The following is a 125,812-nucleotide window of genomic DNA, read 5'->3' as shown; positions in this document are numbered from 1 at the left end:
CCCTCCTCCTCACACTGATTTCTCTACTACATTTAACCAGTCTCGATAAGGGATTTTGACATGAAGCTTCAACCAATCCTTGTCACCCACTGATACTGCTTGGCTTCCTCCAGTAGATCATGTTCGTTTAGGATTGCAATAGTAATCTCAGGTTTTAAAAGCAGAAGGGTTTGGTGGAACACAATTAACTCGCCTTATAATCCATTGAGACAACCTAAAAACCTTCCAACAAAACTTCACCAGACATAAAATCTACCCATGACCTCTTACACGTTTGTCTCTCTGCCACTTCCTCCCTCCGCTTCCCTCCTCCTCCCCCCCCCACCGCCCCACCATTTTATTCAGGCGCCTGCCTGCCTTTCGCTCATACTTTGATGAAGGGTTCAGGCCCAAAACGTTGGTTACCCTTTGAGACTGCGTGACCTTTTGTGTATAGCATGTACAAACATGCCCATTCTCATCATATAGTACCTCTGGCTGTAACATTCATTTAATGTCTGAGAGATTTGAGACGCATGTTGATATCCCTGGTCGATTGGTCAGTTTCAGCCCAGTACTGTTTTTCATCCACTACCTGTGCTGAACTCTCCCCAGCGATGGATGTCGCCTGGTGGTCCACTCTGACATCGGAACGGTCTCTGGAGTGAAAAATTCTCTCTGTGCTCCCTGGATTACAGAATATCCAAGCAGCAAGCAGGGGGATTGCAATACAGTCCATGTCGACCTCCAGAAATGGAAGGAATGCCGTCAGGTGCTCTTACTCAAGACCCTTTATATTTGCAGCTCTTTTGTTTGACTCCACCCCGAATGTATTCAGGTGAACCGAATTATCTTTCGGTCTGGTAATCTTTGCAATGAAAGGACACAGAGAAACATTATGACTGGCCAGCACATTTAAATAGTTATTTCTCATTGCATTGTGATCAAGACTTGAACTAGGAAATAACCTTACAACATGAGTGTGGCTGAGAAAGATGGATTAAGAAAATAATTGCCTTTCTATTGCACTTTTTATTTCCCTTTAGGGACGATTTCAAATGAAGTGGTGTTGATATTAAAATGCAAGAACTGTAGCAGTCATTCGGCTCTCAACATTTGTAATCAGCAGGTCGTTTCTGATGTTATGCAAGGAATACATATTGTTTGAGAACTCTAGGAATAAGTATCCTGATTTTTGTCCAAATCTTGCAAAAATGTCTTTAATATCAAACTGAGATGGCAGGTGGGACTTCAGTTTAAAATTCTAATGAGCTATCTCTGACTCCCATAGTGTGTCACTGGAGATCGAGCTTGGGCTATTGTTGTAGACCAGTGGTTGTCAAACATTTTCTTTCCACTCACAGACCACTTTAAGTATTCCCTATCCCATAGGTGCTCTGTGATTAGTAAAGGATTGCTTAAAGTGGTCTGTGACTGGAAAGAAAAAGTTTGAAAACCACTGTTTTAATCATACCTAATTGACTCGTTATGTGCACGGTTTCATTCTTTTGCTTGGCTTCGCGGACGAAGATTTATGGAGGGGGTAAAAAGTCCACATCAGCTGCAGGCTCGTTTGTGGCTGACAAGTCCGATGCGGGACAGGCAGACACGATTGCAGCGGTTGCAGGGGAAAATTGGTGGGTTGGGGTTGGGTGTTGGGTTTTTCCTCCTTTGCCTTTTGTCAGTGAGATAGGCTCTGCGGTCTTCTTCAAAGGAGGTTGCTGCCCGCCAAACTGTGAGGCGCCAAGATGCACGGTTTGAGGCGATATCAGCCCACTGGCGGTGGTCAATGTGGCAGGCACCAAGAGATTTCTTTAGGCAGTCCTTGTACCTTTTCTTTGGTGCACCTCTGTCACGGAGGCCAGTGGAGAGCTCGCCATATAACACGATCTTGGGAAGGTGATGGTCCTCCATTCTGGAGACGTGACCCATCCAGCGCAGCTGGATCTTCAGCAGCGTGGACTCGATGCTGTCGACCTCTGCCATCTCGAGTACTTCGACGTTAGGGATGTAAGCGCTCCAATGGATGTTGAGGATGGAGCGGAGACAACGCTGGTGGAAGCGTTCTAGGAGCCGTAGGTGGTGCCGGTAGAGGACCCATGATTCGGAGCCGAACAGGAGTGTGGGTATGACAACGGCTCTGTATACGCTTATCTTTGTGAGGTTTTTCAGTTGGTTGTTTTTCCAGACTCTTTTGTGTAGTCTTCCAAAGGCGCTATTTGCCTTGGCGAGTCTGTTGTCTATCTCATTGTCGATCCTTGCATCTGATGAAATGGTGCAGCCGAGATAGGTAAACTGGTTGACTGTTTTGAGTTTTGTGTGCCCGATGGAGATGTGGGGGGGCTGGTAATCATGGTGGGGAGCTGGCTGATGGAGGACCTCAGTTTTCTTCAGGCTGACTTCCAGGCCAAACATTTTGGCAGTTTCCGCAAAGCAGGACGTCAAGCGCTGAAGAGCTGGCTCTGAATGGGCAACTAAAGCGGCATCGTCTGCAAAGAGTAGTTCACGGACAAGTTTCTCTTGTGTCTTGGTGTGAGCTTGCAGGCGCCTCAGATTGAAGAGACTGCCATCCGTGCGGTACCGGATGTAAACAGCGTCTTCATTGTTGGGGTCTTTCATGGCTTGGTTCAGCATCATGCTGAAGAAGATTGAAAAGAGGGTTGGTGCCAGAACACAGCCTTGCTTCACGCCATTGTTAATGGAGAAGGGTTCAGAGAGCTCATTGCTGTATCTGACCCGACCTTGTTGGTTTTCGTGCAGTTGGATAATCATGTTGAGGAACTTTGGGGGACATCCGATGCGCTCTAGTATTTGCCAAAGCCCTTTCCTGCTCACGGTGTCGAAGGCTTTGGTGAGGTCAACAAAGGTGATGTAGAGTCCTTTGTTTTGTTCTCTGCATTTTTCTTGGAGCTGTCTGAGGGCAAAGACCATGTCAGTAGTTCCTCTGTTTGCGCGAAAGCCGCACTGTGATTCTGGGAGAATATTCTCGGCGACACTAGGTTTCATAACTCCAAAGAAAATGGGCTAATGACAATCTTTCTCAAGCATAGTATTTCAGTAACAATTGGGTCTAGAGCGGTGGTTCTCAATCTTTTTTCCCCACTCTGGTTACTAATCCTTAACTAATCACAGAGCACCTGTGTCATAGGGATTACTTAAGGTGGCATGTGAGTGGAAAGAAAGAGTCTGAAAACCACTGTTGTAGAGGCTCAGTGGGACACAGCCCTTCAGCCCATCTACACTCATCCTAATTCCAATTTTTATTCTTCCCCCACATTCTCATCAACTTGCCCGTGATTCTACCACTCAACTGCACACAACGTTCCATTTACAGCAGCCAATTAAATTTACAGCATGATTACTGCAACACAGTTACAGCACCAGTGTAATGGATTATAAATATTTGGGAATTTGGTAAGATTTAGAGTAGGTACATGCACACATTTTAAAACTGATCTTATTTGAAAGACTGACGAATTCCTATTCAATAACATTGCAGGATCTCTGGAGAATGTAGTACACATTTCACAAGTAGGTGCTAATTGAAATGATGTCATTAAAATGAATGGACTGGAGACACTCTGGTTGTTGAAAGCTCTTTTCAAGGGTTTTGACAGAAGGTCACTCCTGGGTTTTGTTTGTCTAAGATAACATCTTGACCAAGGAGAAGAAATCCTGTTGTTTTCTGAAGAAAGTGGGGTATTGGCAAGTGAGAGAGTCACATGGGCTTTCTGCCAGTCTCAGTTGGAGAGAGGGAGGGAGAGAAGAGAAGCCCTCTCAGCTACTGAAAAGAGACTGAACAGTCACGGCTGAAACAAGCCAGGAAGAGCTGGTTGGAAACAAAGTTCCAGAACAGTGGATGGCTGGAAGTGCTATCTGTTTGATATTTCTCTTGGAATAACCGGAACAGAAAGGAACATTGTGATAGCCTGAAGAAAACCCTGATGGTGCAAGTTTCATCAGCGAGACCTTGAGGTGACTAATGGTGGTACCTCAGTTGTGGAAATCCTGGAGCAACAAATCTCTGCAAACCCTACAAGAATCTCCCTGAGCAGTAAACATTTACCTTTCGAGCACCAAAGCCTGGTGAACTTTATACATGTTAAATTCTGTGCACAGTATAAGAATTGCCTGCATCCAGAGAACTTGGAAGAAGGAGAAGTGAGATTGAACTCTGAACCAAAGAACTTTTCATAAATTTATGCACACATTACATACACGTGCGCTTAGAACTAGAAGGGGGTTAATTTGGTAGTTAAGTATAGGGATAGTTAAAGTTTGATTCTGTTTTCATGTTTAAAGTTGATTAAAAACAACTTTTGTTTTAAAAACTACTTGTCTTGGTGAATGTCTATTGCTGCTGGGTTTTGGGGTCCTTTGGGCTCAAAACACCAGCGACCAGGGTTCGGATCTAGCACTGTCTGTAAGGTGTTTGTACGTCTTCCCCATATCTGCGTGGGTTTCCTCCGGGTGCTCCAGTTTCCTCCCACCCTTGAAAACTTACAGAGGTTGTAGGTCAATCGGGTGTAGTTGGACGGCATGGGTTCGTGGGCTATGCTCTATGTCTAAATTTAAATTTATAATCTGGGATTTGTTGAACTTCATATTAATTATGCAATAAAGCACATCAAAGCTTTGTACTGAAGTCTCAATAGAGTTAAACAAGAAAATCTGCAGATGCTGGGATCGTGCAATATTCTTCCTATGGATGCTGTGCGACCTGCTGATTTTCTCCAGCGCTTCTATATATTGTATAAGAAGTCACATTTCCTGATTAATTATGCAATTTGTCCATGACAAATTTGCCCAAGAGATGAAATGCTAAAAATTAAAAATCAAAAAGGATCTGAAAATAGGTCAATCAGCATCTGTGGAGAAACTGAGCTGGCATCAAGTTTCTTGATCAGTGCGATTTTCATTTCATCCTCATCCCTTTTCCCCTCTTTTTTTTTGAATAAATAGTGGAATACCTTAGGTGTCTTCTTCCATGAAAGCAAATGCAGATGTCTTGTTCCCAGACTACCAGTTCCTGACTTCCCATTGTTAAATCCCCAGCCTTATCCTCTGGGGGACCATCTTAACCTTCAGTTTCTCTTTTCCTATTTATGTTTCCATTAAAGCTCCAAATGCCCCATTTCTGTATTTCCTCCCTGCCAGCGCTCATAGTCTCCTTTGTTTTTAATAATCTTTTATGGGTTTCCAATAGTTTCCCAGTCCTCTGGCCCCACTGAACTGAATTCTGGCTCCAGTTGTGGAACTTGATCTTCCTTCTCTGGATGAGTACCAGAATCATTCTGCGATCCTGCCGAACATAGGAGTTGTATGTCTCATTATTCTCCAAGGTCATGTCCCCTTGCCTTACTGGTATCAGCTAGCACTGATTTTGACCTTCATGATGCAAAATGCGTCCAACAAGTATGCCATAAGAGGCATTCCATCTCGCCAAGTTTTGTCTTACAGTAGCAAAGCAAATTAAAATTAACAATAGCTGTATAACTCTTCAAATTGTGTCTCTTTTAAACTGAAACAAACATCCTCTTGAAAGCAACACAAGTCAAGTGAAGTTAAGACTCTTCACAGCTCAGCAGCTGCAATGAATTATATTGTGTGTTTTAGTAATTTGCAGGCTCCTGTTTCTCCTTCAGATCCCCAGTCTGGGTCACTGGACCATTATTGAAAGAGTCCCTTAGTTCATTGAGTTGCAAATAAGCAAGCCTCTGTCAAGTTCAAGTTTATTATCATCTGACTGAACAGATACAACATGATGAAAAGTAATTTCTCTGGACCACAGTACGCACGTGGTCACACGTGTTCGCATGTGCACAAATGCACAAGTGTGCACCTGCACATGTGTCCACAGACATACACGTGGACACACACATGATTGCACACACATGATTGACATGCACATTCATCGCGCGCACACACACCACATTTATAAAGAAAGATGTACAGTACAACTCCAATTATCCGAAATTGTATTCTCCGAATTCCTCATTTATCCAAATCCTTTTCAGAGCCGAACTGACTGGGGACCTCAGGCTCCCGGCGGCGGCAGCAGTGTGGACCTCAAACTCCCAGGCAGGAGCGGGACCCTCAGGCTCCCGGCACGAGCTGGGCCTCAGTGTGGAGGGGTCAGTGATCGGTGCCGGCCAGCATTTTTTTTGGTTGGAATTAAACATTATTTTAATGCTTGAAAAGCCATCCCTTGTTGTGTTGTTTAAACTCTGTTACAAATGATTTCCTGTTGCTGCTGGGCTGTTTTAAAAAAAAAATGACCGGTTCTCTCAAAAAATCCTTTATCTGAAATGGGCCCGATCCTGACCATTTCGGATAATCACAGTTGTCCTATATGTAAAATATATATAAATATTGTGGGATGGTTTACTCAGTCACAGGACACTCTATCAATCTCACAGCAAAAAGCTATTTCCCTGCCTGGCAGTCCTGGTTTTGATGCTCCTGTACCTCCTTCCTGATGGTAGTACTGGGCGGTGGATGGAAAAGGGTCTACGCTCTTTTTAAGCAAAGCTCCAGGTAAAGGGAGACACCAGTGATCTCCTCGGCCATTTTGGTGATATCCGTATTGACAATCAGAACTGCTTGGTTATGATGCACTCTTAATAAGTCCAAAGACCAGAAGTTACCTGACTGATCGTCTTTTATTACCATGAACAGAAGGTACGTCTCATGTTGCTGACCCAAGACCCCAGTTTGTTCTGGGGGAGGGGGTTATGGTGTTGCTGCCTTTATTAGGGGAATTCAAAGGGAAGGAGCCACAGGTACAATCGGCAAGGGGAGGGCCAGCCGTACACGTACAAACAGTATTAACAGTGGTTCTACCACAGGTTAGAAAGCAAGTGACCCTGTGGCCTTGAGAAGCTTAAAGGCACTGCTGGCTCAACACATTGACAGCGCTACCGATCAGACTGGGGTTCGAATCCCGCACTGTCTGTAAGGAGTTTGTAGGTTCTCCCTGCGAATGTGTGGGTTTTTCCTGGGGGCTCCGGTTTCCTCCCACCGTTCAAAACATACAGGAGGTGTAGGTTAATTGGGTGTAAATGGGTGGCACGGACTTGAGGGCCGAAATGGCCTGCTACCGTGCTGTATGTGTAAATTTAAAAATGTGCAGTCCTTCCTATGACTGGCTAATAGCTTTCCTTTAGATTCACTTGCTGAGATATAAAGTACTTCTGCCACAATAATCCATTGTTTGCTCATTATCCCCCTCATTCTTCAACCAACCTTCTTTGGAAGGGAGCTTTTCCTGACAGAAGCTCCACAGGAAATGGGGATGACATTCCAATGAAACATGTGTGGCTCCTGGTTCTTGCCGATAATTAATCTGCTCACTAAATTGCATTCTCAGCACATTCAGGCTTTGAAGCCACATGCAGGACATCTTCAATTCCAGGGGAAAGGAATATTATTCTCATTGAAATGCAGGAGGGATTTCACCTTCTCCCACCTTGACAATGAATCAACAGTAATGCAGCAATGTCAACAGAAATTTAGCAAAAGAAGGTCACTTTTGACTTTTTATGGTTCTTTGTTGATTTATCTAATAGAATATGCCAGGGAATGTGAACCAGGGCATACTGCATAGTTTGATTTTCAGAAGGCCTTTCATAAAGGTTGCAAAGCAAGATAACAAACTGTTATATAAATATGGACTGAATGTTGCTTAAGAGAGTAGGGATAAACAGGTCCTTCTTTGTATATTGGCTTGTAACAGGTGAGATCAAGGAGGTAGTGTGGTGATACACTACTAGCCTACTGCAGGGGGCAACCTGTGTACCTGCAAAAGATCATCGGAGGACAGACCACACCTGACCGGCTGTCAATCAGCCGACCCGAATGGATGAAGCCCCATCCGGTCGACTGCCAATCATCCATCGGGATATTAGCCACATCCGGCTCCTCGAGGTCAGTCACTCAGAGTTGCAGCTGACTGCAGCAGAAGACTTTAAGACTGAACAACAGGCTTTATTCTACTTATCGAATCTTGTGTCTGCTTACTGTCACCACAGTGCATCACAGGTTAAAGTAAAAATATAATGCTGGAGAAACTCAGTATTTTATATAGCAAAGGTAGAGATACAGAACCAATATGTCAGGTTGAGCTCTTCTCCAAGATTTGGGCGGGAGCCTGAATAAAACAGTGGATGGGGTGGGAGAGGCAGGGGAGGAGCACGGTCCCACGGGCCGAAGTAATAGGTGGATCCCTTCTGGTTCCATGTGATTTACTCCTACCCAAGGGCCGGTGTGACCCTTTATATGGGGCTGGTGATTGGCAGGCTGTAGGGGGAGCCAGCCTCCCAGGTTATCTCCCTGCAAGGTACAGTGGGTTTCCCCCTGCAGTAGGCAGGCAGGAATGCAGACAGGAATAGGCAGTCACAGAAAGTTGTATCACCACACCAGCCTTGACATGTTTGGTGATGCCGGGCTTCTCCAGGTACTCGCTAACTATTATGAAAGTGTCTGTCTCCCCCATCATCCTCTGAAATCCTTCCCCAGACTCCCAGGAGGCAGAGGACTGGTGCAGGGCACCAGAAGTGGGGGAGATCACTCCCTGTTTGAGAAGGAGAAGCAGAGGAGACAACCCTACAAGATGGTGACCATGGCAATGGACCAGGGCTCTTCACCTGAAGAGCCCACAGGCAGCAGGTTGTGGGGGACTCAAGGCAAGGAATCCAAGCAGTTTGTGGGCTGCGAGTGACTGCGGTCAAAGGGCTCGCACCAGGTTATGAACTGGTGACTGTCTCGAGACTGGCTGAAGGGCACCAGGTATCAGAACCAGGACACGAGAGGGTGCTGAAGGTTTCCTGATAGTGTCGGAGGTTCATATCTGGAGCTTGGGTGCCTATGATTTGGATTGAAGTCTGTGTGAGGGCAGATGTTGTGGGAGTCCCGGAGGTGAATCCACGGACACTCAGTGACTCTGAAGGGACTCTTGCTTCTCTTTCTCATCAGCAATTTCTGCTGATGGCGAATCTTCGTCTACCTTATGGCAGACTAAATACAATTTCATCTAATATTACATCTGCTTTATTACATGACAATAAATTCTTGAATCTTGAATTCACCAAACCAGCTCCTGAGAAGGCAGGTCTTTCATGTGGGAAGAGGTCGACAGTGTTAGATTTCCACAATTGAGAAGATCGAGCATTGACTTTCAAGTCATACTGTGGTAAACCACTGTTATGCTGTGATTGGTTGCTGCCGGCTGGACACACCTCTCAAGTCCGATCCTACCCATAGCCATTTGCTTGCTCCCCATTCCACTCTGCCTTGATCAGTCAATGAGTTGACGGATGTGCCAGTCTATAGTGAATAAAAGTCTTATAGTTTAACAATTTTAGTCTTTTGTGATTATAGATGGTGCATCACATACAAAGATATTTAGAAGGATCTTGCAGGGTAGATGAGAAAAGATTGCCCAGACAAAGAAGCTTAATATTTAAAACCCTCAAGTAACATCACTGAAGCTGGTTATCATCTCAAAATGAAAATAGGGGAAAAAATCTGCAGATGCTGAAAATGAACAGAAAAGTTATGTTAAAAACCATGAGAACTGAAGAGTCAGAGGATTGTGGATTCAAAACATTGAGTTTTTTTTTCTCTCTATAGATGCTGTGGACTCGTTTTTCCAGCATTTTTTTGTGTATTTGGTCATTATTTCTCTCCCATTCTTTATTCTGCTTTTTTCCTTACACCGTGAAGAAAGGGCTCAGGCCCCAAACGTCAGTAATATGTTGTGGTGGAACACTGTATTGCAGGCATTGTACTAGTTGGCCCACCCTTGATGCTGTAACTCCTCCCCCTCCAGAATCCCTAATAAAGGTGGGATTGCCCAATGCCCTCCCTCAGTACTGCCTTGGAATCGGGCCAACAGCATGTAAGCTATGACTGTCAGTTTATAGTGATTAAAGCCTATTAATCTTGGCTTCTGGTCTGTCAGGTCTAATTGATAGTGCGACAAATATCTTTACATCCTATGGACGCTGCGTGACTGGCCGAGTTCCTCCAGCATTTCTGCGTTTTTACTGCAATCACAGCATCTGCAGACTTTTGTGCTTCAATCTGTTATTCCTTTCTGTTGCATTAAAACTTAGCTGCCATATTTCCTGTATTATCTCTTCAAAAGTCAATTGTTGAAGATTAATTTTTTAATAATTTCAAATTTAGAAACTCTCTGCAGGTCAATAAACTGACAATGCTTGACCACAATATTTGTTTAATCCAGAGTTAACACTGATATCCATTCTAGGGACAAAAGGTCTTCAACCCAAAACATTAATTCTCTTTCTCACTCTCTTGACCTCCCTGAAGGGGAAAGTTTTCTACACAGGATGGTCAGCCTGTACTATGCTGTAATGTTCTTAAAATATGTTACAATCGATGATGGAAGTGGGGGACAGTTTATTCTGTGTATTAATAACTGGATAATGAGGTCAGGGAGGTGTGTCGGGCAGTGGTTCTCAACCATTTTCAATCTAAGGCCCACCTGGCTTGTAGCCTCACATGCCATAGCCCATTAGTGGCAAAGACTGAGCAGTATTTTCAAGTCAAAGGCAGCTCTGTAAGAAACACTTCGAATTTAAAGTTATTTATTTAATATTTTTAAAGAATAAAATGCACAGCAGGCATACACTGAACATAAAAACTCATAATCTAAGTGAAAGCTCAAGCCACTTTAATGAGACCCCTGTTTCTGAAGTGACCTACACCACAGTAACAGGCCCTTTCAGCTCATGATCCCATGCCACCCACTACACCCAATTGACCTAAACTCCCGGTGCGTTTTGAACAGTGGGAGGAAAGTGGAGCCCGCCCACCCCCCGGGAAACTGCACAAAGGCATAGGGAGAACATTCAAACATACAGAGACCGCGGGATTTGAACCCCGGTCCTGATTGCTGGCGCTGTAAAGGTGTTGTGCTAACCCCTACTCCAACTGTGCTGCCCCATTCTGTTGTAGATTGTGTGCATCTGAGATCTGCCCCCACTTCAATGCGGTTTTGTGCCATTGCCCCCCACTGCAGCAATGCCGGAAAGCCTGATTCGCAAAGATAAGTGGGCTCGGAAGTCTCTGTGGCCCATAGGGAGGCAAGTAGTGGTCCACCAGTTGGGAACCACTGGTGGGTGCAGAGAAATGCTGCTGTAGGGCAGAACGCAAGGTCCATGGCGAAACACTGACACCCACTGCTGACCTGGAGAACTGCACACCTCTGAAAATAAAAGAACCTGCAATCTCTGTGGTGCAATCTCTGGTGGCGCGTTGAAAACCTTGATTGCAGTCCAATGATGTCATTCATCTGGCTGAACAACCAATCACATTAAAGACAGCAAATCAGTATGGAAAAGATACATCTTTAATTAATGTTATGGAATTTGATATAAAAACTGAAGCAATTACGGTTGAAGGCTGCAATATCAGGTTTTTTTAATGCTTTCAATTTAAAAATTCACATCAACTAAATTAATAATTGGACCTAAAGTTTGTTATGCATGAATTTATGGCAGAATGCACCATTTAAACTGACTTTAATCTGAAGAAACATGCCCACCCATCACACATGTTGTTCCCGAGATGACTGCAGTGGATTGGGGACCGTCACCCACCTCTTTGTTGAATGCAGATTTACCAAGAGTGTGTCATAGTCCATGGTTGTCTGATATGTTTGACTTTGGAAAAAATGAGATGTTCCACCACTGAAATGAATCTTAACTTTGCTTCTTTATGGGGTTCCTTTCTTTTTTCTTTTAAATTTTTTAATTTTCAAAGACTCGTATTGATTCAGGCAACTTTCTTACAACACTTCTGTAGAGCATGCAGAGTCCGTTTCTCCCCCTCCCCTCCCTCCACCATGCCCCAATACAACTGAGAATAAAGTCATATAAAATTAGACAAATACACAAAACACAAACACCGACGAGGTTCCTGCGAAAAACTGAAAGACCCCAGGTACTTAAATAAAAAGGGGGTAGGGTACCAAGAGCCCATTGTCTTTGCCACATTCTCTGATCCCAATCGTTTCTCTGCTGGGACGGATTGTTCCATTTCCTTTATTCTGAAGGGGTGAAAATATATCTTCATAGCAATGTGTTTCAGATAAGGTTGCCGCATGCTAACGAATGGGTCATATCTCCCCCTTGAATTATACGTGATTTTCTCCAAAAGTATACAACTCTGCATTTCTGTATTCCATCGTGTAATATATAGTTGGGAGTCGGACTTCCACACGACTGCTATACACTTCCTGCGACCTTCATGGACGAAATTTGGTATTTGGACAGTTTAAGATTCATGTCCCCAATGTCTCCCAGAAGGTATAATTCCAGATCCTGTGGAAGATCCACCTTTGTAATTTTTTTTCCAGAATGTTCCCCAGGTCCTCCCAGAAGGATCTTACCTTTGTACACAGCCAGGTTGAAAGGATAAAGGTTCCAATCCCCACACCTAAAGCACATTACCGAGATTTCTGGTTTGGACTTAAGTCATTTTTGAGGTGTGAGTTGATGCAGGGAATTGTATTGCACCAACCTGTACCTGGCATTAATAACAGCTATCATGCTGTCCTGACACAGGTCTGACCAGCACCGATTATGGATTGTTGTGCCCAACTCTGACACCCACCTTTCCCTCGATCTACCCTCACTTTGGAACATGAAATACAGTATAAGAGATAAACTTACACACATTCCCCCTTTGAATTAGAATCTCTGTCACTACATACAGGCAGGGTCATAGATGGTCCCAATTTGTCCCTCAAAAAAGATCTTAGTATGGGGTTCCTTTCTTAATTATTTTCAGAATTTTGGTCCTGGTTTTTGACCCCATTTTTAAAATTATTAGTAGTGGACTGTTTGTGTTAAGCCAGTAGCCTTCGAAGGGAGGAGATCGATCATTATTATAGTGGGTTTAAATGTAACAAAGATTTCAATACCATTTTTATTATATATGATTTGTTAATATTTTATTTTATTGTCATGAATATATGTAACATTTATTTAATTATGTAACATTTATTTGATGAAACCAATAAAAATGTTGAAAAGAGGAGTGTGTGGAGAAGGATGCAAGAGTCCTTGTCATGGTTTATCCCCAGCGACAGCGTGACAGATGGCTCTCTGATTTATGGGCTGTTCCCAGGGATGCACACGGAGTCAGGCTTCAAGAACTCCTGGAAGGCTCGGTGCAAAGACACACTTTGGTCTGCCCAAAACCTATTGGTCTTCCAGCACATGGAGATGTCAGTGATTGAATGCTGCCGATCGGTATGCTCCAGGCTGCAGGGGTCCGTGCTGAGGGACGCACTGAGGCTCGGCGCAGCCAACGTGAAGGCACTGTGGGCAAGGACCCACAGTCTAGGGGCCTCTCATTACCAGGCACTGAAGGGCTCAGACCGAGGGGGAGCACCTCAACCAACAAGAGAGGGAGAAATGATAAAATGTCACAGGGGTGGTAACGATGTACAGTGACACAAAACTAAGGGAGGCAACAGACTCTGAATGGTTCTCCTTATGTAAATAATTTACTGTGAATAAAGTCTATTTTGGAAATAAAATCTTCTCTGCTCGAGTCTTCTGTCACTGGATATTAAGGGGCTGAGAGTCCTTCAAACATCAGAGGGGGAAGTAATGACAATGTTGTAAACAAAAATGAATGTAATATGATGTTCAGTGATGGGAATATATGGATGTGAAACTAAGGGTGGGAAGAGACTTTGAACAGTTTTCTTTTTATAAATAATTTATTGTGAATAAAGTCTATTTTTGGGTTAAAAAAATACGTCTTCCTGTGTAAGATCTTACAGTGTGGTTATTTTATAACCAGTTCCCATCAGTTGAGCTGGTTTTCCACCTGAAGAAGATGAGGAGGAAGGTTGGCACTGATGTTGGGATTTCCATGATAAAACAACGCTAAGTCTGGGAAGCCTACAGATGCCCCCAGCCTCACACTGTCACAGAGCATATCAATGGTATCATATTAATACAGGCAGTCTTCAACTTATGATGGTGCTGTGTTCTGGCACTCCAATCGTAAGTTGAAAAAGGGGAGAGGGATCAGTGTGGATTCTGACACTGGGCTTTGGGGAGAGAGTGGGGCAGTGGGATCAGTGTGGGGACTGACACAGGGCTGTGGGGAGAGAGCGGGGCAGTGGGATCAGTGTGGGGACTGACACGGGGCTGTGGGGAGAGAGCGGGGCAGTGGGATCAGTGTGGGAACCGACACGGGGCTGTGGGGAGAGAGTGGGGCAGTGGGATCAGTGTGGGGACTGACACTGGGCTGTAGGGAGAGAGTGGGGTAGTGGCATCAGTGTGGGGACTGACATGGGGCTGTGGAACATCACAGCCTAGCCAAAATTCAAAGTACAGTACAAATTCAAACCATCGCAACCAAAAAATGGTACCCGGGCCAAATCTATCAACATACATTTTGGAAATGTGTCACAAAAAATTTTGTACAGTCATGCCAATGCGACAGCAATTTTAGATTTAGACACCTCAATTAACTGACAATGCCAGACCACAATACTTGCTTAACCCAAAATTAATACTGATATCTGTTCTTGGGACAAAGGTCTTCACCCTGAAACATTAATTCTGTTTCTCACTCCCTTGACCTCAAATGAATGGAGGAAGGTTTAGGGGAGACGTCAGGGGTAATTTTTTTTTTACACAGAGAGTTGTGGGTGCCTGGAATGCCTTGCCAGGGTTGGTGGTGGAGGCTGGAAGAGGCATTTAAGAGGCTCTCAGACAGGTACATGGATAAAAGAAAAATAGAGGGTTATGAGGTGAGGAGGGTTTCATTTTTTAGGGTAGATATTTTCTTCTTCTGGCTATCCATCCCATAGGATGATGATGGTTCCTTCAGTCAGTTTGTGGGATTTATACCCCACTCCTCAGAAAGGAACAGTGTGTGTGTGTGTGTGTGTGTGTGTGTGTGTGTGTGTGTGTGTGTGTGTGTGTGTGTGTGTGTGTGTGTGTGTGTGTGTGTGTGTGTGTGTGTGTGTGTGTGTGTGTGTGTGTGTGTGTGTGTAGCGTAGATAAAAGCTCACACTCGAATGGAGGGAGAATTAACACTTTTATTAGCTTACAATACAGGTAGGGTTCATGAACAGGCTTCAGAGGGGTTCAGGGTTTAGGTGGGAAACCAGGGTTATATACAGGCTCCTGGGGGAGGAGATGGGGCCAGTTGTCAGTACAGGCCACTTCTAGTGAATGCCAGTTCACTACAGTGTGAATGGATTTTAGGTGAGTAGGGTAGTTGCACAGGTCCAGACCCACCCTCTTGAAATCCCCTCCCAGATCCAGCGGCCTGGTGAGGTCCAAGACGCCTGGGGGAAGTTCTGTTGCAGTGAATGGGCAGACCGAGCTTTCCGCGCTTCACAGCACATGTTTGCTAGATGGCCATTGACCCGACGAGAGGGTTTGCCCGCCCTTTGACAGGTCTTGTTTTTCATCCTGCAGGATGTCTAGCCACCTTCCGCAGCAGGAAAGCTTAGTGGGGGAGCCGGTTTAGTGGCTGACCATGCGACTGGGTTACATGGTACCAATAGCGCTCAGACAAGTGACCTGGGTCAGTAACATGAGCCGAAGGACCTGTACTGGGCTGTAATGTTCTATGAGCATTTCTCACATTTTCCATGTTGAATTCAATCTCCAGCCTTGGTTGGAATCATTAACCCCTCAAATGACCCAAGGTTTAATCTGGTGATATTCAATCTCCAGCCTTGGTTGGAATCATTAACCCCTCAAATGACCCAAGGTTTAATCTGGTGATGGGTATGTTAAATTATATGCCAGTAAGATCTGTGTTATCCAGAAGTCAAGCAACAGGCAAAAAAAATTGTGGAAAATAAATAGGTTAAAAAAACCCAAAAGTTTAAAATCAGTGATCCCCTAGTGAGTTAGTTCACCACATAATCTCAAGCAACAAGAAAATGTTGTGAATGTTTGGAATTCTCTATCCAGGGAAGTGGTTGAGGCTGCCTCATTAAACATATTTAAAATTCGGTTAGATAAATTTTTACATGATAGAGGAATTAGGGGTTATGGGGAGAAGGCAGGTAGGTGGAGTTAGGTCATAAATTAGATCAGCCATGATCTTACTGAATGGCGGAGCAGGCTCGATGGGCCCTTTTTGGCCTCCTCCTGTTCCTACTTCCTATGTTCCTACTACACTTATCTGGCATCTACCGATCTGGATACTAGGGGTTTTACTGTTTATTAATTTCTCATGCAATTGCAATTTCCCAAAGCCATAGGAAGATAAACATGAGCAATGCTGGTTTTGTGAACACCAGCGAAATTAAGTTATGCTTTAAATAATTCTATCAAACGCAACAAATAGAACTCTGCACTGATATTCTGAAATGGTCTAATTCCTCTATAAAGATCTTCTTTGCAATTATTCTCAAATACACCACGTTCTGGGAGATGCAAACCTTGTCTGAACCACCAGATGTTTTTCATCCCAAATTAATCGCCAATTTGGTGTTTTATGGGCAGGTGCAACTTGATAAATAAATTTTGTTTAATGCCACTCACAAGACTGTTGCTTCCAGATCCAGTGAGATGTTGGCAGAAGCAAACAAACATTTCCCTATTTGTTACAACTGGTTAGTGCTACCAAGAGAGGACATAGGTTTCCATGGCTATGCAAAAAGGCATAACCTCGGGGGAAAATGGTACAGGAACCTAAAGACGAGCACTCAGCGGCATAAAGACGGCTTCTTCCCCGCAGCCATCAGATTCCTGAATAATCAATGAACCAAAGACGCTGCCTTACTTTTTGTGCACAATTATTGTTCTTTTTTGTTATAGTAATGAGGTAAGATGTTTATAATATGTATGTTTGCACAGTGACGCTAATAAACAAATTTCATGACATGTTCATGACCATAAATTCTGATTCCGATTCTAAATGTAACCATTGTATCTGCTTCCAGCAACATCACTGGCGGCCTGTTCCAGGCACCTACCAGTCGATATGTAAAATAAAACTTACCCCATAACATCTCCTTCAAACTTTACCACCCCCAAACCCCACCACACCTTAACTGCATGTCCTCTAGTTTGAAAGAGCAGCAGGCTATTTGAACTATTCAGTGTTAATAAACATTAGTTCCACTTTAACATGCCAAGCTGAACATGTTCCAGTGAATTTAAAAGAAGGAAATTCGCAACCATGGTAGATCCCAGCAAAGCCACTAACCTTTATTTCCTGAGCGTAGAAGAATGAGAGATCTGACAGCGGTATATAAAATTACGTGGGGTATAGCTAGAGTATAAGCAAGTAGGCTTTTTACGCTGAGGATAGGTGAGATAGAAACTAAGGGACATGGGTTGAGGGTGAAAGGGGAAAAGTTTAGGGGGAACTTCTTCACACAGAAACTGGTGGGAGTGTGGAATGAGCTGCTAGCTGAAATGGTAAATGCAGGCTCAATTTCAACATTTAGGAACAAAATTTAAACAGAGACATGGATAGGAGGAGTCTGGAGGGCTATGGACTGGGTTTAGGTCAGTGGGTCTAGGCAGAATAATAGCACAGACTTGTAAGTTGAAGGACCTGTTTCTGTGCTGGAATGTTCTATGGCTCTCCAGTTCTACAAGCCAAGTCATCTTTATGCTCGCACAGTAAAGACAAGCTAGCTACAGTTTTGACCTCAACTCTGTTCTGGTGATACACCTGGCCCTGCTCTTCCAGATCCTTGCCCCGGCTCTCGCTGCCCACTCCACTTGCAACCCCTGGATCACATGACAGACAAGTGTCCCAGATGCCACACCATCAGGACTTCCGAACCATCGGATGCCAGGTTATCAGAGCTGCACTGGACTTTGGAAGTGCAGTCAATTCTGTCATGAAGGAAATGCCAATTTGCGCACATGAAAACGTCCAAAAAATGCATTTCACTGAAAATGATTCATGGGCAGATTTGTGGCAATTTGATACTCCCATGGTATCTTTTGCCTCTGCCCCAGAGAGTGCACGAATGTTTTTGCCCCTCTTTGATTCCCTCTTTTTACTTTAGCCTGGATAAAGGATCTCAACCCGAAACACAAACATCTGCAGACTCTGATTGTAGTAAGATACACACAGAAATGCTGGAGGAGGTCTGCCGGTCCCGTATGAGGTAAAGATGTAGAACTGATGATTCAGACCTGACCCCTTCCTCAAGATATAAGCCAAAAAAAAACTGGAAGGCGTCAGAATAAAGACTGGGGAGAGAAAGTGGGAAGAATGGGAGGGAAGAAGTCCAGTCCAACAGACAGAAGGGGTTAATTGGATATAAGAGGAAAGGCTCTGTTGGACAGAGAGAGAGAGAGCTGGGAAGGTTAACTGACTATTTGACCCACAGATGCTACCTGACTCGCTGAATCCTTCCAACTTCTTGCTGTTTGCTTCAGTTTAACCCTTTAGACATCGAGTCCCTGTTTTCAAGGACTACCAAAAAGTACATATACTCCGGTCCCTCTTTCCCAGGACTGGTTTTATACACTGTACTGATGTTCGTACAGCGGTTTACCCATGGACCCAGCCCGGAGTATATATTGTGAAAGGTTTAAAATGATGGGAATCCAAAGGGTTAATGACGCTCATTTTTGAAGTAGGGTTTGGACTGTCCTCCATGGCCGACTTGCTGATTTTATCTAGCAGTTTTTTTTTCTTTAGATCGAAGCATCTGCAATTGCAGCTCAATAATCTCCAGCTGCTGTGTATTGTTTTGCACCTCAGTGTCAGGAATGAGGCTCAACCTTTTAAGCCGGACGTGAATCCCTTCCGGAAATGTCATCGGAGAGAGCGAGGATTTTTCAATCCTTCTTTCAGCGAGGCTCGGCAGGGGGCGAACATGGATCAGGAATTCGAATGAGTGGAAAACATTTGCAACAGAGCCGTGACGAACGGCATAGAGGGATGCATTTAACAATCGCAACCCACTGGCAGGCGCCGCTCGACCTTTGCTCTTGTGGAGGATTCGGGCTGTTCGGGATCTTGAGAGGAAAGAGCAGCGGCGGTGGAGGAGAAGGAAGCGGGTGGAAATAACACGCATGACACCGCCTGGTGCTCGTCTCCCCGAGCGAGCCGGTGTCCAGTTCAGCTGCAGGCAGGTGAATTTCACTGGGCGGGCGGGCTCTGGAACGCGGACCTGGGAATTTTGTATCAATTTGAACAGTCGCCACATTCTATCTCGGAAGTAACATTTTCAACTTGTTGCAACTGCTGCGTTGCCCGGGAAACGACTTGTATAGTCCTCGTACCCGGCCCGTTGACGTGTTCGAGTTGTAAAGACTGGGGATGCGGAGGGTGGGCCTGCTGATGAGCCGGTTAGTTGACGCCCTGGTTTGTATTCGATGCTGGACGTAAAGATTCAATGTTGTATTTTGAGAGGACGGGGATGATTGTTACTCCCAAATTAACATCAGTGGGAAGGGGGGTGGGGAGTGGACTTGATTATTGACTCTTTACAATTGTGTTGGGTTCAAATTAGTTACTGGATTTGCAACGTTATAAGATCATACAGAATATATTTGGCAGTAAAAGCCAATTACTCGGCAGGTCAGACAGCGTACTTTATATTGCAAACATTTCGGGCTGGAGCCCTTCATCGAGATCACTTGACTTTCTATAAGGCGTTTGAATGCATCCTGAAGGGGAAATCTTTCATTATCTGTAACACTGCCTTGTACGTTGCAGCCCCTTCACATTGCCCGTCAATGTACACGTCGAACGACAAGAAATGGACCTCTGGCCTGTTGTACACTTGATACCCGATCTTGTCTCCCCTTCCAACACCTGATCTGTAGCCCTGCACAAGTACAACCCTTCAAGTACACCATGTATTTTTAATGCGGTGAAGGATTTTTTTGTGTGTGTGTGGTTCAGTCAGTTTCAGGCTCCCACCTATCTAGGGGAGAGTGTTATGCAACCTCTCCCTTTTAATCCTCCTTCCATTTAGTTTAAATCCGTGGGCGTTCACGTCTTTGCCAAATATTTACTACTTTTCAGCAACTCATTATGTGTTTTTTTTTGATGTGCCTTTGTTAATCCTCTGCTCTGTCATCTCTTGATCCAAGCTCAGCGGATCATCATAGTGAAACATTTGCATTACCAACAGCTACCTTGTGTATTTTTCTGTAAAACCTCTCCAGAGTAGCTGGGTGTCTCCTGTAAGGTGATGAGAAGGGTGCAGAAATCATTTGTCAGTGTAGGAAACTCGGTCTACAGTGAACCTCCCTGCTCTTGTACAAGCAAAGCCCACTTTACTGAAAGCAAAGTGTGGCAGATCCTGACAATCTGGAACAAATGTTAGCAGCTGTGGAGAAATATATGCAGATAATCTCAGATTGGTGATCTATGAGCATGGAAAATTTAGAAATTTAAGAGCATGTTGAGTGAACTTGGTTTTTTCTCCTTGGAGTAACAGAGGATGGGGGAGGGGGACGTGAGGGGGTGACCAGAGAGATGTGCAAGATGGTCGTGTGGACGGCCAGAGGGCTGAAATGGCTAACATGAGGGGACATAGTTTTAAGGTGTTTGGGAGTATGGAGGGGAATGTAGGTTTTTCCACACAGAAGCCCTTTTTCCATTGGCATCTCAGTTAATTGGGCATACAGTGTCCTGGTTAAAGAAGCTGTTTCCACTGGGCCACTTTTAACTGGAACACATACTGCTTTCCTACTGACCATGAGTCATCCCTGGGGATAGGAGCATCTACCTTCAACAATAGTCCAGGGATGCAACTTGTCCTTTATTCACTGGTTTAATTGGCACCCGATGTCAACTGACACTGGGGATGTGAGTAGGGGCCCGAGGCCATCAATCCTTGGTGAGATTTGATGCCGGTCTGCCTATTGTTTCCCACTGGACTGTCAATTCCTGGAACAAGGTTCCAGTGGAAAAGGGACTAGAGAGTGATGGGAGCATGGAATGCGCTGCCGGCATCAGTGGAGGAGGCAGGATTGTTTCATAGACTATTAGATAGGTACGTGGAACTGAGCAAATGAGCAGTAGGGAAGAAAGAGTAGGTTATTGGGTCAGCACAACACTGTGGGCTGAAAAGCCTGAACTGTGCTAGAGATTTCTATATTCTATGTAATTGTTTTAATGAGCAGGAAAGGTTGGAGAAAACAAGGGGGATGCCTGTGATCGAGTGGAGACCACAGTGGTGCAGTGACCTGGACTCAAGCCTGACCTGAGGTGTTGTCAATGGGCAGTTGGCACCTTCTCCCTGTATCGCTGTGGCCATTCACCGGGGTTGGGGGCTCCAATTTTTCCAGCACCTTGTGGTGAGACATTCAGTTTGAGGTTAATTAGTGGCTGTAAATTGTCTCCGTGGTGTAGGTAAGTGGTTGGGTACAGAAGGGGATTGAGATAAATTGGTGAAGGAATGAGGTTGCTCTGTGAGCTGCACCAGCTCAATGGGCTGAAATGGCAGTGTCACTGAAACTGAATGACAGGTGGTGTTGGTGAAGAGAGCAGCGACAGGTAAACTGTAGATGATTAGTGTGGGTGAGGTGGTGATGCATGAGAACAGGAGCAATTCAGCGCTGGAAGGGTGCAATATGAAACCCAGCAATTTTTGGAGATCTGATCTGTTTAAACTTTAAAATTTTTCTTTTTCAATATTTTTATTAGTTTCATCATATAAATGTTACATAGGTACATGAGAATAAAATAGAATATTAGCAAATCTTGTTTAGTAATAAAATAGTATTGTGATGTATGTTTCAATTAAAAAAAAACCCCACTAAACTACTGATCTACTTGTCAAATCCCACCCTTTAGAGGCTAATGGCTTAACATGAACAGACCACTGCTGATCATTCTTTTTAAAAAAAAAAAGGTAACCAATGGGGTCTGTTATGAGCCCAGAGGACCCCAAAAGCCAGCAGCAATAGAAATTCACCAAGACAAATGGTTACTTAAACAAAAGTTGCTTTTAATTATCTTTAAACATGAAAACAGGATCAAACTTTCTTATTACTATTAACTTAACCCCCTTCTAATTCTAAGCGGACATGTATGTAAGTTCAGAAAAGTTCTTTAATTCTTCTCACTCCTCCAAGTTCACTGGTTGCAGGCAATTCTTATATTATGCACAGAATTTAACATTTATAAAGTTCATTAGGCTTTGGTGCTTGAAAGGTAAATGGTTACTGCTCAGGAAAGTTCTTGTTGGTTTTCAGAGAGAGATTTGTTGCTTGTTGGACACCCACAACTGATTCCTTCCGATCGGCCACTTCAGTGTCTTGCCGAAGAAACTTGCCCCCTCGTGGTTTTCTAGATGATAACCTCTTTCTTTCAGGTCACCACAGAGTTCCTTTTCTGTTTCCCTTATTTCAAGTGAAACATTATACAGCCAGCCACCTCCTCTTGTATGGACCACAAGGGCTTTGACCAGGTTGAACTAAGAACTCACAACCCATCTTCAAAATTGTTTTTTTTCCACCAGCTTGCCAGCTTGTCTTGTTCCAGTCCCAGCTGCTGCTGCTAAACTGTAGAACTGAATTCTCTCTCTCACTCAGAGTAAACCACATGACCCTCAGACTGTGGCACCAGACCCAATCGTCTGAGTTCGTTCAACTGTTGCTTTCCAAAACAATAATCCATACTCCTCAGCATGTCCAATTAACACCTACTTGTGAAGTCCTTAGATGCCTTCTTCAAAGTTTGTGCAAGGGCACCCAGAGCCTGCACTGTCTGGCTTGAGCAAAGATCTGGCATTTTAAATGAGATCTGTGTTGTTCTGTTTGTTTGTGATCTACACTTTATAAAAAAAAACCTGCCACAATTTTTCTTTTTTTAAAACATATACAATATAAAACATATACAATATAAAATATAATGTAATCTATCACAGGTCATAAAATAGAAACTAGTTAATCTTACAAATTTAAAAAATAATTAAGAAAGGAACCCCATAAAGAAACAAAATTAAGATTCATTTCAGTGGAGAAACCTCTAATTTTTTTTCCCCAAAGTCAGACACGCCATCATATCGGACAACCATTGAGTGGGAGGGCCAGCATCTTTCCACCTCATTAATTGGGCTCTTCTCGCGATAAGGGAAACGAGGGCAACAATGTGGGATTCTGAAGCAGTCAATATCAAACCTTTTGGCCCACTTAGTCCAAAGAGAGCGAGAGAAGAATCTGGAGTTAAATTAATATTAAGAACTAAAATTTAAATTTAGATGAACAGCAGCACAGAAACAGGCCATTTTAGCCCACAAATCCATGCTGCCCAATTTATACTTATTTAACCTACTCCCAGTTGTGTATGTTTTCCTGCATCTGTAGTCTCTTCTGTTGGTCGGTGATGTAGGTGGAGTTAGTGAAGTGGATTGCCACTACATTTTCCGTGTTTCTCGCAGGTCCACGTAGTTCCTATTCAGAGAGATGGCCGGGCCACCACCTCCTCTCCTTCCCACTGACGTCGAGCAGCAGAGTACAGGCAGCATTCTGGCCCATGATGGTGCGGCGGAACTGTGGCAGAGGAATACTGATGGCCATGCGCCTTCCTTGGCGCCAATGCTCTCTCCGCCGATTTCCGAGGCACGCGGCTGCCACCAGCTTGCCTCCTGCCAGGAACCAGGCAGGCAGCAGGCAGGGACTTGCGCTGGCTCCAGGTCTCACAAGGATGGTTGTGCCAAGCAACAAGGGCAGAGCACAAGCTCCCCCCATATGGCCCAACAGCAAATCATGCCTGATGCCACTCCATCCCATCAGGTGAGTGATGCCTTTCCCCAATGATATCTTGCAGCTAGCGTTTGGTTCAGTGGTTCATTTTATTTGATTTTTTTTTGAACTGCAGATTTTGAAAATCTGAGACGAAAACAGAAAATATTGGAAACACTCATCCAGTCAGGCAGCATCTGTGGAAAGAGAAACCATGAAGATTTCTGCTTGAAGATCCATGGTTAAAACTGGATGAAGGGTCTGCAACCTGAGGTGTTAACTGATTCTCTCTCTCTCCACTGACCTAATGAGTGTTTTCAGTGTTTTCTTGTTTCTCTGCGGATTTTTATTTATCAAACATGGCCTGTTTCCACTCCGTAAATGGTTATATGGTTAATGCTTCTCATAATCTTGTAGTCCTCTACTAAGTCTCCTCTCATCGATCTGCACTCCAAAGAGAAAGGTTCCAGCTCTGCTAACCTTGCCTCATAAGACCTGTTCTCCAATATAGGGAACATCCTGGTAAATCTCTTCTGCACCCTCTCCATAGCTTCCTATAATGAGGTGACCAGAACTGAACACAATATTCTAAGTATGATCTTACCAGAGATTTGTAGAGTTACATCATGTCCTCTCTATTCTTGAACTTGATTTTCCCCCTACTAAGGAAGCCCAGCATCTCATAGGCCTTTTACTATCCTATCAACGTACAGTGACCTTGAAGGATGTATGGATTTCCATACTCTTAAGTAACCGACCATTAACCTGTACTCAGACGTCTGGTTAGTCTTTCCAAAATGCATTACTTCATGCTTATCTGGATTGAAACCCATCTGTCACTTTTCTGCCCAACGCTGCATCCTGTCTATATCCTCTTGTGACCTTAGACAACCTTCAGCTCCATCCACAACTCCTCCAACCTTCATGTCATCCGCAAACTTACTGACCCATGTCCAGGGTAGGCATACGCTATCATTTCCTCATCAAAGGAACTTGGAATTTGGACGCACATTATCTGCTGGAGGAACACATCGGGGTGGGGGGGGGGGGGTGATGAAAGGAATAATTTTTCTCCTCCTGATGTTGCTCAACCCATTGAATTCCTCCATCAGATTTCATTTAGCTTCAGAGTTCAGCATCTGCAGTCTCCTGTAAATCTGGATTTACCTGTGCTTGTATGGATGGTGAAGCGTTGACTGAAACTGGAGTCTCTTGTGATGGTTTCTCGGTGTAAAGTGGCCTAATGTGTTAACCTCCTGGGGAAAACCATTGCACCTTTATAAAAACTGCAGGGCCATACTAATGATAAGATAGAGGTAGGCAAGTCATTGCCATTGGAGGGGGTGACTAGAACCAGGGCACATGGCCTCAAGATCCAGAATAGTAGATTTAGGATGGAGATGAGGAGGAACTGCTTTTCCCAGAGGGTGGGTGAATCTATGGAATTTGCTGCCCATTGAAGCAGTGGAGGTGACCTCAATAAATATATTTAAGACTAGGTTGGATAGATTTTTTTATCTAGTAGGGGAATTAAGGGATGTGGGGAAAAGGCAGGTAGGTGGAGATGAGCCAATCATCAGATCACCCGTGATCTTGTTGAGTGGCAGAGCAGGCTTGCTCCTATTTCTTATGTTATAATGACAAGGAGTGACTGCAGGACCAGATTAGGGGGGTGGGTGGGGGGGAGATAACATGAAACAGCTGGGGATTTCTCCGTTACTTGGGTGACTGTGGTTTCCATTACCACCCTATACTTTTTTTTTAATTGTGCTGGAACGATCTGCTTTGCTTTTGCTGGAATCTTCTCAGTATGCTCCAGGAACCATGGATCAGGGAGAGAGGCAGCCTGATCGACCATTGTCAGCCAGCCATGGGGAGGTGACCAAGGGATGTCCGTATGAGCCAGTGCAGCCACATTGGTTCTACTGCAGGATGGAAGACTCCAAGGCTATCTGGACTCCCTTCAGTAAGCTGGACTCTCTCAAGCTAGAGGAGCAGTTTTGTTCTGGTAGGTACCTGGCTTATGAGTATCCTCTAACCAAGTAAATTACTCTCAAATATTCATGTATTATTATATTTAAGTACTCTAATTATCCAAAATTGGATTCTCTGAAATCCTTATTTATCCAAATTTTTTTTGGAGCCAAACCAGGTTGGAAAAAAAAATCACCCGACATGAAATTAGAATGACGATTGTTCTTGTTTCAGGTAACTCTCTCCCCTCTGCCTTTCCATTTCTTCTTTTCCTTCCCTATTGACTTTTCTCTCCAACTCTCCCTCTCAAACTGTGTGCTGTTGTCTCCCAGCCATAAGCGGTCAGAAGAATCCCTTGTCCCAGCGTCGTCGAGAGCGGCCTCCCAGGCAGGAGTGGCTCTGTGGCCTCCCCTCCTCGGCATTCCAGAGCTCTTGATGCTGACACCAAACCCTCCCCTCAGCCTACTTGCATTTACTCAGTCTGTACCTCTCATAATTTTGTATACCTCTATCAAATCTCCTTCATTCTTCTGCATTTCAGTCCTAACCTGTTTAACCTTTCCCTGTTACTCAGTTCCTGAAGTCCCAGCAACAGCCTCCTAAATCCTTCCTGTAGTTGGGTGACCAGAACTGTGTGTAATACTCTAAATTTGGCCTCACCAATGTCTTGTACAGCTTTACCATAACATCCCAATTCCTATACTCAATATTTAATACTCAATACTTTAATTTATGAAGGCCAATATGCCAAAAGCTCTCTTTACAACCCTATCTACCTGTGACACCACTTTCAGGGAGCCATGTATTCCTGGATGTTAACATCTCAAAGGATCTGTCTGGACCCTCCGTGTCGATGCAATCATGAAGAAGGCCCCCCAGTGGCTACACTTTGTGAGGTGCTTGAGTTTCGATAGGTCACCGAAGACCCTCGAAAACATTTACAGGAGGACTGTGGAGAGCATTCTGGCTGGTTGCAGCACTACTACCGTTGGAAAAAGATGAGCACTCAGTAGCACAAGGACAGCTCCTTCCCCGCTGCCATCAGATTCCTGAATAATCACTGCCTTACTTTTCATGCACTATTTTGTTTTATTTATTGTTGTAAGATGGTTATAATATTGAACTGTGACGCTGCCACAAAACACCAAATTTTGTGACTTGTTCATGACAACAAATTCTGATCTGTATATCCCTCTGTTCTACCGCACTCCTCAGTGCCCTACTGTTTATTGTGTATGTTCCTCCTTGGTTTGTCCTTCCAAAATGCAGCACCTCACACTTATCTGCATTAAATTCCTTCACCCATTTTTCCAGCTGGTCCAGTTCCCTCTGCAAGCTTTGAAAGTCTCAGGAGCAATGCTCCTTCTAATTTTTAGTAGTCCGTGAGCGCATAAAGTATTTTTCCTGTGGCAAAAGTAGGTGCACACTGAATGCTCGTGCAAATATAAACTTGAAATAGTTTCAAGATAATTTTGGCCAAAAGCCTGTCTCTCTTGGCTAATGAAACTGTTCTGGTATGTTTTAATATAATACAAGTGTGATTGCATTCTACGAAGTAATGAATTTAGTTAAGATTTTATTCTATACTTTGAACTACTTTGTTCAATTTGTTGTTCCGTTAAATAAAACATCAATGAGTATTTCTCATTTTTTTGTGTGGCAATATTTAAATAAATTAATAACAGTTACACCCATCAATTCACAGATTATTATTATTAAAGTTGTCAGAAATGGTTAAATCAAAATTCATTCAATTACAAAGCTAGTTGACAAACTATCTAGGTGCTTAATGTGAACACTCGTGGCACAGTTTATGTAGGTTTACAAAATATTTGACATAAACTGCTCTGAATAATGCACATATTAAAGTCACTTAGGTATTAGTTAACAGAAACAGTTAGCGAAGAGATTATTTTCAATAAGTATAATTATTAATTACTAAATTAGGTCACTAACCTTTTGTGCACAGATTAATTTCCTTTGTGTACTGGTCGCAAAACGTGTGTGAGCGCACAGCTTAGAGGGAGCAGTGCTGAGGAGTGTCCTTTCTCTTCCCAAAGCATTGCACTCGGAGGTCGTGGCGACGGATGGCGGTCGTTTCGATGTCTTCCTGGCCAAGCGGTCCAGGCACGCGGTGTACTGGCAGGAGACCCCCAGCGAAGTGCGGCGGTGCACCTGGTTCTACAAGGGCGAGAAGGACAGCAGGTTTAACCCCTACACTGAGGAGTTCAGCGAGCAGATTGAGGTACGGTGCCGCAGGCCAAGACCTGCCCTCGACCTCCCGTCTCGGCTGTCTGTTCCCCAGTGGAACTGCCAGTGTTGGAAGTCCGTACCACTGGAAGTTTGCCAGCATTCTAATCCTGCCATTGCCCCAGGCGCTGGCAAGAACACCTTCCATACAAGAGAACCTTCCATACACCTGTCTGGATCCTCTGTGGCAATTGGTGGATTAGGAGGGCTTCACTTGTAAGGAGGGATTCCATTGGCTGGGCTTATTTGTGCCAGATCATGGGAGGCCAAGAGATGACTTTGTTAACATAGAATATTCCAGCACAGAGCAGACCCTTCAGCCTACAATATTCTGCCTATATATACCTACCAAAAAGAAATCTAAACACTCCCTACTTCAAAAGCCTCAAATGTGCCTAAAAGTCTCTTGAATGTCGATATTGTTCCAGCCTCCACTACCACCCTTGACAAGACATTCCAGGCCCCCACCACTGTATATATTTTTAAAAATACCCCTAATGTCTCCCTTAAACCTTCCTCCCTTCTCTTTGTACAGGTGTCCTCTGGCGTTTGCTACTCCCACCCTGAGAAACAGATGCCCACTGTCTGCCTAATTTGTAAAAATTCTGAGGGACCCGGATAGGATTGATATTCCAAGCCTTTTATTTCACCCCCTCCCAAGGGCAGTGGAGTCTCCAACTAGAGAGCACAGGTTTGAAGTGAGAAAGGAGACTTGTAAAGGAGATCTGAAAAGTGAGTTTTTTTTTTCCCTGTACAGGGGATGGTGAATTTCTGGAATGAGCTGCCAGAGGAAGGTTACCTCGTATCTGAAACGCTTGGGACCAGATGGTTTTTGGTTTACAGACAAGGGGGCTGAATGGCCTCCTTTCTCTATGTTATTTCTCCTGGCTTCTCTGCTTGTGTGCTGCTGTGGACAGTTTTTTGTCCAAAACATTTGCTTCCTGAAAAAAGAAAATTGGGGATTATGATGGACAACTTCAAGTAGAACACAAAAGATCATTTTAGATTTGCTGTATCACGTAGGAAATAATTCAGCAAATGGTCAATGTAGTGGTCAGCACACGGCTGTTACAGTTGGATAAGCATTAAATTAACTTTTATTGATTTGCAAATGGCATTGATTTCTGAGTATCTCTGAGCCAAGCTCTCCGGTTGACTGCACAACCAATCTGAGGAGCCCAGGGTTTGTCTTGGTCACCAAATTCTACATCCGAAGTAGAGCTCTTAGGGTTTCTTAATAAGTACAGTCATGCTGCGGCTTTCAGCCTTGAGCCTATACTCACCACAAATGTAACAGAATGTATCACCGCGGCATTGATGAGACATTTCCGCTGTATTGAATCTTCCTGAAGGCAATAAATGCTATTGTTAAGTGCACTCACTATGCCATGGCCTGAAGAACATGTGCATCAACATGCATTCAGTCTATATCAGTGTAATGCACAACATCTGTATCTGTGAGATGCTTTTATAGACTGACTGTATCTCGCCGTACGAAACACACCCAGACCTAAAACATCATTTACATACCGCCTGCACTGAATGCATGCCCAGGAAGACTTGGACTGATCAAAACAGTTTGCCTTGTGGGTTCTATACTAGTAGACTTAAAATATGATGCGAAGTCGCAAAAATAGGTTGCATCTTTAAAAATAAATGTACATGATAGGATCATTTAACGGTGATTTTCATGATCAGTAGCCCAAAATCGATAAAATACACCCAAAAGTCTTCATTGTCCAGTGTAATTTCAGCTCCAACATCACCTTTTCATATGTGGCTGAGGTTTTCCAAAATCTATGTCATGGAAAGGGGCAGTGGAAGCTTTGGAACTTTCTGGAAATGATAGTGGGATCTCTTTCTTCAAAGTCTCCTCTCCCAGCACAGGTCCATTAATAAAATCAGTCCCCCATGAAGATTCTTGTGACCAGCCATGACTTGAGGGGCTGAATGGCCACCACTATGCTAAAATTATTTGGCAAATAGACAATTCAGAATCTGGTTTATTGTAACAAAGGTATCACAAAATTGGTTGCTTTACAGGCACAAAATTGCTATAAATTACAGTTCCATAGAAACAATATTTAAAAATAAATAGTCAAAAAAGAGAATAAAAGTGTTCATTGTCTGTTCAGAAATCTGATGGCAGAGGGGGAGAAACTGTTTTTGTAACTTTGGGTGTTCATTTTCATGCTCCTGTACCTCCTTCCTGTCCTGTGCATTGGCACCTCTGTACCAGACAGTGAAGCAACCAGTCCGAATGCTCTCCATGGAACACTTGTAGAAATCTGTAGGAATCGTTTTTGGTATTGAATCAAATCTCCTCAAACTCCTAACAAAATGCAGCCACTGGTGAGCCGCCTTCCTGATTGCTGAGTAGGGCACACTAGACGTGAAAGAACTTGGACAGTTGGTGCGATCTGTTCTGTTGCAGTTTTAATGAACAGCGCCTAACCAGTTGGTTGTTAATAGCCATTGAAACTGACATCAAAGGTCTCGGCTGTATCTATTGATGAGGTGGGGCATTGCCTGTAAGGAGAAGGATTTGAACTTTATTGATCTAGATCTCAGAATTGAAGCCCAGCAAGAGTTCTGGGCTCTGAATCTTGATTTGAGTTCAAATCCCACATGGCAGCTGGGCTATTTGAACTCAATTGATTAAATACAATAGAATTCCCATTATCCAGGATTCAATCAACTGGAAACTCAAATTACTGGTTTAAAAAAAATTAGAGGAATTTTTTTTTAACATAAATAAGAATAAATAAAGTTGTTAATAAAAGTTTTAAATTGTGAAAGTAAATGTTCTCTGAAGCAACACACAGCTCCTTGAAGAGGGGGAACAAATATAACAGCCAGCGGAGTGCCCCGGTTGTGCCCCGCCCATAGCAGCTGTTTCAATAAAATGTCAATAAAGTTGTGTTTGAATAAAATGGCGGTGCCCAGGATGTTAAGCCTGTCACTCCTGTTCACCGCTGGGTCGACTCTCCCTCTCCCTGCCCAGTAAGAATCTTTATCTTTCCTCGCATTTGGTAAGGCTTTATCTGTAAACTTGGTTAATTATTACAGGGGTATGATTGGTGTAGCAAATAGCGCAAAGTTACAGCACCACTGATTTGGGTACGAATCCCATGCTGTCTATGAGGAGTTTGTGTTCTACCCATGTCTCCCACCATACAAAGTATACCAAGGGTTGTAGGTCGATTGGGTGTAATTGGGAAGCTCGTGGGCCGTAAAGGCCTGTTACCGTGCTGTACGTATGGCTAAACTTTGTTTTTAATTACCCGATTAGAGTGAAGTTTACATAATTATATTGATTTTTTTTTTAATTACTTTACATTTTGCACCATCTTTTGTCTGTTAAACTGTGTATTCTTAATACAAGTGTACTAGACATTTGTAAGAGTGTGCCTCAGGCAACCGGAAAATTCGCATATCTGCCAACCATGATCTCCGTAGGTGCCGGATGCTTTACGGAGAACTGTGTCAGGGCAAGCACTTAGTCGGGAGAGGGGGGGTTGGGGCAGATGAAACATTACAAAGACTCCATCAAAGGCCTGGGTGTGGACATCAACACATGGGAGATGCTTGCCCTCGACCATCCAGCTAGACGCAGCAAGATCACCACTGGAGTCCATGCAGCTGAAGTCAGGCGCATCACTGAGGCAAAATGAAAGCGTGCTGTGTGCGAGGCCCGAGCAGCATCCACTGCCGCGACAACACCCATCCACTTGCTTCCCACATATGGGCGAGCCTTCAGGGCCCGGATTGGCCTCACCAGTCACTTCCGGACCCACAGGTGCTCGATAATGGAGATTCTACTGTAAATTAATCGAACTTGGTAATGGTTATAGTGGCCAAGCAACGAGCCTGTCAGAAAAACCCATCTGGCTCGCTAGTGTCCTCAGAAAAAGAAATCTGATGCCCTTATTGGCCCTAGTCTAGTCTTGAACCTGAGCAACACTCTGATTACTGATGGGGGGGGGGGGCAAGAAACTCTATGTAGGTGCAAATTGATGATGGACGATGAACACTGGGGAAAGTCAGCCATGTCCATAATCTCTAGTATTTTTTTTCCAAATGCTCTTTGAAAATAAGGTTCCTCTCTTCTTGACTCTCCACAGAAATCGTTCAAGGAGGCGGTGATAACCAACGACTGGAACAGGAAGGTGGAATTCCCGACAGGGGACATCATTATCCTCCACAATCCAAAGGTGATTGGTTGGCGGAGCAGGGCGGTCCGGTTTCACAAAGAGACGAGCCCAGGATTTTCATGTGATCTCGCAGGGAGATTGGGGGGGGGGGGGGATGGATGGGGGCCAGGGAGTGGAGGAGGGGAAAGGCGGGGGAGCAAGAATGTGGGGGGTGGGGTAATGGTACATTGCTAAAAGCCTGACCCTTCAGCAATGCAATCCTGCCTTGGCGCTGTGCAGGGAGTGCTGGGCTGTAGGATGCTGCAAGCGCAAAAGTTTGACCGACCCCTGCCTCGGGCAACGAGGCCGCGCCTGGAACTGCTGCATTGTGGCTGCAGGGCCCATTTCTCCTTGTCGTGACTCATCTGGTGCCTGTCTCTTTCTGCTCTCATGCCTTCGCCTCAGTTGATGATGCACTTCCAACTGACGGGCTCACTGGATGAATGGGGCTCGGCTTCTGCTGAGCAGAGTAAACCGTGGGTGGTGAAAAGAGGCACAGAGCAGACCTACGGGGACATCTGCGCCGGGGAACCTGTGAAGGTGGATCACTTGGTCTTCATGGTGCATGGGATCGGTCCAGCGTGTGACATCCGATTCCGAAGCATCATTCAATGCGGTGAGCTTTCCCCTGTTGTCCCGTTCAAAGTTATTGGGTGGTGCCATCCGCCTTTGGAAAGGCAACTTGTATTTTAACCTGAAGAAGTTCTCCTTTGCTCTCTGAAGGGAATTCTGCAGGATTCTCTCTCTCTGCACCCCACCTGTAATTCCTGCTGTAAAAAAAAATCCAACCGGATGGCATTAACATTGACTGGTTTTTGCTAGACCCCGTTCTCACTCTCTTCCCCATCCCTCTGTCTTTATTCCTTCAGATTCAGATTTCCACCTCCCTTCCCTCTCCATTCACAGAGCCATTCCCCCCCCCCCACCCGGCTTGCTGGTGTGCCCTTCCTCCCTTATCCACCTGTTACCTCCTGCCTGGGAGACTGAGGTCCTCTCCCTGACCCTCCCCACTCCGTACCATTTTATTCAGATGCCTGTCTACATTTTGTTCACACCTTGAAGGGCTGAAGCCCTAAACCTTGATTTTGCATCTTTATCTTTGCTATATAAAGGGCGCTGTTTCACCTACTGAGTTTCTCCAGCTTCATGTTTTTAATTCAACGACAGTATCTGCAGGCTTCAATGTTTTGCTAGTATTTTAACCTTTAGTTTTCACAAAATTGCTGGAGAAATTCAGCAGGTCAAACAGCGTTCTTTATGTAGCTAAAGATACATAACCAATGTTTCATGTGTGAACCCTTCATCAAGGGTTGAGCAAAAACTAGGCAGGTGCTTGATTAAACCTCCCCCTCTCGTTTCTCAGCTTTTTGTCTCTTCTGCCGCCCCCACCCCCATCTATGACCTCTTGCCTGTAGTAAAAAAAAACAAAGCTGGAGGACAAACTCAGCCGGTCAAATGGTGTCCTTTATTCAGCAAAGGTAAAAATGCTGATCCGACGTTTCGGGCTTGAGCCCTTCCTCAAGGTGTGGAGAAGTGTCAGCAGGCGCCCGAATAAAAGGGTAAGGGGGGGAGGAGTGGTCTCAAAGGCAGGAGGGGATAGGTGGAGCAGGGAGGGAGGGGACAGCAGCGATCAAGGGGGAGGAGAGCTGGAACGGTGGGGGTGGGGGGAGGGGTGTGGAGAAGAGAGGAGAGCGGGTTAGCAGAAACCGGAAAAATCTATGTTAATGCCTTGTGGGTGGGGAGTGGCCAGATGGAAAATCAAGTGTTGTTCCTCCAATTTATGGGTGGTCTTGGCGGGACAGTACACAAGGCCATGGACAGACATGTGCGCATGTAGCCCTGTGCTGATGTCCCTCTCCCCTCCCCCCCACCCCACCATTTTATTCAGATGGCTGCCTGCTTTTTGATGAAGGGCTTCGGCCTGAAGTGTTGGTTAGGCATCTTTATCTTTGCTACATAATGAACACTGATTGACCTGCTGAGTGCCTCCAGCATTTCTGTGTTGACCACAGTCACAGTGTCTGTAGATTTTCTTGTTCAATGTGTATTTTGACCTGAAGCACGGTTGCTCTGATTGTCTGGATGACCAGAAATTCTCTCTCGAGTAAGATCATTGTCTTCACCAACTCCAGTCAATAGCCCCCGATCCATGGCACATGTCTAAAACTGAAGATGTTTTTTTTTCTTGTCTGCTGTGCAAATGCCCTTTCAAAAAAAAACAGAACTGCAACATAACTATTTTATTGTGTTTGGTCATGTCTATTCGGAGAGGATCTTTGAAAGAAAAATAGACACAATTGCCCAGAGAAGCGAAAAATCTGAAATATAATTAGACACTGGTGGAAATTCTCAGCAAGTTGAGCAGCATCTGGAGGGGGAACCACAGTTGGGGGGGCGGGGAGTTAGTGATAAAACGTTGGAAGAAACACAAGACAGACGGTGTTCGGTGGGAAGCAGGCAAGAGAGATTCTGCGGTAGAAATAAATGGGGGTGCTCACGAAAAGCTAAAGGTGAACCTGTCTAATGTATTTGTCAGGAATGGTTTAACTACGAAGCACTTGGATTCGATGTTGATTCCTCCCCGCTGCACCTTTGCTGTTCAGTTGCGTTCTTTCTGCTTCCGTTGAGCTCCATTGGAAAGCTGTAGGAGTCCGAGGAAATGGGTCTGCTCTTTGGGAAACTCCTGCCTCACCAACCTGCCAGGGCCATCTCCACCTGACTCGTTGAACGTTGAGAATAATGGGTTCTTTTTGGGTGCATCGTTAGAGACTGCTGAGACCATTCATCAGTGATGAAAATGCCTCGGTGCCTCACACCCCGCAAGAACAGCGAAGCTGAGTCTAGTTGCCCTTGTAATTCAGCAAGCCCCGTCTGTCTTCAGCTGTGAGCCACCCTTTGCCTCCCTCCCACTGATTAGCCCGCATTTCCCCTTCTGCAGTGAACGATTTTCGGAGCACTTCTCTCAACTTGCTGCAAACGCACTTCAAGAAGGCGCAAGATGAAGAGAAGGTTGGCCGTGTGGAGTTCCTGCCAGTCAACTGGTACTGCACTTTGCATGGAGATGCAACAGGGGTGGATGAGTGAGTGTCGATATTTCTGATCCATTGAATTTTGTGTGTGCAGCTCTTTTCTATATCCTTGTGTCTTGTACGCTGATTTCTATGCCTTGGTTTCTTTCATTGGTATATTATGTGTGCGTTTATAGATGGTAAATGCATGAGTCATTTTTTTTATTGCACACTTCAGGTGTCACATGTCTCGCACCAGCAGGTTCAGGAACAGCTGCTACCCCTCCACCATCTGACTCCTCAACTACAAACTCAATCAGGGACTCATTTAAGGACTCAATTGATTTTTTTCTTTTTTTCTTTTTATTCTCTCAGTCAGTTTGTTTACATTTGTTACCTGTGTACAGTTCTTTTCTGCGCTACCATTCAGGGTAATTCTGCTGTGCCCGCAGGAAGAAGAATCTCGGGGTTGTATGTAATGTCATGTACATACTGTGACAGTAAATCTGAAAAATCTTTACTCTGCTCATGCATTTAGTGTGGATTGTTCTCCATAGTTTTAGTTCCGTTCTGTGCCTGATTATGGTGAGGGGTACATTACAGCTGCTGTCTCTCGGTCGTGTTTGTGCATCAGCCAGTGCTTGCTTACTGGGGGCCAGACGCCATCACAGTGGTTCTCACTCAAGTACCACTTTAAGTAATCCCTGTGCCATCGGTGCTCTGTGATTAGTAAGGGGTTGCTTAAGGTGATGTGTGAGTCGGAAGGGAAGATTGAGAACCACTGCTCTCTGTCACTGAAATATTTTGTTTGAGAAAAATTGTCATTGGCCCATTTCCTTTGGAGTTATGAAACTGTGCACATAACGAGTCAATTAGGGACAATTTAAACAGTGGTTTTCAAACTTTTTCTTACCACCCACAAATCACAGAGCACCGACGGCAGAGGGATGACTTAAAGTGTTATGTGAGTGGAAAGAAAAAAGGTTGAGAACCACTGTGCTATCACCTCCCAGAACAACCAATGTCACCAACTTTAGTGGGATATTGGAGTAGGTTAATTGGGGTATTTGGGCGGCATGGCCTTGTGGGGCTTATGGGCCTGATACTGTGCTGTATGTCTAAATTTAAATAAAATTTTAAAAAGTAGCAGGAACATTTTTTTTCTCCCAGCCAAGGTGAAATGTTTGCCACATATTTTCCTTGACCCCCTGTCTCTCTCGCTCCGGTTAGAGATATCCAGAGGATAACATTACCAAGCATCAGCCGCCTGCGACACTTTACCAACGAGACCCTACTCGACCTTTTCTTCTACAACTCCCCCACCTACTGCCAGACCATAGTGGACACCGTTGCCAACGAAATGAACCATCTCTTGACCACTTTCCAGCAACGTAACCCGGACTTCAGTGGAGGAGTTTCGGTGACAGGCCATAGTCTTGGTAAGAGTGAAACACAGTCCTGGCAAAGCAGATTGCTCCTGTTTATCCTCACGGGCAGCACCTGTGTTGTGCATCACCCTTCTTTCTCTTCTCTCCTCCCCCACTCCAGTGTCAAGTCCCTCTGCTGACCAGGCCTTCTCCTGGCCAGTGTTGCTTGTGGGCTTCTCTTAGGCAGCTATCTAATGTAATCACCCAAGCTCCATTGTCTGTGAAGTCCATTGTTTCCCTGTGTCCAATAAACTCATTTGTCTGCTGTGTGCATCCTTCAACACTCCTGCAGTAATGTAAGAGTGAGCACCGATCATTAAAGACCCACACACCCAGCACAAGCTCTGTTCTCACTGCTATCGTCTAGAAACAGGTCTAGGTGCCACTAGACTCGCACCCACCAGTTCAGGGATAGCTGCTCCCCCTCCCCCATCAGACTCCTCAACAACAATCAGGGATTCTTACTTGTGCATTTTATTGATTTTCTTTTCTCTCTGTATTGCACAGTTCAATTTGTTTACATTTCTTTATTTGTTTGCACATGTACATTGAGCACAGTTTTTTATACGACCTCTAAGTGGTCATTCTGTCTTGCCCATGGGATAAGGAATCTCAGGGTTGTACGTGATGTCATGTACGTATTCTGACGCTGAATCTGAATTTGAGTATACACCAGACTTTGACCATGTGGGATGTTGCTGAGGTACTTGTGGACTCTGTTGTCAATCTAGGGACCCCCTTGCTGAACTTCAATTCCATCTTCTGTGTGCTCTTCCTTCAGGTTCCCTGATTCTCTTCGACATACTGACGAACCAAATTGGTGTTGGATCCAAAGAACCAACACCAAGGCAACCGCTTCCAAGAAGGAGCTGCCATTCCTGCGGCAAGGTACGTCCCGGATCGGGGCTCATTGGCCCACCTAATTTAATAATGTTAAGTGAGGGTCAAATGTTGGCCAGAACACTGGGAGAAGTGGGGCAACTACTCTTCATTCCCAAAATATAATCTGAGACTTGTTGCTTTCACCTGTGCAGAAGGGGATCTTTCTTTAAGACCTCCTTTTAAAAGGCAGCTCCAACAGTTTTATGGCAGAATCTTGATCAGTATTTCTAAACCTACAGACTACTGGTGCTTCAACGGTTTGTCATAGATGGTCCGCGCAACGCTATTACAGCACAGGGTTCCAATCCAGCAATAACTGCATGGAGTTTGTACGTTCTCCCCATATCTGCAAGGGTTTCCTCCAGGTGTCTCGGCTTCCTCCCACCCTTCAAAACATACTGGAGTCATAGGTTAATTGGGAGGCACAGGCTCATGGACCAAAAGAGCCTGTTACTGTGATCTATGTATGTCTCAATTTTCAAGAACAAAATGAATACTTAAGGTGGGTGAGGCTAGCAAAAGAGTAGGAACCACTGGCCAAGATGTAAATGCCCAACCTCTCTGAAATGGGACTTTAACGCATTAATCTGTGACACGGGTGAGGTGGTCCCTGGGCCAGGACGGTACCCGATGTCACCCATTATCATCTTGCACCCTCCCCTGTGCAGACATCTGTTGACTTCTCTGCATTGAATGTGAATAAGGTGAGACTGGGCTCAGACTGGGAGATCACTTCATTGAGCCACCGCTCCATCCGCTGCAGTAACAGGGACCTCCCAGTGGCCAACCATTTTAATTCCAAGCCCCATTTCCACACCAGCATGTCTGTCCATGGCCTCATGCTCTTCCAAACCGACGCTACCTCAAATTGGAGGAACGCCACCTCGGATTACGCCACCTCGGATTACGCCTGGGCAGTCTCCAGCCAGATGGCGTTAACATGGACTTCTCCAGTTTTTGTTAAACTTCCCTCCCTCTCTCACCCCATCCCTCTGTCTCCTTTCCTACAGCTCCCCATCTCCTTCCCTCTCCATTCAGAGAGCTACCCACCCCCCGCCCCATCATTTCCCAGCTTATTTCTCTCCTGCTCTCCCACCCATATCCACATATGTCCTCATAGCTGTTGACCTGCACTCTTCCGCATGCCCTTTCCTCCCACCTACCCCCCCCCCCCCACCCTTTTTATTTGGGCTTCTGCCTGCTCATACCTTGATGAAGTGCTCAGGCTTGAAACATTGGTGATCTTTTGCTTCCTTTAGATGCTGTGGGACATGCTGCTGAGTTTCTCCAGCACTTTTATGTACTGTCCCCACAGGTGGTGTGACGATGCCCTTGACATGTCAACAAGTCAGATTCAGATTTATTGTCAGAGCACATGCACGACATCACATACAACACTGAGATTCTTTATTCCTGGGGGTATGGCAGAATTATCACTTACTGGAAGTGCAAAAAGAAAATTAACTCTACATAAACTTGGAAACAAATAAAGAAATGTAAATAAACTAACTCAGAGATGGGGAAAAAAACAATAAAATGCAAAAGTAAGAGTCCTTAAATGGGCCCTTGATTGAGTTTGTTGTTGAGGAGTCTGATGGTGGAGGGGGAGCAGCTGTTCCTGAACCTGGTGGTGCGAGTCTTGTGGCACTGACACCTCTTTCCTGATGGCGGAATCCAGAATGAGCGAGTGCTGTTTGCTGTGGATCCCTGATGATTGCTCCCTGTCGATGTTCTTGACGGTGGGGAGGCCTTTTGCCTGTGATGTCCTGGGCTGAGACAACTACCTTTTGCAGGGGTTTCTGCTCAGGGGTATTGGTGCCCCCATACCAGACCGTGATGCAGTCGCAGTGCACTCTATTGCCAGACTACGTTTGGGACAAGGCTATTTGCCACGAGCTTGCACAGAGCTAAAATATCCTCTTTTCTATTGAATGCCACAGAGTGTGACAAACTTGGAAGAATACCTGAAACTGCATGGATTATCTGAATTCCAGAGCATCTTGGAAAAGGAAAAATTAGATTTTGACTCTTTGGTAAGATCTGTCTCACATATCCCATGTCTTGTTTGGTGACGGTTCCACCTTGAAACTTGTTGGAAACAAATCAGTCGAGGTTCAACGTTCCTTTTTGTTGTCATGTAATAATATATAAAAATGTAATATACATGATGTACTTCAACTTCTGTTTGTCTTATGGCAATGAGTTGCCTTGAGCATTGCCCGAATTTTTTTTTCCCTCCCAACAATCAGATTTTTTGTCATGAACATGTCACAAAATACATTGTTTGGCGGCCATTTTCACAGTGCTCTAAATTACATTTCAAAAATAAATGGATAGTGCAAGAAAATAGGTAGTGTCTGTGGTTAATTGTCCATTCAGGAACCTGACGGCAGAGGGGAAGAAACCATCCGTGAATGCTTGTCTTCAGGCTCCTATACCTTTTTCCTGATGGGAGCAGAGTAAAGAGTGCAAGGCCTGGGCAGTGGGGCGCTGCTTTCTTAGGACACCGCCTCTTGTAGATGTCCTCAGTGGCATGATGTCGCTGGCCAAGTTAACCCTCTGGAGTTTTTTTTTCTTGTCCTGAGTGTAAGCACCTCGCCACCACTCAGAATGCTCTGGTAACAGGCCAAATCTCCTCAAAATTCTCACGAGGTACAGCCACTCTAAGAGAAACAAAAGAGAGTCGCTGAGCGTCCGAAGATTTGCCTGCAGTGCTCCTGCGGAGAGTTTTTTTTTCCACTACCTGTAAAGAACAAGTCAGCAGCGTTTGGAACACTTGCTTGGTTGGTTCAACTGCAGAAACTCTTAAGAAGCCAGATGCCATAAAGAATAGAGTGCCCATCCAGTGCCCCAAGCACCCATTCCTTCACCACTGGAGTAAATCACAAGAGTCTGCAATCACCATGGTTGAGGTAAAAACATAGCACTGGAGAAGCTCAGCAGGTCACCATTCTTGGTATAGCAAATGAAAAATACATAACCAATGTTTCGGGCTTGAGCCCTTCATCAATGCTGGAGGAACTCAGGTGGTCCTTTCAGCGTCCAAGAAAAGCAAAGATATATCGCAGATGTTTCGGGCCTGAGCCCTTCTTCAAGCAGAATGAGCCAGAAGCAGGAAATCTCAAAGTCTCAGAATTCAGACAATGTAGCCCAAGCAAAATGGGGGGGGGGGTGGGGGGGGGGGCGGGGTGGGGGGGAAGGGAAGGAAAGGGGCAGGGGGAGGAGCACAGGCCCACAGGTAATAATTGGATAAGCCAGGGAGGGAACACCAGCAAACAACTGGAGGGGGGGGGAGCATCTGTGAACGGAGAGAGAAGGGAGCTGGATAAAAGCTCAGGAAAGTTCGGTCACCTGCCTACATTTTGCTTGATGAAAGGCTTGAGACTGAAATGTTAGTCTTGTATCTTTATCTTTGCTGTATAAAGGACACAGTTTGACCTGCTGAGTTTCTCCAGCGTTGTGTCTTTACTTCAACTACAGTGTCTTCAGATTTTCATGTTTTACTTCCGTCTGCTGTGAAATCTATTCGAGGGATGTTCTGTGGGAATTTCTCTCACTAACTACTCCCCATCTAAATTTTTTAATTTGTACAGCACGGTAACAGGCCATTTCGGCCCACGAGTCCGTGCCCAATTTACACCCCATTAACCTAAACTCCCGGAACACTTTGAACAGTGGGAGGAAACCTACGCAGACATGGGGAGAATGTGCAAACTCCTTACAAACAGCGCGGGATTCGAACCTCGGTCCGGAACTGATCGCTGGTGCTTAAAGGCAATACGCTAACTGCTAAGCCAGCCATGCTGCCATCTGCCATCCCTGCTGCTCTCTATATTGATGAAGGCCTCCAGGTTATGTATATTTTTTCCTTCTCCACCGTCACACACTGGCTAGTGTGTGTGCCGACTGCACTTTGAACGGACGTCATTCGGGGTTCAGGCAACCCTTTCCAACCTGTGACCACCACCACTGAGAAGGCCAAAGACTGCAGGCGTGCACCTTCCTGATTTGGAAATGCGCCACCGGTCATGGATTGACCCAAATCCTGGAGCTCCTCCCTCGTGGCCCTGTGGGAGCACCTTCACCACAAAGACTGCAGCAGTGCAAGAAGGCAGGTCACCATCATCTTTGACTTGTTGAAGCTAACCCATCCAGGTAAGTATTCCAGGGACAACCCTGTTGGAGCAGGTGGGGGGGGGTGGGGAGAAAGTCCACTTTGCCAAGGTCATTGGCATGAGCAATTCGATCCCAGCAAGGCGTGGAGAGCCAGACTTCACTGCACTTGATTTGAAGCAGTTCTGTCGCTTTCAATTAAGTAAGGGGAATAATTCCTTTCTTCACTCTGTCTCTTTTACCAGGTGATGTGTTCAGATGCTGAACTTAAGGACTTGGGAATTCCTCTGGGACCAAGGAAGAAAATCCTTAGCTTGGCAAAGAAATTGTCCCACAACCAGGTATAATGGTGCTGATTAGTCGCTCATCGGCTTTGAACCATGCTGAATCTCTGTGGAAAACTGCGGATGGAAGGAATGTTTTTATGCACTGAAAATGTTCAATGGTCTAAGACAAGATGCAAGATGCTAACCCATCCAGTGAGAAATGGGTTAGGAGTCATTGACCCATACCCATTTCATACCATATCCAAGTCAAACTTCTGACAAAGGGCTCAGACTCCAGACATTGGTTATATCCTGGGATATAGGTCGATTCTCGAAACTTAAAATCGGGCCGTCCTATATGTCAGGTCTAAAATCCAAACCTTGACAGCGAGGTCTCAACACCGCTTCCATCTTCCCACCGGCTCCAATGCAATCTCATGCATGTTCCGTTAGTTATCAACGAAGCCGCAGGGCTCCCCTCGGGGTCCATTTGCCCAGTCCGACGGCCGTCCGCTCTGCATGGGCTTCAAACAGTCTGTTACAGGAGCCGACTGTATTATTTCAAAATATGGCAATAAAATTAAAATTACATGGTGATTTGTTATGAAAATATTGTGATTTGCTTTTGTCTGCATCCATTGGTCAGATTTTCATGTGTCAAAATTGTGTGGGGGGGGGGTGGGGTCGTCTTGTCCAAAGGGTATCGCTCAAAACCTGCTTTTGGTGGAAATTCTAGGGTCGTCCTATACAGCATCGACCTTTCTGCCAGCATATATGGTAGCTTTGCTTTTTATAAATGCTCGGGAGCTGCTGAGACCCTCCAGCACTTTGTGTTTATTACAGTCACAGTGTCTGCAGGCTTTCTTGTTTCACTCTGGGCGACATTGAGTCTGTTTGACTCACAAGGTGGAGTGGAGGGGGAATTTTAGTTAAGGTGAGAGGTTTGGACTGTCATTTCTCACCCATCGAGCGTGCAGGTTTCCTTAATGCCCTCATCGCTAATGCGTGTGTGGTTCTCTCTCTCTCTCTCTTTCTCTCTCTCTGTCTAGCAAGAACACCAGGAAGGGGAGGAGATCGGTGAACCATTGGTGAGAGCCAACCCTGAGAAAGTCATTCTGCTCTCGGATGAGGGAGACACTGGTGAGCAGCTTCAGAGACCCCTGTCCACCAGCAGCCTCACGTCAGTCAACTACGAGCAGTTTGATGTTGGCATTGGCCAGGTGAGACGTTGCAATCTGCACAGTTCAGGAGGAGAGCAGGGACTTTGTCTAAATACTATCTTAATAAATACAAATGATCCTATCTAAATAAAAAATAGGCTATTCTTGCACGTCTAGGATCAAGAACAGTTTGATTAATATGGCTATCAGACTCTTGTACCTCCCCTGTTACACTAATCACAGGCCGCTCCAACACCATGAAAGATCTATCTGCACTGATGCAAGTCACTTTGCTTGCACTAGGACAACTGGATATTTATTATCTGTTGTGTACTCATTGTTTCTTTTATTCCATTAGTTTAATAGTAGCAATTGCCTTCATCCTTGCTTTATCGACTGTCAACAACCACAGTTACTGCCGGTCAGCACACTTAGAACCGTGGAACATTACAGCACAGAAATGAGCCCTTCTAGTGTGTGCTGAACTATTACTCAGTCTTTTCCCACTGGCCTGGACCATGCCCCTCCCACCTATGTATCTGTCCAAGTTTTTTTCTTAAATGCCAAAATCGAGCCTGCATTTAGCAAGCAGTTCAGCTGATAGTTTGTTCCACGCTCCCACCCACTCCTGCATGAGGATGTAACCCCTTTAAACTTTTCCCCTTTACCCTTAACCCACTCTTAATCTCTCCTAACCTCAATGGAAAAGGCCTGCTTCCATTTACTCCATCTATACCCATCATAATTTTGTATACCTCTATCAAATCTCCCCTCAAAATGAAAAAATTTCATCACCTCTGCCAAGATTAATGCATAGAGACTCTCTGATGTCTTACCTAAGAATTGACAATCTTTCTTGGGTTCTATTTGCTGTGTGACCACTGAATCTGAAGCTGCCATGATCACGTGAGTTGCATTGGTGGGTGCACAGATATCATTTGGAAAAACCCTTGCACAAGTGACGGAACACTGATTTCATTGGTGGGAGATAACAGTGCCAGCCTATTCCTATCGACTGTCCTTGCTTCACTAACTACCTATTGTCCATTGAAATGTTTCTGTACAAATCGTATCTGTGTGAAGCATTCCTTGTTGCCTTGGAACTAGATTAGAATTTTTAATTGGAGTACAGTAAAAGTCCGAAAATCCGGATCACACCGAAATCTGGACTTCTCCTGTTTTGCGTGTATGCAATGCGTAAGCGCCACAGCCCGAGAATCTGGAAAACAAAATTCTGGACCGACCCGTCCGAATTTAAGGACTTTAACTGTATCTAACTTGCTGCCCGGTTAACCTGGAGTTAATTTGCAGACAAACGCTAACCATAATCTTGAAAATCAAATCCAAAAATAAAGCGGAAGGTGCTTGAAAAGTGAGGCAAGCAAGATCTTCGAAAGAATGGTGAGGAGATTTACAAGGATGTTGCTGGGGCTTGAACAACTGAGTTACAGGGAAAGGTTGAACAGGTCAGGAGAATGAGGGGAAATTTGAATGAGGCGTGCCAAACAATGCCAGGTACAAGGAAAAGTAAATGCAAGCAGGCTTTTTACCACCTACTTTAGGAGAGATAAATCCTAGAGGACACGGGTTCAGGGAGAAAGGGGAAATGTTTAAAGGAGACATTTACGCAGAGAGTGGTGGGAGTGCGGAACGAGCTGCCAGTTCAGGCTCGATTTTGACATTTAAGAAAACTTTGGACAGAGACATATATGGGAAGGGTATGAAGGGCTACGGTACATCAGTAGGACGAAGCAGAAAAATAGTTCAGCACAGATAAGAAGGATCATTTTTTTTACTGAAGTTTTCTGTGGAAACACTGAGCAGGCTGGGCAGAAACACAGTTGACATTTCAGGAACTTGCTGCTGTTTCCAGTCACAACTTTCTTGTCTTCTGAAATTTTGCCTCTCGTGTGTCAGAAATAATCCCTTCTCCCAATCCCCAAGTCTGCTGTGTAACTCTCCAGCTACCAGTGTCTCAGCATCGTTTCCATGACCCCTCCCCAAGCCCTCAAAGGAGCCATTCTCTGACACCTTCCCTCCCACCCACGGGATCATTCAGTGACAGTTTGGAGCAGAGGTTGTACAAGCTAAAAGCTTCCCTGCAAAAGAGATTTGCTCTCTGGTTTCCCCATTGAATTTTTGCAAGGAATATGGCATCATCGAGCAATTATAGCACAGAAGGAGGCCCTTCTACCTGTACTAGATCTCTACTGGAACAAGTCACCTGTTGAGCTGATTTTCCTGGATAGCACACAAAACAAAGTATCTCAGTACACGTGACAGCAAATAATAAATTCAGTTGTTCCATCCACAGCCCTTTGTCTGTCATCTTGCACATTCTTCTTCACCATTGAAATTTAAATGTATTTTTTTAAATACAAATATACTTGTCTAATTCTCTTTGTTTAATCTCCCCCTCAAGGTTTTGGTAAAATACCCACGTCTCAGCTTTGAGCCAGAGGTCTTCTTTGCCCTTGGCTCGCCCATCGGCATGTTTCTCACCGTCCGAGGTCTAAAGAGGATCGATCCCAACTACAAGTTCCCCACGTGTCGGCGATTCTTCAACATCTACCATCCTGTAAGGGCCATCTCCACCTGCCATCCTGCCATGACTGTTGATGGAAAAGAGTCCAGAGAGACCCTTGGTGTTCGTTCCATTTTAGTAGCGACCTTAATCTTGAGATAATATTTTCCAGTGGGCTAGGTAGCCATCGCTGACTTCTGTTTCCAAAATTGTCTTTTAAAGAATTAAACTGTCATCATAAACAGCATAGAACACAGACATCTACAGCACAGGGCAGGCCCTTTGGCCCACAGTGTTGTGCTAACCTCATAACCTAACATCTGCTAGAATTTCCCTCCATTTTTCTCAGTTCCATGTACCTATCTGAGAGACTCTAAAGATCCTATTGTTCCTGCTTCCACCACCATTGCCAGCAGCACATACCATGCACCAAGTTCTCTTTGTATGGAAAAAACTGCCTCTTACACCCCACCTGTTCTTGCTCCCAAGCACTTTAAAACTAAGCCCCCTCTCGATAGCCATTTCAGCCCTAGGGAAAAGTCTCCGGCCATCCACACGATCAATGTCTCTCATCACCTTGTACGTCTCTCATCCTCCATCGCTCCAAGGATGAGAGACCGAGTTCACTCAACCTATCCTCACAAGTCATGCTCTCCAACTGAGGCAATGACCCTGTAAATCTCCTCTGCACTCCCTCTACAGCATCCACCTCCTCCCTGTGATGAGGTGACCCGGAACTGAACACAATATTCCAAGTGGGGTGAGCTAAGGTCTTGAGCTCAATCCCACAGATAATGAAGGCCAACCCGCCGTATGCCGCCGTAACACTATCAACCTGTCCTGTGGACGTGGGACCCCCAAGTTCGTCCACACTGCTCAGAGCCCTCCCATTAACATTACATTCTGCCTTCAAATTTGACCTCCCGAAATGAACCACATTACACTTTTCCGGGTTAAACTCAGCCCAGCTCTGCAAGGAGTTTGATATCGGGTTTGTTCTTATAGAAGAAAATCTGAAATAAGGACAGAAACTGCTCGGTCAGTCAGGCAGCATCTGTGGAGAAGGGAACAGTTTAGTGTTGCATGAAAAGAACCTTCCACAAAACTGAGAAAGATTTCTGGTTGCAGGAGGGTGTGATGGAGAGGAGAAATATCTCCTAAATTGTGGCCATGGTTACATGGAGATGAGAGAGAGAAAAGTAAAGATGACTAAATTTGCAGAGAAAATAGCCAGGTAGTGTGGTGCTGGACAGTTCTACCAGACTAACAGAGCAGTATTTATTTTTATAGATATACTTGACCTGCATATTTATTATTTGTATGTGTGTGATGTCTGGTTGTGTGTCTGCGTGTTTTGCACTGAGGACTGGAGAACACACTTTCATCGGGTTGTTCTTGTGCATGCAGCTGACAATAAACTTGGCATCCGGTAAAGCCACCGGCTTCCATCCTGACCCCACGTGCTGTCTGCACTAACTTTTCACGTTTCCCTCTGTAACCACATATGTTTTTCTTTCCCTCAGGATGCTCTTCCTCCCTCCCTTATCCTAAAGTACAGCAGGTTGGTGGGTTAATTGGCTACTGTTCCTTACCCCCATGGGAGCAGTACTGCCGGAGCTCACTGGAGCGCTGCTTCGGTCCAGACACCTTTGGCGGTGGGGGTGGGGGGGGGGGTCCTGCTCCAGGCACCTTGGGGGATGGGGTCTGCTCTGGGCACCTCCTTGCTGCTGTTTTTGGTGAGCTCCAGCACCTACAAAAAAATTAGCACTGCACCCCTGCTTAAACCCCCCCCACCCCTCCCCTCCAAGTCTGTGGGTGAGGGGTAGCATTTTGGTAGGGGAGGGTGTGACTTTGACTGGAATATGAAGAAAATAAATAGGATTGGTGCTGGCGGTCGATGGTGGAAGAAGGGTCTGTTTCCGTGCTGTGGGCATCTTGCTCGGTAACTACCTCCCTCACCAGAGGCTTCCTCCTGACTGGCCCCTGGGGATTCCACGTTGGGCTTGAGCTGGGTACAAGGGAGGTTTGTGTTTCTCTTGTGGTGTAAATCTCTTCCTGTTTTTTTATTCCTTCTTGCCCCCTGCAGTTTGACCCTGTCGCTTACAGGATTGAACCCATGATCGTCTCAGAGGTGGAGCTGGAGCCCATGCTGATTCCCCATCACAAGGGCAGGAAGAGGATGCACCTGGGTAAGTGCTGGAGAAACTCAGCAGGTCACACGGTGCCCCAGAGGCAGCAAAGATATTCGGGCCTGAGCCCTTGGTCAAGATCTGAGCAAAAATAGCAGGCAGGCGCATGAGTGGAGGGAAGAGGGGGCACCAGAGGAGAACTGACCAACAGGCCATTGGTGGATTTGGGTAGGGGGGGTAAAAAAAAAAAGCTGAGAAGTGATCTGGTGAAGGGGTAGCTCTCTGAATGGAGAGGGAACGGAGTGGGGAGCTGGAGCAGAGGAAACAGGGATAGGAAAAGAGAGGCCAAATGGATACCAGAGAAGTGGATGTTAATGCAATCTGGTTGGAGGGGGCCCAGACAGTATTCGAGATGTTGCTTCTCCAATTTGATAAAAGTGTGGTGATACAGCTGGTAATGTAGGCAGCAGAAGAATTCCCTGTGGTATGTCATACCTGGGGTCATTTTTTTTTAACTTTCTACAGTCCATAGGCCCACTCTGTCCACCAGAACTCGTTAACTGGAGGACACGAGTTTAAGGTGAGGGGGGGAGAGATTTAACAGGAAGCTGAGGAGCAACACTTCTCCACAGAGGGTGGTGGGTGTATGGAATGGGCTGCCCGAGGAGGTGGTTGAGGCAGGTGGACAGATAGCATGGATAGAGGATAATGGGCCAAACATAGGCAGGTGAGACGAGTGTGGGTGGGACAGTTTGGTTGGCACAGGCAAGTTTCCACCCTCTAGAATTCTATGACCATTGTTTATTCTATGAACGGTGAGGAGGAATGGGGTCATCTGGGACTGTACTTGCTGGAATTTAGAATGAGAGGGGAGGAAGGGTCTAGAACCAGAACAGCAGATCTAACGATGTTTTTGAAATTCTGCTTCCTGCAATGCTGTGAATTGAGACAAAAATGTGAGAGGTGTGGGCACTGGGTGACAGAGTGGATTATTCATTAATTTACCATTGTTAATGGCCTCCCTCTCCACCCCCACAGCCCTCCCCTTTTGGTACCCACCCTCTCCACAAATGCCCCTGCCCTCAGCCCTCCCTTGCCCTTCACTCTTCCACCCCTCCTTTCCCCTCAACCCCCCTCTGCCCTCCCTCTCCACTGCGCCTCCCCCCCCCACACCCCCAGGCCTAGTCTTATCGTGCGTCCCGTGGCATTTCTTCTTGTGTCCCCGACAGAACTGAAGGACAGCTTGACGCGGATGGGCTCCGACCTGAAGAATGGCTTGTTTTGCTCGCTCAGGAATGCCTGGCAATCCTTCGCCCGGATCCAGACCCCCGTACCGCAGATGCTTCCCAACACAACGACAATGGCATGCGAACTAGCGGTCAGGGAGAGCGAAGGTGGGCCTTTTCCCTATCCCTAGTGCTCCACGTATGCTCCTCTGCGTTCTTGCAAACCAATCCTGTCCAAACCCTGCCTAGCTATTCCCAAAGATTCAGGATTCCTTTATTGTCATGTACAGAGCGTAATATTACACAAAATTGCCTTCTGCCATAGGCAGAGTCACTACTAGTGTTGCCCAGCGTCCCCTTACAGTACGAGAGAAAGAGAAGCAAAAGTGAGACCCTTCAGAGTCACTGAGTGCCCGTGGATTGGCCTCCAGCGCTTGTGCAGTCACTGCAGCCGCACAGACTCCAGTTCTATTCATCGGCAACCCGAGCTCCAGATCCAAACCTCCGACAGGATCAGGAAGCCTTCAGTGCCCGAGGAATCCTTCTTGCCTTCAGCACCTTCTCAAATCCCTGGTCCCCATGTGGGCCCCCAACCGCAAGTCACCCGCAGCCTGAGTGGGCCTCTCAGCCGATGAGCCCTTTGCTGGTCCGCCACAGTGGTCAGCCTCCTGTAGGACCGACTCCTCTGCTTCTGCTTCTCAACGGCGGGGGCGGGGGCGGGGGTGGGGCGGGTTATTCTCTCCACTTCAGGCAATGCAGGTTCTCCGTCAGGAAGCAATGGTCTGCACTGGACCTGTGACCATAGGTGAACCCAGAGCAAGGGGGCGGGGCAGGAAAGAGGTGGTGGTTCACCTCCATTCCAACCCTGTCAATGTCACCAACTATTTCGGTGAGATCGAGGATTAATGCTAATCCTCTCCAGTGGGGTGCGCCACTGTGTGAAGCCGGTGGCTGGGAGATGAAGCCCAATGACAGGATAGGGTCCAGTGCTCAGAAGAGGTGTAGGATAGCCCAGCTTTGCTGCCTGCTCGATCCTTTAACTTTCCTGGGCATTGTCCGTGTCTCCTGCACTCCATTGATCATCATGCTTGGAGGCGCTCCTCAATGGGGTTTCTGCTGCTCACACTTTGGCACCATCCCTTCGCTTGGCAACCCTGGCCTGCCTCTCCACTCTGCCCTCACTCTCACTCCTGGCCCCTCTCTCCATCCCCTTCCCACTAGCCACTGGTGTTCTGGGGAGGACCACGTCCTGCCTGGTGACTGACAATCGTCACTGAGTAGGAGGAGCTGCCACTCCTGTGAGCAGCGTTGAGGCTCAGGGTGCTGAGTGGGCGTCCGGCCCTCTCCCCCCAGGGCCCCCATCATCCCTCTAACCCAACACCTACTGTTGTCTTTAAAGCTGTGCCTGACGGAGATGGGAGCTGCTGCGCACAGGAGGGGAAGGACGTCGCGATCGGGATGTTGAATGGTGGACGGCGCATCGATTACGTGCTGCAGGAGAAACCCATTGAGAGCTTCAACGAGTACCTCTTTGCTCTGCAGAGTCACCTCTGCTACTGGTAGGGGAGCGGGATTGGTGAGCCATTTGGGGGGGGGGGGGGTGGAGGGACACCACTTGAACAGTCCAGTGGGTTGACGGTGGCTCCACGAGACAGGCTAGATGCCAATAGGCGTTGCCAAGTGCAGCAAACACTGGCCCAGGAATAACAAGAGGAAGTGCTCCGCACATCGCATCCTCTAATCCCTTGAGTTGCAAAGGTTGGGAGTCCAGATATTTGAGCAGCAAAATTTCAGCCAGTTCTCCAGAGCAGTGCCAAGGGGGACTGCGCTGTCAGTGCAGCTGAGTTGCTGGTGGACAACAGGGCTAATGCTGGTATTGATGGGAACAATGAGCAGCAGGGAGGTGGTGGGCCGAAGGGCCTGTTTCTGTGTGGTAATACTCTGCTAACAGTCTCAGATGAATGTAAATGATCCTGTGGCACTTCTGAAGAGCTAGTTCTCCTGCAGACACTTGTGTCCAAAAGGCATCCCCGGGAAGGCAGCCTTCACTTGGATACCCCGAACTCTGTCCTTGAGGACGTTTCCCAGGGCAGTCGAGAGTCGACCGTCATTTCAAAGCTAGTTCTTCAGTCGTTTTTGGGTTCCTCTTCAGGGGTACTTCACACAAATTGATGTCACAGCAGCAACTTTAAAAGCACCTCTTTGGTCCTTACATGCTATTAGGTGAAGTGAGAGGCGCTCAAGAAATGCAGAAAGTTGTTTCTCGATTAGAACCAAGATGTGCGATTTCTGGGTACATGGTGTCAATGAAATATTGTTGTGATGTTAGTGCAGTCATTCCCAATGAAGTCTTCATGACCTCATTGTGATGTCGGTGTGCCCTTCCATATATGGCATCATCGTGACCTCATTGTGATGTCAGTGTGCCACATGGAGTTGGTGTGACCTGATTGTGATGTCGGTGTGCCCTCCTGTACATGAAGTTGGTGTGACCTGATTCTGATGTCAGTGTGCCACATGGAGTTGGTGTGACCTGATTGTGATGTCGGTGTGCCCTCCTGTACATGAAGTTGGTGTGACCTGATTCTGATGTCAGTGTGCCCTGCATATGGATTTGGTGTGACCTCATTGTGATGTCAGTGTGCCCTTCCACACATGGTGTTGTCGTGAACACATTGTGATATCGGTGTGCCCTTCCATGCATGGCGTCGTTGTGACCTCATTGTCATGTCTCTGACCCGCAATTCTGATCAATCTTGGCCTTGGGTGCTGTCTGTAGAGTTTGCTCGTGCACCCTTTGGCATACAAGTTTCTTCCTTGTACTCTGGATTCCTGTCACGTCCCAAAGATTGTGGGTTGATTCTCCTTAGTGTGTAGGTGAGTGGTAGGATCTGGGACTGGGAGGAGAATAATAGTAACTAATGCAAAACACAAAAGTCTGCAGACACCACAGTTGAAGTAAAAATGCAGGTGCCTGCCTACATTTTTCATACCTTGATGAAGAGCTCAGGCCCAAAATGTTGGTTATGATCTGCTGAGTTTCTCCAGCATTGTGTTTTTAACAGTAACAGGTGCTTGATGCTCAGTGTGGACTTGATGGGCCAAAGGTTCTGTTTCCAGTGCTCGATTTCAGGCAGGCGAGATTTCTATGCCTTGCCATGTTTTGCCACTGTTGGAATGTTGCACTTATTTGAGCTTTATCCTGGCACCTTGATCCCTGGAAGACTATTGGGAAGGGATTTGACTGGAAGCTCCCTTTAATTTGGATTTTCTGCATATTGGATTAAAAGACAAAATGCAGATGACCTGCAGCTAGCCAGATAAGAGAGAGAAAATGTAACTTGTCTTGTTGATCTTTCTTTAGTTTCTTTTTGATTTACAATTTTAATGTTTTTTCCCAACAATTATTGTGTTAATTCCTATGTTCCCTTTTTTTTGGAAACTAACTGTGTGGTTTCTTAATCTCCAGGGAATCGGAAGACACAGCTTTGCTAATTCTGAAGGAGATTTATCAAACGCTCGGTGTCAGACTTGAACAAGCACAGCACTAACACAATGTAACATCAGCAGAGACTGAAATCTCCAGTGCACCCCAGCACTGGCATAGTTGGAATCTCCAGCGCACCCCAGCATGACATTCTTTATTTTTATTTTCTCTTCCTCTGTTCAAAGCCAAGATGCAAATCTGGAAGATGTTGAGAATAATATGTCACCTCTCTAACAAATGAAGCTGGTTTCCCAATGCCTTGTGATGCTTGTCTGGACTGAAGGTTGTATTTTGAGCAGTGCAAGGCAACTGTGCAGGGATCCTGCAGCCAGCAGATGCCAAGAAGTGGACCTCGCCAAAGACTGCGCTGGAGCGTTGTCTGTAACTTGGCCGCGGGTGTGATCAGGTTGGCATCCAATTAAGAGGATTATCTTTTGGTGATGTGGCCTTCAGGTTCAGAAAGGGAACGTTCTGTGATGAAGTTCATTGCAGGGGCTGTGACCTATTACTGCAGACTTGTTAGTCTATTTGCTCTTTTCTGGTTTGGATTGTTAATACATTTTTAGGGAGACTGTGGATTTAAGGCAGGAAGCATTTGTTTGAATCCTCACTTTTCAGCCAAGCATCTTCATGATGAAGCCACTTTGTAACATTTTTTAAAATTCAAAATGCTCTCTTTTTAATTATTTCTGTCACCCTCAAACAGATGCCAATGGTATGAATTCTGTAGTGATTGTAAATGGATCTGGCACCAACAATAAAATAACGTTTCTTTTATGTTAGAAGCAGAGGGTGTTCTGTGTACCTTGGTGAGCTTGGAACTTAGACGGTTTCACACAGTGCCTGCTGTTGTTGGAAACTCTTTATAGAGATGACAGCTGTCATGGTGTCTTCCCCCATCTTCTCCTCTCCATTTACCTCCCTGTTCTTGCTGCTCTCCTTCCATTTCACTTCACATGTTAAACTGAGTAATTGTCCGGGCAGTTCTTCCCACTGTCCCATCTGCTGCTTGTCCCTATTATGACTCAAATGGATTAATTGGCCCGTGGAGCAGCTTACTGTTCAGAAATTGACTGCATTTCCAATGATCAATGTCACAGAAGTCTAAAGCAGCCATTGAGGCCAAACCCCCCCCCCCCCCCAACGGTGGGCCACAGCACATTTAAGTAAAAGCCTCGCCTAACATAAATATTTTTAATGTAATCAGTAGGAAGGAAGTACCAAAGAACCAAAGCTTGTCTTGCCCACAGTGAAGGGGGCATATGGAGCAGAGTGAAGTACAAATGTCAGAAAGTGTATGGTCACCCACTTTGGTAGAAAAAAAACAAACAAGTGGACTATTTTTTCAAATGGGGAGAAAAATGAAAATACCCAGATGCAGAGGGATTGCAGAGTCCTCGTGCAGGGTGGCCTGAAGATGAGCTCACAGGTGAAGAAGGAAAATGCAAGACTGGCGCTCATTTCAGGAAGAATGGAATGCAAGAGCAGGGATGTGATGCTGAGGCTTCCTAAGGCCTTGGTGAGACTTCACTTGGAGTCTTGTGAGCATTTTTGGGCTCCTCACTTAAGAAAAGATGTGCAGGTGTTGGAGAGGGTTCAGAGGTTCTGATGATTCCGGGAATGAAAGGGTTATCATATGAGGAGAGTTTGACCGTTTTTGACCTGTATTTGTTGAGATTCAGGAGACTTGGTGGGGGGAGGGGGGGGGGAATCTCATTTAAACATTTCAAATGTTGAAAGGCATGGGCAGAGTAGATGTAGATTATTTCCCCATGGTGGGAGAGTCTAGAAGAAAAGAGGGCAACTTCAAGATCGAAGGGCATCCTCTTAAAACAGAGATGCAGGGGAATTTCTTCATACTGAGGACGGTAAATCTGTGGAATTTGTTGCCACAGGCCTGGTAATTAGGGCAGAAATTGATAGGTTCTTGATTAGCCAGGGCATCAAAGATTATGGGGTGAAGGCCGGGCAGTGGAGCTGAGTGGGGAAATGGATCAGCTCGTGTTTAAATGCTGGGGCAAGCTCGATGGGCTGAATGGCCTATTCTGCTCCTGTGTCTTATGGAATCGGGGGAACCATAGCCGGGGGAGGAAAAAAAGGGCTGAGAATGGCTGGTTTAAAGCGCTATTTAAATGCAATTTCACGTCCCCTCCCTTTTCCCCAAAGTCTTTTGCCTGGGGTTCCCATCTCCTTGGCTTGTGATGGAAGGCATTAAGCCAGTGTTCCAAAAGCTGTTTGCTCCTCCTCCCTCAATAGAAAGTTCCAAAGGAGTCTGGAAAATTTGTTGGAAACTCTTCAGTAACAAAAATTCTTAAATCATGGTAACAGGTCCTTCCAGACGAGCCCATGTCGCCCAAATTCAACAATCAACCTACAACCCCTCTACATTTTTGACAAGGGGGAGAACACAAACTCCACAGAGACAGTGCTGGCTACATTCTCAGGTGGCTGGCACTATAATACTTTAGTCCTAACACCTGCGCTAATGAAAAATGTTTCATTAGTTGCTGCAGAGAAATGGATCAGAGGTCAATCCACAGGACCACAAGAGTAGCTGAGAGGGTCCCTGATCCCCTCCACCTCCTCCCCATGATCAACCAGGATCGTTGCTGAAGAGGGTACGCAAAATAACAAAGGTCCCCTTCCACCCTGCACATGACATATTTCAGCTGCTCCTGTTGGGAAAGAGATCCAGGAGTATCAGAACCAGCACCACCAGGCTGAGGAACAGCCTCTTCCCACAGGCAGTGAGAATGCTGAATGACCAAAGGAACTGCTCACATTAACTGTCCAAGACTCTCATATTTATGAAACAGCATGTGTTTATTTACTTGAACAGATGACATACTTGTCCTGCATATGTATTGTTTGTCCGCATGTGTGTTTATGTCTGGTTGTGTGTCTGCGTGTTTTGCACCGAGGACCAGTGCTGTTTTGTTGGGTTGTACTTGTACAATCAGATGACAAACTTGGCTTGACTTAACTAGAGGGCCCAAAGTGTCCTGTGCTTTAGAATGGACCATAGACATGGAACTCACTGAATGGTGAAAAGTAGGTGTGCAGGAGATACAAGTGACTGCAGATGCTAGAATCTGAAGCAAGAAGCAAACATCTGGAATAATGCAGTAGGGTAGCTTCTATATGTGGAGGAAAAGGGATAGTTGACGTTTCAGGTGGAGACCCCACATCAGGGCAGAGGAGGAGGATCCAGGCATCAAACCAAGTAGGGTTGGGACATCAATTGTGGGAGGCATTTGTTGTTTAACTTTTTCTAGGGTTCGTACCGGGTTTGTGATTGGTGTAGGGTGATGGATTCTGATTGGGTGGCTGATGAGAGCCCCTCAAAGGAGAATGTTGCCTGGAGTAAATTGGAGGAGTGCCCTAACATGAGTTTGGAGCACCGGACATGGCTGACCAGATCTGGATCATACTATGAAGATGTATCACTGTGAGAATGACCCACACAATGTGCCTACACAAAGTTCCCCAGAACAGACAAAAGCAAACGGAGATTCCTTTCCCCACACAGTGCTCGCAAGAACCTAGTTGTAAATGCTCAGTTTTCTTCACAGAATGATTGCTTTTGTGGGGAATTAATTGCATCACAAATGTATCAACCAATGTAGTTTTGCCTGCCCACAAAAATTGGGAAGGCTTCCTTCAGACCCAATGGTTCCAGTCGACAAAAAGCGAAGGAAGTGGATAGGGTCATCCTCTAATTCTGCGATAACAATGAATCAGTTTATCTCAACAACGATATCAATGGGCAGCTGTTGGCAGAGCGTGTGGAAATCCAGGCAACGAGGAAGACCAGAAGGTAAGTCAAGTGATGACTTAATTGAATGGGTTTCTTGAATAGCTCTTCCAAAACTTTTGGAGCGGGGGGGGGTGGGGTGCAGGTTAATTGGGTGGCACGGAACACGTGGGCATAATGCCCTGTTACCATGCTGTTTGTCTAAATTAAAAATTAAATGGTTGCTCAACACAGTTACAGCAACATTACTTTCTAAACTAACCACAGGGATCTGAGTAGTCTCAAATGACATCTGCTGGAATTGAATCAGTCTTTCAACAGGCCATAAAACCTTGCTTGCACTAATTCATTGTAGTTGTTCCTTACCAATCACATCCAAATCAGTGTTCAATGAAATCAGCCATTCTCAACATTTTTTTTTGGCTATGGTCCCCTTTGGACTCGCTGTGAAGCAGTCGAGTTCAGTTGGTTCCTTCTGTCCATCTCTCCAACTACATGAAAAAAACAAAAATAAAATACTTAATAAATTTAAAGCAGCTATTCTCAATGACGATTAATCAGACCCTTGAATGAAGCTCCCTCAAATAATCATTCGACCATGAAGATTTTGCTTCCTGAACACTTGGATATGTTTTATGGATTTTGGGCCGCTAATCACTAAAATCACCTTAAAACTTCCTTATTACTCTTTCTTTTCCCCCGATGTAACCAACTTTTGTAATTTCCTGCAACACATCATTGAAAATTAATTTTCTGCATTTCCACTTTGACTGCACCAAGACCAGCAGGGAAGAAGAACATTACAAATGGAGCGGAGCCAAATTAGCCTGGCAATAGGAAGGATTACTTTGGTGATTTTTATTTTTGGATGCCTGTGGTAATCCCTAGGAATCATTGTTGGGACCCTTGTTATTCATATGCATGAATAATTTGGATGCAGTCAGATTACAAAATTGTTGGAGGAGTGGCAGGTAAGTTCGGGCTACTTTGATGGGTCGGTGAAATGGCACATGGAGTTGAATCCAGATAAATGGATGCATGTTGAGAATACATGATGAATGACAAGGTCCTGTGAGTATTAAGCAGAGAGCTTCACATGCAAGTCCAAGTCCTTTAAAGGTGGCAGCACAGCTACATACTGCACTTATGGGATACTGGCCTTCATTAATCAGAGCATTAAATAACAGAGCAGGAAGATTATGCTTAAAACATTGCTTAGCTGGATCACTGTGTGCAGTTCTGGGGCAAGAGAATGGTCAGCTGCTATTTCAACTTTGTATTCCATTTTTTAAAAATTCAGCTACAATTATTGTAGATCTGTACCATCGAGCCACTGGATCAGATGGTCCAATTATAAATTTTGGAAGATTAAGAAATGTCTGCTTCTGAGGCGCACAGGCAACTAACCCAATCACAGCACTAAGGGGGTAGTGGTCTTTTGTTCTGTGGTCTGTCTTATTTCAGTATGTAAAATTCATGGCACGTCACCATGAATTGGTGGTTCAATGAAGCGTGAATCGACAATTTTGACTCAATGTCAACACTCGGTTATCGTAGCAATTAGCACAATGCCTTTACAGCGCCAGCGATCGGCACTGGGGTTGAATCCAGCACTGTCTGTAAAGAGTACATTCACCCAGAGGTTCCAGTTTCTCCCTCCGTTCAAAATGTTCCAGGGGTGTAGGTTAAGTGGGTGTAAATCAGGCTGAAAGGGCCTGTTACTGTGCTGTATGCCTAAATTTAAATATTTGTATCTTTTCAGTCTGAAACTTTTAAAGCCACTACACTAGGATTGTGCTTTGCAAAAAAATAATAAATGTCTTGCTTCTGGAGGATTAGCTTTTATGCTAACTTGAATTGGTTATACAGAACAGGCCATATCTCGCATTTTTTTTAAAAAGACATAACAGCACAATAACAGGGCCTTTCAGCCCATAAGCCCACGTTGCCCAATTGACCCACAATCCCGGTACCTTTTTTGAATGGTGTAAGGAAACCCACGCAGACAGGGAAAACGTACACACCCCTTATAGTGGGGGGATTCAAACCCTGATCGCTGTAACAGCATAGCACTAACCATGCCACATGTTGAATAACAAAGAGCAAGAGTACAAAGCATTTTAAATATTAATTTTATTACAACACAAATTGATCCACAGGTTAAAATTACTTTGTTCAGACAGCATGATCAACACAGGACAATAACATCAATTTCCCAATATATTTACAGTTCAGTCAGTGAATTGATATATGTTATGACCCATTAGTTCTGCATTTTCCATATTTAGTCAAGGAAAATGGAACAGAAATTTCCCAACATGTTCATGCTACTTTGTGCTTTCTTACCCTCTCAGGCTGGACTCTGACATGTTTCTGTGCCTTTTCAAAGCACTGGACAGAAGCAACTAGTTTAGTTATAAATAATATGTAGTCACCTCCATTCTGACACTTGCCTGAATAGGTCCTGCAAAAGGCACTATAGAACAAGTGAAGATCGCATGATTTACAAGATTTTGTTTTTCCTATGCTTAGTTTTTCAGCCAGATGCTGGTGAAGAGAGTATTAGTTTGAGTCTAACTGCTGGCCTGACAGATCCAAGCAGTAAAGTTACTGTGATGTTATCATAGTTAAGACATGTCAAGAATATCATGTGACACTACTAAAGCTGGACTATGTATAAAAGTGTGCCGTCTGACCATTTAAAGTCTTACAGAAAGTGCAAAGCAAATGGTTAAGTGCATCTAAACAGCCTTGTGACTTTAAAATTGGAGGGGGGGGGGGTGTATTTTTTCATACCTACCAGAACACTGAAATCTAGAGCACAGGACCAGTTTTGTGCTGAACTCATAACCTTCTCCCAACTGCATAGCCCTGTTAATCGGATGTTATCTAAGAAAGCATTTTCCTTGCAGCCCTTCAGCATTGGATTCCTAACCTGAGACACAAAGGCTGTTCAACCTCCCTGATCATCCTTATCAGCTTTAACAGAGCAATCTAGCTAGTCCTATTCTCCTTCCTGCTCTCCATAATCATTGCAAAGTCCTTCCTTTCTAAATCTTGTCCAGCCCTCTTAATGCTTTTGTGGCAGACTGCCTCATGCACTACTTTCCAGTCCCAAAGCAATTTTTATTCTTTGCGTCCCTTGATTCTTTTACCAATCCTCCTCATTCTCTGGTCCCCCTGCTTCTTAACCTGTCAATGGGAGGGTGATCAAGGTTTCTTTAAACAATGGATATTCCCTGTCAGGTGGAATGTTAATATCATGGAGATGGTCCACAGTTAATAGCATTTCTCCCCATCTTGATCCTGCTCCCCTTGCCCAAATCTTTATCACGAAAGGTACACTCATGGAAACAATACTCAAAACTTGACAAAAAAACCTTAAGCAACATAAACACACCAGTCACAGGCTTACCAGCACTTTTGCTGAACAATGCAACAGTACATGAAAGCAATAACTCTAACCCATATGGAATGCAGCCAACAATACCCGTTCCGATCAGAAACCGTATCGATACCTTCAGACCCTACAAGGCAATTTTGATAATAAGCAGCTACATGTGTTGGTCAGAGAATTGGACCAGACCGATCAATTAACTTGTAGGATACAAGTCATAGTCAGGTTCAACTTGCTTCAGTGCTCAACTATCTCCTTAGTATCTGCAACAAATGGAGCTATTGTAAACAAAGTGTACGGCATCCTTTCAATTCCTGTCTACATTTCGAAATTGGACGTTAATCCAAAGACTAGAATAAAGTAGCCTGCAGACAAGTTTAAATCTAACTTGCGTAAAATTGAGAACTTCCGAGTTTTCAATCAAATTACAGTAGTAACGAAAATCACAAAAGGTGCAGGTTTCACGTTAAATCTCATTAAAAACAATTGGCGTTATCCAATCTTGCCTTAATTGCCCTTTGAGGAAGCATCAGAAAAACCCATCATGTATTTAAAAGAAACACTTAGTCATCGCGAAGGCATTGGCAACTCCGTGCCAGCCCCAATCTCATTTCTTCTGAGCCAGCTGAACTTTGGGAAGGGGTGCTGAAGTGAAAGAAAAAGCAGGCTAGGGTAAGCAATGCTTTAGCACAAATGTGGCCCTGCTGCACATGATGCGTTCAAGAGCAGCTGCTGCTCCAAGCTTTTGTGGTACGGAACCTGGAACTTCAACCTTGGTTTAAAATAGGAAGCAGCTTACCTCCCTTTACCATGAAGCCTCCTGCAAAGCAAGCATGTTCCATCGAGTAAATTGTGATGAGGCATGGTCAAGAATGATACGTTTTGCTGTTAAATTCAAATCAACCCATTTGGTCCTGCAGAGTTCAGATGGGGCAGACTGAGGAAATTATTTGTTCCCCTGAATTAATTCCACCATACAAGTCAATTCTACTCAAGAGTCACAAAATGGAGCTGAGGATTTGCAAATGGACTTGTTACAACCATGTCGAATTATTGCCTTCATACCAACTGCATTTTATTTGTTGTATTTTTTGGCAAAACAAAAAAAATGACTCGTTTAACAAAAATATCAATCATTTCAACTTCATGAACCAATAAAATTTGAAATGCTCTGATCTCTGGCTGGTCCATTTAATTTCGTTTTGCACTTCTTTCGGGGCTGCATGTGCACTACTACGGTGTTGTAAAAGTGTTCCATTATTAATAAGTGCAAAGGCAGCCGAAAAATAAAAGGAAAGCAAGTTTACATGGCAAGGACAAGGCTGGAGCTGCCCTTCTGCAAGTGGCTCACTACACATCCAGTTTGAAACCAGGGTTTGCAAGCTTCCTCTCGTGCGCCACTGAGAGCTTGGCCTTTGAGTAAGGTTTGTGGCATTCAGGGTCCGACAGGCGTGGGTAGTGCTGGCGATAGCAAGTGTACGAAATAATTAATCCGATCAGAGAGCCGCACACCACATCTGCAAGACAAAGGAGCACACTGATTACAGAGGGTAAGTGAGTTTCTTTGTATGGAACTGCTTTAACTAAAAGAGGCCGTTGTGGTCCCTGACTGAAGTTTTATTGAAAGTCTCACTACTGTTAATTTATAAAGATATGGTACATTGAAAAACTGAGGGAGGTGGGTGTATGGAACGGCCTGCCAGAAGAGGTGGTTGAGGTAGGTACTATTGTAGTTAAAAAAAAAAATGGACAGATCCATGGATATGGGCCAAATGCAGGCAGGTAAGACTAGTGTGGGTGGGACATGGGTAAGTTGGGCTGAATGGCCTGTTTCCACGTTCTATGACATCAGGTAGAACAGTGGTTTTCAAACTTTCTCCTTTCCAGTCACATACCACCTTAAATAATTCCTATGCCATCGGTGCTCTGTATTAGTAAGGGATTGTTTAAGGTGGTATGTGAGTGAGAAAAAAACATTTGAGAACTACTGCTCTGGACTGAAATATTTTGCTTGAGAAAAATTGTCTTTGGCCCATTTGGAGTTATGAAACTGTGCACATAATGAGTCAATTAGGTATGATTAAAACAGTGGTTTTCAAACTTTTTCTTTCTACTCACATATAACAATTACAGCACGGAAACAAGCCAATTTGACCCTTCTAGATCATGACAAACACCTTCTCCCATCTAGTCCTATTGACCTGCACCCAGCCCATAACTTTCCATTCCTCTCTCGTCCATATACTTATCCAACTTTTCCTTAAATATTAAAATCGAGCCCACATCTACCACTTTGGCTGGAAGCTCATTCCACACTCCCACCACTCTCTGAGTGAAGAAATTCCCTCTCATGTTTCCCTTAAACTTCTCTCCCTTCATTCTCAATTCATGTCCTCTTGTTTGAATCTCCCCCATTCTCAATGGAAAAAGCTATCCACATTTACTCTATCTGTACCCCTCGTAATTTTAAATACCTCTATCAAATCACCCCTCAATCTTCTATGCTCCAGGGAATAAAGTCCTAGCCTGTTTAACTTTTCCCTGTAACTCAAACCCTGAAACCCAGGCGCATTCTTGTAAATCTTCTCTGCACTCTCTATTTTGTTGACATCCTTCCTATAATTTGGCAACCAAAAATGCACACAATATTCCAAATTTGGCCTTACCAATGTCTTATATAACTTCAACATGACGTCCCAACTACTGTACTCAATTCTCTGATTTATGAAGGCCAACATACCAAATGCTTTATTCACCAGCCTTTCTATATGTGACTCCACTTTCAGGGAATTATGTACCAGAATTCCTAAGTCCCTTTGTTCTACTGAACTCTTCAATTGTCCACCATTTAACGAGTATGATCTTTGCTGATTAGTCCATCCAAAATGTAGCACCTCACACTTATCCAGTATTAAAATCCATCTGCCATCTTTCTCCCCACTTCTAACTGGCCTATATCCCACTGGAAGCTTTGAAAAACTCCTTCACCGTTCACACCACCACCAATCTTCATACTTACTAATCCAATTTACCAATTATATAAATGACAAACATCAATGGACCCAGTACTGATCCCTGAGGCCACTCCACATTGGCTGACCTCCAATTTGACAAACATTTTTTCCACCACTACTCACTGACATCTCCCATCCAACTATTGTTGCATCCATTTCACTACTTCAACATTAATACCCAATGACTGAACCTTCCGAACTTACCTCTTATGCGGAACCTTGTCAAAGGCCTTACTAAAGTCCATATACCCACCCACAGCCTTCCCCTCGACAACCTTCTTTGTAACCTCCTTGAGAAAGATGAGCTACCACACACAAAACTATGTTGGCTACTTCTAATCAATCTGTCTATCAAAATAATTGTAAATACCATCTTCATGAACACTCTCCTTTACCTACCATCAATGTCAGACTCACAGCCTTATAATTATGTTTACTTTTAGAGCCTTTTTTAAACAGTGGAACAACATGAGCTACCCTCACCTGTGGCTAATGACATTTTAAATATTTCTGTCAGAGTCCCCACTATTTGAACACTAACCTCCCTCAAGGTCCTAGGGAATATCTTTTTAGGTCCCAGAGATTTATCTACCTTTATTCTCTTCAAAATAGCCAGAACTACCTCCTCATTAATTTGTATATTTTCCATGACCTCACTACCAGTTTTCCTTACTTCACCTGACTCAATATGCCTTTCCTTAGTGATTATTTAAATCATTTAAAATTCCCCCCATCTCTTCTGACTCCTCATCTAGTCTACCCCTCTGATCCTCAAGGGGCCCAATTTTATCCCTCACTATTCTTTTACTTTTAATGCATCTGTTGAAACCCTTTGGATTTATTTTTTTTAAACCTTGCCTGCCAAAGGAGCCTCATATCTCCTTTTAGCCTTTCTAATTTCTTTAAGATTTTGTTTTTGCATTCTTTATATTCTTCAAGTGATCGCTTACTAATCACAGTGCACCTATGACATAGGGATTACTTAAAGTCGTATGTGAATGGAAAGAAAAAGTTTAAAAACCACTGAGGTAGAAGGAAGAGTTTCAGAAAGGGCTTTAAGGGAAAACAAAGGCAAGAGATTCCAAGAGACATTAGGGGATTAAACTTTTGCACTGATTACCACAAATCACAGCAGTGTCAAACATCAGGGATGTGCAAATGACCAGAGTTGGACTATTGAGATCTCAGAGTTCTTGACGACAACAGGCAAGGGAAGGATTCAGTATAGATTATTAGGCAAAGCGATGGGTGGAGTGGTGAGTGCAAGTTTAAGAATGGTCCATTTTGGGTGTAACTGTTCACGAAAGGTTAGGAAGGAAAGAGAAGGAAACAATTTAGAATCAGAATTTATTGTAATGAACATGTTATGAAATTTGCGTTTTGTTAACTGAATTAAAATTCTTCATCACCTGCTCTAATTCTAATTAGGATCATGAGGTTTCTGGAAAACACAGGCCTTCCCCATTATTTTCAGAGCTGAGAAACTGAAGAGGGGGCGAGCTGACTTAACTCTCTGTGGCTAGCCACATAACTTAGGGACTGTGGCTAGCCACAGAGAGTTAAGTCAGCTCGCCCCCTCTTCAGTTTCTCAGCTCTGAAAATAATGGGGAAGGCCTGTGTTTTCCAGAAACCTCATGATCCTAATTAGAATTAGAGCAGGTGATGAAGAATTTTAATTCAGTTAACAAAACGCAAATTTCATAACATGTTCATTACAATAAATTCTGATTCTAAATTGTTTCCTTCTCTTTCCTTCCTAACCTTTCGTGAACAGTTACACCCAAAATGGACCATTCTTAAACTTGCACTCACCACGTCGGGACTGTGGGATCTAATAAGACAGGGTAAGAAGGGATTTAACCATGAATAATGGTAAATAGGGTCCAAAAACACACTGAAAAGCTAAAAAAAAAAGCACTCATAAAAGAAAAATTTGATCATAGCAACATTTTTTTGGTAATGAATTCAATACACAGGAACAGACTATTTGGCCCAATTCCTCACGAGTCTCTTCCATTTCACCATTACAAGCCATCAACACATCCTAGTAGTCCTTCCTCTCATGTTTTATCAATGGAGGGGGTGGGGGGGGGGGGGGGGGGGGTGTGTGGTGGTGTGAACTCCTTGAACAATTAACATTTTTTCTTGACCTACACTTTACCAGATTCTACTGGAAACTATGTTTGAAATAAATTTCACATTTGACTAAAGAGTTGGCATGTTTGGAAGCATTAAGATAGTGAATTGGGAATACAATGGGGCAGCAAGCCAAGGTAAGTGGAGCTGTGCCATCCAAACTGCCAATCTTCTCACCTTGCCAGTGGTGCTTGTAGTCGCAGACACGTGATAGAGCAACAATGGCTGCAATGTAGAGGGGCATTAGCATCACACACAGCCTCCAACCTTTTCCTCGGCCCCGTGACTCGAAACAGTGGAGTTTCCCTCCCAAATAAAAGGCAGTAAAACCAAGGCCGGCAAATGCAACTGTAAGAATGGAAAGAACACAGTTTAGAAGCAATTTGATTTACTTTACGTCTCTCCACCTCTTCTGCCTAATGCCATAACATAGCTCGTCAAGTCCAGTCCCAAGTGCAAAACGTGCCAACGCACAACTAGACATCATATGCGTAGAGTCAAACAATACATTTGCTGGACAAGTATTCATATGCACAATAAATAAATATTGTTTTGTAATATGAGACTCATGGTTAGTATAAGCAGTTCCTTTGCTCATTCAGGATTTTCACCCTCCCTGGGAAGACCTCAGCCTGGTGATGCTCCTGTATCTCTTTCCCGACAGGAGCAGCCAAAAGATGCTGGTGCAGGGTGGAGGGGTGTACAATAATTTTGACAACTCCTGCATCTAACAGGAGTATCTTGGCGCCTCCCCAGCTTCTATTCCTTTCGTATGTGCGATGGTGCTCCCTTTTTAAATTTAGTCTCAATAAAGGGCTCCATCCTCCAAGCACTGACTGACATTTTTGGCCCATGGATGCTCCCTGAGTCGCTGAGTCCCTCCAGCAGCTCATGAAGTGATAGAAACTCACATTGTAAGGTTGTAACCATTGATTGTCACACAAAATCCTCAAACTCCTGGTACATGCATGAATAAAAGGTGAATGAAACATGAATGAATAAAAAGTGCCAACTTCAAGAGAGTGCATGAATAGTGGGATCAAGTAGCTTTTTCCAAAGCCACCCCCATCAATTCTGACTGAGAGAATTAATCCAACATTACAAAAGTCCCACATTGCCTGAGCACAAACCAGCCTCAGGAGGGCATCAGAAGCTGTAGAGAACAACTACACCCTCCAACTTTTAATTTTTTTTAAAATTTTTCACACTATGAACCATATTAACCAAAATACACAGTGTCATTTTCTCCAACTTCATGGCAAGCAATCCAGACATACAGTTTTTCAGATTTATTGTCAGAGTACATACATGACTTCACATACAAACCTGAGATTCCTGTGGGTGCGGCAGAATTACCACTAATTAGTAGTCCAAAAGATAAACTGTACACAACGTATATATGTAAACAAATAAAAGAACTATAAAGGGTTAATGAGTGTAAACACATTGTGCAACACAGAGAGAACATCAGAAAATCAATAAAGTGCACAAGCAAGAGTCATTAAATGAGTCCCTGGTTGATGAGAAGTCTGACGGTTGAGGGTTAGCATTGTTCCTGAACCTGGTGGTACGAATCTTGTACCTCTTTCCTGATGGCAGCAGTGAGAACAGAGCGTGCGCTGGGTGGAGTGGGTCCTTTGTGAACGCTGTGCCCTCCGACAGCAGCGTTCCCTGTAGATGTACTCAGTAGTGGGGAGGGTTTTGCCTGAGATGTCCATTAACTTTTGGAGGGCTTTATGCTAAGGGGTATTGGTGTTCCCATACCAGACCGTGATGCAGCTAGTCAGCACACTTTCCACTACTCCTCTGTAGAAATTTGTCAGGGTTTCTGGTGTCATACCAAACCTCCGCAAACTCCTGAGGAAGTAGAGGAATTTCTATTCCGACAAGAACTATTTGCTAATGGACAGAGGAAGAGTAGCTCAACCATTTTGATCAGGAGCCTGCCCACACATTTTCATACCATGATGAAGGGCTCAAGCCTGAAAAGTTGGTTATATATCTTTATCTTCGCTATATAAAGTACACTCTTTTTCTAGCAATTTTTTCTTGCATTTTAAGTTGCAGCCTATGAAGGCATGCATGCCACATACAGTATCTATCCACCTGCATTGCTACTTTCAGGGAACTATGGACTTGGACCACTATGTCTTTCTGTTCATCAACATTCCTCAGGCCCTGACTATTTAATGTATATGCTCTACTTCTATTTTACATCCCCAAATACCTCACACTTGTTGGAATTAAATTTCCCCTCCCAATTCTCCCCCATCTTTCTACCAGAGCTATATCCAGCTGCAGCCTTCGCCAAACTTCCTCACTGACCACAACAGTTTTCACACCATCCACAAATAATCAAACCTCCTTCAAATCATCAATGTGTACCACAAACAGCAAAGGTCAAACATAAACCACGACTCAGACTTCTGGTCCCACATCCTTTCATCTCCACTTCCTTTCAGAAACTAATGCTGGATCAATTTAACCAGTTCACCTTGGATCCCATGCATCTTAACCTGCTGCAACTTACCATGGAGGACATCAAATCCATTATGATAATATTACTGCCTCGCCCTCAGTATTATTATCTCCTCAAAAAACTATTCACATCAGTGAGACAGAATTTGCCTGACACAATGCCATGCTGTCTCTAATCAATCCCTGATTTTCCAAATATGTACACAGAAACCTCATCCATTGAATTTTCTCCATTGATTGATCACTGGCCTATATTTTCCTGGCTTATTCCTGCTTGCCGTTTAAACAAAGGAGCAACATTACCTCAAATGTGGCTAGAGCAGCAGCAAAATTCTCCATCAGGGTACCAGCTAACTCCTCCCCTGTTTCCCATAGCATTCTGGGATAGATCTCACCCAGCCCTGGAATTTATCCACGTTCCAAGGAATCATAACACCTCCACCTTCTTCGTACTGACATGTTTCAAACTATCTCTCCACGAACTCATTCTCTTCGTCACCCTTCTCCCTGGTGAACCATGCATCAGTTCATTTCCTGGATGGAGAATTCAGCACAATTGGTTCCATGGGATGGGGGAAATTTAAACAGATTCAGCAAGAACAGAACAGTGCATCAAATATTCAGTAGCACCATGAGCTAGCAATGGATATCTTTGAACATGTTTGCATCATGTTTAAGACTGGCCTACCCACTAGCTCACACTGTTAGTGTAGAGATTAGCACAATGCTATTACAGCACCAGCGACACAGGTTGGAATCCAACGCTGTTTATAAGGATTTTGTACATTCTCCCTGCGTGAGTTTCTTCTGATGCTCCAGCTTCCTCCCATCCTTTATTCGTTAACTAGTGTATTTGGGAGGTGCGGGCTTGTGGGCCAGGAGGGCTTGATATTGTGCCGTATGTCTAAATTTTAAAAATGACAAGTCATTGGTAGCAGTTTGTACAAGTCAAAGGTTCCTTTTACTGTCATTTAATAATACATTAAAAATGCTATATGAAATAAAAATGTCAATGTGTTAGTAAATTGTGACGTACTTACAAGATGAATGGCCACTGGGGAAACTCTTCCGACCCTCCGTGATTCCAGCAGGGTCACCTGTACACTGCACGTCTTCCGTCACTACTCCATCTGGGAAACACCGATAGAAGTAATCTGGCCGAGGCCTGCAAGCAGACAGCACCAGTCAATACCACAATTTTTGCCCCCCCGGCAAAAGTTTTCTTGGCCTTTTACAATACAACTCAAATTATCCAAAATCTTCATTTATCCAACTTTTTAAAACATTTCAGATGAATGAGGATATCCAAAATAAATCATTGATCCTCATTTATTTGAAATTTATTCAGAGTCAAATTGACCTCAAAGGTTGAAAAAAAATTTCACCCAACATGAAATTAGAACGATTGTCCTCGTTTCAGGTAACTCCCTCCCCTCTCTCTTTCCATTTCTTCTTTATCTACCCTGATTGACTTTTTTCTCCAACTCTCCCTCTCAAACTGTGTGCCACTGTCTTCCAGCCACAAGCAGTCAGAAGAATCCTTTGTCGCAGTGTCATCAAGGAGATCAGCCTCCCAGCAGCAGCGGGCACGTTGGGCTCCCGGCAGCAGCTGGACCTCAGCGGCGCCAGCATTTTTTTGGTGAGAATTAAACATTATTTTAATGCTTAAAAAGCCATCCCTTGTTATTTGTTGTTGTTTAAACGTTGTTACAAGTGATTTGCTGTGGCGACTGGGCTGGTTTTTTAAAAATGACCAGTTATCCAAAAAAACGTTTATCTGACATAGGCCCAGACACATCCATTTTCAGATAATCGGAGTTGTACTGCATATTTATCTTTTTTTCTACATGACATCTTGTTTTAATTTTTCTTAAATGTATACATACAGCACAGTAACCTGCCTTTTTGCCCACGAGCCCATGCTGCCCAATTACACCACAACCCTTGTACGTTTTTGAATGGTGAGAGGAAACTGGAGTACCCAGAGGAAACCCACGCAGATAGAACGTACAAACTCCTTACAGACAGCGGCGGATTCAAACCTGGGTCGCTGGTGCTGCAACAGCATTGTGCTAACTACTAAGCTACCAGCCGACCCTTTTTTCTCTTTCATGACATCTTGTGTTAATTATATTTAAATTGGATGTTTGCATTTCACGTAACAGGAAAGATGAAGCAAGTCAGACTTTTGATCCATCTGTACCTTGTACTCATGTATAAGGCAATATTCTCTCTTTTTTTTAAAATCACCTGGTCAGCCATTCTAACCACAGTAAATTTAGACCTCAAAGTAGCCCACCGACTTGGAACGCCAGGAGCTGGTGAAAGGCACAAAATAAATCCAGAGAATTCAGAAGCTTTCTTCTCCATGGACTAAATGAAAATATAAACTTGCTATTACAACAACGTGATTGAGATGAACACCATGGATGTATTTAGGGTGCAGGGGTTGGGGGAAGACCGTTTAGAATCACACAAGGGACAAAGGAATAGAATGATGGGGGGGGGGGGGAGGAGGAATCTTCTCTAGATGGTAAACCTCAATTCTGATCTGTTGGCTGTGGTTTCCATCCATCCATCCTCCATATGTTTATATTTATACCGGGGAGACTGAGCAATGCTGGATATGCCAGGCTACCTTGATGTGTCCCAGAAACAGCATCAATCTCTGGGTGCAGCAGAAGATCTGCCTCCAGATATTTTGCTGCTCCTTTATTAGAACAGTAAAACCAAAAACCTCAAGCCAAGAATAAGAGATCACAGCCAGCCTTCAAAACAGATATCCTGTGGCTATGGCCAAATCTTCCAGACATGCAAATACAATGATCTCTTCAAGATATCTTCTCCTGAACCTGTGTCAATTGAAACTTACCTTCCTATCACCAGTTTTAATGAGTTTGTGATCACTCCATTCAAAACCAGGCCCAAAGAAGCTGCTATAAGTGAAAGACAATGATTATTTTTGACATACTATTACTAACAAATAAAATCTTTGTACAGAATTGTAACAAAATAACAAAATAATATTTAAAAAAAACGATGCCAGTAGCTCACTACATTTTCCACACTTGATAGAAAGAAGCAGAAAAGGGACGTTTTTCCCCTCCCATTTTAACCACAAACCTCTGCAATAAACACTCCCAAATTTGCTCGTGCTTGGATAAATGCACCGTTAGTGGGGGATATAGCCTCAAGATTCAGCATAGTAAATTTATGACAGAAATGAGGAGGAACTGCTTTTCCCAGAAGATGGTAAATTTATGGAATTAGCTGCCCACTGAAGCAGTGGAGGCAACAAGTTTGGATAGATTTCCACATAGTAAGGGAATGAAGGGATATGGGGAAAAGACAGGTAGGTGGAGAAGAGCCCATCATCATATCAGCCATTAAATGGCAGAGCGAGCTTGACAGGCCGGATCGCCTACTCCTGCTTATATTTCTTGTTCTAGTCTTCCCAACATCTTCAACTGGTCTGAATTGAAGGCCAATTGTTTACATAACACAGCAGGTGAGATAATCAGTGTCCAAATTCCACATGCAATTTTCCTCAGGTCATTCTAAAATTGAAATACAGTAAAATCCCAGTATCTGGCACCTATGGGAATTGATAGATGCTGTATAAGTGTATTTTCCAGTTACTCTTATATTGCCTAACTAATACAACCCAACTGCATTAATAATAAACTTTAAAAGACAAAAAAATACCTTTCTGTACTTACACTTAACAAACTTCACATGAATGAATATCTAAACCTTAAAGCATTTTACTTTATTTTCTGACACGTTGTTTGAAAACATTTAACTGCATTTGCATGTTCATCCCGCTCCACGGAGCCACCCAAAATAGATAACATTATAAATAATTAACCTCCCCTCCCCCATGTTTACAGATAAAGTCTCACTAATAGACAATAATATACTAATAAAGATAAAGTATCTTTCTAAGCAGGTTTAAAGAAATACTTTAAGAGAGTCACCCCAATGATAAGCAGCATCAAGCAGCTCTTCATCTTGAGTATCGCCTTTGTTGTTTCACACAATTTTATTCGAAGAGTAAACACACCAAGCCACTCTACTGCATGAATGTTTGCTCCCATTTTCACGAAACGTTTGTGTGCGCCTTTCGAGATCATTTACTTTTAAATTTTAAACCTACGTTTTTATAAATATATATATAGATGGGAGAGGTTTGGAGGGTTATGGAATAAGTGAAGGTCAGTGAGACTAGTGGAATAATGTTTCGGCACAGACTAAAAGGGCCAAATGGCCTGTTTTCTGTGCAGTAGGATTCATAGTTCTATGGTTCTATGATTTTATTTTTATATATTCTAGTTTTTAATATTTATTTTTCTCAATTTTTTTTTGCCAGTAGCAAAAGAGATTCCCCCCCCCCTCCCCCCCCCCCCCCCCAGAGTCACCAGCATTCTTGCAGTCACACAGAGTCCAGTCCAAACTATCAGTAACCCGAGCTCCAGATCCAAACCTCCGACACGATCAGGAACCCTTCAGCGCCCTCGGCACCCTCTTGCAATCCAGTTTATACCTTCAGCCAGTCTCCAGCAGCGTGCAGCCTGGTACGAGTCCCTTGACTGCAGTCCCCAGCAGCCCATAGCCTGAGTGGGTCCCTCGTCTCGAGTCACCAACAGCCCGCTGCATGTCTTTCAGCCACAGATTCCCTCACTGGTCTGCCGCCGTCCCATGGGTCTTCTTCCTCTGCTGCTTCTTCTCAGATGGGGTAGAGGGGGTCGTCTCCCTGTTTTCTGGTGACCCGTGCCAGTCCCCCACTTCCTTAAAGTCTGCAACCTCTCGTGGCTGCTGCCAATCATAAATGCTGCCATCAGGGGCACAGACCCCGTGGTCCTCTCCTCTCTTCACAGTTTTATTCAGGCACCTGTCTGCTTTTTGCACATATTTTGACAAAGCGCTCAAAACATTGGCTCCCCTTTACTTCGCAATAGATGCTGAATGACCTCCTGAGAATATACCAGCACTACAATCACTGCGCTCGCAGACTTTCCTACTTAAATCTGATGACGTTATCAGCTTGTATGAAATATAGGCCACACCAAAACGTTTTCAGTAAACATATTCATCGACTTAACATGCAGGACTAAAGTAAGTGGCATTCCTCACCTAAAAAACCTTCCTTCACGTCCCCGCTTTCTGATCTATTCAACACCTTCATCAGAAGTATTACCATCAATGGTGTCAGGAAGGAGATGGCCTGTTGAAGGAAGAATGATAAATGTTATCTACCAAATAAATCAGCAAGAGAACAAATAGGAAGTGAAAACTACAATGAAAGAGCATTTAAAGTGACATATAGACAAGTCCCATCATACACCCATGACTGTGTGGCCAGACACAATTCCAATGCCATCTACAAGTTTGCCGGCAGAATCATAAACGGCAATGAGGAAGCGTCCAGGAGGGAGAGAGATCAGCTCGGTGGATGGTGTAACGATAACAACATTCTGCTCCATGTCAGTAAAACCTAGGAGATGATTGTGGACTTCAGAAAATGACTGCTATTAATACATTCCTGTCTGCAATTCAGCTGTGATTGTTTCTCAGATTCATCCTGTAATTTAGGTAGGCCTTCCTGGTGGCACTGGGGGACGGGTGAGATCTGGGCCTGTTGTTCTGGAAAAGTGCACGTGTAATACATCGCCTCTCCTTTCTCAGTGTAGTGATCGCCATATGGCCATTGTCTGTCTTGCCAGGCAGGTCACTGGAAATGGACTCTCCTACATGACTGCATCTGTAGCCACACCTCATCATTTTTCACTGAGTTTGCTACGTCATGGCGCGACTGAGTATCCAGCAGTATAAATGGATGGGTAGGTTGAGCTCATTAGCCTTGGTTGGCAGTAAGCCTAAGGAAAACTCTGATTTCAAACCGTTGTAATTGGGGCTCGTTAGCCTTGTCAGGCCATCCATCTAGGAGAAAGGCACTCCGACACACCCGAGGACCTGGCTGTCACCATCCCAGCTTGCAAGGCCGTGGCAGATAAACCCTGGGTGTAAACCCTGCGCTCCACCTAAAAAATCTATTGTGCAGGCTCAAAGGACATGCCCATGTCTTCAAACATTCCTAAATCTTTGTTCGCGAAACCAAGCCACGACTGGTGGCATTTTAATGACAGTTAAAATCCTCTACTGGCTCACTTGGTTCAGCGACTGCTTAAGTAGAATTATAAAGACCCCCTACAACAGATTCATCCTAAACTGTCAGGATACTCACTCACACCACAGCAAGGTTTTTAGGCATGAGAAATAGTCTCAATAACCATGGAATCATAATATTCCAAATTGGAACAAAACATTCTTATGCAGAAAGCGGGCTGTTTAGCTGGGTGCCTGACCACTGCATACGACACTAGCTATCAGAGACTACATTATTAGATGGCACTATATAATATCTTTACATACAAACATATGCCAAGTTGGGACCATGTCCCTTTCACTCCGAGGGTTTTTGTACAGCCACATCTCTTCAGGATGGATAACTCGGTGGAATGGAGTCAATGTCTCGGAAATCCTACAAAACAAAAGGAATGTATCAGGTGAAGATTGAAGAACATTTCTTCCCATGTTGATAATTTAATTTTTTAATTTAGACATACAGCATGATAACAGGTCATTTCAGCCCACGAACCCATGTCATCCAATTACACCCAACTGACCTACATCCCCAGTACGGTTTTGAACAGTGGAAGGAAACACAAGAGCACCCTGAGGAAATCCACATAAACATGGGGAGAACATACAAACTGCTCACAAACAACGCCAGATTCTAAACCTGGTTGCTGCCGTTGTAACAGAGTTGCGCTAAAAGTGCTGTCCGAATCAATAATCATTTGTAATAACTCATTCCAACATGGATTGATTATTTAGAGATGAGGTGGTGGAATATGGGTTGATGTTAGAAGGGAGGAAGCACTGAATAAGGTCTTCAACCTAGCTCTTTGGACAAAGGAGAGGGAAGGTTCTATTACATGCACTGGTCCAGTACTTAACCCAAAGGTGATTGCTGTTGAATGGAGCATTTCTCAATATTAGTATTTTCACAGTGCATGGATTTTAATTAATTTGAAAGTGATTCAAAGTTGCCCAGCTACCCATATGAATGACTTGGTTAAATATTATTCTTATTTAACCAAGTTAGGCAAGGTTGGCATAGAGGTTAGCGCAGAACCTTTACAGTGCCAGTGATGAGGATCCACGGGATTTGAATCCCACGTTGTCTGTAATGAGTATGTACATTCTCCTTGTGTCTGCGTGGGTTTTCCCCGGGGGCTTCAGTTTCCTCCCACTGTTCAAAACCTATCAGGGGTGCCTAAATGAAACATTCACTTACAGGAATATTCCAAAGAGAAACATTCTTAGGAGAAGTTCACAGATCAGACTTGCCAGCCCACTCCTCCGCATGTTGGCCCTAGTTTTATTGGTCCGATTTTTCAGTGCCAATCTATTGGAAAGAATACACATTATTAGATGTTCCTCTGTAAGAATTTAGCACCTTCAGTTACGCAGACCCTTGTGCTGCATTCATTCCCACTTCGCTCCCGTAATCCTCATACTATCTCACCTGCATCTTGAGCCATTCACTGTCAGGAGTGCAAGCAGCATTTCCACACATCGGCTGATACACCAGATCAAGGTTTTAATTATTACAGTAGAAGTCCAAAAATCCAGACGCCAGAAATCCAAATCACCTGAGAATCCGAACTTTTCAAAAACTCTCAAACTTGTTAAATTTAGTGGGTTTTTGTGTGTGTGCATGTGTAAGTGCCACAGATGCACAGTGGCAACAATCGACCACCTTATTTTTCTTTAAAAATGGTCGTTTGGATAAATGACGTATGCTGTATTTGTTAATGAATAATCTATCAAAATTTACCTGTTCATCACTTCTTTACTCCCCCTTAAATTTGAATTTTAAAAGTACTCCCTGAGAATCTGAAAATCTGAACCAACCCAATCCATGAGCAGTCCAGATTTTAGGACTTCTACTGAACTTCCTTTGCATGTGTGATTGGAACGTCCTGGATAAGTGTGCAACAATGCAGCAGTTTACCATTTACCTTTGACACCAAAACAGTTATCCAGTATTAGAATCTCAGTCATACAGCCCAGGAACAGGCACTTCAGCCCATCACATCCACACTAACCAATGTACTTATTAATACTCCTCTAATTCACCCATACACAGTCCATAACTTTCTATGTCTTGGCAATCCAAGTGCCTGTCTAGCTGCATCTTAAATGTTATGAGTATCTGCCTCTGCATTTCATTTACAGGTACACCCTGACTTACGATGGGGTTCTGTTCCAGGACTTGTATTGTAAGTCAGAAGTATCGTAAGTTGAAACAATTCTGACATCCCTATGAAGCACCTGAGTACATGTTCTGACATTAAGTGTCACACAAATATAAATTGATGTCTATTAACCACAAATTTTGTATGGTAATTGTCTTGAGAATATCTTTTTTATATTTACTTTGGTAAGGTACAAGGAGAAGAAGGAAGGATGAGTGTGAGGGCAGTTTTCTGCTCCCTTTGTCACATGTGGGAAGTCATGGAGTCTTCTAGCCTCCCAGATGTCCACATGTGCACCAAATGTGCTGAGCTGCAGTGTCTAAAGGACCATGTGCTGCAGCTCGATGACCTCGCCTTGGTCACACCTGGCCCATGGGAGGAGGTGCAGTGGGTTACTGTTAAGAAAGAATAAAGAGAAAAGTCAGGCTCCAGAGAGCATCTGAGCTTGAAATCCTCAGAAATAGGTACTCCTCGAGTACTGAGGAAGGGGATAGTCAGGCTAAGTCAGGCAGAGGTGTAGGGTCAGCCTCTGTAGCCCAGAAAGGAAGTAATAGGAAGAATAGTGCAATAGTTATAGGGGAGGCGGATGGACAGGGATTTTTATGGAAGAGATAAAGAAAACCGGATGGTGGTTTGCCTCCCTGGTGCCAGGATCCAGGATGTGGCTACACGAGTCCAGAATATCCTAAAGGGAAGAGCCTGAGGTTGTGGTTCACGTCAGTACCAACGATATTGGTAGGAAGGAAGAAGTGATCCTGCAAAATGAATATAGGGAGTTAGGCAGAGAGCTCAGAAGAAGGACCACTAAGGGTGTGTAATCTCTGGATTACTTCCTGTGCCACGCGATAGTGAAGGCAAAAATAGAGTCAGGTGGAGACTGAATGTGTGGCTGAAGGGATGGAGCAAAAGACAGGGTTTCAAGTTCTTGGACCACTGGGACCGTGTCTGGGGGAGATGGGACCAATACTGTAAGGATGGGTTATATCTAAATCCCAGAGGTACCAGTCTCCTGGCAGGGGCGTTTGCTCGGGCTTTAAACTAGTAAAGTTGGGGACAAGGGTTCATGTCAGGGAGGAGAGCAAGAATAGAGTCTTTAGGCAAAGAAAAAAGGCTTTTTCACACAATCTGGAAGTGGAACAGCGGCAGGTAATAAATAGTGGCCATAGTAACAATTGTAGAGAGGGTGAGAGGCAGAAAGTTAAAGTTGGAAGATCTCCAAGATGCATTTATTTCAATGCAAGGAGTGTGGTAAACAAGGTGGATGAACTAATGGGGTGGATTGACATGTGGCATTTTGACAGGATTTTGCTGCTTTAGACATGAGAGAATTGGCGGGGTGCAAGGGGGAGGTGTGGCGTTGCTTGTCAGGGAAGATACTACAGTGGTGCTGAGGCAAGATAGACTGGAGGACTCATCACGCAAGGCTATGAGTTGAACTAAAAAATAAGAAAGGTGAGGCTATAAATATAGGGGAATATTATAGGCCACGAAAAGAGGATAGGGAACTGGAAGAGCAAGTGGGCAGGGAAATAACTGAGATGTGTAGTGGAAACAGGGTTGTGATAGTTGGGGATTTCAATTTTCCTAACATTGATAGGGAAACACAATCAGTGAGAGGCAGGATGGCTTAGATTTTGTACAATGTGTGCAGGATTGCTTTTTACAGCAGTATGTTGAAGTGCCTACTAGAGGGGAGGCAGTGTTAGATCTATTGTTAGGGAACGGAATAGGGCAGGTGACGGACGTGTGCATTGGTGAGAACTTTGGATCCAGCAATCATGGGTCCATTTGCTTCAACTTAAATATGAAAAGAGATAGGTCAGGTCCAAGGTTGAAGGTTTATGAGTGGGGGAAGGCTAGATTTGAAGAAATGAGAAGGGATTTGCAGAAAATTATATGGGCTGGTCTTTTTTCTGGAAAGGATGTAGAGGAGATTTGGAGGGTATTTAAAGAAGAGATATTGAGAGTACAGGATCTTTATGTGCCAGTCAGATCAAAAGGCAAGGCCAAAAGTCTAAGGGAAGCATGGTTTTCTGGAAAAATAAGGAAGTTGGTTCAGGATAAGATGGGGACATTTACTAATTTAAGAAGCAAAAAAGTATGATTATTACATAGATTGTAGAAAAAACCTGAAGAAGGAAATTAGAAAGGCAAAAAGGTATGAGGTGTCAATAGCCTACAAGGTAAAAGTGAATCCAAAGGGTTTTTACAGATATGTGAATAGTAAAAGGAGGGTTAAGGATAGAATAGGACCGCTGGAAAATGGGAGCAGTGAACTGTGCAAGGAACTGTATCAAATGGGAGAGATATTAAATGACTTTTTCTCATCTGTGTTCATGAAGGAAAAGGACATTGGACTATGTGAGATAAGAGAGGCAAATGGCTTAGTTGTGGAAAAGATAGGGATTAGGGGGAGTCACGTGATGAGTAGTGGCCGGACGGTGAACTCCAGCCCTCTCCAGAAAAGTCAAAAAAAACAAAGGAAAACACAAAGGCACAGAAATAAAAGTTAAAGAAAAGTGAGTATAAAGGTGGAAAGAAGATGGCGACAAAAAAAGAAAAATCGAAATCAACGATAAGAAGAGAGGAAGAGAAGACAACGGAGGAAGAAGGAGAAGGCCTTACCTGTTCGAAGAGGCCCGCGGTGGAGAGAGAAACCCGTTCCCTCAGGTCGGTAGAAAGTGGGCTACAAAAATGGCTCGTTGAGCCGAGTAAAAGTGCGCAACCGCGCATGAAAAAAAACACACCGACGGGAGGGGTGACCAGCTGGGGAGTCGATCTCCACAGCCGGTAACGACAGCTGCAGAACACCTGCAGCAAGAAGAGAACACAGAAGACAATGAAAACAAGAAAGAAGAGAAGAAAAGGGCAACAAAGAAACAACAGATGGCCAACCCAGAGGAAGAAGAAGAGGAAGAGGAAGAGTACAGTGAAATAGAAGAAGAAGGGAAAGGCAAGATAAAGGATATACTTTCTCTTATTAAAGAATACATGGAGTCATTTAAAGAATGGCAAACACAGGAATTTAATGATTTAAGAAGAAGAATAAACAACACAGAAGAGAAAATGAATAAAATAGATATGACCTTAACAGAAATGGGAAAGAAAATGGACAAGATGGAAGAGCGGGAAGCAGCAGTAGAAATGGAGGTAGAGGACTTAAAAAAGAAATTAGAGGAATCTAATAAAAAAGTTATAGAGACACAAGAATTGTTAGCTCAGAAAATAGATATAATGGAAAATTATAACAGAAGAAATAACATAAAGATAGTGGGCCTTAAGGAAGATGAAGAAGGCAAGAATATGAGAGAGTTTATAAAAGATTGGATCCCTAGGATCCTAGGATGTCCAGAACTACAGCAAGAAATGGAAATAGAAAGGGCACATAGAGTATTGGCCTTTAAACCACAACCACAACAAAAACCAAGATCTATTTTAGTAAAATTCCTAAGATATACTACAAGAGAAAAGGTACTGGAGAAGACAATGGAAAAAGTAAGAGAGGGCAACAAGCCACTGGAGTACAAAGGGCAAAAAATCTTCATTTATCCAGATATAAGTTTTGAACTCCTAAAGAAGAGAAAGGAGTTCAATACAGCAAAGGCGATTTTATGGAAGAAAGGGTATAAATTTATACTAAAGCATCCAGCGGTATTGAAAATATTTATTCCAGGACAACAAAACAGACTATTCTCGGATCCAGAAGAAGCACGAAAATTTGCAGAACAATTACAAAATAAACTGAGGGATGAAGACGTGTAATGAGAGTAAAAATGACCACGATTTATATGTATGTGGGTAAAGAGGTATAAGTGTGTATATGTATAATGTGCATACGTGAATGTATCCGTATTTAGAGGAAAATATAGATAGTATAGACAAGAATTAATAAGGGAAGGAAATGGAATAGAGGGAATAAGGAGGGAACTAAAAGAGTGACCTTTGTTACATTTGAAAAGTGAAATCTTTTCTGGGGGGGGCTGGGTGGGGAGGACTTGCGGTCACTGCAAAATCAGCTGACGCTTGCGAGTGAATTCGCAAACCCAAATGGAGAGGGGAGATGTGGTTGTCCGACAAGGGATAAAGGACAACTCAGGATGGAAGGGGAGATTGGGGCTAAAGAAGTTTTAAATAGGAGAATAAGGAAAATGTTTGATGTTTTAGGAATGTTGTCTTATGAAGGGTTTAAAATAAGAAAACAGAAATGGAAAAGGAGGAAAGGTAATGATGGAAAAACGGAAAGGGAAGATAAACAAAGTATAAAATGGCTACGTTGAACTATATGACTTTAAATATTAATGGAATACATAACCAAATTAAAAGGAAGAAACTGCTAAATTTACTGAAAAAAGAAAAAATTGATATAGCATTTGTGCAAGAAACACACTTAACTGAATTGGAGCACAAGAAATTAAAGAGAGATTGGGTAGGACATGTAACAGCAGCATCGTATAATTCAAAAGCAAGAGGAGTGGCTATATTAATTAGTAAAAATGTGCCATTTAAAATAGAAGAGGAAATAATAGATCCAGCAGGGAGTTATGTAATGATAAAATGTCAGATATATTCGGAGTTTTGGAATCTACTCAATGTATATTCACCTAACGAAGAAGATCAAAAGTTTATGCAAGATATCTTTTTGAAGGTAGCAAATACGCAAGGGAACATATTAATAGGAGGGGATTTCAACCTGAATTTGGATTCAAATATGGATAAAACTGGGAAAAAAATTAACAGAAAGAACAAAGTAACCAAATTTATAATTAAATCAATGGAAGAAATGCAACTTTTGGATATGTGGAGGAAACAACACCCAAAAGAAAAGGAATATTCATATTACTCGGCTAGACATAAAACATACTCAAGAATAGACCTATTTTTGTTATCAGCTAGTATGCAAGATAGAGTAAGAAAAACAGAATATAAAGCTAGAATACTATCGGACCATTCTCCCTTAATATTGACAGTAAAGCTAGAGTACATCCCTCCATGAATGTATAGATGGAGATTAAACCGCATGTTACTTAAAAGGCAGGATTTTAGAGAATTTATTGAAAAACAAATTAAAATGTATTTTGAAATAAATACGGAATCAGTGGAAGATAAGTTTATACTATGGGATGCAATGAAAGCATTCATTAGAGGGCAAATAATAAGTTATGCAACCAAGATGAAGAAGGACTAGAATCAGGAAACAGAGCAGTTGGAAAGGGAAATAGTAAATATAGAAAAAAAATTAGCAATGAAGAAAGATACAACTAAAAGAAGAGAATTGGCAGATAAAAAAATAAAATATGAAACACTACAAACATATAAGGTGGAGAAGAATATAATGAAGACAAAACAGAAATATTATAAACTGGGTGAAAAAATGCACAAAATCCTAGCATGGCAGCTTAAGACAGAACAAGCTAAGAAAATGGTATTGGCATCAAGGAAAAAAGACAAACAAATTACATATAATCCAAAAGAAATTAAGGAAAACTTTAGAGAATTCTATGAACAATTATACCGAACTGAAAACGAAGGGAAAGAAGGGAAAATAGATGAATTTCTGACTAAAATTGAACTACCAAAACTACAAATAGAGGAACAAAATAAATTAACAGAACCATTTGGAATAGTAGAAATACAAGAGATAATAAAAAAAATTACCAAATAATAAGACACCAGGAGAGGATGGATTCCCAATAGAATTCTACAAAACATTTAAAGACTTATTAATTCCGCCCCTCCTGGATGTAATCAACCAGATTGATGAAACACAAAGCTTACCAGATTCATGTAAAACAGCAATAATTACAGTAATACTAAAGCAAGGGAAAGATCCACTCTCACCAGCGTCATATAGACCAATATCTTTACTAAACACAGATTATAAGATAATAGCTAAACTATTAGCAAACAGATTAGCAGAGCATGTACCGAAAATGGTAAATTTAGACCAAACTGGATTTATCAAAAAAAGACGCACAACAGACAATATTTGTAAATTTATTAACTTAATTCATGCAGTAGAAGGAAATAAAGCACCTACAGTAGCAGTTGCTTTAGACGCAGAGAAGGCCTTTGACAGAGTAGAATGGAATTATTTGTTCAAAGTATTGCAAAAATTCAGTTTACCAGAGAAGTATATTAATTGGATTAAAGCATTATATAAGGGACCGTTAGCAAAAGTGACAGTAAATGGACATGTTTCAAAGCAATTTAACTTAAGCAGGTCAACGCGGCAGGGATGCCCACTATCACCTTTATTGTTTGCATTAGCTATAGAACCACTAGCAGAATTGATAAGAATAGATAATAATATAAAAGGAATAAAAATAAAAGGCAAGGAATATAAAATCAGTCTATTTGCGGATGATGTTATAGTGTACTTAACAGAACCAGAACTATCAATAAAAGAATTATATAAGAAATTGAAGGAATATGGAGAAGTGTCGGGTTACAAGATAAACGTAAATAAAAGTGAAGCAATGCCTATGAATAATGCGGATTTCTCAAAATTTAAGAAGGAATCTCCATTTAGATGGCAAATGCAGGCAATAAGATACCTAGGTGTACAAATAAATAAAAATCTCGGCCAACTATATAAACTCAATTATTATCCACTAATGAAAAAATTACAGGACGATTTAGAGCATTGGAAAGATTTGCCACTAACACTAATAGGAAGGATAAACTGTATTAAAATGAACATTTTTCCAAGGATATTATACTTATTTCAGGCATTGCCAATACAACTGACAGAAAAATTCTTCAAGGAGTTGAAGAAAATAATAAGGAAATTTTTATGGAGAGGGGGGAAACCAAGGATAGCACTAGATAAATTAACAGAATGGTATAAACAAGGAGGCTTACAACTGCCAAACTTTAAAAATTATTATAGAGCCGCACAATTAAGATACCTATCAGATTTTTATCAAACAAGGGAAAAACCAGACTGGACGAGATTAGAATTAGATAAAATAGGGGAAAAGATACCTGAACACATATTATATAAATGGGATGAAAAATTGGTACAACATAGAAGTTCTCCAGTATTACATCATCTCCTCAATATTTGGAAGAAGATTCATGTAGAAAGAAATAAAACAAATTATCAATTACCAAAACTAATATTGACGCAAAACAAGTTACTCCCTTTTACAATAGATAACCTTTCCTTTAGAGAATGGGAAAAAAAAGGATTAAAAGAATAGAAAATTGTTTTTCAGGAAATAGATTCTTATCCTTTGAACAAATGAAAGATAAGTACAATATAACTCAAGATACAGCGCTGGCATATTACCAATTGAGATCCTACTTGAAGGATAAATTAGGAAGCAGTTTGAGTTTGCCAGAGGCAAGTAACCTTGAATACGTGATTACAGATACAATGATAATCAAAAGATTTATAACAGATATGTATATTAAACTGCAAGAAAAGGAGAATGAGGAAACAAATGGTAAAACTAAACAAAAATGGGAACAAGATTTAAATATAAAGATAAAAAAGGAAACATGGGAGAAATTATGTTCTGGAACGATGAGAAATACAATAAATACGAGGCTACGTATGATACAATATAACTGGATACACAGACTATACATTACACCTCAAAAGTTAAATAAATGGGACCCAACAGTATCTGATAGATGTTTTCGATGTAAATCTGGACATGTGAGAAAGTAGAAAAATTTTGGGAAGATCTCAATCAGATATTAAATAAAATAACAGAAAACAATATACCAAAGAATCCAGAGATCTTTCTCCTAAGTAACATAAAAAACAAAAAATTTGGAATTGATTTGGAGGATGCACAAAAAAGATTTAAGATAGCTCTAGCCGTAGCAAAAAAATGTATTATGTCAACCTGGAAATTGGAAGATAATTTGAAAATACAACAATGGTATATAGAAATGAATAAATGTATTCCATTAGAAAAAATAACATATAGTTTAAGAAATAATATTGAAATATTCGAACAAATATGGGAGCCTTACATTAAATACAATAGCGAAAACCTACCAGGGACAATCATTACCTAAGTTGATGGAAGGAGAAGGAAAGAAAAGAATGGACTCAGTACAATTTTTGGTGTATTTTTGTTGAGTGACAACATTGTCTGACTGGTTTAATGTATCCTAGATTGTATACCTTAAATGGATGAGGGGGGGGGGGTGGGTTGGGAGGAGGGAGGAGAAAATTTCACTGTATATGTGTGAAAAGGAAAAAGTGTGTATCATGGCTAATGTGATTTATGGTGTGAAAAATAAAAAATTATTGAAAAGATAGGGATTAGTAAAGAGAGGGTTTTGGAGCTTCTAGGGTCAGTAAAAGTGGATAAGTCTCCTGGTCCTGATGGGATTTAGCCCAGGACGTTAAGGGAGGTCAGGGAGTAAATAGCGGAGGCACTGTCAGTGATTTTTCAATGATCACTGGAAGAAGGTGTGGTGCCGCAGGATTGGAAGGTTGTTTAAAAAAGGCACGAGGTGTCGGCCAAGTAATTATAGGCCTGTAAGCTTGACTTTGGTGGTAGGGAAAGTTATGGAGGATATTCTTAGAGATGGTGTGTATGAATATCTAGATAAGCAGGGATTGATCAGGAGCACCCAGCATGGGTTTGTGAAGGGGAAGTCATGTTTGACGAACCTTGTTGAGTTTTTCGAAGAAGTGACAAGGTGGATGAAGGTACGGCAGCTGATGTAGTCTATCTGGATTTTAGCAAAGCTTTTGATAAGGTTCCACATGAAAGATTAGAAAGGAAGGTTCAGTCACTAAGGATTAATAGAGAAATAGTAAGATGGGTCCAGAGGTGGCTGGAGGAGAGACAGCAGAAGGTCATGGTGGACTACTGTCTGTCAGGATAGAAACCTGTGATGAGCGGAGTATCTCAAGGATTGGTGCTAGGTCCCCCATTGTTCATATTTATATTAATGATTTGGATGATGGGGTGGTTAACTGGGTAAGTAAATATGCAGATGATACAAAAATAGGGGGAATGGTGGATAGTGAGGAAGGTTTTCAGGGATTACAGAGGGATTTGATTGAAAGATGGCAGATGGAATTTAATGCAAAGAAGTGTGAGGTGCTTCATTTCTGTAAAAATAATCGAAATAGGACATGTGTAGTAAAGGGGAGGACATTGTGGAGGGTGCAGGGTTCCTTGAAGGTGGATTCTCATGCAGACAGAGTGATTAAGAAGGCATTGGGTATGCTGGCCTTCATAAATCATAGCATAGAGTATAGGAGCTGGGAAGTGATGTTGCGACTGTTTAAGGCATTGGTGAGGCCAAGTTTGGAGTATTGTGTTCAGTTCTGGTTTCCAAATTATAGGAAGGATATAGATAAGGTGAAAAGGGTGCAGAGAAGATTTTACAAGGATGTGGCCTGGCTTAAAATACCGAGTACAAAGAAAGATTGAAGAGGTTAGGACTTTATCCCTTGGAACGTAGACAGTTGAGAGGGGATTTGATAGAGGTGTTTAAAATTATGAAGGGAATAGACTAGATGCAGGTAGACTCTTCCCCCTGAGAGCAGGGGAGGGTGAAACAAGAGGACACAAGTTGAGGGTAAAGGGTAAAATTTTAGGAGAAACATTAGAGGATGCTTCTTCATTCAGAGAGTGGTGGCTGAATGGAATAATCTTCCGGAGGAAAGAGTTGAGGCAGAGTCAACTCTTTCATTTAAGAGGAGGCTGAATATATACATAGATAAGAGGGGGTTAGAGGGTTATGGGCGGAGAATAGACAGGGGGAGCTAGCGGAGTTGTTTGACTAAATTGGCATGGACTTGTAGGGCCGAGACGGCCTGTTTCCATGCCATAAACTGTTATATGGTTATAATGTATTTTAACTTTGGTTTATGATTAACATACCTTTTTTTCCTCTCTCACGCAGAATTTTTCTGGATTTAATACCCCGCTCCTACTGGGAGCCCGACCATCGCAATCTATGGTTTGGCCACCCCTTCTCTAGAAGTTCCTTGTGCCTTGTTCAGAAGAGTTTTGGGGACATTCTTTCAGGAATCATCCACCAAAATGACAAAAACAATCGGAGACAGAGAGATTCTGAAAGAGGTATCAGAAATAGTTCAAGAAAATCCACTTGGATAATTTCTGACATTTCTCCCCCCCCATCCCAACCCACTGCTCTTTCTGACCATCTGATTCTTGCACATTTCTACAGGCGTAGGTGCCAATATTCACTCCATCAAGGACGTCTACAAGAGATGGTGTCTTAAGAAAGCAGCCCCTATCACCATCCAGTCCATGCCCTCTTTACACTGCTACCATCAAGAAGGAGGTACAGGAGCCTGAAGACAAACACCCAACGGCACAAGGACAGCTTCCTCCCCTCTGCCATCAATTTTGGAATGGACAATGAACCACAGACACTAGTAAAACACGAAAGTCTGCAGACAGTGACTGAAGTGAAAACACGAAGCTGGAAAAACTCAGCAGGTCAAACAGCATACTTTATACAGCAAAGGTAAAGATATGTAACCAACTCTTCAGGCTTGAGCTCTTCATCAAGGCATGAATATGCTTTCTCTTATTTCGCATTAATTAATTTTTTAAAATGTGATTTATAGCAATTTTTGAACCAGTAATGCTGCTTCAAAACAATGAGTTTCATGACAATAAATTCTGATTCTAAATTCTGCTTCAGATTTTACGCACCATTGCCTGTTACCCCCATGACTCCAAATTGTTTGAATAGGACAATAATAAATTTTATAGTGAGTTTATATTGGAAACTGGACCCAGTGAATTCAAAAGGAATATGGGAAAGGGAATCAAGATGTGTTTCATCTTGTGCAATATACAAGCACTCCAGATCCCAACTCACATTCTGGACCTTCTCCTGCTCTCTGGTCCCTGGAACCTATCACAAACTTTCCCCAAGTTCTTAATCCTCAGGATTCCAGCCCCATCCCTGACTCCAGACCCTCGCGAATAGACAGCCAACCTCATGAGTGCGTGGAGCCATGGATAAATTTATAGATTATAATAGTCAAAGAGTGGGCCAGATACCAAGATTACTGAACAATGCAGAACATAGAACCATAGAACAATACAGCACAGAAACAGGCCCTTTTAGTCTGTGCCGAGTATTATTCTGCCTAGTCCCAATGACCTGCACCCAGTCCATAACCCTCCATACCTCTCCCATCCATGTACCTGTCCAAATACTTAAATGTTAAAATTGGGCCCTCATTCACTTCAGCAGGCAGCTCGATCCACACTCCCACAACTCTCTGGATGAAATAGTTCCTCTGTTTCCCCCTAAACTTTTCCCTTTCACCCTTAACCCCTGTCCTCTGGTTTGTATCTCACCTACCCCCAGTGGAAAAATCCTACCTACATTTAATAATTCTTCTTTGCTCCAGGGAAAAAAAAAAGTCCTAACCTGTTTAACATTTTCCTGTAACTCAGCTCCTGAAGTAAAACTGAAGTAAATCTGTCAACACCGTGGTTGAAGTAAAAATACAATGCTGAAGAAACTCAGCAGGTCAAACAAACTGTATCCATAGCAAAGATACATAACCAACGTTTCAGGATTGAACCTTTCATCGAGGTACGATGAAGACATCAAGGTTCATATCTTGAAGGAGGTCTCAATCCCGAAACATTGGTTATGTATCTTTATCTTAGCTATATAAAGTACAACTTTAAATTTTTTGTTTAATTTCCAGTGGTTCTTAACTGTTTTTCTTTCCACTCTCATACCACTTTAAGTAATCCCTATGCCATGCTGCTGTGTGATTAGTAAGGCAAGTGGGAAGGGAAGGTTGAGAATCACTGCTCTAGTCCCAATTGTTACTGAAATATTTTGCTGGAGAAAAATTGTTATTGGCCCATTTCCTTTGGAGTTATGAAACCGTGCACATATCGAGTCAATTCGGGATGATTAAAGACAGTGGTTTTCAAACTTTTTCTTTCCACCCACATCCCACCTTAAGCAATCCCTTACTAATCAGACAGCACCAATGGCATAGGGATTACTTAAAGTGGGATGTGAGTGGAAAGTAAAAAGTTGAGATCCACGGATTTAGACATATAGCTCAATAACAGGCCATTTCAGCCCACGAGTCCATGTCATCCAACTTACACCCCATGGAACATTCTTGAACAGTGGGAGGAAACCAGAGCCCCCGGGAGAACGTACAAACTTCACAGGGTTCAAATCCTGGTCCTTATCATTGGCGCTGTAAAGGCATTGTACCAACTGGTACACCAACTCCCTCCCCCCCACCCACCCCCCCAATCCCCTCCCAGGCTTTGTCAGTTCTGGGCAACATCCGAGTAAATCTTCTCTGAATTATAATTTTCACTGTAATTTATCTCTTGGCAGCTGAAGTTCCCACCTTGCAGCTTATAATTAGCCCCAACTTGCTGAGCTGCTCGTTAATAACTGCAGGATTTGTATCTTGATGTGCAAACATCAAATAAAGTCAGTGCATTTGCAGGAGATAATGAGGGGGCTCAAGGACGAGCCGGTGTATATCTAAAGGCAGGTCATGTCCTGAGGACACCAGGCCTCTCCTCCCCATCCCCCCACCCCTCTCTCCCGCGGAACGAGGTCGTACATTTTAACGCCGAGCGTTGCTTCGCGTCCGTGGCCTCGCGTCCTGCCATCGGGGACCTGCCAGTTCGGAGGGTGCCGGCTCTCAGCTGCACTCACCCCACCGCCGCTCCATCCACCTGGAAACCATTGACGTGGCCGGCAGGCGAGGGGCGCCGCTGGACCTCCAACGGCAGCGCCACCTGCAGGCTGGGCGAGGCAACTTCGCACCTGTCAGGTCTTGCAAGCCTGCTACAAACGCTGGGGAAATTCAGCAGGTGAGAGTACCTGTCCTTTGAGTTTATTGTCATCAATGTAACCCGACGAAAGTCCTCGCTGAAAACCATGCAGACATAATACACATACAAACAATATATATGCAGGGCAAGTATTCATATCTGCAGATAAATAAATAAATATTGTTTCAGGCATATGAGAATATCAAATGGTTAGTGTGGTCAGTTCCTTTAGTCGTTCAGCATTCTCACTGCCCCTGGGAAGAAGATGTTCCTCAGCCTGGTGGTGCTGGCTCTGATACTCTTTCCCGATGAGAGCAGCTGAAAGATGCTGGATGAGGTCCTCGATGATTTTGCACACCTTCTTCAGACCACAATCCCTGCGATTTGGTGGGGTGCGGTGGGCGGGGGGGGAAGGAGACTCCAGTGATCCTCTCATGGTCCTCTGTACGTCAGCACTTCTACTTCCTCAGGAGTTTGTGGAGGTTTGGAATGAAATCAGAAACCCTGGCAAATTTTGACAGATGTGTGATGGAAATTCATCACGATCTGGTATGGGGGAACGCCAATACCCCTGGGTGTAAAGCCCTCCAAAAGGTAGTGGGCAGAGCCCAGGACACCACACTAATCCTCCCCACTATTGAGTGCATCTATAGGGAATGCTGCAGTCAGTGGGCCACAGCAATCATCAGTGTATGTTCTGTTCTCGCTGCTGCCATCAGGAAAGAGGTATAAACTCTAGACTAACACCACTAGGTTCAGGAACAGCTTCTCCCCCTCCACCATCAGACTCCTCAACAACAAACTCAATTAGGGACTCTTTTAAAGACTTCTATTTATGCACTTTATTTTCTTTGCTCTCCCCGGTTTTGCACAGTTGGTTTACTTTTGTTATCTGTTTACAGTTCTTTTGATTGTTTACATGCTCACGCTGTTTGCAGTTGATTTTTTTGCACTGCCAATTAGTGGTAATTCTGCTGTGCCTGCAGGATAAAGGAATCTCAGGATTGTATGTGATGTCATGTATGCTCTCTGAAAATAAATCTGAAATCTGTGGATTGACCTCCGATCCATTTCTCTGCAGCAACTGTACCACAATGTGTTGCAGCTGGCCAGGATGCTCGTGATAAAGCTCCTGTAGAAGGTTGACTTAATGGGGGCCGGAGGCCTTGCCCACTTCAGTCTTCTCAGGAAGTGCAATCACTGTTGTGTCTTCCTGACAAGTGAGGGGATGTTGAGTGTCCATGATATGTCAACTCCAAGGAACTGGGTGCTCTCCATTCTCATCATTACAGTTTAGATTCAGATTTATTGTCAGAGTACATACACAACATCACATAAAACCCTGAGATTTTTTATCCTGCTGGTGAGGCAGAAATACCACTTATTATCAGTGCAAAATAATTGTACTCAACATACACATGAAAACAAATAAAGAAATGTAAACAACGTGACTGTACAATACAGCGAAAAATCAATAAAGTGTAAGAGTCCGTAACTAAGTCCCTGCTTGAGTTTGTTGTTGAGGAGTCTGATGGTGGAGGGGGAGCAGCTGTTCCTGCACCTGGTGGTGTGAGTCTTGTGATATCTATACTTATTTCCTGATGGTAGCAGCAAAACAGAGCGTATGCTAGGTGATGTAGATCCTTGATCATTGCTGCTTCTCTCCGACAGCAGGCTTCCCTGTAGGTGTTATTGATAGAAGGGAGGGTTTTGCCCATGATGTGCTGGGCTGTGCCCACTACCTTTTGCAGGGCTTTTTTGCTCAGGGCCATTGGTGTCCCCATGTCATAGAGCAAAGATAAAGATACACAACTTCAACCATGGTGTCTGCTGATTTTTGTGTTGTTTACTTCTGTTACAGTCTTAACTCATAATCCAAGTTTATTGTCAGAATCAGAATTTTATTGTCATGTACAAGTCACAAAATTTATTTTGCAGTAGCATTAAAGTACAAACATTTATATAAATCACATTACAAAAATAAATAAAAACTGTGCAAGAAAAAGAGAAGGTACGACAGTGTCTTTGGTTCATTGTTTATTCAGATGTCAGAAGGGAAGAAGCTGTCCTGTCCTGCTCATCTTCAGGCTCCTGAACCTCCTTCTGATGGCATCAGAGTGAAGAGGGCATGACCTGGGTGGTGGGGGGTCCTTGAGGTATAGAAGGTGCTTTTTTAATACACCGTGGTACCTGTGGTGTCGCAGGCCAAGTCAACACCCCCTGGAAATTTTTCTTGTCCTGACCATTGGCTCTTCCACACCAGACATTGATGCAACCAGCCAGAATGCTCTTCACGGTACACCTGTAGACGTTTCCTAGAGTCTTCGGTGACCTACCGGATCTCCTCAAACTCCTTATAAAGTATAGCTGTTGGTGAGCCTTCTTTGTGATTGCATCGACGTGGAGGCTCCAGGATGGATCCTTGGAGATGTTGATGCACAGGGATTTGAAGTTGTTGACCTCTCCACCACTGCTCCCTCAATGAAGACCGGTTCATGAAGATGTCATGAAATTCGTTGTTTCGCAGCAGCATCACAGTGAAAATATTGGTATAAAATTACATTTAAAAATAAATATAATAGGGTAAAAATGAGAGAGTGAGGCAGTGTCTGTGGTTCATTGTCCATTCAGAAATCTGATGGCAGAGGGGAAGAAACTGTCCTTTTGCCATTGGGTGTTCATGTGCCTCCTTCCTGATGGTAGCAGAGTGAAGAGGGCACAGCCAAGGTGCTGGGGGTCCCTGAGGATAGAGGCTGCCTTTTTAAGACACCGCTTCTTGTAGATCTGAGTCCCAATCCCCTCTCTTCGTATCCTCTTTTACCGAGCTTCTGGTCAACTACCCAAATACCTCCTCATGTTGCACAGAGTTGAATTGAGATAAACAGTTAGCAGCGTTTGGCTGCATTAAAGACTTTATATACATGCAAATTATTGCAAGCAGTTCAAAGCATATTGCCACTAGTTTGCACATCAATTAAATTCACAAAGGGAAACACAGCCAGGGTCACAATCCATCAGAAATGAATAATAATAGATCATATTTATGCTGTACCGAGAAACAGTGAAAAACTTGGTCTTCCTTGCTATCCTGGCAAGTCAATGCATGTGTACGCAAGTACAGAAGATAGCACAAAATAAAAGTACAGAACAGAGCAAGTTTCAATTACTCAGATGCCAAATATATCAGGGGTTGTGAAATGTAAGAGATTTGTGCCAAGTAGATATTTTCCAGGTGGCCATTCCAAAGGAGACCATGGTCAAAGGTATGTACCGTATGTTAGCATATAGAGTGTTTGCATTTGTTGTTTTGGCAATATCGTTTAATTTAAACTACAAATGCAAACACTCCATATGGTAATATACTGTAACCTATGACCATGTCCTCCTCTGGAATGGCCACCCTAGATCAGGAAGCACCTCAAGCATATAACTGCCACACAGAATTAAACTTGAAGATTGAGAAGTCTCCTTTTAGGTCTTGGCCTTTAATAACAAAATAAATCAACTCACTACAATTGCAAGGCCACCTCTTGATAAAATGCTCTATTTTGAACCAAAGGGCATAAATTGGACATTATTTTCAATCCATGTCAATGTTACAACCAAGATATTGCACCAAAGACTATTCTTTATTCAGAAGCCTGAGAAAATTGAACACACCCCCTTATCTTTCTTCTCAACTTTTACAAATAGAAAGGGTCCTGTCTGAATGCAACAAAGTTTTGTGTAGGAACTGTTCTGTCCAAGACCACAAGGGAGACTGCAGAGAGTTGTAAATGTAGCCCAGACGATCACACAAACAAACATCAACTCTGTGTGCACCTCGCTCCCTCAGGAAAAGCTGGACATCCCTTAAAGGACCCATCCTACCCTGGTCATCCTCTCTGATCCCACCTTCCATCAGACAGAAGGTACATATTCTTGAAAACACAAATTCAGATACAAGGACAGTTTCTTTCCTGCCTTTAAATGGATCTCTCACTGGTTAAAAAAAAGATCTGCCCTTACAATACTTTGAACTGTATGTATTTCTACACACTGCACTATGTTTTTGTACCCTGCATGTCTTGGCTTATTGCACTACTCCCTACAGTGTTATTTATTTATTTGGTTATTTATTAATCTATCTGTTGATCTGCTGTATGAGTTGACTTGCCTGAATAACATGCAAATCTAAGCTTTTCATTTTATTGTAGAGTACACTTTCCAATTCAAGAGTTAAGCAATAGCCTATGCCCAATCCTGGAACAAAGGTTTCTGACCAGACAGCATGAATAAAGAATTACTATCGCTGTTTATTGTAAATAAGACATTAAAAAGTCAAGTAAAAATATCTGAAGGTCATTGCTTATGGTTTTTTATGACAGAATTCCCTTTCTCCTAAAAATTGAACCAACATTTTAAAGAAGCTGTAAATAATGCAAATACGAGAACTTCCATTGGTTGGAAAAGTTCGAAGTTGATTGATCAATTTTATATTCAGTGTACATACATGACATCATAAACAACTTTAAAATTCTTCATTCCTGTGGGCGCGGCAAAAAAAAACGTACTCAAGAAAAGGAAGAAATGTAAACAAACTGATTGTGCAATAAAGAAAATAAATTTTCAATAATAAATAATGGGCAAGCACTGTTCCCTCTCAGCTGTGGGCATGCGCGTGCACACACAGGGTTGGCAACCAGCACACAAAGGAAATTAATTTGCACACAAAGGTTAGTGACCTAAAATAATGTAGTAATTAATAATTGTACTTATTGCAAATAATCTCTTAGTTAACTAGTTAAACAAGTAGTTAATCACACTTGTATTATATTAAAATATGCCAGAACAGTTTTATTAACCATGAGAGATAAGGTTGGGCCAAAATTATCTTGAAACAATTTCCAAAAGTTTACATTTGCACAAGCATTCAGCGCGCAAATTCTTTGGTCACAGGGAAAAAAAAATTTGCACCACCTAAGACAACTAAAACTTCAAGGGAACGTAGCGTGCAAAGTAAGAGACCTTATACGAGTCTCTGAGTCTGACGGTGGCTGGGTAGCAACTGTTCCTGAACCTGGTGTTCTTGTGGGACCTTTCTTGGTGACAAGTGTGTGCTACCAATCCAATTAAGATGTCTCATTCTGAACGCTGGAAAGTGTATATGCTGAACCAAATCAACAATGAAGGATACTGATGAATGGTACTTATCCAAAGCGTAATCAGTTAAAGCTCCAGAATATGGTCCACAGGCTACAATTTACACATCATCATCACACAGCACAGAAACAGGCTCATCAGCCCTTTCCTAGATGCCTATCTCCTATTTTCCTGCATTTGAACCAAATCAGTCTATTCCCTTTCCTACACATGTTCCTGCCAAAATGCTGTTATTTTACTTACCTCTCCCACCTCCTCTGGTATCTTGTTCCATAGACACACCAAGAAGAATTTAGCAATAAGCAGAAGGAAAGAGATAAGGAAATTGCTAAATTACCAGCCAGCGTTGCCTAATCTAACATCGTGGTACTGTGTCGGCTTTTATCGCTCATTCTGCATCTGCTTTGCTTTTTCTCAATCTTCCTGCGATCACGTTATGCTGATTATCAACTTCTTTGTAATTGTGTCGTTTTCCACTTTCTGTTGCACACTCTTCATAGTTCTGAACACAGAATTATTGTTTATCAAAGAGCAACTAATCATTTGCAAGATCAAATGATCAGTCCTCACAGGGAAGACTGGCGCTGTCTGTAAAGAGTTCTCCCCTTGTCTGGGTGGGTTTCCTCCTGGTGCTCCAGTTTCCTCCCACCATTCAAAAATGTCTGGGGTTTGTAGATTAATTGGTTACGTTGGGCAACACAGGCTCATGGGGCAGAATGGCCTGTTTCCATGTTGTATGTCTAAACTTAAACTCCTTGAACACAGGGCCTCCTTCCAGACCAGGGAGCTTTCCACTCTGGGGTGTACATAATTATGAGGATAGCTGCTAGATTTGCTGCTCTTTGTGGAGCCTCGGTTTATCATTGTGTTTCAATGAGAGAGAAAGAGAGAAGAGAGGGAGAGATTAGAGAGAGAATGAGAGAGAGACAGATAAGAGAGGGTGAGAGAGATGATGTGTGTGTGAGAGAGATAGAAAGAGAGGATGAGAGAGATAAGAGAGGATGAGGAGAGAGAGAGGATGAGAGAAAGAGAAACAGATGAGAGAGGATGTGAGAAAGAGTTCCTTCTGTACTTTGGACTCTCTGCCTTGACCCCATGTCTCTTGACGTCCTGCCTTCCCACCACCATCGACCCCCTCCTCCTTCACCTCTCAGCCTTTTGTGGTCTTGACTTGGGCTCTCGAAGATAATGGTCAGTGACTCTGACCATCAAACAGTCATACAGTGAAAACCAAGCTCAGGGTACTGATGAACCAATGATCAGCTTGATGCCGACCTCCGGTGCTGATAGCGTGGAGTTTGCATGTTTGGTCCATGAATGCATGGCTTTCCCCAGGTGCTCAGTTTTCTTCCTGCATTAACGTGAGGGTCAGGAGATTAATTTGGTAGTATGGGGGGAGGGGGAGTGGGAATATGAGAGTAAAGAGGGGAATGGGATTACTCAAAATTTCAGTGACTAAGTTTCAGTCAAAGACTAAGCAAACTGGAAATGCTGTGAGAAGATGCCAAACAAGCTATTTACCTTCCAGATTCTTGCCAGAGATAGGGACAAGAGAGAAACAACAGATGAAACAGAGAGAAGGAACAATAGGTGGTGCATTTCAAGAGGAAATGTGAGAGAAGGGAGAGAGAGAGAGAGAGGGAGAGAGAGACAGAGAGAAAGAGAGAAGTACGTGAATCAGGAAACCATATGGAAATACATGATGAAACACTGCACCTCCAACTCTGCTCAGCCAGTGTGGCAGAGGCTGCTGCTTCTGTGTGAGGTCACGGTGGGGGTGGGAATATGGTGATGTCAGGGCCCACTCATGAATCCATCACAATCGGGGAGAGAAAATGTAAAGTAAGTCAACTGTTGGTGTCATACCAACAACCTTGTATATATTCAATGTTAGCAAAACCTAGGAGATGATTGTGGACTTCAGGAGGAAGTCAGGAGAACATGACCCAGTCCTCATGGAGAGGGTCATTATCTTCAAATTTCTGAGTGTCAACATGTCTGAAGATCTGTCTTGGAGCCTCCACATTGATGCAATCATGAAGAAAGCTCGCCATCAGCTATACTTTGTGAAGTGATTGAGAAGATTCGATATGTCACCATGGAGAGCATTCTGGCTGGTTGCATCATTGTCTGGTACGGAGGTGCCAACGCTCAGGACAAGAAAAACTCCAGAGGGTTGTTTACTCATCCTGTAACATCACAGGCCCCAGACTTCACTCCATCGAGGACATCAACATGAGGCGGTGTCTTAAGAAAGCAGCCTCTAACCTCAAGGACCCCCACCATCCAGGCCGCTCCCTCTTCACTCTGCAACCACCGAGGAAAAAATACAGGAGCCTGAAGACAAGCACTCAACGGCACAAGGACAGCTTCTTCTCCTCCGCCATCAGATTCTTGAATGATCAATGAACCACAGACACTGCCTCACTTTGACTTTTAGTGCGCTATTTGTACTTTTTTTTTGTAAAGTGGTTAATATGAATGTTTGCACTTTGAAGCGACCACAAAAAAAACAAATTTTGTGACTTGTTCATGGCAATAAATTACGATTCAGATCAGAATGATGGTTATCTGGTCATTGGCACATTGTTTTTCAAGGGATTTCCTGTGAGCATACTGGATGCTGAGTTTCAGATTTCACAACAGAACTACTTCATGAGTGATGAAGAGATTTGGGAAGTCAGACTTCTGTACCTTCTGTCTGAAGGTAGAAGTGACCAGGCTGAAGAGTAACTTTATGATGCTGGCTGACTTTTTTTTAAAAACTTTAAATTTTTTTTACACTATGAACCATATTAATCAAAATACACACAAACATTTCCCTCTTGAATATACACAGTGGCATTTTCTCCCCTTTTTTCCCCCTCCCTTCTATCCCTCCCTCCCTCCCACCTCCCTCCAAACCCATTAAAAGTTCAACATATACAATACAATAAACCCATTAAACAATGTCATCACACAATGAAAATAAACAAGAAAATTGTGTCATCTACTTTTACACACTGGATCAGTTCATTTCGTCTTCTTATTCTATCATTTTAGGGGGTGGAGGTCCGCGGTAGGCTCTCTCTGTTGTGTTCCATGTACGGTTCCCAAATTTGTTCAAATAATGTGACTTTATTTTTTTTAATTATATGTTATTTTTTCCAATGGAATACATTTATTCATTTCTATGTACCATTGTTGTACTCTCAGGTTCTCTTCTGATTTCCAAGTTGACTTTATGCATTTTTTTGCTACAGCTAAGGCTATCGTAACAAATCTTTATATATAATAAATACGAGGTTACGCATGATACAATGTAATTGGTTACACAAGCTATACACAACGCCCTAAAAGTTAAATAAATGGGACCCAACACTATCAGATAGATGTTTTCATTGTAAGAAGGAAATGGGAACAACAGTACATGCAATTTGGGCATGTGAGAAAGTGAAAAAGTTTTGGGAAGATTTAAATCAGGTATTAGATAAAATCACAAAAAGCAACATACCAAAAAATCCAGAGATCTTTCTTCTATGTAATATTAGGCCTCAAACTGGATGAAGCTGGCTGCCTTCTTGAGGTCTTCAATGTACAGGACCTTCAGTGGCTGTGTTTGACTGGGTTAGGTTGGCCATTGCATTAGATTCAAGATTCGATTTATTGTCATGCAATAAAAGCAGCGTCATTTTACATGAAATTGCTTTTATCTGCTATAAGGCAGGCAGATTTGCCATCAGCAGAAATTGTCTGAAGCGCCTCTGACAGTCAGAGAAAGAGAAGCCAAATAGAGGTCCCCTCCCCCCCCCCCCCACCGAGTCACCAAGTCTCCGTGGATTTGTCCCCGCGCACCTGCAGCCTCCGCAGCCACACAGGGTCCACTCCAAACCAATATTTGAATTAATTGAATAATTGAATTACTTGAATAATTGGACACTTGAATTACCAAACCATGTTGATTTGCGACCAGTTATTATTATTTCCAGTGCGCTTATAGAAGTCCAATGAAGTATTCGACGACGTGCCAAATCTCCTCAGACTTCTTCAAAAGTAGAGGCATTGGTGTGCCTTCTGTACCAGATCCCCATACCCTCAATCCTTCGATTGTTCAAACATTCACCTACCTCTGCTTTAAACTTTTCTTATGATCTGGTCTCCTGCAACACTCTGGGACCAAGATTCACCAAACTCAGTCTGTCCCCTCATTCAGAGTTCTCCCCCTAATAACACATCACGCCCCCTCAAATGTTTTGAGAGGTAGATTTGAATGAGAGTTTTAAATTTCACGTGGACAGAGGTAATTCAGCCCATCACTTCTTTACTGGATCCCACAGCAATCCTATCAATTCCATTTTCCATCTCATTTCCCTGTCACGTCTTCTTTCTCATGCACTCATTAATTCCTGCATAATCCTCGCTTTTCTCCACCAAACCCTGAAGGTGGGGGTGACCAAACCTTTTTGGTTGTGGGCCACAGACATAAAATATAAGGAGCCATGGGCCAAACAATATTAAATCTGACACTTTTCAATCTGTTACATTGAAAGAAAAATGTTGTTTTAGACCAGAAAAACCCAGTGCCATTGAAAATTTGTTTTCTTTCAAAATAGCTAGATGACACTACTGAACAGTTTACATTACAGTAGTTTGTTGATGTGCTCACATATTACAGTAGGGATTTCTCTATATGCTGCTCTTAAATTTAATTTAAATGTTTACAATAAAACTCTCATTCAAAAAGCAGTGCAAAAAGCTGGGTGCAAAATAACAGGAAAAAAGATCAAGAAAGGGACAAGGCTGTCTCCAACATTCCTCCACAACTCTCAGTGAAAACAGTTCATGACCCAAGTGTCCACCTTATAATACAATGTGTAAATCTGCAGATAGGCTATTATAGTTAATAGTTTCCTTGTAAATCAAACAAACTCACTTCCCTGTGACTTCTGCAGAAAAGGCATTAATTTTCCCCACTGTGTCTGAAATTTTCAGTACTCCCTTGATATTTTCCATCTTTTCGGTTCTGCCATGAGGTAACTGAGATTAACGTTTTCATCGATGGGTAACATTGGAACAGTCGCTCTAGTAGTTGTTCAAAATGGCACCGACATCTAGTGTTGAAACTAAGAAGGTCAATGTGCATACAGTGCAATTTATTGTTAGAGACTATGTTCGAACTGGCTATATTACATTTTATTTTTAAAATTCACTCTTGACTACTTAAAAATGGGCAATGGGCTGCAGTTGGTCCAAGGGCATAGTTTGGCCACCCCTGCTGTAGGACTAATCGAATGGTACCCAATTGATCTCCCAACCAGCACATCCTTGTGATGTGGGAGGAAACTGGAGCACCTGGGGGAAACTCACAGGGAGAACATGCACAAGGGGTCAGGACTGAAAACAGGTTGCTGGAGCAGCAAAGCAACGGCACTGCCTGCTGCAGCACAGCGACACAGACGAGAGAATTATAGTGCAATCGCGACCCCAGGGAGCAAATTACTGAGCAGTGGACTCCGGCAACTGAAGGCAACAAAGATGCAGCAATCAAATTCCCAAACTCCTAAAGTCCAGAATCATTGAGGAGTGGGAGCTTCCAAGACTTCTGAGGTTTGAGGAGGCTTCTGAACTTGGAGAGACAAAATTGAAGAGGAAGATAAGAATTTTAGGACTCAGATGCTTCTTAAAAACAAAGAAGGCTAGAAGAGACAGGTCACATTCATCTGTCTATTTGGAGCTGGGCATTAAGTCCTCTGGGTGAGCTCAAGTTAATGGTGAACGGAACAGGAGAGGTTGACCAGGAGGAATTTAGAATTGTCAAGACCACAGGTAGTTGAGATATGGATGAGGAGTTCAACATCATGAGCTGAGGCAGGGGCAAGACCAGATCCACTCACCATGTCCACGAGCATTAGTGATAAGAACATTAGAACAGAAGAAATAGGAGCAGGAGTCGGCCGTCTAAGCCCATCGAGTCTGCTCTGCCATCAATGAGATCATCCCCATGATGATCGGCTCATCTCCACCGACCTGTCTTTTCCCCATATCCCTTGATTTCCTTACTACACTGAAGTCTATCCAACCTTGTCTTAAAATTCTGTTGATTTACCACTCTCCTGGAAAAGCAGTTCCTCCTCATCTCCATCCTAAATCTAATAGCCTGGATCTTGAGGCTTTGTCTCCTAATTCTACCCTCCCCCACCAGAATAAACTTACCTACTTCTATCTTATCTATTCCTTTCATAATTTTACATGTTCTTTATGATCCCCTCTCATTCTTCTAAATTCCAGAGTTCAGTCCCAGATGACTCAATCTCTCTTCATTAACTAACCCCCTCATCTCTGGAATTAACCTGAACCCCCTCTGCGCCACCTCCAAAGCTGGTATATCCTTCCTCAAGTAAGGAGACCAGAACTGCACGCAGTCCTCCAGGTGCAGTCACGTCAACCCATCAGACAGTTCCAAACAAGAGTGGCCTTGCGGGTGTTTGGTGCTTTAGTAAGAGTAACCTTGATCGGAAGTCCTGTTTCCAGAGCCTGTCACCATTTGTCAGTCCAGTACATCAAGTCTCATCTTTCAAGGACACCAAGAGATAAAGCAAGGTTAATAGTCAGCACTATTACAAGTTTCCCATTTGTCATCTGTGAAGGACTTGCTCTGTTGATGCTAATGTATTACAACATCCAACTTTGCCAGGAATTTTTTTTTTCTGAACTGGCAGGAAGGAAAAGCATCCTGCAAGAATTATATTGGAGGAAAAGATTTGTGGAAAAAGTATGCAGCAAGGTGTTGATCGAGGAGATGTCGTCAGTGGTGGATGAATGAACTGCCGTGACTGCTTCGTCTATCAATTTGAACGGAAGACCAGTGCTTCAAACAGTACTAATTTTCTCCATGAATTCACTCTGGGCACATGATGAATAAATCACTCAGAGCTAGAGGAAATTTACAGCACAGGATCTATACCACAGGACACCAGCAAAACTGCACTTGGAGGATTGTGCACCATTTTGGTTGTTACAGCGAGTGGACGGGTGCCAGTAAGCTGGGAAGGGTGCAGAAAAGGTTCACAAGAATGGCGGAGGGACTTGAAGGCTTGAATTATAAGGAGACTCTGGAAAGGCTGGCACTCCCACAGGCAGTGAGAATGCCGAACAACCAAAGCAACTGCTCACACTACCCATCTGAGAATCTCATATTCATAAAACAATATTCATTTATTTATTTGTATCTCTGAATACTTATCCTGCGTATGTATTGTTTGTATGTGTGTTATGTCTAGTTGTGTGTCTGTGAGAATTGCACCGAGGACCTGAGATGGGCTTTTTCCCCATCGGATGCAATTGGATGGCAATAAACTTGGGACATTTAAGAGACTCTTAGTCACACACATGGATGAAAGAAAAATAGAGGGTTAGAACATCAGAAGGGGTTAATTTTTAAATTTTGGTTGGAATTATATAGGGCAGCACAACATCGAGGGCTGAAGGGCCTGTACTGTGCTGTAATGATCTATGTTCTATGTAAAAGTCCCTCCAGCTGCTCATTGTTTGCTTAGAGCTTCCAGCATTCTACAGTTCTTGTGTATCAACGTGACAAGGTGAATATTTATTGGTGGATTTGGAGACATTAGGTCCTTTTGTTTACCATTGAGGTATACAACTCCGTTAGTTACAACTCAGTAGAAGCCGATTCCAGCCATTGAAACCCATGCTGCCCAATTAACCAACCGAATCCTGCATGTTTTTGGAGGGTGGGAGGAAACCAGAGAACCCAGGGCAAATACACGCAGGTCATGGGGAGAATGTACAAACTCCTTATAGTCAGCAGTGGATTTGAACCTGGTCACCTGCGCTGTAACAGCATTAAAGCTCTCCCACCTTATGATAGGGGAAGGCACACAGTGCCGTCCATTATATTTGGGACAAAAACACTTTTATCCTTTATTTTCCCCTGTGCTACACAGTTTTAAACTTGCAATCCAACAATTCACAATTGATTTACATTGCATTCCAGATTTTATTGAAGGTTATTTTGCTTTGACAATGTAGAAATTACAGTACTTATTATATGTAGTTCCCCATTTCAGGGTACCTTAATGTTTGGGATATTTGACTTCACAGGTGTTTGTGAGTACTCAGGTATGTTTAATTGCTTCATTGGTGCAGGTATAAGAGAGCTGGGCTGCTTCTAAGCTTTTGAACACCTTTGGAGTCTGTAGTTGCCATTTTTCAACACGAGGACCAGAGTTGAGCCAATGAAGGTCAAAGAAGCCTTTATGAGGCTGAAAAAGAAGAATAAAACAGTAAGAGATATTACCCAAACCATAGAATTACCAATATCAACTGTTTGGAACATCATTATGAGCCTATTGGTGCGCTCAATAATTGCAAAGGGACTGGTCGGCCAAGGAAAACCTCCACTGGTGATGACAGAAGAATTCTCATCACAATGAAGAAAAATCCCCAAACCCCCGTCTGACAGATGAGAAACACTCTTGTGGAGGCAGGTGTGGTTGTATCAATGACTACTGTCCGCAGAAGACTTCATGAAAAGAGGTTACACTGCAAGATGCAAACCACTAGTTAGCCACAGAAACAGGATGGCTGGATTATTTGTCAAGAAGTATTTGAAAGAGTCTGCATACTTCTGGAAAAAAGACTTGTGGACAGATGAGGCCAAGATTAACCTCCTTAAGAGTGATGACACAAGCAAAGTGTGGAGGCATAAAGGAACTGCGCAAGATCCAAAGCATGCCACCTCATCTGTGAAACATGGTGGTGGGAGTGAATGGCTGCCACAGGTACTGGCACATTTACCTTCGTTGATGATGTAACTGCTGATGGAAGTAGCAAAATTAAGTCTGAGGGGTATGGAAACATCTTACCTGCTCAAGTCCAAGCAAATGCCTCCAATGTCATTGGACGGTGATTCATCCTACAGCAAGACAATGATCCCAAATAGACTGCTGAAGCAACAAAGTTTTGCCAAAGCTAAAAATTGGAAAATTCTTGAATGGCCAAGTCAGTCACCTAACCTACATCCAATTATCCACTCCTTCCAGATGCTGAAGAGAAAATCAAAGGGGTAAGCCCCCCAAAACAAGCAGGAGCTGAAGATGGCTGCAGTAGAGGCCTGCCGAGCATCACCAAAGAAGATATTCAGCACCTGGTGATGTCCCTGAATCACTGACTTCAAGCTGTCATTGCATGCAAGGGATATGCATCAAAGTACTAAACAGGACTACTTTAATATACAGACCATTGCTGTGATATGAGAGGACCATGACTAAAAAGTGCTATAATTTCAACATGGTCAAACCAACATGTGTACAAATAAGCTTGAATAAAATCTGGAATGTGCGCTTTAAACACGTGAATGTTTTGATTATAAATTTAGACCCTGTGGAGCACAGGGACAAATAAAGGAAAAAACTGTTCATGTCCCAAACTTTATGGAGGGCACTGTATCAATGCTGCAAAACTCAGCTGCATCTTTGATGCATTGCACAAGTTAACGTGATGAATGTTTCTGGCACCTGCATGTGGACATGGAGAATGTACTTGACATTGTTCTTGTCTCCACCATAAATCTTGGATCTGATGTCAATTTGTCCTTCACAGAGAGTATAAGAACATAGGACAAGGGAAAAACAGCAGTTGAGGGAAAGACTGACCGTAACCAGCAAGATGCTTCCAGCCACTTTTAAGCTCTGTGCCGCAATTTCCTACCAACATGTTCGAACGCTGACAGGTAATGGGAAACAACTAATGATACTCATTTGATTGGTGGCGACTAAATGGTAACATTCTACTGCTCAAATCAATGGTGGTTCAACCACTGTGAATGTAAGTAAGTGGGGGAGGTGGCAAGAGTTTGAATCAGCTTCTATCCTGTTAAGATACTGAAGGGATTTTAAGACCAGAGCATTACAAATGCTTTTTAATGGATATACAGCATGAACCTATTTGAACTTCCCTGTGTTAGTAGGAATTGTTGACCAATTCAACTGGCTGATATTCCTGAAATTCAGTGGTTGCTGCTAAATGTTCTCAGCCCGTAATATTTATACCTGTCAAAGGATCCTTCACGTCCAAATGCAATGTGTAATATTCTACTGCTCAACCACTGTGGATGCAAGTACCAAGAAAGGAACTGGAGAAGGTGGCAAGAGTTTGAATTGGCTTCTCTCCCAGTGGCGATGATATCTGGTTGTTGGTGTGGCCTTGTGTTTCCACCGGGATCTCACTCTTCTATAGATGTAGACCACCTAAACCAGCCATTCTCATCCTTTTTTATGGCTATGTTCCCCAACCCACCCCACATTTCTGTTCAAAATTTATGGCCTCTTCCCTGTGAAGCAATCAAGTTTTGGTTTCTTCCGTACTTCTCTCCTCCTGACTGCATTTAAAAAAAAATTGAATTATGTTTTGTGAGGTGCAGAAAAAAAAAGGATTTTACTTAAATATGCTGTGGCCTTCAAGGGAGCCGTAGTGCCCCTGCTTAGAATGACTGCAAAACATTTATCTCGGCCATTAGGAAGCTTTATTGCCATGAGCTTGTGCCCCGTTCTTTCAAAATTAGCCAACACCAATTTTACCCTTTAGACTCCATGTTCTGACTTTCAGTGATTACCAACAAGTGTATATACTCCAAGTTCCTATTTCCCAGGACTGGTTTTATACCCTATCACCAGTGAGTTCATACAGTGTTCGTATTGTAGTTTACACATGGACCCAGATTGGAGTACATATTATGAAAGATTAAAAATGCCCAGAGTCCAAAAGGTTAAAATCCTTGTTTCAACTGCCTCCATAGTCTTACCCCTCCCTCCCTGTGTAACCTCTGACAAGCCCAAAACCTTTCCAAGATAGGTGCACCAAACCAAATTCAGGTACTGCACACAGTTGCATGATGTAATTCAGCTGGGAAGGGTGCAGAAAAGTCGCGAGAATGTTACTGGGACTGGAGGGCTTGGGTTACAAGGAGAGGCTGGGACTTGTCTTCCTGGCAGTGGGAGATTGGCAGTGGACCTTCTAGAGGTATACTAAATCATGAAGGGTATAAACAAGATGAATAACAATGGACAAAATTTTTTTCAAAAGATTTGCTTTCTGAAAAAAAAGGGGATTTGTATTCAAGATGAATACAAAGATAATTTCAGATTTGCTGTATCATGCAAAAAGTTGGAGAAACATTCATTTAACTTTGATTGAATTTAGCATGTTTAATTGCATAATGGTACTGACACATTGCATTAACTCAACTGACCCAAAATATTGGGCAGCTGATTTTCAGCATCCGATGCCTCTTGTGTCAGTGTCCAACAATAGTCGGCCAGCATTGATGGATTCCAGTTGCCCTGATACAGCTTTACGACGGTTGCAATGTCCTGGTAGAACCTTTCACCATGTTCATCACTGACTGCACCAGGATCAGCAGGGAAGACGTCCAAGTGCAAATGCAGAAAATGAATTTTCACTTTATGGATTGTAAATGCTTGAAGTAGACTTTAAATATGATAGGAAATCACAAAAATAGGTTATATCTAAAAATGGTAGATGATAGGAAATTTTTAAACAATATTTTCATGAATAGCAGCTCAAAAGTGTTCAGGAAGAAAAATCCTGTGGTCCAGTATAATCAAAGTCTTTTACACAGGGTAGGGGAGTCAAAAATTAGAGGGTGTAAACTTATGTTGGAAGGGGCACGTTCTTCACACAGAAGGAGGTGGGTATGTGGAACGAGATATCAGGATATAGTAGAGGCAGGTACGATTACAACAATTACAAGAAAAGGTTAGAGGGAGACTGTGGTGAATGTGAGCCAAGCTACCTGTCTCCCCTCTGGCGAGCCTTGCTGTACTAACATTGGCTGTGCATTATCTCTACTGTTAAGGACACTCCCCTTGGATATAACTGTATATGCATCTATTGTCTTTCATTATTGTACCATGAGTTTCTGCTAATAAAAGCCATGATTATTGTTTGACCACATCGTCTTTGTCTACTTCATCAAATGGCACTTCAATTTTATTAGCAGAAATGGATGCAGCCCTCAAGTCAGAGTGGCTGATAATCGACCAGTCTGCCCCGAGGGCCAGAAAAATTTTCAACCACTGGATTGCTTGTTTCGATTACTACATGACTCGAAACAACGTGGTCGATGAGGCGATAGAGTGGGGCCACCTGAACTCTCTGCTGGGTGAGGTCCCTTTCGCCGTAACGCAAGGAGCTACCACTCTGGCTATAGCCCGGGAACGTCTGACTGCTTACTGTGCAGTGCCACGGAATGTGGTGCTTGCTCGACACCAGTTGCTGACTAGACGCCAGAAACTCGGGGAAAGTGATGCTGCCTATGCACTGGCTCTCGACTCGCTGGCAAATGAATGTGATGTCAGGGCAGTCAATGTGCAACAACACTGCAATGCCTTGTAGCTGGATGCTTTTGTCAATGGGATTGACTCCAGTTACATCTGACACAGGCCTCTGGAGACAGAGCCCTTAACCTACGACCGAGCAGTCACTCTAGCCAAAACACTGAGAAGTGCCATGCGGTTCAGTGAAATGTTAGAAACTGAAAAGGAAACATCCAGAAATGCTGGAACCCCGAAGGAAAGAAAAAGGCGAACTCCTGAAAAATGCTACTTCTGTGATAAGAGCTGGCACTCCAGACAGAAGTGCCTGGCTCGATTTGTTACCTGCAGCTATTGTGGAAAACTTGGCCACTTTACTAAAACGAAAAGTACTCCCACTGATAAGAGAAGCACCAAGAAAATGCGTCCTGGAGCTGCAGGAATGGAAGACAACTGTGAAAAGGGGGAATCTTCAGAGGAGCAGGATGAATCGAGTTCAAGTGATGGCGAGGTGAGATCCCCCTGTGATAGTTCAATTGACTCCAAAGCTTGGGGGATGTTACAGACTGGAACGGTCGACTATGAAGGGGGAGGTGAATGGTGAGACTCTTGATTGTCTAATAGACTCGGGGAGTGCTGACTGCTACATCCACAAGAGAGTTGCCAGAGCCTTAAATTTGCGGAGATATCCAGTGAACCGAAAGATATCGATGGCTTGTAGTGAACTTACAAAAACTGCACGGGACAAGTGCAAAGTTACTTTAAATTTGCAGGGACATTGCCTGACTGATGTGTGGCTCTTTATTATGCCGGAGCTCTGCGCCCTTGTGGTACTGGGGTTAGATATTCAATCTCAGATGAACAGTGTAGTGTTAAATTTTGGTGGGCCACTACCTACACTTACCATCCCCTGCGCTAGATACTGCGGTCTGTCCACAATAGAGATCAAAGCTCCCTCCCTTTTCAGTGATTTATCCCCCGAGTGTCGGCCGATTGCCACTAAGAGCCGTTCTTTCAGCAAAGAGGATCGTGAGTTTATCAAAGCTGAGACCCAGAGATTGCTTAAAGAGGGAGTAATTGAACCTAGTAAGAGTCTGTGGTGAGCCCAGGTGGTAGTTGTGAAAAATCACACTAAGAAACGACTAGCTATTGACTACAGCCAGACAATCAACAGTTATACTAACCTGAATGCCTACCCCCTGCTACGCATCAATGAAATGGTTAATCAGATAGCACAATTCAAAGTGTACTCCACTATCGACCTCAAAACAGCTTACCACCAAATCCCCATTAAAAAAAAGGAACGACCCTACAGGCTTTGAGGCTGATGGGATGGGGTGGGGGGGGTTATACAAGTTTAAAATGGTACCTTTTGGAGTCACTAATGGTGAGTCAGTGTTTCAGGGGGAAATGGATAAGATTGTTAGGATGTATGAGTTACAGGGTACGTTTCCCTATCTAGATAATGTCACTATCTGTGGGAAAACACAGGCTGAGTATGACAAAAACTTAAAGAAATTTTTAGCAACACCTAAAGAACTCAACCTTACATTTAATGAGGTCAAATGTGTGTTCAATTCAACAGAGCTACCCAATCTGGACTACATTGTCCGCAAGGGCAAAATCCGCCCCGACCCGGAAAGAATGGCCCTCCCTTAAGAAGTTTCCACCCCCAAACTCAGCAAAAGCCCTTAAAAGGTGTATGGGATTCTTTTCCTACTACTGCAAATGGGTTCGGGACTACGCCACAAAGGCACGCCCTCTGTTTGACACTAAATCTTTTCTTCTTTCTCCAATGGCCTTGAAGGCTTTCGAGAGAATTAAAGCTGATATTGCCAAAGGTGCACTCTCGTCCATTGACGAGGATGTCCCATTCCAAGTGGAAACTGATTCCTCAGATTGTGCCTTGGCAGGAACCCTTAATCAAAAGGGCAGACCTGTGGCATTCTTCTCCCGCACGTTACGCGAACCTGAACTTAAACATCCTGCCATTGAAAAAGAAGCCCAGGCTATTATTGAAGCTGTTCGCTACTGGAGACATTTTCTAGCCGGCAGAAAATTTACTCTTGTCACTGATCAGAAATCTGTAGCTTACATGTTCAGTACTAAACACAAAAGTAAAATCAAGAATGATAAGATGGCACGCTGGCGAATAGAACTCTCAACTTATAATTATGAGATCCAGTACAGACCGGGCAGGTTAAATGATCTCTCTGACGCATTGTCATGATCTGCTGCCGGTGCTCAGCTGTAGGGGCTAAAAGAGATCCATAGCAGACTGTGCCACCCAGGAGTCATGAGATTCTTCCACTACATAAGGGCTAACAACCTTTCTTACTCTCTGGAAGAAGTCAGGAAACTGACTAAAAGCTGTTCTGTTTGCGCAGAATGCAAACTGCAATACTTCAAAACTCCAGAGGCCATTTTCATCAAGGCAATTCAACCTTTTGAGAGGATTAGGTTAGATTTTAAAGGGCCATTAACTTCCAACAACAAAAATGTATATTTCCTTACTGTAATTGTCGAATATTCCAGGTTTCCCTTTGCGATACCAAGCCCTGACATCTCGTCAGAGTCTATCATTAAATCACTTGACAGAATTTTAAGCATTTTTGGTTTTCCCAATTACATTCATGCCGATAGAGGCTCAGCATTCATGAGCGCTGAACTGTGGCAAGCCTTGCTATGAAAAGGAATTGCCACTAGCCATACCATGAGCTGCAACCCGCAGGGTAATGGGCAGGTTGAAAGGGCTAATGCTGCAGTCTGGAAGACTGCTAATCTTGCTTTAAAAACACATGGTTACCCTGTAACCCGGTGGAAGGAGGTGCTGCCTGAGGCTCTACATTCTATTCGGTCTTTATTGTGTACTGCAACAAATCAAACCCCGCATGAATGTATGTTTGCCTTTCCTAGGAAATCAGGAACTGTGATGGACTGCCCAGTTTGTTTATCTGAGCCTGGAACCGTACTGCTGAAGAGCCACGTTCGGGCACGTAAAACAGACCCCCTTGTCCAACCAGTTCACCTACTGCATACTAACCCCAACTACGCTCATGTTAGATTCCCAGACGGGAGTACTGACACTGTACCCCTAAGAGATCTGGCCTTGCCTGGTTCGCCCTTCCTCGCACCCCTACTCAGAGTGAGCCTGAGAGGTTGGACTCACCCCCCCACCCCCCCAGCCTGTGACCCCTAGTCAGCTTTCGGATGGCCATGGTGAGGCTCCACTGCCTCACGCTGGCGATTTTGGAGCAGTTCCAGAAGTCAGTCTGGAACTGACTGACTGACCCAGGACCTATACCAGTTCCCAAGGTTGCAAAGGAGCCACCTGTTTTGCGCGAAGCACCAGATTTCTTAAACAACCTGATAGGCTGACATATTCATAAAATATCTCATTATATTTCAATTGCTTGCTAGAAACTGGCGTATTTTGGCTGTTGAGTATCTCAAGGCCAAACATGGTATCCATGTTCGCTTGCTTCAGTCTTTCCTAGCAGCTTTCCTTTTGATTTTAACCTTTCTGCCGGGGGGAGACTGTGGTGAATGTCTGCCAAGCTGCCTGTCTCTCCCCTCTGGCGAGCCTGGCTGTACTAACATTGGCTGTGCATTATCTCTACTGTTAAGGACACTCCCCTTGGATATAACTGTTTATGCATCTATTGTCTTTCATTATTGTACCATGAGTTTCTGCTAATAAAAGCCATAATTATTGTTTGACCATATTGTCTTTGTCTACTTCATCAACTGGCACTTCAGAGACAAGCTAAACATAAGCAAATGAGATCAGCTTAGGTAGACAACTTAGTCTACATGGACACTTTAGGCAAAAAGGCTTATTTCTGTGCTGTGCAATTCTAACCTCGTGGTAATCTCAGAATTTAATTTTTTCACCACATAAGCCATGCCCTCAGATACCTGGGCTCTAAGGTCTGGAATTCCCTCCCTAAATCTTTCTGTCTCTTTCTTCCTTTGAGACCCTGTGATATCTGTGATGAACTCACAGTGGTTGGGACTTTGTCATTTTTTATTACCAATGCTTCTCTGAAGTTTCTTAGGACCATTAAAAGGTGCTATTGAAATGAAAAAAACATCAAGAGGGGTTTCACCATTTCTGCCTCCATCCTGTTGAAGAGTGTAGAATGAACCAGCACAGGGTGTGATTTCATCTCTTATCTTAAATATTTTATTGTAGATGTTTGATGGTGGAAAGCAAACTTTCCTTTGGGATAGTTGCACATACAAAGCACAGGCTCCTGATGAGTCGTCAAATCTTTATTGTCTCAGGAAAATACTCCAGACCACTCTTTTGACAGGGAATTTTAAAAAACTTCCGACCAGGCCTGCCAGTTTTCATCCCTTGAGTAAAGATGAGTCCAGCCACTATCACATCGCTGTTAGTTGGTTCGTGCTTTATACAATTTAACTTACATTTTTTGCACTGCACCAACTCAAATGTATATGATGCCAGAAGGTCTGGACCTGGCCTGAGATTCCGAGATTGATAAATGCAACTTTGTTTTTTAAAAAAAACTGTAGATAATTCTAGGACAAAAGGGCACAACTTCACGACAAAAGTGCGTCAATTTAAAAATATGTGGAAAAATTTCTTTAGTCAAAGGGTTGTGAGTCTGTGGAAGTGGGGTCGTTGAGTTTATTAGGCAGAGATCGAGAGGTGTTTGATCAGTCAGGGCATCAAGGGTTACAAGGAGAAGGCCGGGGAGTGGGGCTGAGGGTGGGGGGGGGGGGGGGGGGGAGGATGGATCAGCTCATGATTAGAATGGCGGAGCAGACTCGATGGGTCAATGGGCCAACTTCTGCTGCTATATTTTGTGATCTTGTAATCAATATTTGCCCTCTGTTGACAAGTGTTTGTGGTTCTGAGATCTAGAACTGATAATTTAACACTTTCCTTTTGCTCTCCAGGCTTGAGACATACGGCAGTAGCAGCTCTGGGACACAAGTTGAATCAGCTCAGACTCCAGAATCAAGGGCCCAGCTCATGGGTAAATCAGGTTCGGAGGAGGAGCTCCCTGATCAGTGAGTACACAACTTCACATGCTCAAGTTTTCCCTTGTGTGGTCATACAGTCAAAGTCCAAAATATGGATGCCATAAATCCAGACCACCTGAGAATTCAGACTTTTCGACTCTCAAACTTTAAAAAATATAGCGGGCTTTTGTGTGCATGCACGCACAAGTGCCACAGATGCCCAGCGGCAACAAGCAACCATTTTACCTTTCATTAAAACTGCTCATTTTGATAAATGAAGAATGCTGTATTTGCTCATGAATCATCTGTCAAATTTTACTTGTCCATCTCTTCTTTATTCCTTCTGTTACAAAGTCAAGAGGACCCCAAAACCAGCAGCATTAGATATGCACCACAACACAGGGTTACTTAAACAAAAGTAGTTTTTAATTATATTTGAACAAGAAAACAGAATTAAACTTTAACTTATTACTTAACCTACCTAACCTACATAATCCATCCTCTAATGCTAAGCGCAGGTGTACGTAATGTATAGTTAAGATTAGAAAAGTTCTTTGGATCACAGTCCAATCTCACTGGTTGCAGGCAATTCTTGTACTGTGCACAGAAGTTAGCATTAACAAAGTTCACCAGTCTTTGGTGTTTAACAGGCAAATGGATACCACTCAGGAGCGTTCTTGCTGGTTTTCAGAGAAAGATTCCTCTTCCAGGACATCCACAACTAATTCCTTCTCAATCAGTCTTGCTGATGAAACTTGCCCCCTTCAGGGTTCTCCAGATGATCCTCTTTCTTTCAGGTCACCTTTCAGACCACCAGCCTTCTCCTTTGACCAGGCAGTCTTCCAAAGTTTGCCAGCTTGTCCCTCTGGAACTGATTTCTGTGACTCCTTCTCTCTCTGTTTCACACCCTCCCTCATTGAAAGTAAAACTGTTCTCCAACTACCTGCAAAGATCACATGCTCTCCCAGGCCAGCTGGATTCTGCACCTTGGTTGCTCTTTCTGCAAAAAGCACACTGCAAAAGTCCTGTATTTTGAAATGTGTGTGTGCAAGCTGCTCGAGCAATTCTTCCCAAGCCACCTCTAAATACTCTGTCACACTCCTTAAATTTGAATGGTACAGCCCAAGAATCCAGAAATTCAAAGCAACCCAATCCCTGAGCAGTCCAGATTTCTACTACATATTCCTCACAGCACATCCAGTCGAAACCAGCTCCTGGATCATTCTAATCAGTTATACCCTCTTCCCTTTTGTTGCAATCTGGACTTATTTTGTCTTGATCAAAGAAAGTAATTATAATCTTGAGGGGGGGGGGGAAATAATTGATAAACTTGCAAACTGGGTGGGAAAATGGAAAATTAATTCCCAAATCACTGGGCAAAGGTTTGGAGACCAAATTCAATTGTAAGAAAGCCAGAGGGATTTGGGATAGAGGTCTCCAAAACAGTCATGCAGGTTAGAACACACACAAGAAAGGTGTACTGGGCTTCACTCCTGCAGAGTAACAGCAGAAAGACTGGATTGAACACTGCTGGATTGAGCACAGACATAGTGGACCTGTTTCGGTGTTGTATGACTCTATCCTACTCCTGTGCATTGGTGTTACAACTTGGGATTTACTTGCAACTTCAAGAGGGCTAACCTGTCACAACTGCTGGTTTCCCCAACAGTACACTGAGCAATGGCCTCTCAGATCATGCACCAGTAAGACCACTGATTTCATAGGGGACTCTGGGCCTGTACATTAATGAGCCAACATGCAAGGCAAGTTGTTTATTAAACAAATATTTCAAGGTTCTTCTTACAAGTTAGAGTTTTACAGCATGGAAACACACCCTTCCAACCAACTTCTCCACACTGTCTTGTCCACCTAAGCTAGTACCCTCAACCTTTCCTATTCAGCTTGGTGAGCTGAATCAAGCTGGCTGGAGCTGACCGTTCTGGGGCACCAGTAGTGTTCATCTCCTGCCAGGTCATTAAGTGGGGGAATTCCACAGATTTACTCCCTGTCTGAGACTTGCTGAGAATCCAATGCTGTTACACCTGCTTCATCATCATTTCAAGTTATCATAGTTAATGTCTAACAAGTAAATAAGAAATCAGGTGTAACAATATAATGGTAGATACACCACAGAACTTGTGATAATTAACACCAAGCATGATGTACATGAGCAGTAAAAATATCGATTGAAATCATTTTGGTAATCTATGAGATTTCAGATTTACTCTCAGGGTACATACAACCCTGAGATTCATTTTCCTGCGGGCGAGGCAGAATCACCACTTATTGGTTGTGCAAAAAACTGTACTCAATGTACACATGTAAAAAAATAATGTAAGCAAACTGACTGTGCAATACAGCAAAATCCTGTTATTAATACTCACATTAATGGCTTTCTCATTTCCCTGTTTAATGCCCAAATTAGGTTCCAGACTTGAAGAGAACCCATACTCGGAGGCAGAAATGGCCTACGTTAAGCAAGGTCAAGAAGCACTGCAGAAGTCCCTCTCCATCCTCCAGGATACAATTGGATGGAAGTCTGAGATTGAAGCGGTAAGTTCCCAGTCAAAGTTTAAAAGATAAATCAGTCATGTCCCGCAGACAACATTGCCACAGGGAAGACGCATTTAAATGTTTACCGGATAAGAATATCTGCAACTGGAAAATTTACGGGTACAAGATCGAAGGAGCAAAGTCAACTTGTTGAATGAGTTTAGGGAGAGTGGAGATTGTGAATGGATCTTTCATCCCTGGTTGAAGGGAACAGGAGACAATGATTTTAGATTCATTTTCAGAGCACATACAACCCTAAGATTCTTTTTCCTGTGGGCAAGACAGAATTGCCACTTATTGGTCATGCAAAAAAAACTGTAATCAACATGCACATGTTCGCAAATAAAGAAATGTAAATAAACTAATTGCACAATAGAAAGAAGCAAAAATCAATAAAGTGCGAAAGTCTTTAAATGTTGTTGAGGAGTCAAATGGTGGAGGGGTAGCAGCTGTTCCTGAACCTGGCGGTGTGAGTCTTGTAGTACCTACACCTCTTACTTGATGGCAGCAGTGAGAACAGAGCGTGTACTAGGTGGAGTGGATCCTTGATGATTGCTGCTCTCCAACGGCAGTGTTCCCCATTGAGGTTCTCAATGTTGGGAGGGGGTTTGCCTGTGATGTTTATGGCTGTGTCCACTACCTTTTGCAGGACTTTACACTCAGGAGTATTGGTATTCCCATACCAGGCCGTGATGCAGCCAGTCAGCTCATACTGGTAGAAAGTTAACCAGGGTTTCCAATGTCATACCAAACCTCTGCAAACTTCTGAGGAAGTAGAGACACTGACGTGCTTTCTTCATGATGCCAATAGGGTGTTGGGTCAAGGAAAGATCCTCCAAAATAGCAACTCCCAAGAATTTAAATCAACTCACCCTCTCCATCTCTAATTCCCCCAATGATCACTGGATCGTACACCTCTGCTTTTCCTTTCCTGAAGTCAACATTGATGGGGTTAAATGAAGTTTGATAGGAGAAGATGCAAGTTGAGCACAACTGCATTTATAGACCAATGAGTCAAATGGCCGAGCAGCCAACTCGACCTTCACGTCAGGACTTAAAGCTAAAGCCATGAATTTTATTCACACAGTGTGCAGCAATTATTTGAGGCACTCACACAAACCCTGTCACCAGATGGATAAATGCATATAAACAGAAGAGCAGGTCTGAGAGGCTGCAAGACCCATGAGTGAGGAATGTAACATTTTGAATATTTGACAGGCCAATGGCGACAAAGTGGTCAGTAAAATGCTTCCAGATATTGGCAAAGTCTTCAAGCTTGAGGTTGTGATGGATAAGCCCACAGATCTACTCTACAGCGAGTTGTTCGACAAAGTTGAACAAATAGGAGAATGGAACCCAAATGTTAAACAAGTGAAGGTAGGTCATTTGAGTTGTTTATTATCATGAATACCCAGATGCCATGAAAAAATATTTGTTTTGCATGCCACCTACACTTTAGTACTTCGGGTAATGTGAACTAAAGCAAATCCACCATTGTCTGTAAGGCACTTGCGCCTTCTCCCTGTGACTGCATGGGTATTCCCCGCATGCTCCAGATCCCTCCCACCCTCAAAATGGATGGGGTTGTAGGTTAATTTTGGTGTAATGGGTTTAAACGCCCAGAAATCGACTTCTACTGTGTTGTAAATAAATTTAAATGTACTGTAGTGTTACAAAGAAAAAGGCCTCAAACTGTACATCTTGGCGCCTCACAGTTCAGCGGGCAGCAACCTCCTTTGAAGAAGACCGCAGAGCCCACCTCACTGACAAAAGACAAAGGAGGAAAAACCCAACACCCAACCCCAACCAACCAATTTTCCCCTGCAACCGCTGCAACCGTGTCTGCCTGTCCCGCATCAGACTTGTCAGCCACAAGCGAGCCTGCAGCTGATGTGGACATTTACCCCCCTTCATAAATCTTCGTCCGCGAAGCCAAGCCAAAGAAGGAGATTTCAATGAGATCCCCTTTCATTCTTCTAAACTTCAGTGACTTCAAATGCTCCTCACATGAAAACCCTTTCATTCTGGGGATCTTCCTGTAATCATCTTCTATGCCAATTCTTTCCTTAGATGTGAAGCCCAAAACTGCTCATAATATTCCATGTGGTCTGACTAATGCCTTATAACGCCTCAGTATCACATTTCTGCTTCTATATTTTATTCATCACAAAGTGAATGCAAGAATTCAAGCTTTAAAATTACCTCACAGAATGCCATTTTCTTTCCTTTGATGAATCAGTAACATCAAGCACGGTAGCGAAGCACTTAGTCCAACACTTCTACAGCAGCGCCAGCAAACCCAGCCTCCAATCCAACAATGTCTGGAAGGAGTTTGAACATTCTCCCCATGTCTGCGTGAGTTTCCTCCCACCCTTCAAAAAAAAAACAACAAAGTACAGGGGGTTGTAAGAAAATTGGGCGGCATGTACTCGTGGGCTGGAAAGGCCTGTTACTGTGCTGTTTGTCCAAATTTAAACATTATCAATTTTTAAATTCCTCAGCCAGAAGGGTAAAGTTTCCTATTATTCTCCCTATTTAGGTCCCTCTTACGCTTCCTTAGTTCCATGGAAGACAAATGCAGTCTATCCAATACACAAAACTGCTAGAGAAATGGAAGTACTGCACTGGGCCCCAGCATCTACAAATTTTTCTTGCTCACCTCCAGACTATCCAGACGTTCCCCCTCAACTGAAACTCTCCATCCCAGACAACTCCAAGAAAATCTCCTCTGCACCCTGTCCAATGTATCCACGTCTTTCTCAGAGTCAGCTGACGCAGTAATCCAGTTGTGACCAAAATAACATTTCATAAATGTGCGCCATAACTCCCTGCTCTTACAGTCCATTCTGATGCCCCAGACGATGAAGGCATATCCCATATGGATCCCATGAGCTCTCAACTTTTAGGTTCATCTTTCGATGTGGAACATTTTTAAAGCCCTGAATGAATCTGCTTATAACAAAACTACATTTTCTTTGATCAGTCCCTCTCTTACCAAGTGCAGACTAATTCTGTCCCTCAAAATCTTTTCCATTATCCTTTACAACCATTGATGTTTGCCTCAACCTTAATGAAGAGCTCAAGCCTGAAACGTTGATTATGTCTTTATCTTTGCAAAATAAAATACACTATTTGACATGCTGACTTTCTCCAGCACCATGTTTTTGCTGCATTCTGACAGGCTAAAATTTATCGTCGAATACAAGCTTCCCATTTCGTTTTGCATTTTTTTATTTGGCCTTTCTCCACTATGATAAATGTCATGTTACAACTGCACAGGATGGTGGTGATATGATGCTCCAGGAATATCGTCAGCCATCTGTATGAAATTTATCATTAATCTGGTAATAGGGCAGAAAAGGTTTACAAAGATGTTATCAGACAGTGATGCAACCAGACAGAAAGCTCCCCACAGTACACCTGTAGAAATTTCCAAGAGTTTTTGGTGATGTACCAAATCTCCTCATGCTAGTGAGCCTTCTTCATGATTATCCTGGAGGCCCCAGGACAGATCCTCAGAGATGGTGACACCCAGAAATTTGAGGTTCCTAATCCTTTCCACTGTGACCCCTTGATGAGGACTGGTTCATTTTCTCATGATTGGTCCCGCCTGAAGTCCACAATCAGTTCCTTATTTTGCTGACATTGAATGTAAGGTTTCTGTCTTGACACCATTCAACGAGCTGGTCTATCTCACTCCTGTACCCTTCCTCATTGCAGTCTGTGATTCTGCCAACGACCATGGCATCATCGGCAAATGGAAAGTTGGGTCGGCTGGGACTTTTTACCCTGCTGCTTAGGAGGCTAATGGCCTTGTAGTGTTAAAATTGCAAGATAAATAGCCTTTTCCATCAGGGAATCTAAAACAAAAGGGCAGATTTAAAAGGAACTTAAGGGACACATTTATTTTATATACACAGGTGGTGGGTACATGGACAAGCTGCACAGTACAGGCCCTTGATGCACAATTACACGCAATTAACTCCAAAGCAGTTCTTGGCTTCATGATTTGATTTTTTTTTTAAAAAAAAGATACTCAGAAAGATTAACAAGGAAACAATGGTTACCTACGAGACTTCAGCAGAGACTGCGGGCAATGTGGTCAGCCCACGGGACTTTGTGAGCGTGCGATACGCCAAGAGGCGCGGCTCGACCTGTTTCCTTGCGGGGATGTCTACTCACTGTGACATGATGCCACAGCAGGATGGTTTCATAAGGTAATGCTTCAGAGTTATTTTTACCATGCACGTGCAGGATATTCCTGAATGCCATTTATGATCTCAGCAGCTCAAGATGATGGCAAAGAGACAAAATATTCCACATCTAGGTACAAATTGAAGCATTTAGATACTTACACCCCTGTGAGTTTTCACCATCATCTTTGATGATAAGGAGTTTATTGTCATACACAGTGTGCAATGTACATATGCACTGAAATACTTGTTGTAACAGAACAGATACTTTGTTTTAAAGAAACTAACAAAATCTAATACTATTCAATAAATAACAAAAAAAAAAATAGGAGCAGGAGTCGTACATCCGGCCTGTCGAGCCTGCTCCACCAGTCAATGAGATCATGGTTGATCTGATGATACACCTACCTGCCTTTTCCCCATATCCCTTATTTCCCCTATGTAAAAATCTATCCAATCTTGTCTTAAATAAATTTACTGAGGTCGCCTCCACTGCTTCAATGGGCAGTGAATTCCACAGATTCACCCCCCCCCCACCCCGGAAAAAGCAGTTCCTCCCCATCTCCATCCTGAATCATGAGGCCATGTCCCCCAGTTCTCATCTCCCCTACTAATAGAATCAACCTGCCTATCTCTATCTTATAAATGCCTTTCATAAATGTATACGTTTCTATAAGATCCCCTCTCATTCTTCTAAATTTCCAGTGAGCACAGACCCAGACAACTCAATCTCTCCTCATAGCCTAACCCCCTCATCTCTGGAATCAACCTGGTGAACCTCCTCTGCACCGCCTCCCAAGCCAGTACATCCTTCCTCATGTAATGAGACCAGAATTGCACGCAGTTCTCTAGATGCAGCCTCGCCAGTACCTTCTACAGTTGCAGTATAACCTTTCCACTCCAAATTATATCCACCTTTACTTCCTAGAATCATGATGGTTTCTCTTGCTGATGTTCCAGGGTGCCAATCACCCTGCTCGCCTAATCATCACTGGCTTGCCATTCAAGAAATATTCTTTTTAGTCCCAACATCATCTCTCCAAATTCTGTCCTCTTCTCCCATTCAGACTTCAGTTACCCCACATCTCCAACACACCACCCAAATAGCAAGAACAGTAGGTAGAAACCTCTCCGCAAAGAGGTTTACATTTAGAAATGTAAAATGACAGCACAGAAACAGGTCCTTCAGCTCATCTACTCTGTGCCAAACATTTTTTTACATTTGTGTAGCAGTTAGCGCAACGCCTTTACAGTTCCAGTGATCGGGACCAGGGTTTGAGTCCCACGCTGTCTGTAAGGCATTTGTACGTTCTCCCCATGCCTGTGTGGGTTTTCCCCTGGGGCTCTGGTTTTCTCCCACCATTTGAAACTTACCAGGGGTATAGGTTAATTGGGTGTAAATTGGGCAGCACAGATTCATGGGCCGAAATGGCCTGTTACTGTGCTGTATGTCCAAATTTAAAAATATTCCAAAAGCTCAGTCATTTTTGTCCGATTACACTGCCATGAAACACTCAAGATATTGCTACAAAATGGCAGGTTCTTGAAGACCAGCGCAGTGGTTCCAATGACATACCTCATTCAATCAGTCACCACACATTACCAGTGGCTTGGCACCCAGACGTACATTGGTTGATCTATTGGTTCCAGTCATACATTGTTGATATACCTTGCTCCGATTACAGAGGCGAGAATGGACCGACCTGCATGGTTCTCCGTCCCACTGCAGACGATCCAAACAAGACCAAGTTTACGTGGCTCTTGAGCATTGACCTAAAGGCAAGTTATGAGGAGGGGAGGTTAACAAGTCTGAGTGTTGAATCTGAATTTGATACTTAAAAGTACAGGAGCACGATGCACAGAACATTGAGGTAAAAGGCAGCTCCTGATGAAGATCATCTTGGAGGTAGGATTCCAATATGAGGGTAGGATGAAAGGGCAGCAGTAGATGCTGTTTCTTCAGAGTTCCAGGGGCCAGGATTGATTCCAAGTTTAAATTCTCCTTGTGGAGTTTGCCCTTTCTTCCCATTACCTCGTGGGTTTCTTCCCACATCCCAAAGACTCTCTGAAAGTTTAATTGGCTTCTGGAAGTTGCACCTCACTGTCAGTGATGGAAAAAAGCTACAAAACTGGGATTATGGGCACGTGAGAGAACAAGTGGAATTATTGAATTAAAAGAAAAAATGTTAGAAATACTCAGCAGGTCAGGCAGCATCTACAAGAATAGAAACAGTCAACATTTTAGGTTAAAGATTCCAAAAATTTTGGGGGAGGAGAACGATCAGCTGCAGAGAGGATGGGAGAGACAGGATGTCTGATATGTGACGATGGGGATTGGATGCAAACAAGGTAATTGGGTCAATGAGGAATGGGAGCAGTTTGGAGACGGAAGATTATAGGCATTGTGAAATGCAGAGGGGTAAGATATGCCTGGCTGGTTATGTCTACATCTTCTAGTCTTCCACCACTTCATTTCTCCATCAAATCATGGACTAAATTAATTGCTCCCCTGGAAGCTGGTGTGAATCCAAAAGCCCTTCCTGTTATGGTATGAGGGAGGCTGCAGAGGAGAACTTCATCGGGGTAGGCATCCCTCAAAGAGTCAACACCACTTGCTATAAGAGAACTTCCTTAATGAAATGCAGCCAGCGGAAGTTTTGCATAGAACGTTGGTGAACATCAGCAGAGCAGAGGACAGCAATTCAGCAATTACTTAGGGCTGTCATAAAATGATCTCGATGAAAATAAATAACCTGGCAGAAGCTTTTTCTGTTGAACACCACTGGCTTTAACTTCAGATCTGGGTTTACCAGAAGTTTTGAAAGTTGGAAGACTAGTTTTTTTTTAAGAACTTTGCAAGGGCAGATACACCTTTTTTGAAACTAGTTTGAAGGGTTAATTTATGAAGAGCTGTCATCATGGGAGACTTTAATTTGCATATAGATTGGACGAGCCAAATTAGTAAAAATACTGAGGAGGAGGAATTCCTTGAATGTTTACGGGACGGTTATCTAGACCAATATGTCGAGGAACCAACTCAGGAGCAGGCCATTTTAGATTGGGTATTATGCAATGATAAGGGGCTAATCAACAATCTTGTTGTACGAAGCCCTTTGGGAGGAGCGATCACAATATGATCGAATTCTCACTCGACATGGAGAGTGATGAAATTAAAACCGAGACTAAGGTCCTGAATTTAAATAAAGGGAATTATGATGGTATGAGATGGGAGTTGAGTAAGATTGATTGGGTGGTGTTTATGGGGGAGTTGACTGTGGATAGACAATGGAAAGCATTCACATATCTAATGGAGAAATTGCAAAAATAATTTATACCGGTTTGACATAAAAATAAACCAAGAAAGGTGACTCAACCGTGGATAACAAGGGAAATTAGAGACAGCATTAGGTCCAAAGAGAGAGCATATCAATTGGCCAAAAAAAGTACCAAATCCGAAGACTGGGAGCAGTTCAAGATGCACCAAAGGAGGACAAAGGGATTAATAAGCTTGCGGCAAATATAAAAACCAACTGCAAAAGCTTTTATAAATATGTCAAGAGGAAAAGATTGGTGAAATCCAGAGTAAGTCCTTTGCAATCAGAATCAGGGGAATATATAATGGGGAATAAGGAAATGGCAGACCAATTAAATTCTTACTTTAGTTCTGTTTTTACAAGAGAGGATACAAATAACCTCCCAAGGATGTTTGGAAACATAGAGACTAATGTAAGGGAGGAACTGAAAGAAATCAGTATCTCTAAGGACATGGTCTTGGGGAAATTGACGGGATTGAAGGCCGATAAATCCCAAGGGCCTGATAATCTACATCCTAGGGTATTTAAGGAAGTGGCCATTCAGATAGCAGATGCTTTAAGAATTATTTTCCAGAACTCGATAGACTCAGGATCAGTACCCATGGATTGGAGGGTAGCTAATGTTACCCCACTATTTAAATAGGGGGGTAGAGAAAAACCGGGGAATTATAGGCCAGTGAGCCTTACATCAGTAGTGGGCAAAATGATGGAATTCATTTTTAAGGATGTAATAGTGGAGCATATGACTAGCAGAGAAGGGATCGGACGGAGTCAACATGGATTTACAAAAGGTAAATCGAGCTTGACAAATCTATTGGAATTCTTTGAGATGGTGACAGGTAAAATAGATGGGGAAGAGCCAGTGGATGTGGTGTACCTGGACTTCCAAAAGGCCTTCGATAAGGTCCCGCATAAATGACTGGCTTCCAAAATCAAGGCTCATGGGATTGGGGGCAAAGTATTGATGTGGATTGAGAACTGGCTGGCAGGTAGAAGACAGAGAGTTGGGATAAATGTCTCGTTTTCTGAGTGGCAGGCGGTGATCAGTGGGGTGCCGCAGGGATCTGTACTGGGACCCCAGCTGTTCACAATTTACATTAATGATCTGGATGAGGGGATTGGATGTAATATCTCCAAATTTGCAGATGACACTAAGCTAGGAGGGGTTGTGTGCACAGAAGACGGGGTCAGGAAGCTCCAGTGTGATTTGGATAAATTGAGGGACTGGGCAGACACATGGCAAATGCACTACAATGTGGATAAATGTGAGGTTATCCACTGTGGTAATACAAACCAGAGGGCAGATTACTATTTGAATGGCAATAGATTAAGAGATGGGGAAGTGCAGAGAGACCTAGGGGTACTTGTACACCAGTCTCTGAAGGCGAGCATGCAGGTACAGCAGGTGGTTAAAAAGGCAAATGGTATGTTGGCCTTCATATCAAGAGGGTTTGAGTCTAGGAACAAGGATACCTTACTGCAGCTGTACAGGGCCTTGGTGAGACCACACCTGGAGTATTGTGTGCAGTTTTGGTCACCTTATCTAAGGAAGGATGTTCTTGCAATGGAGGGAGTGCAGAGGTGATTCACCAGGCTGATACCTGGAATGGCAGGAATGACATATGAGGAAAGATTGCACAAATTGGGATTGTACTCGCTGGAGTTTAGAAGATTGAGAGGGTATCTCATAGAGGCATATAAAATTCTGGCAGGACTGGACAGAATGGATGCAGATGGGATGTTTCCAATGATGGGAAAATCCAGAACCCGGGGCCATGGTTTGAGGATAATAGGCAAACCATTTAGGACCGAGATGAGGAGGAATTTCTTTACCCAGAGGGTGGTGAATCTGTGGAATTCATTCCCACAGAGGGCAGTAGAGGCAGGTTCATTAAATATATTTAAGAGGGAATTAGATATATTTCTTCAGTATAAGGGTATTAAAGGTTACGGAGAGAAGGCGGGGACGGGGTACTGAACTTTAAGTTCAGCCATGATCTCGTTGAATGGCGGAGCAGGCTTGAAGGGTCGAATGACCTACTCCTGCTCCTATCTTCTATGTTATGGATTGGTCAGGGTAGTTCCTTTGCAGTGTAATTTTAAAACAGAAAAATGAAAGCATTTGTTCATAACTTGACTAAGGGATCAGGCTCATTGGTTATATATCTTTGCCTGAAAGAATGTTGTGTGATCTGCTGAGTTACTCCAGCACTCTTGTGTATTAAAAGGCACGTAAAACTCTTCCACGGAAACATCTGAATGATATTTCCGTTTTTTTTTTCTTTCTTTGGTATAGGGCTGGCTACCCAAGTCGCTCATCAATCAAGTTCTTTGTCAAACCCAAGCAGAGTTTGCTCAACATCTACGCCAGCACTTGGATTCAAAAGCTGCTGTAAACAGTTGCTGAAACACCTGCATTCACAAGTGGGATGGATCTCTCCATCCAACCCTTCTGTCCCATTGGAGCTTGCTTGTACAAAGACCTTTTGACTTACCAAAAAAAAAACCATTTTGTGACTGGTTAGAATGTAAGAAAGGATACCCCATTGTTGAAAATGTTTACTATTTGAAGGTCTAGTTAAAACAGTGGTGTCCGTTATTTTTAAACTCAGCCAAGCAAATTGTGTTAGTGATGGCCAATTCAACGTTCAAGTCAAAAATGGGTTTGTTATTGAATGGTCCCACTGTTTAGGTAAACACAAGAATTCTGAGAACATTACATCTTAGGTCATGAAGTAACATGGGTCTATTCCATTATCATATTTAACATCTACCGTAATGTCTCTTCTACCTTTTTTTAATTTTTTTTTCATATTATGAACCATATTAATCAAAATACATACAAACATTTCCCTCTTGAATGTACACAGTCATTTTTTCCCCTTTTTCCCTCCTCCCTCCCACCTCCCTCCAAACCCATTAAACATATACAATACAATAAACCCATTAAACAATGTCATCACACAATGAAAATAAACAAGAAAATTGTGTCATCTACTTTTACACACTGGGTCAGTTCATTTCGTCTCCTTCTCATTCTATCACTTTAGGGGGTGGAGGTCCGCAGTCGGCTCTCTCTGTTGTGTTCCATGTACGGTTCCCAAATTTGTTCAAATAATGTGACTTTATTTTTTAAATTATATGTTATTTTTTCCAATGGAATACATTTATTCATTTCTATGTACCATTGCTGTACTCTCAGGCTCTCTTCTGATTTCCAAGTTGACATTATACATTTTTTTCCTGCAGCTAAGACTATCATAATAAATCTTTTTTTCCGCTTCATCCAGTTTGAGGCCTAATTCTTTACTTCTTATCTTATTTAGAAGAAAGATCTCTGGATTTTTTTGGTATGTTGCATTTTGTGATTTTATTTAATACCTGATTTAGATCTTCCCAAAACTTTTTCACTTTCTCACATGCCCAAATTGCATGTACTGTTATTCCCGTTTCCTTCTTATAGCAAAAACATCTATCTGATACTGTTGGATCCCATTTATTTAACTTTTGGAGTGTGATATATAGCCTGTGTAACCAATTATATTGTATCATTTATAACCTCGTATTTATTATATTTCTCATAGTTCCGGAGCATAACTTTTCCCATATTTCATTTTTTATCTTTATGTTTAGATCTTTTTCCCACTTTTGGTTTATAGCTTATTTCATCATTTTCTTTCTATTGCAGCTTGATGTACATGTTTGTTATAAATCTTTTAATTATCATTGTGTCTGTAATCACATATTCAAAGCTGCTTCCTTCTGGTAACCTCAGCCTGCTTCCCAATTTGTCCTTTAAGTAGGTTTTCAGTTGGTGGTATGCAAACATTGTACCATGAGTTATTCCATATTTGTACTTCATTTGTTCAAATGATAATAAATTATTTCCCAAAAAACAATTTTCTATTCTTTTAATTCCTTTTCTTTCCCATTCTCTAAAGGAAAAGTTATCTATTGTAAAAGGGATTCGTTGATTTTGCGTCAATAATAATTTTGGTAGTTGGTAGTTTATTTTTTTCCTTTCTACGTGAATCTTCTTCCAAATGTTGAGTAGATGGTCCAGTACTGGTGAACTTCTATATTGCACCAGTTTTTCTTCCCACTTATGAAGTATATGTTCTGGTACCTTCTCCCCTATTTTATCTAGCTCTATCTTGGTCCAATCTGGTTTTTCCCTTGTTTGATAAAAATCTGATAGATATCTTAATTGTGCTGCTCTATAATAATTTTTAAAGTTTGGGAGCTGCAAACCACCTTGTTTGTACCATTCTGTTAATTTATCTAGCACTGTCCTCAGTTTCCCCCCTTTCCATAAGAATTTCCTTATTATTCTCTTTCGTTCATTGAAGAATTTCTCTGTTAAGGGAATTGGTAACAATTGAAATAGGAATTATATCCTTGGGAAGATATTCATTTTAATACAATTTACCCTTCCTATCAGTGTTAGTGGTAAATCTTTTCAATGTTCTAAGTCATCTTGTAATTTCTTCATTAATGGCTGATAATTTAATTTGCATAGATGGGCTAGATTATTATCTAGTCTAATACCTAAGTATCGGATTGCTTGTGTTTGCCATTTAAAAGGTGATTCTTTTCTAAACTTTGTGTAATCCGCATTATTCATTGGCATTCTCCATATTCCTTCAATTTCTTATGTAATTCTTTTATTGATATTTATGGTTCTGTTAAGTTCTGTATGATGTCATCTGCAAATAAACAGATTTTATATTCCTTCTCCTTTATTTTTATCCCTTTTATTTTATCTTCTGTTCTTATCAGTTCTGCCAATGGTTCTATTGCTAAAGCGAACAGTGAGGGAGATAGTGGACATCCCTGCCAAGTTGACCTGCTTAATTTAAATTGGTTCAATATATATCCATTTACTGTCACTTTCGCCATGGATCCCTTATATAATGCTTTAATCCAATTAATATATTTCTGATAAGTTGAACCTCTGTAATACTTTGAATAAATAATTCCATTCTACCCTGTCAAAGGCTTTCTCTGCATCTAAAGCAACAGCCACTGTTGGCGTCTTATTTCCTTGTACTGCATGGATTAAGTTAATGAACTTACAGACATTGTCCATC

At 43.2% G+C, this 125,812-nt stretch overlaps 3 protein-coding genes across 17 annotated transcripts; 2 read left to right on the top strand and 1 right to left on the bottom strand.

Annotated features, from left to right (window-relative positions):
- Positions 1 to 18,790: 18,790 nt before the first annotated feature.
- LOC138754117 (phospholipase DDHD2-like) lies at positions 18,791 to 53,090 on the top strand. Of its 6 annotated transcripts, none has more exons than XM_069917956.1 (17): positions 18,792 to 19,093; positions 23,363 to 23,717; positions 25,476 to 25,674; positions 27,701 to 27,885; positions 32,015 to 32,104; positions 32,489 to 32,699; positions 35,022 to 35,163; positions 36,322 to 36,530; positions 37,300 to 37,406; positions 39,341 to 39,433; positions 41,759 to 41,854; positions 42,829 to 42,999; positions 45,362 to 45,517; positions 47,550 to 47,652; positions 48,822 to 48,986; positions 50,218 to 50,377; positions 52,288 to 53,090. In XM_069917956.1, exons 2-17 carry the CDS (start codon positions 23,388 to 23,390, stop codon positions 52,367 to 52,369), a joined length of 2,499 nt encoding a protein of 832 aa, XP_069774057.1. In that variant the 5' UTR covers positions 18,792 to 19,093; positions 23,363 to 23,387; the 3' UTR covers positions 52,370 to 53,090. The 6 variants fall into 6 exon arrangements, with proteins under 6 accessions (XP_069774059.1, XP_069774057.1, XP_069774055.1 ...); XM_069917954.1 differs by having other exon boundaries at positions 18,792 to 19,097; XM_069917955.1 differs by lacking the exon at positions 18,792 to 19,093 and adding an exon at positions 19,207 to 19,313.
- Positions 53,091 to 58,177: 5,087 nt separating this feature from the next.
- On the bottom strand, positions 58,178 to 95,103 carry LOC138754115 (phospholipid phosphatase 5-like). Of its 10 annotated transcripts, none has more exons than XM_069917950.1 (9): positions 95,055 to 95,091; positions 93,676 to 93,840; positions 74,445 to 74,555; positions 73,517 to 73,625; positions 72,218 to 72,308; positions 69,957 to 70,020; positions 68,125 to 68,249; positions 64,784 to 64,954; positions 58,178 to 60,973 (listed from the first exon to the last, which is right to left on the bottom strand). In XM_069917950.1, exons 3-9 carry the CDS (start codon positions 74,513 to 74,515, stop codon positions 60,807 to 60,809), a joined length of 798 nt encoding a protein of 265 aa, XP_069774051.1. In that variant the 5' UTR covers positions 74,516 to 74,555; positions 93,676 to 93,840; positions 95,055 to 95,091; the 3' UTR covers positions 58,178 to 60,806. The 10 variants fall into 10 exon arrangements, with proteins under 10 accessions (XP_069774051.1, XP_069774045.1, XP_069774050.1 ...); XM_069917944.1 differs by lacking the exons at positions 93,676 to 93,840; positions 95,055 to 95,091 and adding exons at positions 94,486 to 94,689; positions 94,860 to 95,048; XM_069917949.1 differs by lacking the exon at positions 95,055 to 95,091 and adding an exon at positions 94,486 to 94,848.
- A 7,841-nt stretch (positions 95,104 to 102,944) lies between these two features.
- On the top strand, positions 102,945 to 125,358 carry star (steroidogenic acute regulatory protein). Its single transcript, XM_069915283.1, has 7 exons — positions 102,945 to 103,068; positions 110,597 to 110,710; positions 113,088 to 113,215; positions 114,434 to 114,592; positions 117,248 to 117,432; positions 119,094 to 119,187; positions 123,019 to 125,358. The coding sequence occupies exons 1-7, from the start codon at positions 103,005 to 103,007 to the stop codon at positions 123,127 to 123,129; spliced, it is 855 nt and encodes a 284-aa protein (XP_069771384.1). The 5' UTR covers positions 102,945 to 103,004; the 3' UTR covers positions 123,130 to 125,358.
- Positions 125,359 to 125,812: the final 454 nt, after the last annotated feature.

This window comes from Narcine bancroftii, chromosome 2 (genome assembly GCF_036971445.1).
Source record: "Narcine bancroftii isolate sNarBan1 chromosome 2, sNarBan1.hap1, whole genome shotgun sequence".
Taxonomy (NCBI): Eukaryota; Metazoa; Chordata; class Chondrichthyes; order Torpediniformes; family Narcinidae; genus Narcine; species Narcine bancroftii.
This window is presented reverse-complemented; position numbering and strand designations above follow the sequence as displayed.

Excerpts from the sequence above, each read along its gene's own strand:
- LOC138754115 (XM_069917944.1), bottom strand. The coding sequence starts at position 94,547 with ATGGTCAGAGTCACTGACCATTATCTTCGAGAGCCCAAGTCAAGACCA. Across the intron at positions 74,556-94,485 it reads AGACCACAAAAGGCTGAGAG|ATTGGCACTGAAAAATCGGA; the intron begins GTGAAGGAGGAG and ends TCTTTCCAATAG. Across the intron at positions 70,021-72,217 it reads CGTGAAGGAAGGTTTTTTAG|CAGCTTCTTTGGGCCTGGTT; the intron begins GTGAGGAATGCC and ends TTTCACTTATAG.
- star (XM_069915283.1), top strand. The coding sequence starts at position 103,005 with ATGCTTCCAGCCACTTTTAAGCTCTGTGCCGCAATTTCCTACCAACAT. Across the intron at positions 110,711-113,087 it reads GAGGAGGAGCTCCCTGATCA|GTTCCAGACTTGAAGAGAAC; the intron begins GTGAGTACACAA and ends TGCCCAAATTAG. Across the intron at positions 119,188-123,018 it reads TCTTGAGCATTGACCTAAAG|GGCTGGCTACCCAAGTCGCT; the intron begins GCAAGTTATGAG and ends TCTTTGGTATAG.
- LOC138754117 (XM_069917956.1), top strand. The coding sequence starts at position 23,388 with ATGGCCGGGCCACCACCTCCTCTCCTTCCCACTGACGTCGAGCAGCAG. Across the intron at positions 36,531-37,299 it reads GGTGACAGGCCATAGTCTTG|GTTCCCTGATTCTCTTCGAC; the intron begins GTAAGAGTGAAA and ends CTCTTCCTTCAG. Across the intron at positions 50,378-52,287 it reads CAGAGTCACCTCTGCTACTG|GGAATCGGAAGACACAGCTT; the intron begins GTAGGGGAGCGG and ends CTTAATCTCCAG.